The 144,179-nt window shown below is 42.5% G+C and overlaps 3 protein-coding genes across 4 annotated transcripts; 1 reads left to right on the top strand and 2 right to left on the bottom strand.

The window, feature by feature from the left end:
- Nucleotides 1-24,232: 24,232 nt before the first annotated feature.
- On the bottom strand, nt 24,233-69,556 carry CCDC50 (coiled-coil domain containing 50). Of its 2 annotated transcripts, XM_062582292.1 has the most exons (12): nt 69,439-69,556; nt 50,585-50,647; nt 49,131-49,260; nt 44,827-44,917; nt 41,091-41,208; nt 36,720-37,439; nt 33,896-34,002; nt 33,248-33,292; nt 32,514-32,618; nt 31,969-32,048; nt 31,186-31,283; nt 24,233-30,155 (listed from the first exon to the last, which is right to left on the bottom strand). In XM_062582292.1, exons 1-12 carry the CDS (start codon nt 69,485-69,487, stop codon nt 30,136-30,138), a joined length of 1,626 nt encoding a protein of 541 aa, XP_062438276.1. In that variant the 5' UTR covers nt 69,488-69,556; the 3' UTR covers nt 24,233-30,135. The 2 variants fall into 2 exon arrangements, with proteins under 2 accessions (XP_062438276.1, XP_062438275.1); XM_062582291.1 differs by lacking the exon at nt 36,720-37,439.
- A 10,968-nt stretch (nt 69,557-80,524) lies between these two features.
- Nucleotides 80,525-89,348, top strand: UTS2B (urotensin 2B). Its single transcript, XM_062583004.1, has 5 exons — nt 80,525-80,678; nt 82,886-82,987; nt 86,215-86,252; nt 87,603-87,696; nt 89,323-89,348. Exons 1-5 carry the CDS (start codon nt 80,525-80,527, stop codon nt 89,346-89,348), a joined length of 414 nt encoding a protein of 137 aa, XP_062438988.1.
- Nucleotides 89,349-93,907: 4,559 nt separating this feature from the next.
- OSTN (osteocrin) lies at nt 93,908-143,821 on the bottom strand. Its single transcript, XM_062582700.1, has 5 exons — nt 143,622-143,821; nt 101,497-101,595; nt 98,439-98,656; nt 94,741-94,837; nt 93,908-94,435 (listed from the first exon to the last, which is right to left on the bottom strand). The coding sequence occupies exons 2-4, from the start codon at nt 101,593-101,595 to the stop codon at nt 94,753-94,755; spliced, it is 402 nt and encodes a 133-aa protein (XP_062438684.1). The 5' UTR covers nt 143,622-143,821; the 3' UTR covers nt 93,908-94,435; nt 94,741-94,752.
- Between the last annotated feature and the right edge of the window lie 358 nt (nt 143,822-144,179).

Raw genomic sequence — 144,179 nt, 5'->3', positions numbered from 1 at the left:
CCCAGCTGGAGCATAATGACATATTCTTTGCTATCAAAGTAAAAACTAAAAAGTACTAGCAAATCTCCCTTAACATCCTAATGTTTCACATCTCTTCCAAACCTATATTATCACCCTGAGCAGAAAAACCTAATCAATCCTCCTTTCAGTATTCTGATAAAAATGGTAAAGAAAAGTACTATCCTTCCAAAAATTTAAATTGAAAACAATGTTTATGATGTCCTTTCAAAAAAAAATAGTCATATTTCTTCTTTCTCCAGTAGTTACTTGAGTTCTATTTGACCTACTCCTCATTATGCTTTTGAATGAAACTTGCTCTGAAATACTATTATGCCATGTAGTACGTTTTTATGCTGTGTGTCCTCAAACAGACCTGCTGACTCAACTGACGGAACACATTTCTACTCTTTTTAATTCTTGCTTACCTTGAGGAACCAGGAACTCTGCCTTTTCCTGTGTATTGCCAAGACAACTGATTACTAAGATTCAGTCAAGTGTTCCTGAAAACCTTTCTGAAGGTATCTGATGTTATGTGTTGGTTTTGTATTTTGATGAAAATACCTCAAGGAAGGAAGGAAGGGACCCAGAATGACTTTCAAGACCCTGATACCTCTCAGGGATCACACAAACGTGCAAGAAAGCACATAATTCTAATAAAAATAAATAAAAAAAAAAAAAAAAAAAACACACTAGGAGTTTGTCTTTGCGCCTAGAGAGCTCTTACTAGTTTGAAAGAACAACAATCCAAAGAACATACATTCAAACATGCAACTTAACGTACAAACTGTGGAAACTTTTCATTCATGTGATAGTCAGCACCTACCAGTTCAGCAGGAACTTGCGCCTTTCCATCCCTCATCATTTTCCCCCTTTCAGTACTATGGAATTACATATTGCCTCTTACATACAGTCAGCTATTCACAGGACAGTCAAAAAAAGGAAAAGGCTTTCACAAAATTTAAATGTGCCTTAATAAAATAAAGTTTCCATTTCATATAGGGAAAATGATTAGTCCTATTTGGAGCTGCCTGCCTACGGACAATAAGTCAAATTCTGGCCCACTTCATTTTCCTAAGGTGTAGAGAGACAGGAAAGGTGATGTAATTCACAGTACTTCAAACAATAATAATTTTCTGTAAATAAAAATGGATTTGTACAGCTAAACGCTGACCCAAGCCTTCCAGACAATGCTTCATTTTTAGCCATATTTCGCAATGTAAATGACACCTCTACCCTATTAAGTTCTCCCAACTCTTTCTATTCTAATTTATGAATTTACTCCTAGGAAAACATTTCAGTCATTGCTGAGCTGTGATTGCCTCTTAAGTGGCATGCAGGACTTTAGGATGCAATCAAGAGACATAGCCATGAGAATTGTATCTAGGAAAAATGGTCACATGCTCAGGAATACTTGGTTTCTACATCACACTGACATCCACAGCAGTTAGCCCTAAACAGCGTCAAGGATCTGTGACAATGCATTTAATCCAAATGGAAATTGGTCATCATACAATAGCACATGCTCTGTCCTTGCAGAGGGTGACAGACAGGCTTTAATGGGTTGTAGAGTTGAGACAAACTCAGCTTTACTGTGCCGGTAATGGCCTCTAGACAGCAAGAGAGGTAAGAGGATACCCTAATGCACATACTAGTCTTGTTGCTTTTTCACAGTGGATTATAAAGCTGAAGACTAACTGATTGCCAGAGTAAGTCTAAGTTTTAGCATTTATGTGTCTGTCAGTATCCTTCAGATTTGAGCAATTTACAGCAAGCTTCCAGCCCACAGAGTATTGAGCTTCTGGGCTGTAGCACTGCCAGTCTGAAAAATTAAACTGATAGAGCTACTTCTATAGACAGACTTTATGGAAAGCAAAATACCAGGATTACTATGGTAACAACACACAGTGAATGATGTCTTCAAGGCCATGACAACATATGCATTTTATAGGAACAGCTAATTGTCTGGTGCTTTCTGCTAACTGACACTATAGCATATTTTTTGCTAAATACCTTGGTATTTGAATTTTACTGCCTCCAGCTACTATTAACATATTTTACAGTCATACTTTGTATAAATTCCCAGTAATGTTTCTAGTTAAAGTTCCCAAACATACATTCAATTTATATTTAATGAGACAGTGTGAGTTAAGTAAATGAGAGCTAATTAATTAAAGCATATGTATAGAGGGCTGTGAGGATTAATTTGTTAATGTTTGTAGAGTGCATTGAAAAATGTAAAGCACCATATAAACATAAATGGTGCTTTGGAAGAAAGTAGGAGGGTGAGGAGATGAAATTCAGTATAATATCATGAACATTTAACAAACACCTGCTTAATATCATCGTTTGTCATACAGTACGTGTATCAAGAAAGCAACTATGCATTAGATAAAACCCAGTTTATCAGCTGTTATTCTGTTGAAAGCCAATAGGTCATATCTGCGGTTGTCAGTCTCTGTTGAAGAACGCTGTCATGTAAGATGACTGGCCAAAGTTACCCAGAGCTCCTGGATAAGGTACCTAAAGGCCTGTGACAGCAGGAGCCAGAAGGAGGAACAGCGCTTGCAGACTCCCCAGCCCTGGCTTATGGAGTCCAGGTGGTCTCCAGCTAGATGCAGAGGCCGAACTTTAATGTGTCCACTAATTTCATGCAACTCCATCTCATTTGAGGTACCATGTCCCACAGCCAGAGCTTCTGAGCCCTCTAGTACAGACCTTGAGCTGCTGCAGTACAATGCCAGCATCATCTGTCTGCAGCCAGCAGTGTGCTGCTGTGGCATAAAACTCCAGACAGGCTGAGTATTTCCCAGAGTCTCTTGTAGGGTATGCAGCCACCTCTAAGCTCACTGCTGCCACAGTTGGGTGTTAGCAGTGCTTAAATATGGCTGAGACAGCAACTGCGTTGTTGGCCTGCTCTGAGCCACAGAGGCATATGTGCACTGGCAAGTCTGGCAAAGCAGCCAGTACATAAAGGCTTTAGTAGTTCTGCACCTTTGCTCCTGCCTCCCACCTCTTCCACAGCGACAGTGACACTTCCCTCTGCTCAGCTCAATGGCAGAGCTTTAGCTGTATCCTTCAAATAGAAAAGCTGCGTTAATTGATATGCCTACTGTGTTATTACATAGGGAAAGTTAGGCTGGAAGAAGTTACCTGGGTTACCAAGTCCTGCCTGCTCCACTCAGACAACTGCAGAGCAGATGTTTAATTGGGAGGGACCAACAGAGTATCTACTCCAGCAGAGACCACTTCCCACCTCCCAAAGGCAAACCATTGTTTGTTAATGCAGTAATTCTCTCTGCCAGCCACACCAGAAATATTCAGCTCATCAGATCTCACATTTGCTCCACCTAACAAGGATACCCAACCCCCCTACATGCCCAATCACAGTATTCCCAGAGCAAGTCAACTTTTACTCCACCACTCAAAAATCTCACCAGCTTCTGCCTTGAAAAGGTCTCTAGAGAAAGTTGTGAAGACAATTTGTATTAGGAGATTACATGCAGGGAGACAGAAACCTTTGGGCAAAGATCTGTATGGCTTCAGGAGCAAATCCACACACTGTCCTGAGGGTAACGGCCAGCAAAGGAACAGCATAACTTCCAACCTGAGGTTAGCAGCACTGAAGGATACGGGATGTTTCACGTTACTTTAAGGCACAAGTAGCTGGGATCTGCCTTCTGCACATATCACTGCACAACTAGAATAGCTAGACATTTATGCATCTTGCCCTCTCTCATGTCTCCCTTTTCCCATGGTATCCAGCAAGTCCCTGAGCTCAGTGTGGGAGGCTGTCAGCACCTCTCCAGCCTCAGGGTGAAGATCTCCAAAATTCATATACTGTTGCAACAAGTCAGACACAGCTTTTCTCTCCTTCTTCCATCATTGCCTAACATCAATTATTTCAGTTCTTCTTTGGGCCCATCTGTGTACTTGGAGCCCTGCCTGGCAGCGTGAATGAAGAACGAGAGCACTAAGAGCTTTCTAGCACAGTCTACCTCTGGAAACAGCAAGTCGGTTCAGTCAGTATTAAGTATATTGCTCCCTGCATTGCCTGCCACTGATGGATCACCTCATCGCAGTCTCAAAAATCATTATCAATGTGGCCCTGCTGCTGTGGCTGAGCACATCATTCTGTGGGCAGCATCTCAGAGGAGTGGTGGACCCTTGAACCACACATTGCCACACTTGCTTTTACTAGCCCTCCTCCAACACTCAAGGGACAGTTAAGGATAATTTGCGGCCAGACACAGGAATGCAGAATGAAGACTTCAGTGTGGTTGCAATTACTCTGGTAGCAGCTTAACTTCTATTAAGATAGTTTCATATAGGGCTGGAAAGAGAAAAGGGACAGAACAAAATAAGCCAGAGAAGATTTCTTTAGACAATTGATGTACGCTGCGTATTGGCAGAGCTGACAAGTACACCACATTGGTTAACCTTACTCTTGCAAAGCAACCCCAGAAATAACCTTGGCTGTTTGTGTGTAACTATGGTCAAATGCCATGGCAGCAAATGTAGAATAGAAGAGCTTGCCTGACATCAGGATCTTTTAACCTAAAAGGAGCAAGGAACATGAAGTGTTCTTCCATCCTCACCTCCTGAAAACCTAATAAAAAATAGGGTGATATAAGTGAGCCTCTATCTAACAGGAGACACATCATCTCAGCTTTAGCATCTTCAGCAAAGCCAAGGACTGAGCATGCTACGAGCACATAGCTGTGCAACATGCGCATTTGCTGTGGTGCCTTCATGGTTGTGACAAGCTAAGGGGGAGGGGGAACTATCATAGCATTTGTGTAGGTTCCTACTATGATGGGAAGCTTAGGTGGCACTCCTAGTGCTGTGGGAGTTTCAGGTACATTGAAGTCGACCAAAAGGTCATCTTTGGATCCTGCCCTGCAGTTGTAGGACATGGTTCCAGCCTCAGAAGATGTTACCATCCATTACATTTCGAGGAGAATGATAGAAAAAGAACAACAGCTTACTTTCACAAAATGAGAGGTGAGAGGACTGCCAGTAGGCAAGGGGCTGAGCAGAGAAGTGCTGTGACTCTGCTACTGCTCAGGGCAACCATATCTGACCCCAGAGAGCAACGATGGTTTGGACACCTTCTTTGATCCCTCCACTTTCTTCCCAACCATGTTATTTCAACCAAGGGCTCAAAAGGTAGCAGGGAAATGACAATCTAAAATTGTACAGTTGCGCTTGCCTCCACACCTGGATGAGAGGACACAGAAGACAGAGGACCACAGTCTTCTCAGACACTAAGTTTAACCCTAAAAGCTCCTAAAATTGCAGTAAGGGACCTTTCATGCAGGTTTCCCAGAACCAAGTAAGTTCAGAACATCCAGGCTGGCACCCTCAGTGCCCCTGCCCCTGCACCCAGCCTGTGCCAGGCAATATGCAGTACCAGTGTGGCAGTGCTGCTGGATGGCTCAAAACCAAGCCAGCCTGCCTGGCTCTGCTTATGCCTCACTTCTCTGCCTGACACTAAGCCAGCTTTTTCTGAAGGAAAGTGATGGAAAACATATCTGATGGCCTGTGCTCTGAGTACTCATCACACGCTCCATTTTCAGCCAGTTTCCAGAAAGAGATGAAGGGTTATCAGCAACTGGCCAGTGCAGGATATGGATAGGTTTCCACAGCTAGCCAGCAGCTCAGACTAATACATCTGTTCTCAGTGTCCAGCGGCTGCAGCCTGCACATATGTTCACCTACAGCAATGACCCCAAGGCCCTGAATCATAAAGGCAGTCAGGTGCCTATTACTCCTGAAATCAGTGGTAACCTCCCAGCTGTACCCCTTTGGAGTGCTTAGTGTCCATCACAGAAGGGGCAAGCTTTCAATTAAACAGTCTGCACCGCTGGGATCCACTCTGGAAGCCCAGATACAAAGCAGCACATCCCTGAAAATGTTTGGTTAGTTATAAACTGCTGCACACCACAGCCCTGCTGCTGAAGACCACCTACTTAAGCCCCATTTTCACGGCTGCTACTGCAGCAAAAGGCAGCTTTTACATTCCTCTCAAAGAGATCCTGGCTGTGGGTTACAGCACAGCACCCCACAGGTTAGTAGATGATTCTATGACTTGTCTGAATGCTGTTCTGCAGCAGTGCCAAGAAAGAGGAAAGCTCTTGGGCAGCAGGAGCTGAGAAAGAAAGCCCAAAAGCCAGATGATCAGATATGTGAGGGGGCAAAACAGCACAGAACAATGATATTCTCCAGAAGTGTTTGTCACTAGGCTTCATTACACCCCCGAAGACAACAGTGACCTGCTCGCACAACTTGTCTGGTGGCCCACCAGTCACACTGCTAACTCACAGGGCTAGTTGGCCCAGCAATCCCTGAGAAAGGTCTTGGCTGCTCACATGCCTCCAAACAGCTGCTGCCAGCATGCCTGGTGTGCTGCTTGGAGGAGAAGCACCTCTCCTTTCAGGAAAATAATCTTAATCTGTGCAATATACTTACCAGGATCTCATTGGCAAGGGTTGCTTAATTTATTCAGCAGTGTCTTTCTCCTGGAAGGACACAAGCCATTCCCTTAGGAGACCTACAAAATCACATTAACACTAACATGTTCTTCGATGATTAGAGAATTTCCCTGGCAATACTCCATCAGTGCAGGCTGTTGAAATATATTGCCATAATTGGAAATGGACTTTTTTCCTTTTGCAGTACAAAACAATCCAGGGAAAGGGTTCCAAGTGAATTCTTTTGCATATGGTGCCATGGTATCAATTACAGCTTTACCTCCTTTGAGATGATAGAAAGGGCATGTTTTCAGCAATTTTCCCACACTGGCATTTGTGTTCATGTGGTTTGGTTTCCTTTAACACAACACAAGAACAGGATCCCCCATCCAGTATCATTTAGACGAATGTTTGTTTTATTAATGGTGATTCTAATACTAGATGGTAGATTAGGATTTCATCCCATACATTAAGCTTAGCATCTTCTATGGTACTTTCTATCCTAAGTTCTTGAATCACTTTATTTCCTATCCAGACTTTGACCTACTGAAGACAATTGTTAATATTTCTAACTGGAAAAAAATATGAGACATGGAAATTTACTTTTGATTTTGAGTGTCTAGGCTATGCTTCTGTCTCCTAATTCTGAATATATTAGTATGTGGTGGAGTTCAGCTCCAGAGAAGCCAAACTAGTCAAGATCCCCTTATGGCAGAAATATCTTCGCTAGGCCTTTTCTCTGGAAGCACAACTGTCTACTACGAATCCTGCAGAAATGTTTGTGCTGTCTTTTGCAAGCAAAAATTGGACCAGTGTGTCAGCGCTCAAATCCCATGGAAATTGCCTTGTGTGGTTCTAAGCATGAGCCAACTTTGAGGCTTGGCACCACATAGGTTGTGGCAACACACTCAGGCTGGACACTCAAGCAAATGGTAAACACCAGTCACGCATCATAACACATTATGAATGACTTTCAGATGAAGTAGGTATTTATATGTATCATACTGCAGTGCAGTGCATCAGCGATTCCAAATACTATGGAAAGCTTCTGGCTGGCCATTTAGCAAAAAATGGGTAAATAAAACAAGGCAGCAGTAATACCCAGGTCTGAGTGCTCTTTACCAGGACACCAGCTGGTTCAACTATTACAAAAAAATCACAACTATTAAAGTCACTGAGCAAGACTGCATCAAGTTGTTGTTGCATCAAGCAGTGAAACTTCCCCAGGCCTCTTTGCTTCTTTATTTCTCAGTCGGTATGTATGGTCCACATATCACATAACCACAAAGCTCCTTACATTTGCCAGAACAGGTCATTAAGTTTGCAACCCAAGTACCACCACCCACTCAGTGAAGCCAACCTGGCTATACTCATTTGTGCTCAGTAACTAAACCTCAGACAAACACTAACCTGAAAAAGAGATAAGGGGCTGTAGGAATTGATACCTACCAAGACCTGTTCTGTTTTCCTGAGCAGGCTCCTGTGAGAAATTCAAGTAGCTTCTAGCCTCACAGATCAGCTGCTGAAATAATCACTGATGAAAAGGCAGAGCCTTAATCTTCCCACAAAAGTTGGACTTAGTCTGATCAAGGGTTCTGAAGAAGCACAAAGCATGAATTATTTCTGTTGAAAGCACAGAATTAAAGTTATTTTACCAGAAGTCATTTGGTCACTTGAGCAGTTTCCTAGCAATAGCATAAATTACCGATTGAGCAAGCGATTTCAGCTAGAATGTCATTTCATGGCCAGACATTGACTGATTCCCAGGCAAGAAATAACAAGCAGTTTGCAGGGAGCTGCTCCAGCCTGAGATGAATGGAGTTAATAAGTCACAGAAAGCTGTTTAATAAACAAATTCCACCTTTCTCTTGTGAACTGTTCAGAAACTTAGAGTACGTGAACATAGAAGCCTTTATTTCCACATATTTCCCAGACCATTTTCTCATCAAGCCCTTGCCCTTAATTCCTCTAAGCACTTCACTTCTGAACCACAAGCTACTTTGATCTGGAGCAGACCCTATGGCACTGATGCCGTTTCCCCAAGAGGTTTTGTCCTCATCTCCATAAATCCACACCGTTCAGTCGGTGCGGTGCAACAGAGGTAGTTATTCCACTCTCCAGAGGCAGAGCGGCAGGATTTCAGTTCAAATTTGTTACTGCTCTAAGGCTCAGCCATTTGCAGCTCATAAGGAACAATTTAGGAGATGGAATGAGACATTGAGTTCCCGCACGAGAAACACCAAATTGTAGCATGAGCCTTGTATACAGTTTTATTCATGCTCCCTCAGGCTGGGAAACACAAGCTGAGGGGAGCTGTTTTCCTGGAGCTACACACTTCCCAGATCACTGTCTTCCCAATCCAATGCTCTCTGCCCTCAGAAATTGCTCTGGAAAAGATGATGCACTTTAGGCAAAAGTATTAGAAAAAAAAAAACAGATGGAAAGCCTATGCGGTGAGGACAAACCACTTTGAGATAAGCCATAAAAGAACCTTTCACTGTTTTTTTTTTTTTTTTTTTTTTTTTTTTTTTTTTTTTTTTAATCCACTCAACTTGTTTTTAATTATGTCTGATTTATACACAGCTCTGTACATTCCCAGGGAACAGCTGAATCACCATGAGCAAGACTTGTATCTAGGCAGATATGGGTTTGCAGAAGCAAAATTAAGATCTCTAGGACTGGAAGGATGGGAAGGAAATCTTAACTGCATGTGCACAGCATTTAACACAGGGCAGCTGAATCCTCCAGCTACTATCACAGTACAGTTTAGCATGACCCATGGAAATTGGTATTGGGAATTTCATTCCCTGAGGCATTTCCATATGTAGATCTGTGGCTGCAATCATTTCTGACTTATTTATACTGTGCACAAGGCAAGCTCAATCATATCCACCTCTCCATGCCCTGTAGCACAAGATGCCACAGAATCTGGCTTCAGCAAGAGCTAATCTAGGCTTTCACCACCCATAAACAGAAGTCCTGTGTCAAATGTTCAGGACACCTAGGAAGTTAGACCAGACAGACCACCTCCCCTCTCATCACAAGTTTGGATCTGAATGCAACAGGAAAATTAGCCTCATAGGACAACCTCGCTCACCTGCGGCAAAGCTATGGGAGTACCCCAGATTGCTTTACTGCATGCCCCATAGACAGATCTGTATTTCATGTTTCTGGCAGCACTTTGCATCCATCCTCTCTCTCTTCAAGAACTCCACAAGATAGCAGAACTCAGATCAAAAAATTCACTAAGTATTTCCTTCTGCAGCAGCGCAGAGGGTCACTTACCAAGTACAGCACTGGAAAGGGACATACTGGAGTGCAGACCCCTTGATTGCAGCCTAGCATCTTGTCCGCTTTGTCATGGGATTTTGCCCAGTGAGGAAGCAGATAGGGCATGGGCCTATCAGGACTTCCTAATCTCACACATTTCTCTAAGAATCTCTTGCTATATTTTACACTTGCAGCACTTGTATGGGCTCCCTTTGGAAGCTGGTTGCCCAAATCTTCCTAGATCTTCAATTCTTTTGAAAATCTGAAGCTCATTAAAAGAAACGAAAAGGGAAGGATGAGTGATGTGCTGCTCTATCAAGCCTTATCTCAGAAAAGCAAACCTGTCAGCGTTAGTGCTTGCACTCAGCACCAGATCAACCTCTATTTACTTAGTGCTCTACACAACCCTCAGAGACATCAAGCGGCCAAATAATCTAATTACACCTCTACAGCTACTGCAAAAGGCTTGCTGAAGAAGGCTTGAAATAACAGTGGGAGAACTCAGTTAAAGTAAAGTTGGACCATTCACAGCTCAGTAAGAATGCATATCGTCTCTACTGAAATATTATTTCATTTTATTATTTTCCTTCTTTCGTTTATGAGCCTAGCAAAAGAAAAAAAGAGAGAGAGAGATCTCTGAAGATTTTTAGACTGGTCTGCATGCTCCACACACGAACACTAGCTCTGCAGGTGAGTATGTGACAATAAAGCTGCTCAACAGGAAGTTCTGCTTGGTGCCTGCTAATGTAAACCCAGGTATCAGAGCCTGTATTTAGGAAAGAAAAATCTTGAAAAATAAAACCTTGAAATAAATCAGTTAAGCAACTTTTATTCCCTTAATTTTGCCCTCTTTCTCCTTGAATAAAGTAAACCTAGCTTTTCTGAATTATTGTTGTAAGGTTTTCAACAGCACACCGGAGGAGAACCTGGAAAATCTGAAAATCATTTGCTGTTGTCTGTACCATAGGGAAAAAATCTTTTTCTCAGAGAGCTCAAAAGCTTTCAATGCTATTCCTAGCAAAGCTCTTGTCAGCTGTTCCTTCTTCCCACTTTTCCCTCTGGTAATAAGGGACTGCAGCCTGGGGAACTCAGCACAAAGCCGAGAAGCCCTGGAGGTGCTGGTAGGTATCATCCCTGGAGCCTGGCAGAACCTTATCAGAATCAACTTACTAAATCCTCCATTAAAGAAGGTGATTCAGAGGGATTTTTTTCCCCTCATACCAAAAGCTAAGAAGGTGAAGAATTATGGGGCAATTTTTGTCTGAAGGTGTAAGAGATGGAGATAAGAGTTACAGCTTTTTGAAAGTAACAGTTAAATTACAAGAAACGTGCAAGGCTTAAGTACCCTGTAGCAGGGAACAGTCAAACCCCACTGCTCTTTGCAGTGCTGTTCTGAAGACACTTTTGCTCAGAAGCCCAAGCCCTTCCTGCCATGGGCAGGCATTAGTGTTGAGAGTAGGTCACAAGGTTTAAAGGTAGGTGAGATGGCAAGGCCCCACACCAGAGAGCTTGCCTTTTCTCCAGATACCATGTCAGCTAGAGCGACAATCAGCCCCTCCTGCTTGGAGAAAACAACTCTCCTCAACCCCTCCATTTCCTGGAAGCAACAAGGAGGAGAGGGTCCTGAAGAGAAACTGCAAACGCCTGAATGGAGAGGCCAAGCTGAAGGTGTGAACAAATCTTGCCTCAGCCCCAGAACAAGCACCAAGAGACTTTGAGAATATGGCTAATTCATCTCTGTTACTTTGGTATGTTTGCCACTATAAAGGGAAAGGGACAACATTAAGGGCAGCATTTTGTCTGAAGATGTTGTTTTAGATTGAGACAATTTGACATCTCTGGCTAAGCTAACTGGAGAATACACTGAAGGACAGCCAGCCCTTGGGAGTCACACAGGTTCTGGCACCTCCTGCCTCCTGTTGCCAGCTGCCAGCCCTAATCCGTGCTGCACAAAGTTTCCTTTACTGCCAGAGAAGCAAGTGTGAGGTGATATGGACAGGCAGAGTTACAGAAAAATGTTATTAAACCTGCCAAGAGATGCGTATTTCTCATTAAGGTTCTGGCATCCACTTGGATCAACAGCCCTTGCACATCTGAACTGTTGAATCAGATCAAATTCCCTCCTGAAACTCAGCTTCTGTTTCTTTTTCTACTGCTGATCCCCACACTGCTGCCTGTGGATGCTGAATACCCAACTCAAACCTGGGCTGCTTCACATAGCACTTAGGGACAACAGCTGCCTGCCTCCTGCAGAGAGTCACAGAATCACAGTAGTTTCCTGTCTCATATTAGGGAGCCCAGAATTGGACATAGTACTCCAGATGTGGCCTCAGCAGGGCTGAGGATCACTTCCTTCGACCTGCTGACAACACTTTTCCCATTGCACCCCACGATATCGTTGGCCTTCTTGGCCACAAGGGCACATCGCTGGCTCATGGTAAGCTTACTGTCCACCTGAACTCCCAGGTCGTTCCCTGCAGAGCTACTTTCCCACAGGTCGATCCCCAACCTGAATTGCCACCTGGGGCTATTCCACCCTCAGTGCAGGACCCTGTAGTCAAGTGTGACATACTCCCTGAGCAGAATTTAAAACTCATTTTCCTTCAGTAGTGGCACGTGTGGATTCTCTATTGTCTAATATAGTTGAGCATCTGATGTGTTATCTAGAATGCCTTGCAAATTTCACCAAAACTCACCCACAGCTTTAAAAGTTAGAGGGGTTTTGACAGATCTTTTGAGCATATAAACCAAAGAAATCTATGCTAAAACAAACAAAAAAAAACCCTGCGAAAACAGCCAGACAAACAGCCCAAGAGTATATCTCGAAAGTATCTACTGAGAAGGGAGTTTCTCTAGCTCACAAGCAGAGGCTTCCTTGGTTGCTGGATAGCCACACTGCATTACAGAGCACAAAGCTTGTGTTACCAAGATTCAGGAGTCCTCGCTGGAAAAAGCTGGGCTCCCCAGGGCTCTGAGCAGTGCCTTCTAATACATATTTCAAAATAACATTAAGAAACTGTTTCACTTAGCTTTGTCTTTCTAATGCAGGTCAAAGCTGTGCATAGTGTGTAGCACTGACATTACTACAGTCAGAGCTGCATGCAGAAATTCCTCTATTTAAATCCAGATTTTGTTTTCTGCTACCTTTGGTCAGCCACAGGAAACACGGGAGTGGAACTAGAACAGAAGTTACCTCATTGACTGTTCACAGTTCTCTGAGAAGCATCTCAAACAGCCTTCCTGATATCATCTTTAAGCTCCAGACAAAAACAAGAGCAAATGCGTATAACTGATTTAGCTTTGTGAATATCAAAGAGACAGCTCTATTAAACTCAAAGGACAATAGTGCGCTCTGTATTTTAGATTGGACTAAAATTGTGCTACAGGGGAAAATTAATCTTCAAAATCAATTTTTTGTCAGGAGGCTAAATTTCCATTGTCTCAGGAATGGTGGTGCTGGGCTGGTAAATACTGTCTGATGAGGCAACCTCTGAATTCACTGCCCAAGAGAACACTTTTATTAATAACATTTGCCACTAACCATAGGTGGTTCTTTATGACTCTGAAAAAAAACCCATTGCCTTATTTACTGTGTTAAAACTCAATCTGCCAGGAGTCAGAAGATTTGTTTTGGGGAGAGTTTTCATTGTATAGTAAAACAAGGAGTAACTGTTTTCTTTTCCCTGGGAAGGCAGAGCAAAGACCTTGTCTAGAGGAGGTGCAGTGAAAAATGCCTGCTTGCTTCCCTTTGCATCTGTGTCCTTTTCCCCTATGCCCTACTCTGAACAATTGCAATAATCTTGACTTCTGTCTCCCACTTTGTGCAAAACCCAACAATTTTCCCACCCCGTAAGAAGTCACACAGTTGCTTGTTGTCTGGCCACTGTACACACTTACCAGCCTTTTGACTTCTAGGCTCCCTGCTTGCCACACCCTAGAAGAACATGCAATGCCCAGAAATGCCTTCTGAGGGTACCCAGCTATGAGCCTTGGAAACCACAGAAACACCAACTCCAGAGCCACCTGCACAGGAGTTGTGGATGCTAGAAGTCTCAAATTTGGCTACCTACACCTGGGACATTTCAGGATTTAGTCTAGTGACAATGTTAAATGCATAAATCACTGTGGAAGCAGGACTGATCCAGAGTTCCCTTCTTTTTGAGGGAGGCCTAAGGTTCTTCCTTGCCCCTTTTTACTTGGCTTTTGAAGCTTTTAGCTCTTCATTTTGGGGCAGCAGGGCTTCAGCAGAAGGATTTGAAGAGCATGGCCTTTTCAGACTAGACTTGTGTAGCCAGCACACTCTCCTGGGAGAGAGGAGACACGGTTTGTATCTCCTTAGTGAACAGACAGAATGAAGTCCACGTTTCCAGCCTGCCATCAGGATTTTGAAGGCAGAAAACTGTTATATTATTCTAGCAGTTACCATCAGAAAGGAAACTAAAGGTCTCAAATTCTGAAAGCAGATGTGGGCCTGTGCCCAAGATGTGTCGATATATGGAACTTCTAAATCATACCACCAAAATACAAGACTTCCCCAGGAGAGTTCAAGTTCCTGGCAAGGCATTTGATATTCCTTGCTGGGATCAGGTACCTCCTGGTCAACTACTTTGGTCCAAATCCTTTGCTGGTATCCTGAACGGCCTGCCCTACATTACACAGGGAGTTTGCATTAGAATTGAAGATTAATCTACAACTCCTCACTTACAGTCCTGCATTTTCTGCCACAGTTGTCTCTCCAGAGTGGAGGGATCTTTACTCTTTCAGGAAATTGGACTCTGCAGGAGTTTTTTTTTTTTTTTTTTTAATAAGCAAAGGGACTCTATGGAGTTGAATCTCCTTTCAGTCTCTGCACGTTCTTTGTCTTCCAGCTCACTCAGCTAATCATTTTATTTAGGGAAAAATAAGCAAACATCAAATGATAAAATTAACTTTGCAAGGACCAGATTTTTGTTGCACATGAGACAGTGAGATTAAGGGACAGACGGATACCGAGAACTTAAAAACATCAAACAATTCTAAGCAAGGCATAAAATTCCCATCTTGTAAAGGTCTTACATTGACACTGGCAATGCCAGTGCAGTTCCAGGATATTCCATACCTGTGGAGTCCTTTTGCATTTACAGTTTCTGAGAATTGCAGAAATTAGACATGAGAATTGTAGGCAGTAAACACGAGAACACTACTCAGCCATCTGGTTTTCTAGATGGCTTTCACAGGCATTACTGTAGCTGTTGCTTCTCAAAAAATAACACCCCCATGCCTTCCACCACACACCAAATATTTCCAAGAAAACCCAAATTTCTTGTCTTAGAGGCACCTTCTTGCTGAAGATTCTACAGCATCAGGAAAAAAAATTCTTGCAATATTTAGCACTTGTAAAAACATTTTACAGGTGTTGCATTGTGAATACTGCTTTAATTTCCTTTATTAAGCACAGCATAGATAACATCATTGCCACTGGCTAGCTGCTCTGTACACAACAGTTACCACTTGTACTCAAAAGGAAAACTGTGCTGCCTTTTCTGTTATGAGCAGGACATTTCTGTAAAACTCAGGAAATTTTCCTCTGTATAAAGAAGGTGCAAAGAAGGCCTGCCTTTGCAGAAGGTCAGGCTGACATGAGGTGTAGACAACCAGATACTTCCTAGATCAAAAAAGGCACTGAATAGGTCTTAGAAAATAAATGTTGTCCACGCTGTATTTGCATACTATGAGAGACAGGATTGCTGCTGCATAAATACTTCAAGCAACACAGAAATGCCAGATTTCAGTTCACTACTGCAGGTTGCTCTGTCCCCAAATTTGCTCTGAGCCTTGCCCTGTCTACACAGGCTGGAGTTTTGCCTTTATGGAAACATATAGCAATTTTCCCATGGGAAAAAACAGTGAGCAAAAGGAAAACTCTAGAAAAGAAAGAAAGAAGCATCACATATTTGAAAGTGAGGATACTAAAAGTACCCCTTGTATCTTGTAATATTTGCATTGATATTTGCACCAGCTGGTCACAGCTAGAAGAGCTCATTCTCCGTTAGGGAAGTCCTAATGGATAGTCCTAACGGCTAAAAAGCCCTGACAGCTAAAAAGCCTAGTAAAAATGCTTAGCTGACCAAATATTCTGTTAAGTGGTTAGCACTGAGTTAAGCTCTTTCAGTCTTAACCACGGAACCGTCCTCTTACCACATGCTAGCACACTTGAGAGACAGCTTACATGTACTAAAGAGAAAGTGAATCATGCAGTCTCTCCAGGGCTGCAGAAGTGTTTTCTAGCACTAAAATTGAAAGAGTTTGTTTGGTGATCTCAATTACATTCTCAAGACCAAAAAGTAGGTTGACACCTCAATTCACAAGTCATGAATACACCATGTATGTCAGGAAAAAAGGAAAAAAAAAAAGATTCTTTCTATGACAAGGAAATGCCATTAACCACATAGGCTCAACTACAGCTTACAGCAGCCCAAGTCTATGAAAAATTAAAGGCAACATAGACCTCAAATGCATCATGTATCAGGAGGACCATTAAGTAATCAGTCAGCATCCAGTTTTATGGGTATTTGGGGCATAATTCAATCTTCATTCATTTTAGATCATTTCCTTAATGAAGTAATGCACTGGACATAAATATTTCAATGCAAATCTCTAACGCCCTTTAAGTAGCAGAGCCTTTAGTAATATAAAACTCAGTTAAAACATAGTGGGTAAATACTGCAAAAAGGGAGGAGGGTAAGATCCAAGAACAGTTATGTGCTTAAATCCATGTGAATTAGACAAATAAATACAGCTGTGCTTTTGGACAGAAATAAAGAAAGGAAGTAAAAGCAGGTATTAGTGAGTTGCTATTCCTATTTTATTTTACCCTTTCTTTCATACCCATACTCTGGCAAGGGGAAAGTCTGATAGTCACATTAACAATTATCAGTAGCCAATAGTCAGTAGACAATTATCACTGGCTTCAGCTGAGAGATTAGAAAGAAACTTACCTTCCAATTTGGTGCAAAGATCATTTTTCCATTTCAATTTTTTACAACATCAACAGAGGTTCAGGAAGCTTTTGTAATGCAAGTTACTAAGGTCTTTCACGATAGCAATGCATTTTCTGCTTTTGTATTCAGTGGAATGGGAGCTCCTGAGCAGGGGGAAAGATTGTTTGAGTGCTGCATCCTCTCCTCCCCCCTTTTTTTTTCTCTCTCCACAGCAGGAGGCTTTAATTTTACTAGACAACACCTCTCTTCTACAGGCTATGGATAACTCAACAAGAGCTTTAAAATGGTTATGCACAGTGTGCAACAACAGCTTGTCTGCAAGGCCTGGGGGCATTGCTCTGTATTACAGTCTGTACCTCACTGTCGCTCCACTGCTGTAGAATCCAATCGCTCTGAGTCTGTTAGGAGGGAGGGCTGCAAAAGAGGACCCTCCAGAGGGGCTGCTTGATGTATGGGAGTCCGATGGGGGTTACTAACTAAATACATTATGTGTGTGTGTGTGGGGGGGGGGGGGGTGATGCAGTAGGGGAAAGAAAAAAAAAAAAGAAAGAAGAAAAAAAAACCACAACATCCACACAACTAAAATTCAGCTCCTGGGCGCACCTCTGAGCGCTGCATGAATCTCTTCAGAAGCAGTAGCCACAGTTTTTGCAGAGGTCTCACTCATACTATAACACAAAAAGATTCTCCAGAGCACAACAAAGTACTGCAAGCCAACAAAACTCTTTCTGCTCCTTTCAGAATCACACACTTATGTACTTTATGTCAATAACTAGGACACAAACACTTTAAGAGAAGATGAAAAAAAATTCATTTTAGCACGTAAGACCCTATTTCCCATCCTCTAGGGGGAAAAAAAAAAAAAAAGGAAACAAAATACTCACAAGTAAAAGCCAAGAGAAGTCTAAATCCATCAGAAACCTTGGATGAAGTAACTTTCCTGTTGCGAAAGAGCTGGTTAGGAAGAGAGCAAGCTGGGAAAAGCTGGCTATTAAAGGGAGGAATCACTTGCCTCAGGGTATTTAAGAGGACTTAAGATTTAAGAGCATATAAGGGACTGAGGCAGAGGCTTGCTGATTCCTGACTAGACCCTTGGTTGTGGTTGGTTGTCAAGAGGCAGAACTGCCTGTGCTTTGAGGGGGTCAGGGGTGGCACTTGATTATTTACTTCTTTAAAAGCTGTTTAATGTTCTTTTGTTTTATCCTTATATTTGGCATGGTTTTGTAGTGCTAGCTGAGGGCATTCCTGAGCCTGCTACCCAAAACTTGGTGTGATGGCTGCAAATGGCACCATTCACCCCTCACCTCCCAGCAGGTCCACCCGGGGGCTGTGTGGAAAGAGTTCAATGGAAGAACACTGATTCTGTCATTAATCTCACCTGAACAAAGGGGTTAATTAATACTACTTATGCAATTTCAATTATGGTATTGCCTAATTTTTGAGTTTTTGGTGTTGCCACATAAAGGATACTATTTAAATCTGTATTTTTGGCAGTTGATTTCTATAATTAAAAGAATACAAGATGTATAGTTCTGTAGTGCATTACAGATTGCCCAAATGTATTATTCTGAAAGCAATCTATAGTTTAGGTGCTGATAGTTATTGTTAACCTTGCTACCAAATGAAAGCAAAACCAGAGGTCTGCAGTGATGACTGACAAACCTAGATGAGGAATCCTCCCTGCTGGTGCTCTTAGCCAGGGTGTACTCACAGCAGCCAGGTAAGATCAGAAACTACCAGATCCGTCTGTAACCTGTATGACATAACTTCTGTGTGAGTAGCTGTGCACTGACTCCATCTAAACCGTGTTAAGTGAACATTGTTTGATCCATCAGGTGCTTAATCTTCTGGAGCACCCAGAAAAAGGCTTGATCCACCTGTGCCCATCTGCACTTTCTTCCTCAGGGCCTTGTAGGACTGAACCACTGTCAATTTACCTGGCTCAAATTTAATGCTTGCATTGGCACACCTAGCAGGTAGGATGAGGAGAGATGGATCATATATTGTATTTTCCTGTTGCCCCTGTGGCTTAATCAGTCCGTGTGGGAGGCTTGTCAGTAAGAGAGCAGCCTACCCATGCACTGCTGCTCTCTGCTGCAGGTACCAGCACGGCTGAAACCCAGATCCCTTGGTACAAAGTCACCTGAGGTGCAGATGTAGCTCTCTTTTTCTTTTCCATGGTCCAGCCACTAGAGAGAGCCATGGTATAAAATGTGCTGCTGTGGATTTTGCCTGCATCCAGCAGAAAACACTTATTGGGCAGAAGTAAACTTAACAGCAAGACAAAACATTTTTCCCTCCATCTTCATTGGTTTTTTTTTCAAAATTATCATTTTTATTATTATTTCAAGGCTGTTTTCTCTTTATTTCCCAAGGGAGAGCTGGGCTGAGACTGGAAGGAAAGGCAGAACTGATTTGTTCAGGATATGTAGGGGAAAATAGCTGGCTAGAATAGTTCTAGTGGAAAAGATTTCTCATGAGAAAGGACTGTGTGGATTGCACACAGTGACTGACACTGAAACTGAGGGTGAAATCACTCATGCAAGGATAAGCTGAAGAAAGTAGATGCAGAGGTGTCAAATCACCTGCATGGGCGCTGGGGGTCCCATTTTTAAACTGCAGAGGTATCAGGGTTAGCTGTGATTGAGTTTTATCCAAAACTGAAGTAGTGCAGCGCTGTGTTTGACTAGTTAGCCTCGCTGACAAGCTGGGTTGCATTGCTCTGGCACTGAGCCATGCTCATGCAGTTTACATAATTTAGGACAGGTCAAATTCTGCACAGAATTATATATTGCATGCACTGAGGTTGTAGGGTGGTCAGAGCTAACTCAATTTTTTGTGCTGTGGGATACTCCAGGGAGCAAGGTTTTAGGAATAAGCTTCCCCCTTGCCCAGGTTCATACCACCTTCATGATTATCCCAGCAACCAGTTGCAATGATGATAATTTGTATTTAAATGATTTGGGGCTTATTTCTACAAGAACTTCCAGTCCTCTGACTTTTCATGCAAAAAGCTCATTTTGAGTATTTTCTGATCAAAATTCAGATGGGCTGGTTTGAGTTGCAGAAGGTTTGATAGTCCAGATGGTGAAATCTTCTCTTGTTTCAGGTGTTTAGACACATACTTTTCATTTTGTCTCACTCTCTCCCAGGAAACACTTGCTGTATTTGCACACCTGCTCTTTAGCAAGTTGGTAGAATATTTACTCAAAACAATGCTCTCAGCAGAGCAGAAAGTGAATTCCAAATTAAAATGAGCAGTCTTTGGGTTTTGTCAGAAAACATACCTTGCTTTCAAACAGATGTCCTCCATCCAATCTGCTGGAGAGCAGCTAACCACATCAGTCCTGCAGCTATGTTGTGTTTAGATGCACTTTCTATTCTCATCCCTTATCAAGAGACCCAAGCCAAGCAAAGAGGGCAAAAAAGACCTGCTATCTCACTGTACCTAGAGCCACAGAGCAGAAGAGATGTCTCTACTCAGCCTACCTGCTTCTGATATGAGCTGGTCCTCTCAACCAGGAACTGTCAGGGTGCTGCTTTCTCTCCAGTTAACAGCACAGAAGACTCAAAAAAAAGAAGTAGGGTTAGAATAAATTGACTTTGATCTGCTTTTGCAGTATCTTCAGGCTACACAGAGCCAAGTCCGCATTTACTTGCCTCTTTGCATAGCTGAATTAATTTCCCTGTCATCAGAGCCAGCTTAGGTTCCCAGAGGAGCAAGAGCTAGGAGGAGATGGCCTTTCACGGTTATGTTACAGTTCTCTCTGACAAGAGAGACTTGGCCACCACAGCAAGCTATGCTGCTCCTGCTCCTGCTGCAGAGATGCTGGCAGGACACAGCTGCTACCAGCTCTGCAGCTACAGCTGTGCTCTGAGAGTCACTGCAGCTGCTGGTGCTCCTCTGCTTCAGGTGCTGCAACAGCTCATGCCCTTTTCCTGTGGGATGCTCTTTCCCAGTCATCCTAAGATTCTTGCAGGGACCAGGTCAGTTCTGTCTGTGTATGTACTGTCCTGCTGTTCTGCTCCTTTAGGACTCTTCCACTAGGATGAGCTGGCTGGCTTTACTAGTTGCCCAGAAATTCACTGAGAAAAACTGGCTCCTGCTGCTTCCTTTTGCCTTTGGAGAAGAGATTGCAGGGAGTCTCCTCCTCTGGCACCAGCATGAGGTATGCTCCTTGACTGCAATGGGCACCCGCAGGCTGGCCTTCAAAGGTTTATCTATCTGGGATGACTGATTAACAGGGACCTAAAAATATGATATTCAACCACTTCAGAAGGATTTGTGTGAGAGAGGCTGAACATAGCCCCTGAGGACAGCATGTAGTTAGCTATCACCAACAGTGGCAGTAAAAATCATGTGTGTGGGTATCCTTAACCCCACCTCACTTACCCAGCTTCCCCAGTCATTATATTAAGAACTGTTTAAACCACAAAACAGTTATTTTTCAGCAGTTTCTGATGCCAGAAAGCTTCGTGTTGCTGTGTTAACCATGCTTTGGGGGGCCTGGCTGGGACAAAGCTCCCACTCCCCGTGTGCGCTCTGCTGACAAGTGCACGTGTGGCTGTGCAGCGGCCCTGCAGACTCTGCCAGTGGGCTGGGAGAATGAGCAGGGGAGGAAGGCTAGAAGTGTGCCCAGCACTGTGCTTAGAGGAGGGGAAGCAAGCTTGCTTCTGCACTGGCTCACCTGGACATAAACCATACTAGTGAGAAATGCACCTGTTCTTCTTGCTCGTAATTAGGCACTGCATATGTCAACCGTGTTTTAATACAGTGAAATAGCATCCCAATTTAAAATAACCAGGAAAAAATTGTCACAGTGACTAGCCTTGTGATGTGGCCTTACGTTGTTTACACAAGCCTAGAGGTTATCTGGCAGTCTTGAAACCCTCCTCACCAGCTAGGGGCTATTTGCATCTGTGTTTGAAGTCTGGCCTCGGAAGGCCGCAAAGGGAGTCACTGGGGCTGCGGTTGCACTAGAGAAGTATTAGGAAGTCAGATTTGGGGTAAAAGATAGACAACGAAGCTATTACTAAGAGAAGTGAAAGGGGAACAGAGGATTCGTGGAAACTGAGCTCAGTGCTGCTGCCCGCCACAAGCAGAAGGAACCAGGAGCCAATTTCAGCACAGCAGCTGTGTGGTGGGCTGTTTGGGGTCACAGACACAGAAACATTTAACAAGTACCCAGCTGCTAGACTTCAGTTTTCTACTACTTTTTTTTTTTTTTTTTTTTTTTTCCAAAATCTTTGCTTTCCAGTTTGATCTTAGGTCTCACTTTAATCTGTTTTATTAATTGTATTAGGAATTCTGACTGGAGTGAAGGAGGGTAAAACTAACAGACTTAGGATGCTGCCTCTGTGAAAGAACAAAAGACTAATGGACACGCGTGCCTCCAACCTGAGACAAGTCATTGGTGCCAGGAGCTGTCACTTGTTTACTAGCTGCATGGTGCAAAGGATTGAGATTTGACAGCTGCTACTGTTCAACACTGCATTTGGGAGGGAATCATCTTGGGCATAAATCAGGGTCTCAGGTGAAAGGGAGATGGTCTCTGACTTCAGGCAAACTGAAGGTCACCAGGTCTCCAGCCAAGGAACTGGAAAAGGTAAGTATGTACCATGTGTAACACACCAAATTTTTCATATTACTACTACTCTAAACTTGTTCAGGCCTTGGGTCACTCTGCAATCGCGGTTTGCATCATGGACAGGAGGAGCATCAATTGCAGAAAAACACAAGTTGAAAACACGGACAAATACTGCTCCTGAAGATGACAGATGGGATATGACCGACTGTCCTAGGAGCAGGCTCTCTGTACCTTGTGCTCATTCCTGATTTGTTTACCCACCTGTGCATGAAATATTAAAAAGTATACTCACAACAGGAAAAACATTTTAGAGTATGGAGTAGTTTAATCTTCTGTGAGCACTGCTTGGAGCCTCAGCCTGAGTCTCCTCTTCTTCCCTTGCTTTCTAATGAGCTTCCAGTGAGGGAGGGGGGGGTGAGGTGCTCACTTGCCCTCTCCTCTCCATTCTTTCTTCATCCTATTTTTAAAGCATCTTGAGAGAGCCATGCCTCTGCACCAGCATCTGCTTCCACTGTAAAACACGAGCCAGCACACACCTCTGTTCAGTGCTGGCTGTCCAGGCAAAGCTAAAGAGCTTGCTCTGAACCCCTTGTATGTCACTTTGTGTAGGCATCCCCTAACCCTGCCGTATCCTCCACAGATAGCCTATAAGGAGAAAGACAGCTTTCCCAAGCTGTGAGCAACTCTCTGAATCCTTGTGGCTAAGAGCTCCTGGTTACATGTCACATACCTTGGCAGCAGGAGGGGGACAGGAGACATGCATGGGGGGAGGTGACAGCTGTCCTCTGCAAATCCTATCTTGCCAGTGCAGGACAGAGCAGTTCAGTGGGCAATTAGGCCTTTGGGTGCCCAGCAATGCTGGCTTGAAGCAGTCTTTGCCAGCTTACCCTCTTCTCATGGTTGGAGGATAGCTGGTAAGCTTGGATCCATCACCAACAGCACGATGACTCCCCAGCCACATCCAAACAATTTGAAAGCCGCACATGAGACAGAAACCCAGAGATCAGCAAGCCCTCTGATATGGGACAAACAAAGTCACCAGGGGCTCTTAAATGTTCCCCTCATGGATCCCATATATAACTCCTCTGTATGCATGTTTGTGCAGATGCTCCTTGGCACTGCAACTCTCTCTCTCCCACTAGAGACCAGCCCAGTTTAACAAGAGCCAAGGCTGGCATGAAAGGAGGTTTTCAAAGAAAACAATCCAACCTAGCCACTTCAGACAAGAGGTTACAATAAGCTGGCAGAGCTCTTGGCACTTCTAACCAAGTGGCTCATATTTACACCAGGGCTTTTCCCCTTGCTAGCCATGTCCTAGGATTTTTAATTTTCGAACCATTTTACTGGTCCCTGCCAACTCCTAAAGAGCCAGATTCTGAAGGGGCCCTGTAACAGAGCTTGTGGGAGGTAAAGATTTAATAGCATTTGAGAGTACTGCGGTAGTGCTACAATACAGGCCCTACTAAGCCCCAAACTGAACTCTCCTGTGGTCAGGGCACTTGTCCTGGCACAGGCCCCTAGCTCATGAGTGGGGACAGCCTGGTGTACCATGCTCACCTCTGAAATAGCTGGATTCTGCAAAAAAAGTAGAAATCAGTGAGTAAATAAACCTTTAAGAAAGGCTTACAGTTTGGACTCAAGCTCTTTATCTTATATTTAGTAGCCTCCCATTTATTTTAGCATGCTCAGTTAGAAACTGAATCCGTGACATGGAAATGACTTTGTGTCTGATCGTGTTTGCATTGTGCGTGGTTGGCATCCTCTCCTAATTGCCTTTGAAGACGTCAGTCAGTCACAGGATATTTGTCATGCTTCCTTCTTGCCTTTCATCACACCACTGTACGTTTGAGTTGCTCTTGGGAAGCTTCAGGCAGGCATCTTAAAAACTAAAAGGTATGCTAACAAGAAATAAAGTATCCTACCCTTGCAAATAATTACATTGTTTTATTTTTCAGTATCACAGTCTCAGGAAATGAAACAGTCCAGAATCTTTCCAAAACATTATATAGCTCTTTTTCCCCATCTCTCTAGCCATGAAATAATCAAATATAAATTGTCATTTTGCTACATCTGTTAAATTGGAAGAACATAATAATTGGTAGAAGAAGCTAAGCTTCAGAAAGCAAGGGTGGAATGAAGCACCGTTTTCTTGTGTAACCAGCAGAAGTGGAGCATCTGGCAGGAGGACACACTGAACACATCTCTGACTCATCGCAGGGAAAAGGACCCAGTTCAATGCTCCCAGAAAAGCACGTACAGGGACAGAAGGATGCAATGGATAACAAAAGACAATGGTTTATTGAACAAGATGGGGCAAGGCAATGTTCTCTTTACATTCAGTGAATTCAGGAGTATGAAGCAAAACATGCTATACACAAACAGATATGATACTTTGGTTAAATGTCATTCAGAAGCTCTATGCCAAACCTGGTAAAATTATAGTGAACAATCAAAAATAAGAAAAAAAGGCTTGCATAGATGGATTATTGTCAGTGTGCAATTTGCAATCAAGGATTAGCTGTTGCAACACAGGGCAAACTTGCAACTCTGAGGAATTTAAACCATTTGACTAATTCATCACATCCTATGGCTAAAAATTAGATTCAACAGGCTGAAAGTTTACCCTAAAGAGCTAAATTAGACCATTGCAGTTATTTCTCTGAGGAAGTTAACTATATTGCAGTGCACAGATGCAGCTGGAGACACACTGTGGAGTCTATTTAGAGCGAACACTGATACAGTGAAACTTGCTTACTGTGAAGTAGAAAATACTCATCTGTGTGTGCCAGTGTCCTCTCCTGTGAAGAGTCCAAGCTGCATGGGTAAGCCCTGCCTTGTGCTACCCGAGGCAGAGGAGGCAGCTAGTAAAATTTCCAGCCTAGAGGTCCAGAGCATTGTGACTTCCTGACAAAATCTGCACGCTGCAGCCTGCCCTGGGCGCAACAGTCCACGTGGCACTTGCATGCAGCACAGCGAGAGCCTGCCCAGTGGTATATTTTATCCAAGGGGCACTGGTGTGCCTCAGTGCTATCCCCTACACGTCTCCCAAAGCAGCTGCAAAACTAAGCATTCAGCATCTCGAGAGACTTGCCTCTCTCCTAGGGCAGGAGATAGGGCAGAGTAAACCTCAAAGTCACCCCAAACTGGAATTCCTGCTGCAGCAGCCTCCCCTGGTGTGACTGCTGCAAGCAGGACGGCAAAGAGGCCAGCTCGCTTGCTCATGCCTCAGTCCGTGCCTATGGGCTGTGCTTTGGTTCCTCTTGCGTCCGCACGCCAGCTTGCAGCATTAGTGTGCTGTGAGGACCAGCAGGAGGGATCTGATACCCAGGGGAATACTCTGTGTAAGAAGCGTTGTGTTTTATAGCCTGGTTGCGCTGGATTACAAGAGTGTAAACTAAGCAGGGGATTCTCACACCATCTCTAAAGTGTCCCCCTTTATATATAAATTAGCAATCCACAGTTAGTTTGCATACAGGTTAATATGAATTAAAATAAAAACCTTGGTAATAAAAAATATATATAATACACACAATGATCAACAGCAATAAATTGAATTCATATCCTAAAAAAAAAGGAAGAAAAAAAAAAAAAGAAAACGTAACAGTGGCTGTAATTTGGCACAAAACAAAAACTTACAAAGGTCTAGCACTGTAAAAAAAAATATATTTTTTTTTTCTTAGCTAAGAGATGTTATTAATTCTGATTCCAATCCTGACAGGTGGAAATGCAGAGATATAAAAATACTGTACATACAAGATCCCTTTTACAGAGTGAAGCAGACTGCAGCATTTGTAACTTCTATCCTTTCTCCCCATGAGAGAAATCCAATGATAAGACTTAATCTAACCATTAGCAACCAATATTTTCCCTTCCCCCACTAAATTCAAAACTGTAAAGTTCTTCAAAATCCATGAGATTAACCTGCTGGACCTATCCCCATGATGCCAACAACTTCTTGCTGCAGGAAGCTGTACGGTCCACGTTTTAAGACAGTGTTTCACAGCAAGGTGACTCAGATCAGAGTATACTGGAGACAGAGTATTCCTGCACGTAAGGCACAATCACTCGGCTCGCCTGTCCTCTCCTCCGTGGGCCACTGTGCTTCGGAGAGAGGTGAAGGGGTGGAGGAGTTCTAACCTACCACGGAGATAAGGAAGTGACAGATTTCACAGTGACGAACTTTGCATACGACCACTGTTGCCTTATGAACATGCACAGTAAGAAAGAGATGCAGAATCAAAATAGCCTGGGCACACGTGCTCGACTGGGACTCTGACATACTGCCAAATCCAGAACAAAAGCATAGGCAAAGCTACTGAAACTTGGCAAAGGACAACAACAACAACAAAGGTTATTTAAATATTTTGTCTGTCTTGGAAAGGAAATATTGCTCTGGTTAGGTCTTTTTTAAAGCAATGACTTTAACGAGCCCCTTTCCAGGGACACACATGCCAGGTGCTGATGTTCCATCTGGCCCGTGTTGCTGCATCTCTCTGACTTCAGAAAAACTGTGGCTGCTAAGCCCCAGCGTGAACTAGGTGCTTGTTGATCCACACTCTTAACTCAACTCTTGTTGACTTTAGTGGGGCCATGGGAGGAGTCAAAAGTGGCTGCTAGACATGCAAGCCCCATTGCAATGTTTGCCTCCGGAAGTCTCTAGCCTACTGAATGCATGAGGCCCACAAGGCCTAGAGAACAGTTGCTCTATTTATACCTGTCTATTATATGCTTTCCTCAGTTACTGATTTTACAGTTTCTCTCTCTAGGTATAGGTATCAGCTCCCTTTCAACATAACCCCTGGACCTCCTTCAGAAAGGCTACAGAAAAATAAAATGAGGAGAAAAACAATTACAAGGGACAGCAAATAACAAAGCCAGGGAGCAAGATTAAAAAAGTTAAGGATAAGGGGCAGGGGGACATAGAGATGAGCAGCCCCAAAGCAACCAGCTCTCCCCAACCCAACGAAGCAGCAGTTCCTGGGATCCTTCCCTTGAGCGTCCTCTTTTCAGTGCCATGGGCAGATAGCTTGGCAGGCCAGAAGAGGCTCATAAAGAGGCCCAGGCTTTGGGATAGTCTTTGGACTTTCCTCAGCTTCCAAACAAGTCAATCAGAACACACTCTCGCACCACCCAGCCCCCAATCGCTCCCATTAAAGTCAACAACTCAGATACTCCCAAGCACCTTTCCTGAATTAGTAAGTTCTTCAGACGTCAGCAGGCTCAGGGCCTTCATTACTTCTCTGATTAGGATAAGACAGAAGTTACATCAGCCAACTGCAGTGCAGGAAAACCCATCACAGTCAGCTACAGAAGCCCAGGGACGGCTGAATTCCTAGTTGCTGATTTCGCCTTGCCTTGCACAGAGTCACCTTTTTCCCCATGCACAGTGAGTACAAAGCACAACCGCTTTTTGATTTGGCAGGATTCTTCCCCATCCAGTTTTCACAAGTGCACCAGATGATACAAACAGCAGGGCCTGGGCTGGAGCATTTGTAGAAGTATTGGTACGTAAATCCCCACTAGAGATCCATTTCACAACAATAAATACAGTCTGATTGAAAGCAAGGGAGGAAGAAACCCACCAAAAACTCCCAGTATTTTCAGCAGTAAAAATTTTGACTGTTACATGAAATATAAAAATAAACATTTATAAAATAAAATCACTGCAAAGGAAGTTGCCACATTGGCCCAAGTTATCAAATAAAAATATATGGTCTACGCTGTTTTTTTTTCCTATTTCTTTAAAACAACGTTAACACTTCTGAATGGACAGATGGAAAGAGAAGAGGGCACAATGCAGAGACAGTAAAATCTAGCCGCAGGCTGGGATATTTCCTGAGAAGAAGCAGCAAGCAAGCAGGCGCTTGCAAGTCACATAAGGGTTGATGCAGGTGAGCAGGCTCATGGTCTGGAAGCAAGAGCATGCAGCTAATAGGATGCTGCTGATGCACAAGGTCCTATGTTGCTACGTTTTCAGCTAATGTGTGCCTGCAGCAAAGCTCTGTTGGGGACTAGCTGGTACTTTGCAGGTAGGGAACTGGTAGAAACATCCCAGTTGGGGCAGGAAGTGGAAGTTTTTCATTTAGGTTAAGGTAAGGCACAGGCTCTTGCTCTGGTTATCAAGTTATCTTGTCTTCCTAATGAGTTGTTTCACAGTAACTTTCTGATCAACAGCTAAAGAAGAGCTGGGAGGCTCCTCTTTCCCAGGTAGAGGAGTTGGTTGGTGAGGGGGTGGGTACAGTCGCGACTCTGCCGTCGCTTATCAAAGCCAGCAGCAGAGTTACAGCAGCCAGCAAAGGACAAAGAGCATGACAGGACTGACTTGGTGCCAGGCAACAAGGAAGCTGGGATGAAGTGGCACCACAACCAGGCTCTGCTGCTGTGAACCAGACTGCCAAAGCAAGTAACTAGCCTGGCTGGTAACTGGCTAACAGACTCCGAACAATTTACCCTCTGCTCTGCTTTGCAGGTTAAAATGCACTTGGAAAAAACAAATGGCAAAAAGAAAAAAAAAAGATTAAAAAAACAACAGATTTAGATTGAGAGGAGGCCAATGGCAAAGTCTACCTGACTATGTAAGAGCAGAATGATTTTCAAAGAGTAGAGAGAAAAAATACATTTCAGTCCATGGGCAAATTTGTACAGATAACTTAAACTTGCAAGCAAAACCACACCCCAGAGAGCAGTCACTTCATCCAGACTGGAGCCTGCCTGGAGTACTGTATGGAGCAACGTGGAGGGAAGGCAGGTAACACAGACATTTTGTTGGCTAGTTTGGACTCAGCGTCTCCAAGTTGCCTGTTATTGTGGGTTTTGGATTCAATGTCCAATGCCCATATTGTCCTCTTTCAGTCCTGTGTTTCCAAGATACATTTAGGTTTAGACATACCTTACAGTGCTCAGTGCATCAGCAACTGAGCAAGGAGTAACAGTAGTTCCTGCTTGACCTAAATTAAATTCCTTGGCTTGCATTATGCTGAAGCTCAAAGCAGGTGACCACAGAGGTCCTTTCAGGCATTTAAATCAATGTGTGTGATTCTTCTCAATTCATAACTCACAGCTGCATCAGTTCAGTTTAGAAGTCATGCGCACAAGGTCTAATCTCACTTTCAACTATCTTTCCTCTTAAGCATCCTATCCGATATCCTTCAGCTGAATGTCTGGTTGCATGCTCTACCCATACAGAATTTAGGAGTGCTTGCTGGAAACTCTAAAAAGAACCATAGCAGTTAAGCAAATTGGTTCTACAAGCAAATTCCTCCTGATCAGTCTCAGGTTACAGCTTTCGCTGGTGTACGTTGTGAAGACCCTTTCTCCTTCCTGTAAGCTAATATGTATCTCTCTTGGATTGGCTCAGCTTTCTTACCCAGCACAGAGAGAAACATGTTCCCTTTTACAACTCTGCACTAAGTCATCCTAATATAGTAAGGACTTGTATTTCAGATGTTCTGCTGCATTGCCATAACCCAGCTCACATCTTGGATTTTCCTTCTAGTTGTATATGCATCTCTATTTGTCCAAGCTCCAGCCAAAGCTTAAAAATAAAAACAAAAAAGAAAGCATCAAGGGGGTAAAAAAGGAAGCTTTTAAATCAGCTAGTTGATCTACACAGCTCAGTAGCGGCTAGATTGTACTGCACTGCTTAAGTGATCACATACAAGTAAGAAATTGAAATGAAAAAATGTTCCTTATTAATACGATGACACAAAGAGGAGATCCTGGGGCTGGAGAGTGAACCTCCTGTTGGGTAAGTAATCAAGAAAGTTTTCTGGCAATTCCAGGAAGATTTGCTACAGAAGAGTCAGTACCAAAGCAAAGGCTAGCAGCTTACTGCTTCCTACGGGAACCTGAAAAGCAAAACAGAAAGAAGAAGGAAATCAGTAAAGTAGATTCTGGTGAAAAAAAATACTTCCTGCAGAAATCTTATCTGTCCTGCCCCCTTTGATGTCTGTGTAACTTTAGGATGCTGGCGAAATCAAATGCCAAAGTGGCAATTGTACCTAACATTTCTCAAACAAATGGAAGGATAGGTCAATGAGACAGGAAGACTTGCATTTCTTCCAGTGAGTGTGAATGGCAAGAAAAACACTTTCCAGAGTCTTGCTAAAGAAAATGGAAAGAACACTGGGCTTACAAATTCTATAAATTGCCATAAACTTTCCAACTTGTTTGATGAAGACTGAACACAAGAGGCTCAAATATTAAATTCTATGAAATAAGCTCCACATTTAAGTTAGAGTCAGTGGAGTCAGATGAAATCTGAGCAAGCTGAACACTGGCTGTACCTTTCTCTCCCCACAGACTCTAGAGATAACACAATTAGCTTTTAGACTTCTAAAATCAGGCAAAACCCAAAACCAAACTAAAACAAAAACACCAACTCCCACCCACACTGTTCTGGTGCCAAATGTTTTCAGAGTACAAGCCAACAAAACAGTGCTGAGATGCTGCAGGAATAAAACAAGCCTGATCTCAGGACAAGCGTCTGCCTGGTCATCCAGCAGCAGATGGTACCATGAAGGTTTTCTATCTTTTATTGAATCGCTTCATAGAGTGACTCACCTAAGAACTATCACGTCATCGTCTTCATGTCATTTCTCTTTCATTTGCTGTCTGGATTTACAGTCATTCATCGTTAAGAGATCATAATGGGCAAGCCAGAGCAGTTTGACATGGCAAACTAATTTATTTTTTTCCTCTCTCAGCTAGCAACGTGCTCAGCAAGTACAACTTGAATACTGACCAGCACCACAAGTCTGTTGGGGCAATGCATTCATTCCTCCTCTCTATTAGCATCCCTCACCAAACATCCTGTCCCTCAGGCTGGTTATTTGAGGAAAATACCAAGTGCTGGGGCAACTGTGGGCTCAAGCTTACCTTTAGGAGAGGGTTCATGTTTGGGAAATTGGCGTGAGGGGCTAGGCTGGCTTGTGTAATAACGAGCATGTTCAAAGTCATTGAGGAGAGGCTGTGATCTGCCAAGCACAGGAAAAAAAATGTTTGGATGGGGAAAAAAAAACACACAAAGAAAAAACCCATACACCAAAGGCACAACAGCATGGCTAAAGCAATACATTGGCTGCCTGCTCTGTCCCTGTAGGCTTGGTGCAAACTGCTGTCTGGCCCTGACTTTCCACCTGCAGACCAGCTCTGTACTACACCCCTTTCCCATCAGCTCTGGAAGGAGATACCCCAAGCATGATGCATTTGCTTGCAGCAGGGTCTCCAACGCAGCAGCTGGAGCAGCACATAAGGCTTAGCTGCGGAATGGGGACACAAGGGAACAACCAAGCAAACGCATTGTGGTTCCTCCTTCTTGTCCAGACATAACATTTGGTTTCACATACCCAGAAGCTCTTTAACCCTCTTGATGCCTCTCTGTCATTTAACAAATGTCACTGCACAAGCTCATCAATCTCTGTCAACGCTGGGCAGGGAGACTGAGACGGCTAGAAGCCACAAGCACAGCAAATGGCACATGTCATCAAACATCCCACAGGCTCTGTGCCCTCCATATCTCTTTAGTGCTAAAATCTCCATACTTCACCAAGCCCCTTGTGGATCAGATTGGTCTCCCCACAGCTACTCTCCCCAAGGCTCAACCTCTGAGCAGCCTCTTACCTGTATTTCCTCAGTTTATTAGATATGTGTTTAGCTCACCGTAAAGACTTGTCGCCTTTGTGTCGCTGAGGTTCAGGCCCTTCTTTTGACTTCGAGCGCGTTGATTCGCTTGCATCGTACTGTCAGGAAGAAGGGAGAGCGGCTCACCAACAGGTTGTCCTCATGCCATGCAAGACACTAGCCACTGTGTCAAGGCTTCCACGGCTCTGCACAGTCCTTCTGTGCTCAGTTCACACACACAACTAACCACGGCCAGATACGTGCAAATTGTAGAACCTGGTCCAGTTTCCAGTACTTTAAATAGCCTTGCTGAGTGAACCCGAAGCTTTGCTCTAAATAAGAGTCTGAATTGGGGGATCCATCCCTTAGCTGTGGTCAAATGCAAAGGATTACTGTGTAATGACTGTACACATGGTTTAGCAGAGCAGAAGGCTGCACTCAGCTGTGCCCCTGCAACTGGCTCAATACAGTGAGAAGGCTGAAAACATCACAGCTATCTCCATCTGGCCTTGAGATTAAGATAACACACTCTTTAATACCTTCACTCTTGCCTCCTTTGTGAGGCCTCCTGAAGCTTGACATACCTTCCAGTCTTGATCATGCCTCTTCTTTTCAAAGGAAGTCTTTTCTCGTTCCTTCTCTTTCTTTAAAGCTTTTTTCTCCTCAGCCATCAAGAGGCGGGCTATTTCCTAGAAGAAAAAATACAAAGAACACATCAGAGAATTTTACTGTTCTTGTGGGTTTGAACCATTTTAAACTCTTTCCAAACACATTTTAAACAGAGTATCATTGTTAGAGGCCTACAGCATCTTGTACTGTGTCCTCTATACGCAAGGTCCTTGGATCTCCATAAGGCATGTCTACTGAATGCAGTGGCTGCAAAGCCATAGGAGTTAGGATTTCACCAGAGCCTGTGCTTGGAGATCAAGTGACACAGCAGAAATGAGACTGGCTACATACTATGTGCTCAGTGGATCCTTGATTTGCCTGGTTTGAATGTGCAGAGCCTTTCAACCCCATTTCTTTTCCTCCAGCATGGGGTTCACCTCACAGCACGTCATAGTCCCCTAGGGATTTGGTTACAAGCATTTCTCTTAAATAGCCATGAACCTGCCTGATCTGCCGTGGCCACAACAGGCGGTGAAATACCCCGCTCAACCAGCCTGAGTATGCAAACCAGCTAGGAACAAACACCAGCGGAGTCCTGAGCTTCCCCAGTAAGGAGGGAAGCGAATAGCTAGAGCATCACAGGGGACAAGCGGGGTTTGGCAGTTTCTACAAACAAAGGCAGAGTGTGAACATTTAGATTCTTGCTCACCTCATCTTGGGCTACTTGAGCTGCCTTCTCATCCATCTCGTTGGCCTAAAAAACAAACAAACAAGAAAACAGAAAAAATAGTTATACCTCAATAACTCAGATCCGTCAACCCATTGGACAGGGCGGGCAGGTGCACATATAACTTTGCTACCATTATCCCCAAACACACTAAACTAGCTCAGTTACCTCACAACATGATATTAAACTAGCATTTCAACCTATCATCAGCTGAATTTTGCCCTCACCTCTCTGTCAGGTCACACCACAATACATTGTCAACCCTGCTGCCCTCTCCCACCAAAGATTCACACTGGCCTGTTTCACATCTGGGCTGACCACACTGACTATATGCCATCTTCATCCACTTGGAAATATTCATTTAATGTCATTCTGCTTTAATCATTTAATTTTCAGGTGTGCATAGATTTGTGTTAAGCAAACTACAGAAAATAAGAGCTCTGCTGGGCAGAAACCACCTCTCACTCCACTCCTTTCTCTGTATAGGAGAGAAAGACGAGCACTAGAATGCAGAGGAGTAAGGCCTGAGGTTTTAGAGTTACCATCGTACATAAAAAGTTTGCAAAATGAAATTGTCAGTACTGGAAATGTTAATTTTTCCAAGCTGATTAATGTATACTCTCTGCTTACCAGGAGCTCTTCCTCTTGCAATTTCCGAGCAATCTCTGCATCAGACAATTCCTGTTCCCTTCGAGGTTTGTCATAAATAGCTTGCTTTGCCCCCCTTGACTTAGCTCCTACAAAATTAGGAGAAAGAGAACAATCAATTCACTCATTTCCAAAATGCTTCTGAAAGGAAATCCTCACCATCACCAGCATTGACACCTCAGCCACCTGCAAAACCCTGTGCAAAGGCACCGTGGAGTATGGCAGAGTCCCTGCCAGGCAGCTATTTTGACAGGATCTTTAGCTGATGTGGAATATATGCCTTGGAGTGAATTTTTCCTATGTGCATAGTTATACCATTTCCTACATAACTAATGCCACTATGTGGCAAGAGTAGTTACCCTTATTGCCATGGTTTTCACCTGCACAGTGATGTTAACAAAGCAGCTGTAGATTTTTCATACTTGAGTGATACGTGCTGTTAAACCCAGCAGTGGAGAGCAGCCTAACACATGCTACAAGCACAACAGACTCTGCAAAATATATCTCTGGAACAGCATGGGCTGCAAAAATTACCTGGGACAGACTCGCAAAGGGTTTCTGAAATTTCTTCTTTTGGGCTAACCCATGAATTTTGCAATTCATAGTGAGATAACAGACAAATAAACATTGTTGAAGTTGACAAAAGGTTCAGCTCTTGCTTTAGAGAGAGTTTTATTTATCTGTTTATTTTAAATTTAAACCATCCCCAAATGATCAAAAAATGCTGCATTTTGAGATCCTCTCCATAGTCTATTTGCAATAGGACACCAAAGGAGTATTCCAGCATCCCTGTCACAAAATGCATGGCTTCATTCACACACAATGAATGCTTTCTCTTTCTGTCTGCAGTCTTAACTGTACTGTTTGGTAATCTCAAAAAGCAAAAACCTCATTTAGATGTCTATCTGTGGTATACAGATACTCCAGATGTCTGTCACTCTTCCACGCCAAAGTGAGAAGATAAGTTTCACTCAAAACTTTCGTGTCTCCAGTTACACTGTTTGTGCACTTATTATAAATAGATGTTCCATGTTACTGGGCCATACACCAGATACTTTCTGATCAGGCAAGACCAAGGAAAAAAAAAAGAAGCAACCAACCAACCTCCAAAAACTTTCTGTGTATCTATCAACACACCACTGTCCTACTCTGTCATGCATCCCCCTGAGACTGCAAATTACACAGGGCCAGAGACCAACATGCATCAACCTGGAATAAAAATGTAGGAACAGGAGGTACTTTCTCTTCAGGTATAAAGGTATGTTGGGTTTTGTTGTTGTTGTTTTTATTTTAACTGAAGTCAACCAATTGATGATCTTAAGCAATTAGCACCCCTCTTATAAGTCATCTTAGCACAACTTCATTTCTGGCATATTAAAGCCAAGTGTATGGCTTGGCCTTTCCCCGAACAATTTCATCAGTTCAAAATGTGAAGAGCTGCAATCTCAGACCACTGCTGAAACTCTGGCAAAAACTACCAGCTTGGGCCAAAGTAAATCATTCAGATTGTTCCCAAGGCCACGATAAATGCAGTTTTATCATGTTGGAAGGTGAACACAAGCTTGCTGACAAGCTCCCATACACCATTGCCTCTGTGGAGGATAAATTTGAATTTCCAGCAATTGCTTGCTGGAGAGCTATGCTGAAACCAAGATCGACCTTTCTTTGCACATTGATTGGTGCCAATCTTGATTTTCTCAGAAGACAGTGATAAACACTTCCATATCACCTCTGCCCACACTCACGGGAGCACAAAGCTAACCATAATTGTAGCCTGCAGGAAAAGGATGTGAGCTTCTGCCTAAGCGTCTTGGCTATTTTAACTCAACACGTGTACAATAGAATACTGAGTCACTCAAGATCCACACTGTATCAGGGCAAAGTATGACCTATTGATTTTCTAAAGATCTCAACACCTTCAACATCCTGAAACAAAACTTTTGCATTATGAACACAAAAATAATTCTCACAGCATCTCCAGAGACAGACACACATCATCATCCCCACCTTTCCAAGTGGAGACCAGACAGATGGCTCGACATAAGCCTCCCACCCTGCAGGAAGAGTTAGAGAGGTTCCAAATCTCTAAACTCATATTTTCACTTTCTAAGGGATAGGTCACACCCACTCCCATTCTCTTTTTAAAAGCAGAAAGGTGTATCTGGATTTTTAAAGCCTCAAGTATTATTAAACAACAAAATCCACACCAGTACATGTTTTCTAGCAAAATTCACCTGTTTCAGAATGTCACAAAAACTTAGTCTTCCAGATGTCTGCAGTTCAGACATCTCATTCCACCACAGAACATTCCTCAACAAAAATTGCTTAGGTTTCCAATAGGAAGTGGATGGGAAGTGCTGGCTTGTTAGTGCTTAAGCAAATTGTCCTTATTTACAGCCCTGCAACCCAAATCAGTGAAACAAAAGGGTATAACGAAAATACTTGCTGTTTTTGTTCCTGTGCAAGGAGAGCACAGCACTAATTAGATTATGAAAATAAAAGAGGGTTTTCCATAGGATGCCAAGATCAGTTTCTAACAATACCTTCTTACTTGTCCTCTTTGTTGCCACAGGATGTATCAGAAAATAAACAGAGTGAGAGTTTTAATGGATAAAGAGAATCACACTGAGTAAGGAAGAAATCCAGGGAAGATTCACTGTGTACAGACAACAGACAGATATTTGATATATGAGTCTTCAGAGGAAAAAAATAACAAAAAACAAAAACCACAGGTTTCAAACAACAGGATGGGGCAAGCAAAGCATCTTCCCCACACATATCTATACCTTCCCCACTACTTGGTTACCTGAGTCTTGGCAGTCTCCAACCCTTCCCCAGGTCACCGTGTTTGGAGAGGGGGAAGGTTTTCTCCTGTGTCCTGCTCTTCTGCAATCTCTCTCCTCACCCTTCCTATGATCTTCTCTGGACTCAGAGTCATGCAGCCTCCTGTCATGAACTGTCCTAGGCAATGTGCGGCCACGATGGCGGGATTTACGGTTCTCTAGGTGCAACAGCTGGCTGCCATCATGATGCCAGGTTTCCTGCTCAGCTTCCAGCTCCACATCAAGAAGGGGAAGGTGCTTTTCTCTGTCTTGCCTTGATGGCTTTCTATCATGTTGCACCTGCTTTGCGAGTTCATGCTCTGACTCCAGATTAAGACTGAGAGGCCTCCAAGCTTTCTCTCTGCCGGCTGCCTTCTTCTCCCGCAGCTCCCAGCTATCGCTGCAGTCAACGGCAACACATTCACCCCCTCTTTCCAGGTCCAGGCTGGGAGGTCTCCTGGACCCCCTCTGGCTGACTGATGTCCATTCCTGCTGCTCTCTGTCACGGTGATGCCTGCTCCTGGCCTTGCTTGGTTGAGGAGAGCAGTGAGGATCCTCCAAGGGGTGACGCCTGCACTCAGAGGTGTTGTCAGGTAAAGGTGAGGGCACTTTCTGGTGCTCTTTCCGCTGGTGCGTGCACCTGTTGCCTCTGTGGGGTCTGTGAGGCTCAGAAACCTGCTCTCTAGAGTCACTCTGCAGGTGTGCTGAGCAATGGAGGTGGGACAAACAAGGGAACTGGTTAGTGACACATGGGTTAATGGTAACTAAACAAGACAGATCCCACAGCATGCAGACGACGGAGTTTGATGCAAGAAAAGCTGAAAATACATATGGAAGTGAGGAGCATCAGCATGGTGAAATCAGAAGGAAAATAATGGTGGGCAAGCAGGCAGCAGGTACTTGCAGAATATTATGGGGGCAGAGTGAAAGAGCAGCACGGCCAGCCCAAGTGCAGGCAAGGAACAGAGCTACACATGGGCCACGGGACTGGAGCAGAAGGCACAGATGCATCACAAACGTATATCCAAGCACCTCTAAGACAATGCCAAGCCAGTAATGAGATTAAGGGCTTTTATTGATCCAGCTGGGGTGTAAAATGGACAGCAGAGTAATCCATCTCCTGGAGACATGGTGCTTCTGCAGGATGCTAGAAAGACGTTTGCAAAGGAGAGTACAAAACGGAGGTGAGGCTGGGAGCTAGTAGGGGAGCGTAAGGTAGAATAATTCACACCGAAAAGGTCAGGCTGGATCCTAGTTTATGAGAACTGGTGCCTTGCCCTGATTTTATCCACACAATGTTTCCTCTGAAATACCAGCCTCTCCTGACCATGGCAGATGATGACCCATGGCAGATGACGACCCATGTAATGGCAATCTCATTCCACCTCTGTTTTTCTGAGATTATGGATAACTGCACCATACCCACAAAAACTGTCACCTATCTCTAGCAGATCCAGAAGCTTCAGGGCTCACACTTACTCATTGCATAAATAGAAGTTTAGACTCTGACTGTACGGAAGGCTACAGAAACTTAAGGGCAGGATACGACTTGATAAAAAACTGAGCTACTGACCTCAGCAATGTAGGTGGAATAGTTGCTAGATAGGCAGGTTGGCCAGGTTGTTTCCTCTGCACTTTCCAAATAGAGGGTGGAAATTTTCTTTGCTTCTAGTTTCAATAATAAAATTGAGACAACAGCAGGTAGAGGCAGACTGCTGGCCTTCTCAATCTGCTAATTAATTTGTTTTCTGATCAATGTATTTGCTAAGAAAAATCATTGCACAGAATAAAATATGTCTACTGCAGCTTTTCAGAGTGAAGACATACTTCTGAAGAAAAAGTTTCTCTGAAGAAGAAGCCGATTTGAAACAAAAGTATACAAGAACAAGCAGAGTAAATTCCTTTTCTACTCTTAAGTTTTTTATAGTGTCTAAAAGTATTCAAAAGAGATTTCACCGCACATGGATTGCATTCTGTCTTAAGAAAGGTAGAGCTATTTATTACAATCATCCAGATTTGCAAGGAAGGGGGAAAAAAACAGGAAAAAAAAAACCCAAAACTCCTGAATGTTCCTTTCAAGTTATACTATTTACAAAAAGTCTTCTCAGAGCCAGCAAAAATACAGCCTACAAAAAATCCACTTTGAAAACAAATCTGTGTGACTTTTATCCAGAACAGATATATTTTTAAAAAGTCAGGAACTATGAGTAACCACAGCAGTTCCTGGTAAGCGGTGAGTTTTTTCCATTCAGTTTTAAGATCACTATCATGATTTACATTCGTGATTTGTCAGAAATAGCAACTAAAAAAGTCTGGATGACTTACTGAACAACCGCCACTAGAGATTGAAAGCAAGAGTCAGTTTCTGAATGATACCAGCAAGCGCCTATAACACACAGCATCCTTGAAGAATTAGTTCAATTTTGCCATCAAGAAAAGCTCAATAAGCAGAGCGACAGAGAAGGAGATCACGAGAGAGCAAAGTGCGGCTTGGAGCGCAAGGCTGCGTTGGGAAAGGATCAGCGCGGGTAACACAATCACGCCAGACGGCCTGAGCAGGAAACTTGCTTTTGGCAAATCTCAGGACGATTAAGCTTCCAGGAAGGTGCCAGTTCCTGTGATCTTCCACGGGGCGGAACAAACACTCCTTATGTCCTCGTGTTACTCTCTCAAGAAGCACGTGACTGAGCGAATACAGAAATATTTTTCATGGCACAAATACTTCTGAGAGGAACTATGCTTTTCTTCATTTTTGTTTTTCCTCTTTTTAAAAATTGGGATTGCTCTGGAGCAATAGTCCTAAACCACATTCCTTCTGAATGTGAGTAAATTTGCATCCAGTTTAAAGGTAGACAAGAAAAAAAAGGAAAAATACAAAGCAAGGGCTTTGTGTGTTTAAGTTTACATGTAATGAAGATGATACAAACTAAAGAGGCTGGAGTCTAACTGAATGGTGCCTAAGCACTTAAGAGGTTCCAGACAAATGTACCACATGGTCTGGGCATCAAAATCCATTTCATTTTTTTCTAATTTTTAAGGAATGAGAATCAAAAGTAATACTTCTATGAATAGTCAGGCAGAAAACTTTCTACCTCATTTCCTACACACAGATTATTGCAGGAAGAAAACACAGACCCACAAGATACCCCGATCTCCAAAACCACACTATAGTAAGTTCAGAAAGTCATGCGCTTTTGCCAGCTATTTCTTTTATAATATCCATCCTATCCTCTAGCTGTGCATGGCAAGACTACTTCCTATACTGTATTTTTTTCCAATGACTTGCTCAATGTAATTCTGAAAATTAGGGAAAGGAATGGCCATAAGACTCACAAATTCAGAGCTTTATACTCATAGCAGAACTTGTGGCCATGAAGTTCCTGTCTAGTTACTGTTCTGCAATTTGTGCTGTTGGTTTTCTTGGCCATCCTTGAACTTTCTTCCAATTTAGTCTAAAATACTTTATGCGCAAGTTCAAATAAAAATATTTAAAATCACCAATGGCAGGGATGTTAAAGAAAGAAATAAGAGGTTTGGTCTCCATTCTGAGAATCTGTTAATCAAAAACAGTCTGTTTCTTCCCCACCACATATTTTCTGAAGAAAGAACATAAGAACCACCACCAGCAAAAGGCAAAGCTCCATAATTGCTCCATAATTAAACACACTCTGATTGTTTCTTCCCATTTTAAAAAAGCCTGCATTAGATCATAAAAGCTGCTCAAGAGAAAGCAACACAGCCCCATGGGTCATATTTTTTCCACAACATACAATCCCAGATGATAATCACAGTGAAGATAACCTGCAAAGATGACCTTGTTATTCAGCAAGTCTTTCAGAGTGATTGTACTAATTTTAGTTCTTACATACATACCTGCAAGGGATTATTTTTGAAAAGCTGTCCCATGAACCAGAACTTATTCCTTTATGCACTTACCAGTGCCAGCATCACAGATGAACACCTAGAACCATTTCTCTTCAAATGCAAGTGTAGAATCATCCTGCATTTCTCTTCTGCACACTTGCAATATGTAGTATATTATGCATGCTATGAAGTAATAATTGTGACTTTATGTAACATCATCTACTATCTTTTTCTACAAGCCCCTTCAAAATGCATGCACATATACACACCCCACCACTATCCTTTTGGCCATCTTATAGGACCTTAAGTAAAGTACAACATTTCCCTCTGCGCTTGCTGCTTCCTGGTTCTAGAATGAAGCCTGATCCTGACCCCTGATACAATGTTACCGTGCAGAACAGTAGGGTAAGGGAAATGTCCCAAACTGAGATGCCAGATTAAAATTAACCTGTATTACCATGATCTTGATCCCTTATCTAGAAAAAAGTTACCTCCATTCTCTGAATAATAACTGTCTTCATAGACTGTGTGCCCCTGGGATTCCGGGTAGTGCTTCCTGCGCTTTTTTTCTTCCTGCAGCTCCTTTTGTTGTAGGAGACGGGCAATGTCCTACAGAGATAAACAATCATTACTTTCCTCAAAAGAACATCTCCAGATTCTTTTATTCAAATATACATGTAAAAATCCTGATAGGTTAACTCTCCAGACTTTGCTCTGATGGGGTTACTTGCCCCTTGCACAGAAGATCTGCAGAAGATCTGCATAAATTAACAATCCTTTTTTCTTGCATCCTGTCCTGCGTTCTTGTCCTTGGTCTTGTTTCATTACAGTGACTCACCAACTGACAAATTAACTGTCAGCCATGTACACAATCTTTCCCTTTTAACACATATAAGCAGTTGTCTTTGCTGCTGAACATCCTTTATTCATGCTTCCATATGAACACATTTCTAGGTCTGCTCATCCCATCACTACTACCAGGTTTCAGGCATCATATGATCACCCTTCCTCACGGTATCTGGTTGCCTCATGCGTAAAAGAAGCAACTGCTCCATCAGATTCCTATTCCAAAGGATGGCCAAAGGGTCTGCATATGCAAACGCGGGCTTTCAGCAAGGCTTTGGAACTTACACAAGCGTGCTCATGCAAGTGGTGTACCAAACCTCCCTCTCAAACTCCACTAGTCAAAAAACAAAACAAAACAAAAAAACCCAACCAACCAAAAAACCAAAAGAGACAAAGATTGTTTCAAGCTGAGGGCTCTTCTGACTAAAATGAGATCCCAGGACAAGTCATGAACTTATTTCAAATGGGGAGTAATTTACAGGGGCTGTAAGATGCCAGCAGGGATGCATCAATTTGCAGACGAAGGCTGGAGTGAAAGAACATTGAATGGAATCTTAGGAAGAAAGAAGCAATGCACAATGCAGGAGTACTGTAGGGACTGTAGGCTGTTTATCTTCTGTCACAGCTTTGGTAGATTTAATGTCAAAGAGAACATTTTCCTAATTGGTTTTCCTTTGAGATGATTAATGGTTCGGTGAGGCCTAGCAACAGTAAACAGCTCCTTGGGGCTTGTTGATTTGTGGATTCAGAAGCTCATGAGTCAGAAGACCTGATTTGGAGTTAGGAAGAGAAGCTGGAAGATACTGCCATGGCAAGCTAAGGCTTAGGACTCATTTAAGCCTCCCTAAACTTGAGCCGAACAAGGCTGACAGATGTGGAAGACACAAGTTTAGTTGCTCTGAACTAAAGCATACTTGAACACCAAAAGAAAACAATAGTAAAGGTGTGTTTTAGCCATTTGATTCCTGATGCCATCAATGGACATGGCTGAAAAACAGTCCTTACCTACTGGGGTTTTGCAGGGACTCACACCTTACCAAACATATTGGGGACATTTCCAAAAGCAGCCACTTTAGCCCAACTGTGGCACAATGGAATTAGACGGCCCAGGGCTAAAAACCCCTTCTTAGAGCACAGCCAGACAAGGCAACAGAAACAGGGGGGAGCCTGGTTCAGAAGCAGAAGAGCCAAGGAAGGGGGCAGACACATGGCCTTGTCTCCTCCATCCCACGCTACTCTGTCAAAGCACCAGTCCAGCTTCAAAGACTAAGTTCTCCCTGCACTCCCTTCCTCACTGCCACAGACTGCAGACTCCCTCCAATGCAATCACTGTTTCTGGTCTTCATTCAAGACTCTAGGTGAGTTTGTAACAGAGGCTGAGCTCACTTGGTAAACAAATGTCTTTATACATCCCCAAAGCAGAGGAAAAATGTCCTGCAGAAGGCAAGGAAGCCACTCATCTCTCTATGCTCTGAGTTTGCCTTGACAAACAGAGTAACAAACAGCTTCTTGAGAGGCTCAGGGCCTTTATAGAGCTGTGCATGTAAAGTGAACGCTGCAGGTATGAAAGACATCACTGAAAAGCAAAGTCAGGGCCAACACACTCCAAAACACTGGGCATCCACCAACATTGTCAGATTTTAAATAAGTGTTTAAGTACAAATTATTTCAGGATTCAGCTCAAACTTAAATGATAACAAGATTTGTGAAGGACCTGGGGACAACATAGGCTCTATAACAACAACAGCAACAGATCTCTTACCTTGGTTAAGTTAACCTCTTCTACATATACAGAGAATCTATAAACATATGAACATAAGCATATTATCTCTAGGGCTGAAACAGTTCAGGACTTGCAAATCTACATAAGCCATTTCTTACAAAGTGGACTTCTAGGTAGATAGGCTTAGTCCTTCACTTAAAAATCCTCTGCACCAGACTGCAGATCCACCCAAAGTACAGCAGGGTCACAACACAGTTAGCCACTACCGATTCCAGGGACTTATCAAATACATTGAGTAAATACTACACCCTCAGGTGCAGCAAATATAAGACTAGTCTGGCATGTGTCCAATACCTAGGTAATACAGTGTGACCTGCAAGGTATAGGTACAGATACTTTGCGAAGGGCTACAAGAGCATCTGTGATGGAGTCCCCACTCCTCACAGGGCTGTGGAGTACCTTGGGGAGTCGTCAGCAAGCACTCTCCTTTCTCAGGCTCTGTGTCAGCACAGGAGCCCATCCAAAAGAAATAAGGCAGGCTGGGACCCTGGAAGATTATCCCATCTTTGCCTCAGGGAAGCAGAATCAATTCAATCTCCCCAAAAGTCCTGTTTCAAAGGCAGGCAGTATCATCATACATTGGTTCTCAGCTACAGCCTAATCCAGAGCACAGCTAAATTTCCACCACAGTTGGGAACATCCCCCACATACTAGCAGGAAAAGAAAGCTTATTAATTGCTTCTCTTTATTGCTTTGAGTCACATTCATTTAAAGTCTGTCCCTCTACAGCACAGGCTATCAGTGCACTGGTTTGACAGGCTACAGAGACCTATTTTCAGACTGCTCACATCCCAGAAGCTTTCTATTTTAAGCAGAAAGGAAAGGTGTGATTGCCACAGCCAGTACGAGTGCTATTGTGTCCCCTTTACCTTCCTGATGGAATCAGATAGATGATCACATTTAGATCACAAATCCTTTAACCAGAATACTTCTGAGTTTTTTCTACTTGCTACCACAAGCTTCTCTCATAAGCCCTTTTACCTTTCATATCTTCTTGGCCAGCTTTTGAGTACTTGTTTGGGCTTTATGGCAGAAGATGAAAGAGAGGTCTTATGTAAGCAACCTTTTGAAGGCCATGAACGGACCACATTGACCACTCTCAAGCAGCAGCAGTAGAACCATATTCTGCAATTGCAGAAGGAACCTGCTAGCAAGAGACTGTACCCAGGTGTTCATATTCTGAAAAACTAAATTGAAGATGAAGGAAGGCAAAGGAGAAGCTGGAGGTGGATGGCTAATTGAGGGTCCTACTGAAGTCTTCACAGCAAGAACCACAGCAATCACAGCCCAGAACTGTTCGCAAAGCTGTGCATGTCTCCTTGCATATGAAAAAAAAAAAAAAAAAATCTTGGACTGCAGAAGCAATTACTTCCCTACACCAGGGCTTTGAGCATCTCAGTAAGACCTACATATTGCTTGGCCTCTTTGTTAGCAAGGCCCTTGGCATCCACATGGCTTCCCTGTATCATTACTGTGTGAGCAGCGAGGACCAAGCTTGACACCACGTAAACCACCTCCTCTGGCTAATGACTAGGAGATGCGTGCACTGAAATGGTCACTACAAACAGCCCTGTCATCTGTGCAGCTTGAAAGGTTACCTCATCATTTTCCTCTTGCCTGCGTCGCTGCTCTGCTTCAAACACCAGCTTTACTTGGATTTCCTGAGCCATCTCACAGTCCTGTCGTTCCCTAGAAGACAAGGAGACAAGGATTATACAAAGCTGAAGTCAGGCATTAGTTAGCTTGGAGATAGGGATAAAAAGAGCGACAGAATCCATTTGATTTACACACAAGAGCTATTACTCAGTATTACTGCAGAGCCTATGAACCCTCACAAAGTTCCTAGTAGCAGGACTTCCTACTACTCCCTACTGTTGGACAAACATAGAAAAGATGTATCCTAAAATATTCATAATTGAAGAATAAAGCAAGAGAAAGCAGATTAATAGACAGCTTACTAGAAGAGATTGGAGCAATAAGATGTGGCAGACCAAGATAACATGCAATAGTCTCTACAAACAATGGCCTACTTCTGCTGAAGGATTTTTGCATACATAGTGCCAAAGGAAGGGTCTGAGGGGAAGGTTAGTATAGTTGTTTCTGGGCAGTGGTTTTCACATGAAAGCCAGAAAGGAGAAAGTGCAGAAATGCTTATGGGAAAATGCAATAAGTAGGCCAAGCAGAGGCTGGAGGTGGCAGTTTAGTAATGAATGAGAGATCCTGCTGAGCAGAGAAACAGAACCAGTGCAAAAAGGGAAAAGACCAATGTAAGTCGAAACAAGGGGCGAAGAAGCGATCACCGTGATGCCATTGCAGATGCGGAAGCAATGCATGATTGCATTAATTGGGGACAGAAAAAGAAATACTAGAGTAATTAAGACATGAAATGAAAGTTTCAGTGGTGTGGGTAGACAGGCAAGGCCATATTTCAGAAACTATGCAGAAAGCATCCACAAGAACTGTGCAACTCTCAGCTATGTGCTTCGGGTGTGAGAGGTCTCACTGAGGCCCAGCAAACAGGCCTGAAGGATAGCAGGGGTAGCCCGCTGGTTGGAGCACCGGTTCTTGGCTTGAGCTGGAAGCAGGGCACGAATGATCCAGCAAACTTGAAGGCTGAAATAGAGTGTGGGACAAAAGTGGAGGAAATGAAGACGGCAAAGGCAGACAAGCGCTTTTAGTGAAACAGAGAGAAGTGGCACTGCTGGGGAGGTCAGCAGCATGGCAGGGGCCTCTTCTTTTGTAGGAAGTCAAGAAGAAAGAAAGAGGTGGAAGGAGTGAATAGATACAGGGCTGGGCCAGGGGAGAAAGTCACTGCAGCAAAAAGAGGATTTAGAAGAGAAATGCCACAAGGGAACATCTAGTTTGTTAGAAGTGTGGAAGAGGACATAAGACAGGATGGAAAAGAAGGTTCTTTATTAACTGTTTCTTGGAATCAGACCTGCAGTTGGGTACTGCATCCTATTTATATCTCCTTCCTCCTGAATTTCAGCATTTATAAGGCTGGAGTTATCAATAGGTCAAATAATTTAGACATCAGTTTCTTCTATCCAGTTAACGAAAGCTACAGAGAAGCAAAACACTAAAATTTGCCTGCCAGACACCCACTCCGAGTTCAAAGGCACACAAACACTTATGGCAGCAGATTGGCCATACAGAAAAAGACCTTGGCAAACCTGGTACGAGCAGGGGATCACAGTCCCAAGCAAAACTCAGTAGCTGAACACACAAGTCCTGGGGAATGGACTGTCAGTGTGCCTAAAATATTGGATCCCTTATGACCCCAGACTCAGAGGACATAAATCCAGGTAGAAAATAACTTAGAAAGGTCAGACGCATCTAAGTGCTGCAAGTCTCCATTTCCTCCTGGCACTTGTGAGCAGAGCTAAGGTGCTAAGTTCACCAGCACCAACTGACTTGCAAAGTGTTTAAAATACATCCTACTGCAGACAAATAAGGCACTGAAACAGCTACTCATATTTCACAGTCAAGGCAACAAGGTCATTGCTTCTCCATGCACAGCAAAGAACAGTAGAAATAGTTTAAAAGCAGAAGCATTTTCTCACTCCTGGTGACCTGCACCTCAGCATATACGCTATCAAGCTCTTTCAAAACCACCAAACAGAAGAGGATACTTTTTTTTTGGGGGGGGGGGAGGGGAGTTTGTTGCTCAGTGGGTAATTAAATACTAAGATGGAATTAGTCATTAAACATAGGCTAGTCTTTCAACTTGATTGAGCGTAAGCAAAAAAGCAAAAGAGCTTTTACAGCTCTTCTTGTCCTTTAGTTTCTTTTACATGAATACACGTTCCTATCAGTCCCCAGAAATCAGCCAGAGCAATATAGATGTCATCATCTCTAAACATCATACCTATGCGTCCTTCACTCCTGCATAGCCAGGAGTACTGGAGTGTCAGGGAAACTACATCAGTTGGGGGGAAAGGGGGGCAAAAAAAAAGGAGTGTGATTGGAAAGCTCCCATTTATCATGCTAGATGTGAAAGAGGCTTTTACAGAACCATGAAAATAAAATTTGGTGCTTTGCAGAATTCTTAAAAAGAAGGGGAAAAATCATTTTCTCATTTATCTTCCCAAATACTTTCTTAGAGAATTTAGGATTTATAAGACAAAAAAAAAAAATAAAAACAAACAACCCCCCACCACAATCACACACAAAATTCCCCACACCTAGTCCCTGAGTTCAGAGAGCTTTTACACTCCCCATTTCTAAAGTGACTACTTTGTTTCACATCTTTATTCCTCCATCACCTTCCAGCATCAAGTTGTTCTAGACAACAGAAAAAGCAACAACAGTGAGGATCATTTTGTTGCCAGAACACACTGATCTTCCTTGTGAAAGAGACAGTAGGAACCTACAGAGAATTGAGGAAGGAAAAGGTCCAGTTACGAAAGGATGTCTCCAGGTTTTTATTGTTTTTGCAGAAAAGCTCATGCTTTTCAGGAGCGGAAGTGCTACTGACAACATTTTGCATCAGCAGTTATGCCAGTAACCTGGATCACGAAGTTAGCAAATCCGTTTTACAAAGTCCTACAACAGGAAAATTGTTTCCAGTTCCTAGCAAGTATCAAAAATATATTATCTCTGTGATATAAAATGAGTTTTGTTGTCATTTACATGCTCACACAGCTAAATACTAGCTAAGACAGAACCAGTGAAACGTAGCACAAACTTTAAAAACGCGTGCATCTCCCCAGCGCTGCCTGGCTCTGCTAGTGACAGGGAAAATAGTGGCTGATTTGTACCATCCTAAGCTCCAAATACTTTCCAAGCAGTTCCTTTGGAGACAGCCCTGTAGCTCACACATCTGCAGTCCAAAGCTCTTCAGTTACATTGCTGTATGTGCCAGATGAACCACCCCAGGTCCATCAGCAGTACCTGGTAAGTGGAATCACGGAGTAAGAGAGCAGCCAGGATACAGTGCAGCAGCCAGGAGATGTGTCCTGCCTTGCAGGCTCTACATTCGCCATGACCCCATTAGAGGGCAAGCTGCTATCTCTCCTTGTGACCTGATAAAGCCCTGTCACCTAACTCCACTTGTGACATTTCATGTATTGCAAGAGATTGAGGGAGATGCAAAAAACAAGAAAAGCACCAAAGTCAGTTCTTGAAGGAGAAGCCCAGTTCGGGTTTCTCTGCCCAACCATGTTTCACTGAGAGTCACAGTATGCAGAAAGCCAAAACATAAGCTATAGGGTTAGATCTGGCTTGAGGCTTGAGCAAACCTGTGCAGCTGTGCAAGCCGGAGTACTCATTAAGGATCTTCCCACAGCTGCTGCTGAAGTCTGTGCCTACAGGAGAAGGCCTGTCCTCAGCACTCATCTCCCCACCTCCATCAAGTGACCCCATGATAACAGAGGCAGCAGCTCCTCTTCCCAACTTGCTTTGCCCTGGAGTATTTGCAGGCACAAGCAGCAGCTTTCAGCTGTTTAGTGCTGTGGGACAACAAACTGCACAGTGCTGAGCTCCTCAAAAGCACATCATCAGGTACAATACAGATACGCCAATGTCTGCAATATCTACAAGAAAGAGTTCATTACAACACTGTGCATTTCTGTAATGCACAGTTCCTTCTAAAACTTTCTCAGACCTTAGCCAGGATAAGCACAAAGCATGGGCCAACAGTTACTCCACTTTGCCAACATGCAGCAGAACATGAACACTCCCTTTCCGTGGTCAGGCAACGGAGTTCAAGCCACCACTGGGTTCCAGGACCACTACCTCCACCCTGTCCTCATTGTTTCATGCCACAGAGACTAGCATCAATGCTTTTACAGCAACTGATATCTAAAGGAAAAAATGAAACAAAAGCAGGAAATGTACTGTTGATCAACTCAAAACCTAGCAGCTAATTGCAAGTATTTCAATGGCTCCATCTCACGCTCACAGGTCTTTCTGGCGTTTCTGGATTTGAGCACGTGCTTTCAGATCCTCCTCCTCTTGCAGTTGCTTGGCCACCTGCAAGTCATGTTTCACTAGACGATTACGTTGGACGTTTGTTGCCAAGTGATGCTCAACTGGAAAGAAAAACAGGCAGAAATACCAAAAATCAACCTACAGAAGTTAATGGTGTGAAGACAACAAAAAAAGCAGGAGGGAGATCCCAGGCTGGAAAAGAAGACACAGCTTTCAATAGGAAAACACCACGTAACATCTCTAGACATGGGGGAGTCCTGAAATGAAATTGCACTACCAGCTTGAAATTACATTGTTTCAAATCTGAGGGGGCTGCACGTAAGCATTTATTAGCAAAATGAGATCTGCATATCTTAATCACATCCAGAGTTATAGGGAATGTTTCTTCAGCCTTATATTTCATTTTCAGGCCACAGAAAATTATTTTAGATTACTAAAGCAGGGGTGGAAAGGACCACAGGAGGCCATTGAGGATGAACAGAAGCTAAAACCACTGCTGAGGGATCTTTCGCTCATTTTCTCTCAAGAACCTCCAGGGATGGAACTCCTCTCCCCCTCCACATAATCAGTTCCAGAATCTCACCACCTTTATATTTAGTAACAGAGCAATTCAATACTACAGCAAGTACTTTACCATACATGGATATTGCCTGCAAGGAAACATAGCTACAAGAGCTGCAGCCAAGAGTCAGCTTATTTCAGTTGTCTCAGGTTCTAGCAGCAAGGACACAACTTCAGCACAAGCTGCAGCTCAGCAGAGTAGCTAGAACAGTATTAGCGCCTAGCACCAGGAGATACCACTGGTTTTGGCAGCCAGCTAAACAGATTAGAGAGGCCACCACACCTCAGATTGCAACGCAAACATACCCCAAGTAACAGATAAGCATGCAAAAATCACTAGTCCCTTTTGAAAGACTTGACTATGTTTTATTTTACCCTGCCCAGGCGCAACTGCCCTACCTCAGAATGTCTTGAAATGCCTCCTTTCAAGAGGCAAGCACTAGTGAGTCTGAAATAAATAAGCAGATCAACAGGCTTCTTTTGGTTGCACCTCAGGTTGGCCTATAAAACCTGAAGCTTTCAAAATTGCTAGTCATTTCTAAAACTTTGCACGGTAATGAAACCTCAACTTCACTGCCACATGCAATTTTACTATCAACAGCATAAACAAACTCAACCCTAAAGGAGATTACAGAATTGAATCACTGAAACACAACTGTCTCTAGTGTGCAGTGTGAGCTAGGATAGAACGCATAATAATGTTCGATGACAGTGAAGACAGGAAAAATAATCAGTATCTCATTAAAAAGAATAAAATGAAACAAAATAAAAACAAGGGAGATTTTTGTTAACAGAACCAAACAGAAATAAATATCTGCTGTGACAAACCTGCTTCAATTTGCTCCAAAGAACATTGTTACTTACTCTCTTGTTCCTGTAGGTTATGGGCCAAAGTATGATCTTCCAGAACAGCAAAGTCTCGGCACACTGTATATAGAAATAAAGTGAAGAGGATTAAGATCAGAAATAAAAAAGCATCTAAAGAGATATAGAGTAGGAGGAACATACACACACAAATATACCTGACACTTGCTTTCTATCTGCTGAGGCCTGGGCTCGTGGTTTTTTCCCCTCCTGCACTTGCAGCTATTTTTGCATGCACTTACTTTTTTGGCCCTATTTGTATAACAAGCCTTCTTAACCTATCTAACGTATCCTTACACACAGAGGCACTGCGTAGGAGTTTCTAATACAGAAAGTTAAATCACAAAAATGTGAATGGCCTAAACATAATTTACTGATGTAACAGAATTTTGTAATATGTGAAACTTGCAACCTGAATTTGGGTCTGTCTGGTACAATCCATATTCCAAGGAATTACCTTGTCTGGCAGCACTGTACTTCCATGCTCTAAAACTGTAACAAAATCCTCCACTAGCTTTCCCAAGGTTTTGCCATTGTTCCCAGAACTATTCTTTCCCAACAAAAGAGAGTTTGAAAAAAATAAATCATAGGACAACTCTGGAATAAGCAAATCACAAAAAAGAAACAAGTTAATGCTCACTCAACAGCTAAGAGCTTTGAAGACCCCCTGCATCAAAGGAAATCTCCTTTATAAGAAGATAGGCTGAGCCCTGACATGGAACTGCAAGAGGAAGATGTTCCCTCTGCAGCTGTAAGATTGGGCTGGATGGACACAATTAGTCCAGTGCAAGGAGCTGTTACATTTACTTTCTGAATTCTGAAGTGTGAGTGGTCAGATCTTCAAACTTATCCTGAGAACCAAAAATAACTTCTCTTTCCTTTAACTAAATGAATAAATATACAAAATATTGCTGCAGTGTTAGCTCTTCAAAGAATCTTGGGAGCGTAGAAAGGCGACACTTTGCTCTGAAAGCATCCTACTTCGCCTCTCAGCAGCCAGTGGTTAAGAGTCTTAACCCTTACAGACTTCCCCTATGTGCAGGTGCAACCAGAGAACCTTTTGGTAAAGGAGTCTATTTTGTTCACGAACTCAGTTATACAAAGTTTTTCACAGCATGGTCAGCAGCACTAAGTCCAAAAAAGAAGAATTTTTGCAAAGAGGCCATCCTTGTAGTCCCACAGTGAAGCATTTTAAGTGCAGACATCACCAAAGGAGATTTCACACATCTCTTATACAATACAACTAAAATGCAGCCTCCTTTAAAGAAAAGTTGTATTTTTTTTTTTTTTTACATAATCCCCCTTCCTCACTAACTTTCAAGGTAGTCCAAGGGCTACCAAAACATTTTCAATGCAAAAGCTGTTTCTTCATCAATTAAGGGACTTCAGAGGAAAAAAAATGTCCACAGAAAACAATGGATTTTCAGCCTAAAATTTGGGAAGGTTGTTGAGATGAAAAAAATTAAAATTTTCCATGGAAACTGTTGGTGGAAACATGGTTTTCACACCTTGCAGATTCCTTTCTCAATGAAAATTGTTTTCTGTACAGCTGTTCTCAGTCCCTAGAAGAATTGGACCTGGATAAGCCAAAGCAAAGGCCAGTTGTTCAACAAATATGGAATCAGCCCTTAGCATTATGGGCAAGGATAAGAACAGCTTCTTAAAAAGACACATCAAAAATGACCTGGGACAAACTAAACAGGAAAGGGATGAGCTCCCTTTGGCACCAGTGTGAAAGAAGCCTATTTTTGCAAGTGCCTACCACTTTCACACTTGATATTTCAAAGGAATGCTCTATCCACACCGTAGGAAAACACAAGAGTTTATTTTTAACTAGTTATGATAGGCACTGAGGCAATAAAACACAAGAGTCACGTCCGTAATGTGACAAGGACACACACAGCACCCATTCAGTCTTTCACATCAGCTTCTCAGTGAACTGAGAATAAACTATGACCTGTGCCCCATAACTGCACTACAGGGCCCTGCTCAGCACATCTGCCACACACCACGTTCCTGTCCCATTCAACGGGAATTTAAGACAAGGGCACTGAAATATCGAGAAGAGAGAATTCTGTCACTTGTTTTTCCTGAGTGTGATAAACTAAAACCAGGACCCACGAGCGGAGTACGTCCTGTTTGAAACGTACAGCACAAAGCAGAGTCGCAACATGCTTTCGAAGCTGCAAGCAGGCATGCGAAACACCACCGTTCCACTCGGAAGTGGCCACCCCTGGGGAAGACCACGGTTTTGCTTTAGCAAAGCAAAGCAACAGCCTAAAACAGAAAGTGAAAATAAACCAAAAATCCCCAGAACACACTAAAAGTACAAGGGGAATTTATGAGGAACCCATTTATTGAAGTGTTACGTCTTCTCAGAGGCTGAACATTTCCATCATGGCAAAGCATGGAAAACCACTACAAGGAAACGAGAATGCACCTGCATGCCAAGTCCTGAGCCCACAGGCTTTCCCCCTCTCCCCTTGATGAACCTACTCTGATCAAGGAGCATCAAGATGTTCCTCTGCACTCTGGCACTTTCACTCAGTATCTAGAGGAGTTTCTAACTTTGTGTATTAAGAGATTAAACAAACGTTTTAGATTCAAGAGAATTTTGGGGTTTGCCCAGCTGCATTGGCAGGATCACAAAAGCAAGACAGAATTCCTGCTTCGAGAGGCTCCTACCAGCCCTCACTTCAGGTCTACAGTGTGGCTTCAGAGAAGGAGAGGAATGAGCAGCAGGGTGGAGATAAGGAAAAAATTTAGAGCAACATGATCCCTTAGTGACTCACTTTAAGCCTGTACAATTCTGGATGGTACAATTAAGGTTTTGTTGTTGCTTTTTTTTATTGCAGCTTCCTTTAAAAAAGGAAAGAGGACACAAAACCCTAAATAGCATTGAAACACTTCCAATGGGCATTTGCATATAAAGAAAGAAAACGCTTGCTTCAGCTACAGAACAGAGAAAAACACAGATGAGTTTCAGGAATGGTGCTATTCACTTGTGTGTGTCACACGGAGTGCTTGGTGTTCAAATACATGTAATTTTATGGATTTGGAGAAGGAGTAAATCTTGTCCGGAGAAACATTACTACTGTGGTTCCTATTACTTAAATACACAGATGTTTGTGAAATAACCACCTGCCTCTGCTCACATCAGCATCATCCCACTGGATGGCTAGAAGGCACTCAGACAAGAGTCTGAGATTCAAGCCCCGGCTAAAAGCTGAGCAAAGATAACACAATATAGAGTCTGCTCAAAATCTAGGGGCAGGGGTGTACTCTTACCACGTCTTCCAGAAGTAGCACTGGCTCCTGACAGTTAGAAACAACCAAGAAGGGAGAAAAAAAAAAAAGAGCAAAAAAAGTTATTTCTAACTGTAATAGTTCCCTGATGAAGTTCATTGCACAGCTGCCCAAACAGCTGTACTAGCAACATGAGGGGGGCAGCACAGAGTCAAGGTTGAACTTTTGACAGCTGTATATTTAAAGACTACTGCTGGAAGAATTGCTGATGAAACTGCATCCAATCCCTTCCCTACTTCTTTCTGCACAGGCTCATACACTGCTCTGGTGCCCACAGTATTTGAGAGCTCTGCTTGTCAGTCACGATGCTGATGGCACTGGCAGACACTGGTTCCACCTTCCCTTTCCCACACAGAGGTACATGCACAAAGAGATACTTCAGAGGGCTTTATTAATTTATTTATTTTCTACCCACACTCAGGCACTCTTCACTATTTATTTGGGAAAAAAACAGTGATGGAAACATTCATAGTGTGCAGGCAAGAAAGTGGGAGGGCTGTGGCAGAACATAGATGCTCTTCTCTAAACAGTCTTGCACCAGCCCCAGAAAAGTCTTATCTCCTACACTGAGCTTCATCTCTAAAAAACATAGCACTAATTTTTAATTCTTTTTGATTCATGAGTTGCTATAAACGTTGTGGGCAAAGTATAGATCCCTTAAAAAAAAAGTCAAATGCATATACTGCTTTATTGCATAGATGACTTGCTTCATCTGGTTATTCCTTCAGACACCTATTAGAGATGGTACCTGGATCCCAAAGATTTAATCCCCACTATCCCCCCCACACCCCCAAAAATAATAATACATAAAAAAAAAAAAAAAAAAAAAAAAAAAAAAAAACTTCTGGTCTTCACTTCCTCTTGAACAGAGCTGAAAGCCATGGGATACCAGGAGACAAGGCAGGAACCACGGTTCCAGTCTTTGCAGTTTTGGCTCTTCAGGCCGGTCTACATCACTTGTAAGGCAGTGCCTGAGCCAGGCAGCACACAGCCTAAGGTACCACCACATGCATTTCCCAGTTCTTGTTCCAGAGCAGCCTGTTACACTTGCTCAGATACAGTGCCAAGCTTGACACAGCTATGTGGCACCCAGACCCTAAGGTAGTGCCCATCCACCACCTGCCCTGTCTCTGCACGCAAGCAGGGACAAAGCAAGCTTGTCTACATGGACAAAGTCCTAAAACAAGCCACTGACAGATGTGAATCCAAAAGCCATGTTTTGAACCTGGGATTATTATCCTACAAAGATCCAGTACAGAAGGAGGAAAAAACTGGACAGGTATTTGTGATGCGCTTGCTGCAGAGTAGAGGCAGAGATTAGGTGCCCAGGTGCTGGGAATCAATCATCACCCCTAGTTCCCAAAGGAAACAGTGCAGAGCAGGCTTGTGTGGCAGCAGCAGACCTTGTAGCTGCTCACACATTTGGGCCCATTTGCGTGCTGCTGGAGAAGCCACTTGGCTGTGCACACACTGTGTTCAGTACGCTCTTCTAAGCCCGTTAAAGGACAACTAGAGTGCACAGTTCTCGCTTTGTGCTACTGATGCTGCTGGCAGGACACAAGGCATGAGAAGACCTTTCATCATCGTCAGAAACTTGGCTGGTCTGGCTGTCTTCAACTCATTTGAGCACATTATTCCCGAGTCCTGTCAGCGTGAGAACAACATGCAAAGGAAGATGAGAACATCCCCTTCTGAATGTGATGAAGGGCTGTAAGTCTGCCAGGTGGCAAGAAATGGAGGACACCTGCAACTCCCTGGAAAGTTTGGGGGCGATAGCAAATGCAGAATCCTCCCTCAAGACTAGACTCCGTGCTTGCGGCATTGAGTCAAGCATGACTGCAACTGCAAATGAGGCCAAGAAAACCAGCCTCCCTTTCTTAGAGGCACACATCCAACAGTGAGGTAAATACAAAACAAGGGGAGATGTGCACCGTTTCAGACCATGCCTGGCCTTCCAAAACAAAGCTTCATCTCCTGTAGTCCTCCTCACCCCAGGAGGCTCACTACCTGGTATTATTTGCACACGGTTTGTGCTGGGAAATAGAATGACCCCAAAGACAATGGAGAAACTCACAATTCCTCTTCTTCAAGAGGCTTCATATTTAGGGGGAAAAAGAAATTGATTTCCTTATTTCCTAACTGCGTGTCTATGAAATGAATTAATGCACATTCACTGTTGTTAATTGATTCAACTTCACATCTCTGGGTCCTGGCAGTGAGCCATCAGATGGTCATGGAGCAGCAGGGATGCAATCAGAGAAGCTGCTGTTGGCAACTCCACGAAGCATGAAACATAACAACAGGTTTACCAGAGTCTGATTAAGCCAATCTGCCTTGCTACAGCAGGGAATGGGCCTGGAATATGTGCTTCTGGTACAGTTGTGAATTAAAAGAAAAAGAAAGAAAGAAAGAAAAAACAGCAGCAGCAGCAGCCAGTCTGGGCATCGCAGCCACTTCCACAGCCAGCATAAGTGCCAGCAGGAGAAGAGACTGGCAGAAGCACACCCTCTGCAGCAGAGCTGTGCTGCAAAACCCTCGCAATGACCTGAAAGAGGTAACTCACCTGCTGGAGGGATCCAGAAGAAAGCCACTCCTTAAGCCCTAAACACAGGCTTTTGTGCTGGTGGGAATCAACCCTGAGAGGATGCCTTCCCGAGCAGCGCTTAATCTGTGCCCTGCACTTGAAACTCCTGTAAGCCAGGTTCCAAGTCTTGCCATTATGGCTGAAATATGAACGTCTCTAGGGGTAACTACTTGACCAATATATATATATTGGTCAAGTATAAACACACACATTGCCATCTGCTGCACTAGCTTCCCCCAGCATTACCTCAGCTTTATAGTTCAGCATTTCCAACACTGAGCCGCTTTGAAGTAAGTGAAGTAACCACAAGAGAGAAGCAGCGGCAGCCTTAGATGTTGCTAGTGTTATTCACACGTGCAACAAAGCAGACAAAAAGATAGTGTCCAAGAAGTGGTGAGACTATGCATTGCCTCTGCAAGAGGTCAAATGCCACCAGCTTCTCAGGCAGCAGCTGGCTTACAGCAAAACATGCACAGTGGAGCAGCCTCCCAGCTACACACATCACACTCCTGCCTGAACTCTCAGACCACATTTTGACACCAGCCAAAGAGCCCAAGGGCTCTCTTGGCTTGCACTGCCTTTCTGACTTGCTCTGGGACACCAGCCAGCTCAAGACTCAGGAACCACATACACATGTCCCCAGTATTTCCCCTGGGCCTTAAAAACCATCTCTTGGCCCCCACCACCCCTGAACTCCCAGCCTTTCTCCATCAGCATCATGTGCTGGATAATTGACAAAGTAAACTAGAAGGTGTGAGTCAGGCTTAGTTCAGAGCATCTGCAGTTCCTGAATCCCAAAGTAAAGGACAAGAGGGAGGAAAAAGAAAAGAGACAAAAGAAATGACACAAGAAAAAAAAACAGTTTCACCAGCTGCAAACCATTTTAAGGCCTACAGAGCTGGCAAATCAGTGACAAATCAAGCTGAGAGCAGCAGGTGCAGCCTTTCTCAATATCACAGTCTCAGGAAGATGCTGAGTTATTAAAAACCTGCTGATCACAAAAAACGCTGAAACATCATATAGTTCCCCATCAGCAGGGGCTGGTCAGGCCACTCCAAACAAGGTAAGTGCTCCAAAATCTGCTGATTCTTTCACTGAATTAAAGCTAACCCGAGCAAACAGTTATTCAGTTGGAGGCAAGAAACTATCCAGAGGGACATTTCCAGAGGAAACATGCAACTCAAATGTTTACTCCTCACCTCCAGCAAACAACAAGCAAAGCTGTTCTGGAAGATACGCAGCCTGACCTCACTGCTGCACATTTCCTTCCTGCTTCTCCCACTGCACCACGAGATTCCTGAGCTCCACGCCACACACAGGCACCAACAGAGGCTGTCCAGAATGCATTTCAACTCCAGCAGCTTGAGTTGCACAGACGGCATTCCTGGGACCTTGTTCACTGCCTATGGTCAGTGCCAAGGAAATCAAAAAGCTCCCACAGGGAAGGCGATCACTGCTCTGAGATGGAAGGGCAGGGCTTGGTAGCCTGGGGAAGTGAAAGATTTCTGCTTCTCAGCCACAGCCGCAGCCTATCGCACACAACTCAGAGCTACAAGGCAGCGCAGAGAGGATGGGCGGCCCCACTGGGGATCAGATTGCAGGGTTGTGGCCTAATTCTTAATGGGCAAATAGCCACAGAAAGAAATATCTCTGTAGAACTGGAGTTCTTTTATTGTCAATCTTGGCCTAAAAACTAAGAAGAGCTTGGAATTTGGGAAGGCAGTTACTATCTCTGCTCTTAAGTTAATGCCCTGAGGTCAAGGGCATATAGAGAGACTTGTTTCTGTCTGCACCATTTTCCAACAATAAGTTCTCACTTGTCCAACCAATGCTTTAAAAAAGAAAGAAAGCGTATTTATTTTGGAACCAATCCTCAGAGCATGAGTCTATTTTTTACCTGCCTTGAAATAGAAATCAGCAGAAATCTCCCTTCATGAAATGCCTTCTCTGAGGCTATTTGTTTAGCATTCTTACTTCTGTAAATGTGGCTGCAAACTGTACTGTAGAATGGTCCTCCAGCTGAGATAACATCTGCTGAACACCCCATGGCAAAGGGGGATGTGCTTTATGGTATAAACAGGAAACGGAGATACACAAGACTGCAAATCATAACACCACAATAGAGCACCATCTCTCTCAACACCACCTCAAAAGGTCATCCTAGAGCATCCTCCAGTCACAAAACTTGATAAAGTTTGTCAACTCACCTTTACTACAAAAAAGTAGTCACCATTTTTATTATAATTGCACTCTATATAACTTCACCTGCTTCAGTCTTGTTATATAAAAATTACTCTCCTTAGCCCCTAGGCTTAACAAAACCCACAGTTCAGGAATGTTAAAGGCCATGTCTACAGTTTTCAGAAGAACATATTGAGCTGGAGTGTTTCAGGCTTGGGCATATTGATGTACTTAAATGGCTTTGATCCTTCAAGAGTACTAGCAACCTATGCTTTGAAAATTCAGCTCTTTCAGGAAGGTCCAGTTCAGTCCTGGATGATATGAAGTACTTAAAGTTACAAGAATTTCTCAAAAAAAAAAAAAAAAGAGTCCTGCAGTCAACATTGCTGCTATAGTTGCTGCCTCCTGTTCCAGGAGTGTTTGCTTATTGGAGATATTGAGCACGTACACTATTTTGTCACTCTAAAGTAGATGTATAAGCCGCTATACGTTAATTGGAGCCTCTTGCCATTATCTGCCAGGCTCAGAACACAACTTTATCATCTCCACAGCTCTTTCTTGAGCACTCCAGTGTCCATCAGCATGTGCAAGACTGCATAGCCCCAAAAGGAAAAGGTCACTCGTGAGCTCAGTCATCACATCATGGACTATTAATAACACTCAGGTAGACAGAGATAAAAACCTCAAGGCAGATGTATCACTCAGATGACTTATCTAGTTCAACATCATTGCTATATAGTAGACCTCAAGCAGCCAAATATTTTACTCAGAATATTTGTGACTTAGTTCAGTCTGTGTGTGGAAGAGGTAAGTCTTAATCACTACAGAGAATAAAACTTTCCTCTGCAGTCATCTTCCCAATTATCTGACACAGCTGCAGTTGACTCAGCCATCTCCCACAGACTCAGGAGCCAACACAATGTGTGTAATATGAACAACTAGCAGTAAAACCAGAGGGAAGTTTTCCTAGTGGTCGAGTTCCACCACTGCCCCACAACCACGGACTACAGCAGAACGACTGCCCCCCCAGCTATGTTTTACCCTCACTTCACCTAAGGGCAAACCACCATACAGGTCAGAAGAGAAAGGGACAGCAGCTATCTTCACTAGAAGAGGTCAAAACTCTGGTTTAGATGACCTCATGAGCACTGTCATAGTTATCAAAGGTGTCTTCAGAAGTGCCCCATCAACCAATTGACACTACTTTTTTTTTGTGGGGGGAGGGGGAACTTTTGCAGACAGGACATCATGACAGCTTTTTAGTTTTTAAGTCCAACATTACTTGTTTAAACTGATGCAAGAAAGAGGAAAGAAAACACATACACTCAGGCTCTTTTCATGGGCTAGTCAGAATAGTCACCCATTCAGAAAATTCTTTAGGTATAGGGCTTGCATCTCAAGAAATCTGCACTATACGCTTTGCCTCTCCCCACATCCATCTCAGTGGTGATCACTGTATTGTGCTTTGATCTGTTAAGTAACTTTAATTTCAGCATTTAAGCAATTTTCTTTTGCACAGAACCATTGGAGGGATATCCTGGATTTCCCAGATAGGCAAAACCTCCTATTCTCTGCTAAATGCAGAGACCTACACCCCTTGCTCATTTTAGTAATTTCTCTGCAGAGCACTGGCAATTTCACTTTGCAGTTCAGGGTGGCATTCAGGAACCCTAGCACCTGGCAGCATGGATGCTTTACTAGCATATCTAAACCCCCAGTATCAGAATGCAGTGAATAAGCTCACACAGCAGCTTTAGAAAGAGGAAGGCAGACAGGCTGGAGCTGAGATAATTCAAAGTGTCATCTCTCCCAAGCTTTTCCTCCGGCTCAGTCCTAAGAAATAACCTAGTAAAAAACAAGAGAGATGGGATTCAGCAAGAAAGCTCTCAATATCCCTCTGATAATGATTCAGACAGTTTTGTGATTGGTTATACTGAAATAACTCCTTCTGAAAACCTCAACCCCATGTAAGAAGTGCCAGCTGCCAAAAAGAGTTCCAGTTCCTCTTAAAACCCTGCAGTGAGGTTGTACACCACCAGCACTAGTTTGGAGAAACAAACATCTCTGGATAGAGCAAAGCAGAAGAAAGACTTTCTTGAAAACACCTCTTTCCTTTTAGTGTTCCAGTGACTAGAGTCAAGCCCAAGACTGCTCAGAGGCCTGTAGCTGAAGCAGAGCTACAGCTGGAAGGACAGACCACAGCATTAGTGCATATACTGAATATACTTACAAACCAGGTTTTATTTAGCCGGACTAGATACAAAGTGAAGTAGAGGTCCACCAGCATGTGCCTCAGGGCAGTCTCCCCAGCTTGCCGAAAACCTGACCAACTGCTGCATCCCAGCAGAAAGTGTCTGAACCAATGCAACAGTTAGCCATGACTCCAGCACAGATTTCTATCAGCTTCCTCTTTCCTCAAAAGGCAGCTGCCAGGCTGCAAGGTCTCTCCCCTCTGCACCCATTCAACTGCTGCCAGTGCTGCAGAGGAGCACTCTTTGCAGGTCTAGTCCATAAGGAAAATTTTCCCAAGTCTTGCACACCAAGAATGCTCTGCTTCATTTCAATACCCCTTTTCTTTGCTCTGCCAGCTCTTCTCAGGTTCTCCCTCTCCCCTCGTCCCCTTTCCCTCGTTTAAGTTCTCTAACTTTATATTAGCCACCTCTGGAGAACATCAAGTATCAGAGTTTGTCCTAGACCAGCTAAACCTTCATGTCCATCTACAAAACAGTTGCTGGTTTGTAGGGTTAGAGCACTAACAATGTATGTCCTTCTTCCTGCCATAGCTTTGCATTGGCACTCTGCCCTGAGAGCAAATACAGCTTTAAAATAGTTGCATACGAGGGCAAGAACATGTCCCTGGCCTCTGGGGCCAGATGAACAAGGAGGCAATGCTCCCAGCACAAACCTGGAGCAAACCGCTCTGTGGCATCTGTGCTCAACTCATGCACTGTGAAGCATGAGAAAGCAGTAGACCATCATCCTTTTAAATGCCTGCTCCCTGAGTCCACAAAAATAGCTCCACTTCAGCCACACCTTTAAAAAGATTAAAATCAGGAAATAATAAGTTCCCCTGTTACGCAGCCAGAGCTGGCAGTGTGGGCAATGCCAAGAGCCTAGAGTAAGAGATAACTGAATAACTTGATCAGGACCTAACTTTTCTCTTCCACCCCATGGTACAAAGGATAAGAAATGCTAGCCAGGCTATACAGTCCAGCCAGGACCAGCCCCTCAAGCACTACAGTTAAGGTCAGGAGAGCTGGCCTCTTTCCAACACCAGCTTCCTTCAGAAACCTGGTGCCGACTGAATCACCAGTAGGACAGCTGAGCTCTCTGAGCTGCAGTGCTTGCTGTGTGCCACAGAAGCCAACATCCTGGTGGCTTGGAAAATTCCCAGGTCTTTCCCTACTGTCCTCATTGCTTCACCACAGTGCCTAGCCATTCACCCTGTGGTACTGCCTATTACTCCTGGAGGCACTCTTGAATTTGGGACATAAATCCCACCTCTTCCTGAGTCAAGCACCATGTTATCATAAAATGAACTTCAGGACAGAGGGAAAGATTTCATTCTATCAGTATCCCATGAGTAATGTTTACCATACCCATGACAGACACATACGAGAGTCTCGGATGCTTTCACAGTGCAAAGCCATTCCTACACCATGGAGTAAGCTGTTTCCGAGCCAGGTCTGCGCTGCCCCAGCCACCTCCAGCCAGCTTAGCAATGATAGCTCCTGTGCTAGGCATGTTTCCTGCTAGGGCACGCTCCAGTGTCTTGCCCTGTCTTGCTGCAAGGGGTTCACACTACATCCACCCTCTCTTTTGCAAAGGTTTCTGCAAAGAAACACCTCTCACTGCCAGGAAATACTGCAGTCTGCATTTGATTTTTTCCTCCCTGTCGTCCTATTACTTCTTGGGTCAGTCTTGTCACTGTCCTTAAGAAATGTCTGTCACACAATTCCTTCAAATATTTGCCTAATTACATCCTCTTCCCTTCTGTCATCGTTTGCTGAACATCATACACTTTGCCCATGTAACATTTCCTTGTAAGACAGTTCCTCTAGAATCTTGTTCAGCAAAGCTGCTGGGAGAAGATAAACATGCATGTACAAACACATGAACTCAAAGCTCTGTCTGCATTTTTTAAGCAGTCTTTGAAAAGAGAAGTGAAAAGAGTGACTCAGTTGATAACTCACTTCAGCTTTCTGTCCTAAACAGCACTCACCGCAGTGAGTGTTGTAAGGAATATGCAAACCAAGCCACCACCACCATTGACCCAAAAAGATCAAATTATTTTTATCATCACATCAGTAGCAGAGTAGGTTAGTATGCAAGTACAGTAAGCATCATCTGAGCTTCAAGAGTCTGATACAAAATCCTCAGGTACAAACAGGACTGTGCTGAGGGTCTAAGCAGGGTTTCCTCTGTGCCTTTTTTTCAGGTACAGTAATATTCAATCACAAGGCTGATGGCTTAATCCACTGGCTACCTGCAGCTATTGATCCATTTTCATAAGATCCTAGGCCAAACTGACCTCCTTTGCTGAATGTAAGGCTGGTGACAGCCCTGCCTTCCCCTTGGGCTGTATCTCATGTGTGCAGCATGGGGTATACACCCTCTCCTGCCCTCAGAAGCCCATACTGCAGGGCTCAGTGCAGCCCAACTGAATGGCTCTCCTAGCTGCAACACAGCGCTGAGGCCATACAACACCCACCTTACGACTACTGTGGTGCCTTTTTCGTATAAAGAGCCTTCTCTCCTGGGAAGGCTCCAATTTCTATTTTAAAAGTGAAGCATATATGAAGTGTCAACAGACTTCATTGAGGTCTGATCACGTCTGGGGGATAAGCCACCATGGTAAGGTGAACATGGAGCATGTGATGCACATGATTCTGGGGAGATGGGAGCTTTGCTTTCTTAGGTGGAAACACCCAGACAAGTGTGCAGGGTGTCCAACTCACTGTTAAAAAAGAAGCCAACAGGAGAAAGGGAAAGAAGAGAGAAAGAAAAAAAAATCTTTATTACCTTTAAAAAGAGAAAGGCAAAAGGACAAGCTGGCAGAGTGGCAGGTAAGAAAGCAGACCTAACCATCTAAAACCTAGGGCATTCTCATCCCTCAGTCTTCCACCTTCAAACCAACCCTGCACAGAGGAGCAATAACAAGTCAGTGAGTGGGAAACTGGTCAGCTGGAGGCACTCCGGGAAGGGGGGCGAGGAAGCAGGGAGGGAACACATTGCTTTGTCCTTTAAATTACTATGTTCATGCAAACTGGATGTACCTGAGCCAGACAAAAAGCAAGGCCTATTCCAGTATACCAGGGACATTTTACACAGCCCCAAGGCACATCTCATCATTTTCCCTAGCAAGATTTTCCTTGTGCAGTCCCAGTGAGGACACAGCTGGCCTGTCCAGCTCTGTGTGGCCACCATCTCTAACCAAGCATGCAGGAACCCTCTGACATTGCTCATGGTTGCTGGAAATTAAAGATTAAACAGAGGCCAGCAACCACAGCAAACACAACGCTGTCTGCAGCACGCTATCCAACTGGCATTATTACTCAAAGATCTACAAGGGGTGAATGCCCACATCCTAGAATCGCAAACAGGAGAAGGTGTCCTAGCCTCCCTGCCACCCCAGGAGAAAGGGCAAAACAAACTGCATGCCCCTTTCCCCAGCCTAAAAACTTCTCTGCTTATTGGTAACTAAGGAAATGCCTTGGCCTGCAGAAGGGGTTAACGTGAGTCTGGAAGCTCCTCTCAGTTAAAGACTGCTTTTTGGGCAATCTTGTCATCTTGGTGCAGCATCCACGGCAGCTCACAGATGACAGCACTGAGGATTTAAGGGATAGCAGGAGGCAGACCTGCTTGCTCAGAGCTGAGCTTTAGAGCCAAGAGCTTGAAATGCTAATCCTGCCCCTCTCCTCTGCCAAACGCTGCAGACCCAGAACAACTGAACACATAATAAAACTTTCACCCAGCTTTAGCCAGAAGTGAAATGGCCTCTGCTACTGAATTCCTACACACTGGTGGAGTTGGGGAAGAGAGGAAGGAGAATAAATAAAAAAATCTCCTATTACTCAGACGAGCTGGACATGAACCAGTGACCTAGAAAAAAAAGCCTTTATAACTGAGTTTATGTCTTATCACCCCCCACCTCATTACTGCCCTCAAGCCATCCAGCTTGCCTGAATTTTTCCAGAGTGCTTCTCAGAGGAAGTCACAAAGCAGAGAAATGTGATGCTGCACATCATGCTACCAAAAAAAAAAAAAAAAAAAAACAAAAAAAAAAAAAAAACAAAACAAAAAAAACACACACGCAACCAAGAGCAAAGGGGTATAGTGCAGGTGGCTTCACAATGACCTGGCTGATCTTCAGCGCCTCTCAGAATTGTTGTCCTGGTTACGCTAATCTAGTTAAAGACTAACCCTCCCTTCCCATGAGTATGGTGAAATGTGAGTGATAACACTTCACCCCCCAACACCAGCCCCCTTGAAAAGCCTGAAGCAGAATCGCTCCCCACACATTCCTCATCAAACACCGTTCAGTTGTCAAAGCTTTCTGAACACACTTTCATCTTTGACAGACATCAAGCTTCTTTCCTCCACCATCATGTTGCTGAGCACACATAGCCACCGAAAGGTCAGATCTAAGCCAAAAACATCAGTCAGTCTGTCCTAGGAGAGTCTGAGATGTCGGACTTCGAAGCTGGCACCCACTCGTCTGTCATGTGGCAAGTCAGCAACCAGGAGGCTTTAACCCCGAGAGTCTCGGTGAAGGTCACATTAAGCTGTAAAGGTCAGAGGGAAGGTGCTGCAGCTGGGAAGAAGAGGAAGATTGATGCTTACAAAAACCTTTTATTCAGTTTATGTTAAGGACAAAAGAAAGCCAGCTAGTCTGCCTGCTCCAGAGAAAGCCCTGCCAAAATGGAAAATAAAAACTCAAGCCTTTCCTGTTTTTCCAGGGCAGCAGTCGGGTTGCATCGTTTGCTACCACATTTGGGAAACTGGCCTATTTGACTGCAGACTAGAACCAGCAGCATTTGAAAGTACAGCTCAGGATCTTCATAAAGTCAAATTAGATGCCTAACAGAGTGAAAATCATAATGCAAGCATTGTTTGTGTCTCTTGGCGTGCGGGTAGCAGCAACAATTAGCCTTTGTCAACACTGAAGCTTAAGTGATAGCAATGTGGCTGGGTTAATTCTAATGACTTGTACAGATACACTGCCCTTATATTTCTTTATAATGTTATTTTTTTAAAAAAAGAAACCAAATAAAATTGCTTAAGCCAGTGCAGTTTTCCACGGATCCAGAGCCACATGCTGCTGCACAAGGTCTCACTTTTTTTTAAACTCTTCTTGCAGAGCATTAGAACTAGCACAAACACCAGGAAACTCTCATCATTTTACCTGCCACTGCTAACAGCCGACTGCTCTCCGAGGCCAACCTGGGACGGGAGTTGAGCCTCTGTCCGAGCAGGCAGGTGCCTGCATTGCAAAACTAGCACCACAGACCTCAGCCTTCAGCAAAGAGGGCCCTGACAGACAGGCCAGCAGATACATAACCGTCTTCCAGATGGAGGTGAGATCTGCACAGCTTCAAGAAACCTTCCTGGGAACCCCTGCACAGCTTCGACTGCAGACTGCCTGCCCACGTTGGGGCAAAGGTATCTTCTGGGGCCAAGAGGCAATACCTAGCACTTGGAGCTGGTGCAGAGATCTGTGACAGAGAGGTCATTTAAAAGAGGTAGCGGAGGAGAAATTGCATCCCTCTCTCTTCTTTAACTTCTAGAAACGCATCTGATCACAAGAAAGAAGATTCAACAGCTAGAGATCAAGTAGAGCTATAACAATTTTTTTCTGTTGTTGTTGCTTCATAAGTAACTAATTAAAATACTATTTCCAGAATGCTTTTGTTCCCTAAAGGCTCACAAATTAGATCTTTCTAGAAATAAAGGTCTATACACATACAACTGAGTAATCCCCTGGGGAGGGATAAGAAAGCACTCAGCAAAAGCTGTTTTGTGAGAAGGGAAAAACGTCACAGACACTTAAAAGGCAAGTAGAAATACAAGCAGAGAAACTCAGTCCACATACTGCAACCAACACCAAAACCGTCCACAAGTAACTTACAAAAGCATCACTGACCACAGCGGTCAGAGCCTCCACTTTACATCCCGTGGAAAAATGGCTCGGTAACATCAGGCCGCAGCACCACAGTCTAGTCTGTGCTAGCAGAAGAGCATCTTGAGGGTATATTTGATACCGTTAACCCTCAGCCTTCAAAATAAAATGGACTGGCCAAAGCACTTTTCACAAGCAAAAGACCATCCACATCAGGCCCCTCCACATAAAAAAAAAAAAAAAAAAAAAAAAAAAAAAAAGAGAGAGAGAGAAAGAGAGAAGTTTTCCTTCGGCACATGGTCCTCAGACTTTCACTGCCATTGTTGCACAAAATGTCCTAGTTTATACAAGAATTTTCAAAACTACAACTGAAGAGCAGGGCAGCACCAGCTTCTTGTAGCTGAGGAGAACTGGGACACAAGCAATCCTCCCCAAAGGGAATCAGTGAAGAACAAAGTAATTGAACCACAAAAAAAAAAATGCAGCAGAACTATTCTTTATTGTTAATGAATGACTAAACTGACCTTTACCCAAAAATGAAGAAAGGGAAAGGTTTTCAAGGGGAAAATCAACAATGATTTCTGTATCAGGAACAATAAATATTTCCCTAGGTATGGAAGGTGATGCATTTCTTTCCTCATTTGGCACTAACATTGAGCATGAGACCTAATCCAAAGCATAATTGAGTTTCAACACTTTCTACCACAATAAAAACAAATATCAGTAAAACCTAAAACATGCCTGAAGCTTTGCAGAACACAGCTCCAGCTTTATCTATTTTGCCCATTGTGGATGCTTTGGGACACTCCTTTAATCCAATTGCTATCACACAACAACAGATTGTCCTACCAGGACGCTCGTACAAGGACTGTTATGGAACTTAACCCATGCTAACCATAGGTGCAAATTTCCAAGAGTCCAGCTGAACTACATCACATCTCTGTAAACACTTTTATTCACCATGTGAGCAACCTTAATTCAGTTCAGTTAGTTCACTTCAGAAATGAATTAAGCTAAATCAAATTAAAGTTACTTAAAATCTGAATAAGAGCATCTAAACAGAAATTTAATTCAATTTAATCAACCCACTGGAAAGGTTAATGAGATTCATTTTCTTGAGTAACCACATGTGGACAGACTGTAAGGATTAGATCTTGGTGACATTAAAATGGCCAATAACAATTTTGTTAATGACTTAATGGGACTAGCAGTAAACTGCAGAAGTTCAGCAAATGAACATTACTTTTCTTCCACTAGCTATAAACAGAAGAAGCATTAAAGGATGAGGAGTCATCAAAAGGAACCACAAGCTCCCTTTGTAGACATATGCTTTCTACTCTAGACTAGTTGAGTCATCAAATTCACGGCTGTTATTTTGTAAGAATTAAAAAAGCAAACAGGCAAACAGAAAAAAAGGCCAGCAGCAAGTAAAACAAATGATGGCTGCATTTAGACAGGCATTAGGTACTATCCATAACTGCAGTTTTGGTAGAGTTTCTACCGTTTTATATCAATGTCTGAAAGAACAGACCCTGCCTTGTATGATGCTTTTTTTTTTTTTTTTTTTTTTTTTTTTTGGCCGAAGTAGGTGAAGGGCACCTTTAATTAAGCTGAAAGGCGCACATGCGAAGCAGACACCACTCTTTCCTAACAGGGAAGCTGGGGCACAGTCTGGCTGAGCCGAAGGTGAATCAGTGTGCTGAACACATGCTTAGCCGGCGGCCACACGCGGGAACCGCAGCCAGACACCGAGCCAGCGGGCGACGCTGGCGCCCTTCCCTGCGCAGCCCGAGCACACGCGGGTTTTGCCGGGCGGACGAGGCTGCTCGGTGCCGCGTCCAGCTCTCCGGAGCTTCACGCCCGGCGAAGCCTTCACGTAGCCCGCAGGCTCAAATCTTTTCCAGCAGGACCTCAGCGTTAGTGGTCCCTTCCAAACCAGCAAAGCTGGCAGCATTCCCGGGTCTGCTGGACACCCGTCCTCAGCCTCGGCCCGGAGTTCAGCGGCGCAACCCCGCCGAGCGGGAACGGCGGGGCGCGGACCTGCTCCTCGGCGGCCCCAGGGCTGAGAGGCCGGGCGAGCGCTGGCAGCGAACTCCGGCGGCGCTGGCGAGGGGCCGGGGCCGGGGCCGGGGCCGCGGCTGGGGCTGCGGCTGGGGCTGCGGCCGGGCTCCCCCCCAACCCCCGCCGCCGCCGCCGCCGGGGCCGCGCGAACAAAGAGCCCCCGCCTTCCTCCTCCTCCTCCTCCTCCTCCCCCCCCCCGCGCGGCGGCTCCTTCGTACACCTCCGACCCAAACGCTGACGCTGGGAGCAAACCCGCCGGAGCGGGGACCCGAGCGACGCCCGGGGGGCCCCGCGAGGCCAGACGCTGCCTTCTCCCTCGCGGAGCGCCCCTCCCGCCTTCCCGTTTTACGGCCCGAACCGACATCTGCGGCGACCCGGGCGGGGCGGTTCCGCGGGAGCCGCCGGAGCCTCCCCGCGGCGCCGCCGGGCTCCCCGCCGCGAAACGAGAATAAACGCGATAATTAACTAATTAAACGCCAGAATACGGAGCTTCCCCGCGCCGCGCCGCGCCCGGACCCCGGGGCGCCCCAGCCCCGCTCGCCCCCCCCACGCCCCGCGCGGCCCCACGCGCGGGAACCCCCCACGCCCCGTGGGGCATCCTACCTTCTTTGACTTTGGAGAGCTTGGACTGGTCGATGCCGACCTCGGCCATGCTGAGCGCGGTGCGGGGGGGGCCGGGCGAGCCCCGCAGCGGAGCCGGAGCCGGAGCCGCGGCGGCGCCGCCCGCGCCCGCGCTACAAAGTTGCCCGCGGATGGATACGCTGTAGCCGCCCGGGCGTACGGCGCGAGAGAGGGGACAGAAAGCCGCCGGGGCGGAGCGGGGCGGAGCGGCGCGGGCGGGCGGGGGCTGCGCCCGCCGCCCCCGGCCCGGGGGCTCCCCGCTTTGGGGTTGTTTTCCTTTTTATTATTTTTTTTCTCTCTTCCCCTTCTCCAGCAGCGCTTCCGCAGAAGGAGCTCAGCGAGGAGGGCAGCCTCCAAGCGCCCCGGCTTTATTAATTTATTTTCATTTTCCCTCTTTCCTGGAGGTGCGAGAGGGCTGGCGGCTTCAGGAGCCGCTCTCCGAGGGCAGCGCGATGATTTCTGGTTTGCAGGCGGCTGTGGTCGGAGTGGACTGACTTCCCGGGTTCGGGTTCCCTCCGAGCACCAGCTCCGTTACAGCCTGCAGACTCGTTGCCGCTCTGAGAGCAGCTTTTCAAATTACTTGGAAAGCTCCGAGTACTCTGCTTGGCTCACCTGGGCATTTGGGTGCTTGGTGAGCTGCACTGTGCCAAACCTGCAAAACTCTGTGCCAGAGCCTTCCTGTTTACATCTTACCCCACCTTTTCCCCTCCCCTCATAGTGATCTTATAAACAGTAGTTGTATTTTTTTTCCACCAAACTAGGAAATAAAAACACATCCAGGTCAAATCTCAGATGAGCCCAGGAGTTATCACTGCTATTGCATGCTAATGCGTACTTCCCTTCAGGGAAGGAAATTAAATCATATGTGAAAAAGTTTGTTGGGATAGGCACATCACGTGGCTAATGCTTGCAAGCCAAGCAGGCAACATCAGGAAGGGCAGCACAGCTGAGAGATTTCTGGGCAAGGAGCCCACAGGAGCTTCACACAAAGCAGCAGCTTGAGAGGGCCTTTGAACCCGAGTAACACCCTGCCCAGCACAGGTTAGGTCCAACCTTCAGCAAAGGAGCTGGTGGGGAAGGAAGGCTCACAGCCACAGTCCAACTTTGTTCTCTTTAACCTGTGTGCGACAGGTAATTCATTTTTTTTCCAGAAGAAAAGAAACAGTGCAAGGAGATGTCCTCTGGGGAAACGTAGGACATAGGAGGAGGAGGACTTAGGGTTTAGCAATGCCTAAGCCCCTCCAGGCTCTGCCGAGAACGGTGAGTCACTCTGACAGACCCTGTTTAGTGTTTTGACTGTAAATAAGTACCTCACCTGGAGCATATAAGCAGACAAAGTCTGTATTACCACATTTGGCATGAGTGATCTCCAGCATTTATCCTAATTGTCCCATGGTTCTTGTTTCACTGGTGGGATCAGATGCCTCTCTCCAACCCCTCAGCCAAGAGGAACTCTCTTCCCATGGGTCTGTGTCAGGTTTCCCAGCACACCCCCAAAGAACAGGAGGGGAGAGGAAGGCTGAGCCCATTTCCCACTTCCTCTCCCTAAGAGACCCCAGGGAGGCTCTGCCCCTCCAGATAACCCGAGTCCCAGTGCCTGCTCTGTTGACAAGTAGGGAGGGGGTTGTAGCAGAAAGCAAAATCTCCAAAAACCAGCGAAGGGAATAATATCTCCATTTTATTAAAAAGCAAACACATTAAATAAATTGGGGTAAGACTCAGTCTGAGGTCTGACAGGCCTCTGCCTAGAGAACCATGGTACTCTTACCAAGAATGAAGTGGCATCCTAGATCACTCCAGCTGTACTGGCAGTCCTTCACACATATGGTGTTTAGTCAGAATCTTGTCCCTCCAAGGGGACAGCTCAGATTATCTCCTATCAGTCTCTGCTCTGCCTAGCAGCTTCCTCTAATCCCTCTGCCATTCAGCAGCAGCTACACCTAACGCAAGTGGTATGACCGGATTGCTTGTAGATAATCCCCTTGTTACAGTCAGCTCCATGCACAGGAAGAACTTAAAGGTCTGTTACCCATTTCTCCCAAGTCTGGGTTTTTATTAAGTCAGTGTGATATTCCTCTGAACATTCTCCACTCTTTACCACCCAAGGTTTTTAATCATGGAAAAAGTACTTATTGGACAAAAGTGAAGACAAAAGAGGAGACTGAAGAACCAGGAAGATAGGTGGCATAGACAGCATAAGTTTAATACAGGTCATGGCTTTCCAAAATTGAAATACAGTTTTCTTCCCTTCTCTCTGGATAAGGTATTGAATCTAAAATAGCAAAAATTGAAAGCCTGAAACATTAGCATTTACATAGCAGCTTTAAGGCAAAGCTAGCATCACAATTTACATTTATGAATTTAACTTTTAAGTCATCGATGGCAGCAATCCTGGGTCTCAGACTATGTTCATAGCTCTTTGCTCCAGTCTTCAGCAATGAATTTCTATCATTAATTTACCTGGTTGAAGCCAAACCCAGCATAAGTTACTCAAAATCTGTACTGCACTCCAGAACTACCATGTTGGATTAGCATGACTTTGGCTGCTGTTAGGAGAAGTATGTGCTACTACATGTAACTTTGTTAAAGAGCTTGATATGAGATATTAGAGTCAGAGTAGAGTAGTTCCTGAGGCTACTATGCTTAGTTTTCCACTGTATTAATCATGTGGCTCTACGTCCTGCCTCACCTCCTTTAATTATGCAGTGCTATTTTTCTTGCAATACTCACAGAAACTCATGGACAGCAATGGGATTGTGAGCTCTGCCAGGACCCAGAGAACTTTAGGCAGACAATGTAAAAGTCATTTTTTTTTGGTGTTGGAAACAAGGAGAAAGTTTCTCTATCAGAGCACAGAAAGGCTGGAACAGGCTCTTTGGAGGGACAAGAAGAGCAAAAAGTTTGTGATCAGGATTTGTCACAGTTGCCTAAGGCAGGATCCTACACAAACATAGTGTTTCCTTTGCATTCTTGACTTTGGACTCCTCTAATCTTAGCTTGATTTTGAGACATTCACATGAAATCCAAGACAGATAGATGGCATTAATCAGTCAAAGAGTGCATGAAGAGTACCAAAGGTTTCAAATTTAACTACAATGAACATGAGAACAGCCACAGGAGGACTAGAAATGAGAATCAAACAGGATCTGAGAAGTTTGTTACTGATGACACTACCACTGCATAATCAGGTCTTATGTTCCCAGCAGGTTTATCACTAGGGTAGATCTCAGATCACTCTCCTGACTCACACTTGTGAGTAAAAGCTGCTGCTTCTAGGTAAAAAAAATAGGGAAAATCTTTGCTCTGCCAGACTGAGACCAACTTTTCCTGTACAAATCGTATGGTGTCTAGTACACTGTAGTGGGTAGATTAATCCTGCTAAAGCCCCTTCCCTTTAAGCTAATAAGACAATATTTCAGTCTTAAGAGAGCAGATACTGAATCCCATAAGAGCTTCTGTCTGAAGACAAGCTCATCTCATTGCCCAAAACAAAAGGTACTGGGAAGTGGAATCAGAATTTGAGCTCAAGTACTTGGAACTTCTATTTCATGAAATAACTTCAGTTGGGAGGGGCATCTGCAAGGCTCTATTCCAACACTCTACTCAAAACAGGGCTTCAAAATTTGATCAGGTTGCTCAGGACTCATCCAAGTAAGTTCTGAAAAGTCTCCAAGGATGTAACTCACAATCTCTGGTCCCCTGTTTCATTCTTACCTTTGCAATTCCTTCCCCTGCCCTTCCCCCCCCCCCCCCAAACCCTTATATCCAATTGGACTTTCCCTTGCTATAACTTGTGGCCCTTGTCATCATACCATGCACCTCCAAAAAGTTCAGCTCCATGCTTTCTAGTATTCGTGCATGTAGGTACACAGCATCCACTCTCCATGGTGGAGCACAGGTACAAGGGACAAACACCCATCCTTCCCCCCCCCCCCAATGAGGTCCACAGAACAGCTGTGGGTAGGGGCTCAGGGATGGCACTGCAGCTAGGACTGTGCCACCAGGAAAGTCTTAAATCCCAAGAAACCCCAGGACCTCCCCTAGGCGCCTCCAGATGCCTCCTTCTGGCCCTCAAACACCTGAGGCACATCATACCCAGGGGCATACCCAGACTCTGTGCACCAGATGCAACCTTACCAAAGGCTGACAGGCAAAGGCTTAGGACCAGCAGTTAGGAGGGCTTTATACCACTCAATTCTTTCTACAGGCAAGCAGAAGTGGTTTGTACATGCCTCTTAAATAAACTGGGCACCTCTCCAAGTGTCATGTTGTCATTTTAGGTCAACAGGATAGCAACAACTGTGAAATAAATTAGGCTTCATCAAGATGTTCACTTTCAGCAAAAGAGTTTTTGTTAAGGTTTCCTTAATGAGTGCAAGGCTAATTCCAGTGGGTGAGGCCACTGTGGGAATAGATAGGATCATTATCCTATAGGGAGAAGCATACACATCAGTTAATGATCTATGTAAAGGGATGGGAAAAAAAATTCATTCTATGTCTCATGATGCTAAGCGGCAGGTGTCACACAAGCCTGTATCTAAAAACAGATCAGTGGTGACTGCTGCCAAGGGATTGGCTTTCCCCTCACACCTGAGTGGGAGACATTACCTCCCTCCCCGTCCCTGCTTTGACCTGCCTCGTTAACACCCTTGCTTTTCCACATAATCAAAGATACACTTTAGGAGATGTATTAAGCACTGTGCCAGAGCAGGTTGGTGAGAGGCAGCAAGCATTATAGCACTTGGCAACAAGCAACCAGAAGCAGGTGTGCAATTTCCTTAGGTAGCTGAACAGTGTTTGTGGGAATTCAGGCTCCCCGAAGGGCAAGGAGAACAGGGGCATGCAAGGATAAAAGTATTATAAAACATATCAGGGACGCCAGGGCATTATGAATGGGCTGGTTGCAAAAAATGAAACAAAAAGGAAACTAAGTATGTACCTGCATTTAACATAACAAGGGGCACTGAAAAAAAACGAATTGCAGTGTTACAAAACAAGGCTTTTCTAGACTTAAGTTGGAGAGAACCCATACAACCTGGAGAAGTCAGATCTCATGTTGCAAGCAGCTCAGTTTTATGCACAGATCAGATGTTTGTATAGACCTCCCTGGAAGCTGCAGTGTGCCAGTAGGGTTGCATCTGTGCCTGCAGTTTTACATATACAATTGCAAGGGTTATAGTTTTAGTGATTCTCCTCACTCTGCAAAGGAAACAAGGCCTATGAAGCATCTGGTGATTAGAGAGTCAAGTTTCACACCAGCAAAAGAGGTCAAATACCTTTCAGAAAGCACCTCTACCAAGAAAAAGGTTAGGTTAATACTGTAACAGGTATTTGCTATTTTACTCTTTCCTTACCTGCTGTGTATCATGTGATTTCATCTATTCTCACAGGTCAAAAGAACAAAACCCGCATAATGTTAGTGCTCCACAGGCAACTGCCTGCAAGCCCTGTCAATGGAAGCATAAGCAGTCAAATAAGAAATGTTGGTGGGGGGGGGGCACACTTGGCCTCAGTTACCTGCTTGCATGAAATGCAAGTTCATGTAAGTGAATGCAAGCAAGTACTCAGTGCATGAAACTTCAAGGCATTTTGTTGTTAGAGACAGTTTGATTGAGGCTGAAGTCAATACAGTTCACACATGACAAAAAAACCTCTGCTAGGGTCTACTCTGAACAATTATTTAATTTATGTAAAGTCACCTCTCTTCCACCCTCCCATCCTGTTTTTTCAGTTAACTAATTACTCAGTTTCAGTTAAAAATTACTTTGAAGCATACTTCACAGGACAAATTTTCTACATTGCCTTCATTAACTTGCCAGCAACTTCAGCCAAGTCATCCATGGTCAGTAGGGATGAAAGGCAGACAGGAGAAGGTGCTGCAGCTCAGGACTGAGGCAGAAAAGAATGGTACCACCACTGCCTCTCTGCTCTGTGATTCTTGGCACGGGGCTGTTTCCTCCCACATCCGATGCCTCTGCACTCCTGCAGTACTCTTTCAGGTTTTCGCTGACTTCAGGGGAATGTGTTGGAGCAGAATAGTTCCCCAAGAAGCTAAATATCTCCCTGACAATCCTCAGAATTGAGGTGAAAACCAGGCAGGTAGCCCAACCGCACTTCTTACCCCTCCTCTGCCTTTATCACAAGGCACTGCTTCTCTCTAGTGTGATTCACTTCTGGTGGGAGCAGGTGATACTTCCCTCTGCACCCTTGCTTGCACGCAGTGAGGCAACAAGTAGAACAGTTTTATACCCTGCCTTGAACCTTTCCCTCTTCCACCTCTAAGAAATGAGACAGTTAGACCATAGCATCTAATTTTACAGCAGTAACATGCTGAGCAACAGCTAAGTCCCAAAGACAAGCACGTAGAAGGGGCAAACAAATTGCATGAGTCAGACTAAAAGCTTCATAAATATTGACTGGTTTTAATAGTCCCCTGAGGAACAGAGAATCTCATTTTATAATAACTATGTCTCCCTCCCCATTATGCATTCCTGCTCAGGGAACTACAAGGGGGGTTGTTCTCTGGCTTATGTGCACATTATTTTAATGCCTTTTAGCAGTCAAGAGGTTCTGTCAGAGAGTTTGCACCACACTCACCAGCAGAGTATCTGAGCGCCTTCCAGTGGTGCTTTGAATAATGCGACTGGAATAGGTTTTGTCCTCTCAGGTATACCCCAGGGTGGAGGCAAGGAAGAAATCAGGTATTAAATGTATCAGGGATTAGGCAGAAGAGAACAGGGTGTTTTTTCAGCACTTTCTGCTTTGATTCCTATCAGGTGAAGAGCATTTTTAGGGACATGGAGAGGTAGAGAGATGCAATAGAAACATGGACAGAAAAGACAAAGGCTATCAGGTCCTACAACAATGATAAGATCAAGAAAAAGAGAAAGACTTGACTGCAAAAAACAGACAGTTGCTTGGGTATCTGAATGGATGGGAGAGGGGAAAGAACACGATAGGATACAAAAGTGCACTGTGAATCACTGGCAAGGAGTGAGCTAAGGCCAGGGAGCAAGGTAGCTGCCACCTTCCCAAAATCAGGTACTCCACAGGGCCTCCCCTTTCTAGCTTGCTATAAGCTCCCAAACTCCTACGCTCTTTACCAGGGATGTTAAATCCACAGCATGCCTTTCGCTCTACTGGCCTTATCCCCTCCTCTTTTCCAAATTCATTTATCATTCCCCATCCTTGTCTTAGAAAGGCGCTAAGTGAGAAGGTAGTACATAAAGGAAAACTCCTACTCACAGTGCAGCATAAAAATCTACTTCCACTAGCCAATGCTACCTGGTTTCAGCCAGGTCCCATTCTTGGTGCAGAGGCTGCAGGACAGCGTTAAAAACACCCCATGCTCCCATCCCTAAGATTATTTCCTGTAACATCCTCTACAGCAGAATGTTTGCTTTGGGAATCCAATAATAGCTAAATAGAGACTATAAAACCACAGCAAAGCCCATGGGTGCTGTTGAGGCTCACCTGAAATACATGCTGCATACAAAGGTTTTTAGAGCTTCCCAAGAACAAATGAAGCAGAGAAGTACATCCTCCCTGTTTCAAACCTAAAACACATAGCATACAGAGTAGCTTTGAAGCCTGACACCCCAAGCTGGCTATGGGAAAGCATCCCTTGAGGTTCTCCTGCTTTCAGTAGCTCAACATTGCCTCCTGCATCTTACAAAACACCTGAGAAACATGTTGACTTCTTGCCTGAAGTTTGCTCTGAAGCATTAAGTGTCACTGTTTTGGAGTAAACCAAGGTTAGGTTATTTGGGAACTGCATCTTTCCTAGCAGCTGTCCTATCTTCATTAAAATTAACAATACAACTCATACTGGCTTCAAGAAGTCTCAATTTTGTATCACATACCTGAGCTCATTAACCCAAGGCCTGCTAAGTTATTGTCTTTGCAAGGGACAGAGAGAAGAAATCAGTGCATAAAGAGAGTTGAAAATATTGTCAGGGAGCAGCATAGGCCAGCTGCTCCCTAAGGAATGGGGAGCTGAGCACACTAACACAGGCATTAGGTAGGGGTCTCACCAGCCAGGGTCCTATCCCTCAGTACCTGAGTAAGGTGAGCAGGGCAGACCAGGAGATGATGGCCAGGTCTGACCAAGATCCCAGATAAGTTTGTGTGATGAGGCAGATCCGAGGTCAAGTAGAGAAGTCAGTCCACTGGTCACAATCAGGCCTGATGGCAACCACAGTTAGAGATAGCCCAATGGTCACCAGGCAGGTTCACAGTGATGGGACAGGTGTAAGGTCAAGCCAGGAAGTCACCCTACACATCAGAGCCCAGATCAGCATTATCCACAGACAGGCATAGCTGTAGCTAAGATAAAAACCAACACTGCTAAAACACAGCCTAGACAGGGGATTAAAAACCCAGGGCTGAGCTTAAATAAGGCTCTTGGGCCTATGGGTAGAGGATGTGGGTGGAGGTCCCAGGTGATGCTGGTCAGGGCCATTAAGGCCTACCAGCACCCTCAGAGCCTTTGCATACACAATCACCTCCTCCAGACACAAGAGCTGCTGCAGCAGATCTTAGTGGAATCTAATCTTCTTAGACCAATTCTTCTTCATTCTTACCCTCCAGATTGGTTGTTTTTGTCCAACCTTCTCAATTTTCCAGTTTTATTTCATAAATATTACTTGAAGTTTGCAGAGATTTATGAGAAGAGAACTTCAACCTGAAGACACATTAGAATGATAGAAGTTAGAGATGGAGCTCTGAATTTTAGTTCCTGGTTATCTTTGAGCTGTAAATGTAGGTGGCCAGTGGTGACGTTATCACTAAGTGAAGTAATCAGGGAAATGTGGCGACTATGTTGTTTTTCTACTGAGATTAAAATATGTAATAAAAATAAAATGTAGTAATTTTCCCACCAACTGGGCAGATAGGCTAGCAGTAAAGACTTTTTCCAGATGGGAATCTTACAGAAGCCCATCACTTCGAATCAACCATCTCATAGCTGCAACAAATTCAGAAAGTTTGCTAGTGTCTGGCAGCTGGCTGTTAGATAGCTATTAGCCCACTCACTCAGAGAATTCCACATATAGCATCTAGTAATCTCCCTTCTAGTATGTAAAAGTAGAAATACGTCCCTCACTTTACCCGGAGCCCTCATTTGAATGAACTGGCAACACTACATATGCAAGTTGCTTTGGGGATTGAACCATCCTTTTGGCAGCCATGATCCAGAACTGCAGTTACTCTGCAATGAAAGAGAAAATCCCGAGGAATAGCTTATTTTCCTGCAAGATGCTGCCAATTGCCCATGACACCTCACAGCCAATGGTACAAAAAACTGGTCAGAGATTTGGCAGATTCTGCATGAGCTTCTATGAGGTGGGGAAATTGACTGTTTATATCAGTGCAAAGCCAATTTCACAGCAGATCTGAAAACAGATTAGTAGGGACCTGGAAAACCAATTAATACCAAGCAAAATTGGACTTGATCTTTCCTAAGAGTTTGGTTTTGAGTCAGAACTATTATCATCAACCTTGGAGTCCTGTCCGAGGTGGACTTAGGGAACCTGAGATGGCTGGAAAAGTATCCTGATAGGATGTAGGTGTCCTCTTGTCCAAAAAGAACTTTAGGGATGATGAAAAAGGAAAAGGAAGTACTTCAGCTGGTTGATCATTGGTTCCCAAGACCATCAGGAAAGAAAAGTTTGTTTTATCGATATGTATTTGGAGGAAAAAATTTGAATATTTCCTCAGTAGAAAAGTACTCCTTCATGGAAGCATCTCATTAGTTTTCATAGACACTTTTTGGAAAAAAAATTGTAGTCCCCATTCCCCCCCACATTTTTACTAACAAATAAATATTAAAAGTGATATTAAAAATCTAGTCTTCCTATAGCCATCCTAGGTCCACTGCAAGTCCTTGGCAGAACTGGGACCACAAGTAAAAAGTCCAAATATGTAAATGATATTATCTTTGAGTTAAGAAGAAATGTAGGTACCATCAGATGCAGCTATGTTGGGTAATCTGGCATGATGAGGTGCCAGAAAAGCACATGAGGTGATTCACTAGGAGTGTATGTACAAGTTGGTGCTTGGCCAAAGGGGAGTACAGATGACTCAGTTCTGCAGATCGTGATTGGCACAAGAAGCAGAAGTGAAGAACAAAGTTCAGCACTGCTATTCTTACAGCATTTCTCTTGGTAAGGTTGTAATAGCACGCTAGTAGCAGGTCTTTGTGCATAGAGATGGACAGGCAACAAATAGAAGCCAAATCAAGATGTCATAGCCTTAGAACAAACATGGAGTTAGGTGCAACATGCCTCAATGCTTTATTCTAAACTAATAAAATACGGCTGTGCAAGCAGAACTGTATCTGACCATCATTGTTTTTTTCTCTTGGACAAAACTGGATGGAGGTAGTTGTCCATCCTTGAGGTATTCCATATCTGCTGCCAAATCTGAACTCCTCTACTCAGACACAATCCCAAAATAAGGTGTGATACTTTTCCCATTGGCAAAGCTGTAAGTCACTGTGAAGGAGACATACTCAATATCCCCCAATCAGTTAAATGAAAAGAACTCTGCCTCTCTGCTTCCTACCATTTCAGCACTCATTCCATCTCATGTTAATTAATAAAGGCACAAGAAAGCATGATGATAAATTACAAAAACCCATTAACGTGATTCTGTCCAAACTGGTGACGTATGGCAACTTGTACATTAGACAAAATCTTCCTTGCTTATGTGGGAGTCTTCATGTTTAAACTCCATTAAAACAACAGCCTTGAAAAAATATTTTAATGTATCTATGTATAGATTGTATATCAACATGCATGGACAGTGCATGCCTCTGGGAACATCAGAATTCATTAGATCAGTCTGATACGAGATATATTGAACAGGTTCCATCTGACGTCTGTTACTAGTTTGTTCTGTCCACTCCAAGGGAGTGAATCATATTGACAGGTTGAATTATATCTCAAGAGACTTTTTTTCTCCCCTCCTCCAAAGGCCATTTGCAATCACGGCACATCCGCTGCCTTTTAAAAGTGAGCTCATCTGGCACTGGGTTGCACTGAAGTCCTCCACCGTGCCTGAAGGAAGAATGCTTCTGGGTGGTGGGAACATGGAGAAGAAGTGGTCTGTCCCCCTGTCCCTTGGAGTGCTAACCATCTTGACCATGACTGTGTACGTCCCATCTACATGTGGAGAGCCTTATTTACTACAAGGTAAGCTGGAATACAGACTAGCTGATCCAGGTAGGTGATTATCTTTTTGCTTTGCTTTGCTGCTTGTCATGGTTGTACAACACTTTACCCATGAAAGGAAATAAAATCAACTTTGAACACTCAATTAACCTGGGTGCTACCTAAAGACTTGCTCATATTAGCATGACCTATAGTTGTCCTTCTGGTCTTGCATTGGTTGTGTGACATATTCCATTATCAGTAAAAATACTTGATCTGATGAAATCTGGCTGGCAAGAGTACCTCTTTCTTTCCTGAAAGAAAATTTCCAAGGAAAAATATTACAATATTGGAGAATAACAATTCTAGTATGTACCATATGAGATTTGACAGCTCATAAATGTCAGTGGTAGGGTGCTGCTGAACTTTCTTTATTCAGGAAACTTCTTTTTATATCTTCTTCTCCCACAATTTAAATTAATCTTAGCTTGGACTTATTCTGCAGGGAAATGTCAATCATTAATCTTCTTTCTTAGAGAGACTTGGCAGTAGAAAAAAAATCAGAGCAGCTAAATATAGGCTAGAAAATAACATGTTGCTTTTCAAATGATTTTTCCTCTTATATCACCTATTTATTTTTGTAATGACAACCAAAACATTCCTGAGGCCACTCTAGCTAAATATTGCTGCCATTTAGTTTTTCATAGCATGTTTATATTGTTTTTTCTGTAGCAAATCCCTCAAATGACTAAAAATAGCTATTTGAAAATCATAACTACTTTTCAAGCTTAGGAAAGCGGGTTAGAGCACACCACACTAACTGCAATTTTTGTTTGGCGTGCAGCTTTGCTGACTTCCCCTGGTTTGTTTCTTGAGATCATAATCAGGATCATCAGCTTTAGCTGCAGCATTAGGCAGTGGTGAGTTGGCCAAGTGCTTGGACCACCATTTTGCCCAGGACACCTCTGCTTCTAAGGATTTATGTGACTGTAGTTAATGGGGCTGATTCTCACACAGTCTTGAGCATCCTTCAGGCTCATCTGTTACATTTTCTTGTCTCATGTGTCTCTTTCTGTCTTCATCTCATTACGGATATATAGGGTAGATAGTTACAGGAGTCCAAATTCTTCCTTCTCGCCTCCTTGAAGGGAGTGAACACATGTTCCAAAAATGCCTCTCTGCATCATTTTCTTGCCCTTCTCATGAATGCCACAGGCATCTTCTAAGGTTTTGTGGGGTCTGAGTGTGGGGAGGTGGTATTCAGAGCAAAAGTTTTTGGGAATGACCATTCTCCCTGCAAAGTCTGGCTCCTAGCCTGCCCCTCTCAATGATGAATGTGACATGCAAATGTTAGATGATCCTGGAAACCTGTATGACAGAGCTGGCAGGGTCTTTGAGAGCTTTCAGAGCTCTGGATAGAGTCTGATTCCCTATGTCCATTGGATACTGCTAAACCGCTGATTTCTCAACCACTTTTGAGGGCATAGCCACAACCACTAGGGAAAAAAAATCAAGCAAGCTCTATAAAGGGGCCTCACAGAGAGGCCAAAATTGCTTTATGACAGCAGCCTGGGGAAGATTTTCCTGGAAAACAGGAGATCTATGCATGGTCTACAGCTACCATAAGAGGTTTTCTCAGGGGGAGGGGGGAAAAAAATCTAACTTTAATTTCCTCTACACTTCAGCTATGCACAGGAAGAATCCTTCAGTACCGCTGCAGACAGATAGATTAGCTCCCAGGCCAGACCAAGCACAAGGCTAGACTGTGGGGCTGCAGAGCTCTTCAGTTATGCTACACATACATCAGCTCCAGTGGGGACCTAGTTCCCACTTTTGTTGGCCCTAGGAAGATGGACGAAGTGAGTCTGGGGAGCACTCATAATTTTGAGAAGCATCTCATGAGTTAGTGACCGGCTTTGCAAAGACATTGAGTACATCCACCCTGCAGAGGGGGCTGGGATTCTCTAAATCTGGGTGATGTCTTCAGCTCACTGCAGCCAGTCATACTGATGACGTTACATTGGGACTGGACAGCAGCCCAGAGCTGGCAGGGAGGGTTTTCCCATCCTGCACCCTTTTAGTGCACAGACCTTACTGGCCAGAAATTTTGTTCTGCCTTCACATACCTTGCATTTCCCTCAAGCTTCTTCCACTCTGGGAAAGACAGAAGACATTTTCCTTCTACTTCTGAGTTTTAATTTTTGCTTTAATGTTGGGGGCTGAAGGGTCCATCCTTTTTGGCATTAGGGACTGACAGAAGTGTGTTTTATGTGCTGCAGAGAACCGAGTGCATCCGGAGGGAGAAGACACAAATCATGAGGACACACTGCTGACTCTGCTTCTTAAAAAGAAACTTGCATGGCAAAGACCAGAAAATATTGGTAAGTGAAAGGGATGGAGATCTCAGCTTCCTGCAGCTGTGCTCACATGAATGCAAGGAGCCTGCTCCTTATGTGTTGAGTTTGCTAGCAAATACAGACTGCTCAGAAAACAGAGAGAGTTTAGCTTCTGCATTTCAGTGTGCTGCCTATATCTGATTAACAGCAGGTGTTCTGCCTCCTGGGGCTTCTGGACCTGACTTTGCAATGCAATGCAAAACTGTCCAAAAATGTACAACCTAGATCCTCTGACACTCAGTGCTGAGTTGCCAATGAAGCATGTGTATGTATGTGGCATGACTAATAATGAAGAGAGATGCTGTTGAGTCCCTGCACCCCTGTCATCCCTGGGATAAATGCTGAATATTGTTTAGGGCTTAGGCTAGCTCCGCCTGCCCCCACCACATAGCCATAGTGCTTTTGAGATACAAATCAGTGTCAGGTTGTCACCTCTTGAGCACACAGGAGGCTAACGTTTTTGAAGACAGCATAAGACAGAGATCCATTAGGGTCAAGTGTAAGCTCGGATAACTGCACCAGAAGCTCCCAACTGAGCTGGAGTAATTGTTACTGGTGGAAGAGGGTCAGACAATGAGCTTTTCCCATGCAGCAGAGAGGACAAAGACAGGGCACATATAGGATTTTCCTGTCTGTCCTTGTGCCAAATTTAAGGCCATTTTGCATGTTGCAACAGGCTCCAGACTCAGGCTCACTGAAGAGGAAGTTGGACTTTCCATGACACTAGGCATTACAATCACAAACTCCGCATGGATTATGGAGGTCAGCTATTCCCACGGCCACCAAAGTCAGGGAAGAGTTTGGGCAATATGTGGTAGTCTCAGAGCAAGAAGCTGTTGTGTCCTATAAAAACAGAAGAGAGAGGGGCCCAGCAGAAACTGTGTCATGAAAATCCAATACATCAAATCACTTAGTGCTCTTTCCCAGCCCCTTGTTAATGCAGTGAGGCAGTGGCTAAACGATAAATACAAATAAATCAAGTCCTTATACTAACAAAGACATTCTTCTTGTAAAAGAGATGCATTCAAAAAATGAAATTTTTATGATTGGTTTATGGATTATTGCACTTATTATTCCTAGAGGAAAGACTGCATTTTATGCCAGACAATTCAATATAATGAATCTCTGAGCAAAGCACAGACAGAGGATTTAGAGCAGGCAGTTTCTCAAGGCATCGTCCATAAATTAGTTTCCTTCCCCCTGCCTAAGATAATCTGTTCCAAATTTCAACCACTGTTCATTTTCTATTCATAGCTGTCATTGGCCAAGCTTACAGTTTGTGCAAAGTTGAGCCAAAATAGGCAACTGAAACTCTGAAAGAGGTTAAAATGTGCAAAATAATAGTATCAACAAGCTCTTAAGTGGCACTTGCCACTTGTAGAGGTACAGGACTGTTAGTCTGTACCTTAATGATGTGTAAAGACATGTTTAAGAGGAACCTGCCTGAGGTCGTTTCTGGCACTGCCAAGAATGGAGCCCCATGTCCACTCCCAGCACCATATTGACTCTCAAATCAAGCCATGATATAATACACTGTTACTTTTCCTGTTTTATGAATATGTATCAGACAATATTCAGAATCTTTCAATTAAATTGTTTCCTTCTTGAAAGAGAAGCTGAGAATGCAGTCAGCTTTTTTTTTTTTTTTTGGAACCCTTCTGTTCAGTTTCAAATGCAAAAAGAAAAAGCCTCATTTGGCAATGTGTCTGTGTGCTGAAGTCTTATCTGAAATCAGGAGAATTAGACGCCTAAATCCCTTTGGAGATCCAGACCAATGTCTGCAGCCACTGAGCAGACAAAGGAGGCAATTCCAGGTCTTGAATTTTTAGCTTTCATGTGGGGTCTAGCAGGGACATTCTTTAACTTTTTCTTGGCTCTTCTGCTTACTTTTATGTTTCTTTTGTAAACTGGCATTTGAAGACAACTGATCACTTTGCATTCCCCTGGCTGCCCAAGAAAACTGCCACAGTCTTCATTCAGCTTTGACTGGGAATTTTGACCTAGCCCATCCCATGGTGGTGCTTTCCACTGTTTCAGCTATCTTATTCCAATAGTTCCACCGTTTCAACATCAGTCTGGTATCAGGTATCTCAAATAAGGTACCTCAGTTTTCAGGAGTGAGAAATCCCATGTCCCTTCCTGCAGCTTTTCCTATTGCTAGTCTAGACTCTTTGTTCCGATGGAGGTTTCAGATTGAGTCCATAGGCAACCTAACTCCTCCCACATCCTCAATTGGCTATCTCAGGGCAGTTTATTCAGCCATGTGCGTAGGTTTTTGACAGTCTAGTGCAGCACTGCGCAGCTTTGAAGTCTCTAAGTCTGATCTAAGAAGCTGCCCCCCAATCCTAGCCCCTGCTCAGAGAAGGGAGGGTGAACGAGCTAGAGGAAGCAGCAAGCTCCTCTACTGCCAGTGACTTGACAGCTGCTTCCCCCAGTCCAAGGGAGGACAGATAGAGAGAGCTCTTAGGCACAGAGCTCCCATGAGCCCATACGAGATATCCCTACTACAGCATGACTGCAGTGAGCTGTAATACATGCAATTAAACGTTGTACTCTGTCCTTCCTCCTTCCTTGGGGCAGATGTAGGTGAAGGGGATTTAAAGTACAGGGTCTTGTCCAATTTATAATTTCCTTGTGCTCCCCTAACATTTAGAAGTGTGAAATCCATTCATTGACTGGTACATTACTTCTCCTGTTGCTACACTCTGCCTACTCTGAAGTTTGCTCACTTTAAAAGCGATGAGTTATGCTAGGCTAAGTCTGTGTCTGCAGGCTTCTGCCCACATGGGTAATATGAGGATAAAAAAGCTTTAAAGGAAACAATATGAGTTCATATAAACAGCCAGTGACAGAAATGCCATCATACAAACATCATAGATTTGCTGTTATCAGTAAAAAGCAACAAAGAGATTCACCTGAGTTTGTTCTACACAGTACATAACCTTGTTGAACCAGTCCCATTAAAGCCTTGCTGAATGATGAAAGAAACTTCTCTTACAACGGAGAATTAGGGTAAAGCTCATAGAATTCAGTAGAGAAAGCCTACATTTTCTATCATTCTGCTACCATAGGTTTGGAGATCACTAACAGGAATTAAATGATAAATAGGTATTTCATTATTGACCGTTAAAGAGGTTAAATGAAGAAAATGTTTCTGATTTGAGCTTTGGAAAGCAATGTGGATATTGATGTTACCCTGTCCTTTCTTGCAGACTGGGAGCTGGCAAAGAAATTTGAAGAACTTGAACAGGTGAGAGAAGTAAATGCTCAGATGCATATATGCATTGTTGCATGAATAACAGCTCAGCTAAACAAATGTGTATATTGTTTTTATATTCTTTTCTATCTTTACATCCTCATGTTCTTTATTCTGGTGCTACAGCATAAGCATGTATCACACAAAGGAAAAAGGAGAACCTGGGCTAAAGATCTGCACAAACTGGAAAAGATAAAGGGGCAGAAAAGCCTAATATAGCCTATAGCCTAATGCAGTAAAGACTGAGACAGCTCTTGCCTCTGCCTGGCCAAGCCAGGAGAAAAGAACTGTTGAAGGAACTCCCAATGGATGAAAAAGGAGGGAGAAGGGGAGATAATGCTGCCTTCTCACGCATGCATCACCTCTCTGCATCCAGTAATTAGTTTAAATTGGAGGGATAAACACTGTACCAGACAATAAGACTAAGGAGGGAGGCCCTACTCAGGGTCAGGGCCTTGCTGTGCCAGCCCCATCCTACAACAAGGTTCCAGGAATATGGAAAGGCATGCAGCAACTTTGATGTGGCTCCCACTGTGCTCCGGACCCCACAGATAGCGGAAGCCCTTTTCACCCTCAGGCCAGATACAGGCGTCTATGTGGATCCCTTCGGTCCACTTCATTTCATTTTAAATTTGGATTGGAAAAACAAAACAAAACCAAACAAAACCAACAGTATGGTATGCTAGATATGGGAGGCTCCCAGCTCCTACCCCACCCCCTCAACCCAGAGCTGAGTGATATTAAATCAGACTTCCTGGGAGTGATGTTGCCAAAGCAGAAGTCTAGACGATGGTCATAACTATATCCAGTCCACTGGAAAAGGAGAAGAGTAGCTACAGATGGAGAAGATATGCTGTAGATGTTCCCCATTGTGACCAAGGGAAGCTAGCAGGAGCAGAGGGAGGGAAGGGAGTGGGAGCCACAGCTCAGAAGAACAGATAGAGGTGTGACCCTCTCTGCTGCAGTGGTGGGATGCCTGGGGACCTCCCACCCCTGTGAGTCAGCACTGACGTGAGTCTTATTGCTACAGTTTCCTTCTACATGGCCTCCTCTCCATAGGGGTTTGGATTGTACCAAAGGGAAGGAGCAGAGGGTTACCACACTGCTGCCCTGAAACAAGCAGCTAAGGAGAAGAGGAAACGTGGGAGTAAGCATGAGTGCTCCAAAGGCAGAGTTTCCTGGAAAGGTCCTATTCCAGGGAAGAACTTGTCCTCCCCAGTGGTACTGCCAGCCAGCTTGTCTGTACATTCTGCCCTGAACTGTACTGCACTTTCCAGCGAGCTGCAGAGCGCGGAGCTCTTCCTGATGGGGCATTTGTTCACTGCTGTATTTGTTTTTAAACAGCTGGAAAAGTTGAAGGATCAGCTCTCAACTGAGGAAGGGTCAGAGGTGGCCTATGCCTTGGAAAGTTTGTCAGCATCTCAGCCTAAAAAACGTGGTAGGTTTTGACTTAGTCTGGTCTGTGGGTCTGGTTGGCTGCAGCCAGCTTCCACTGGTGTCTTTCCTGCTTCCATAGGCAGGCAGCATTTCTAGTAGTCCTGACCCTCCCTTGCTAATGACTGACTGATTTAACAGCTGGTCAGAAAGTCCCTGTGAGACCAAATCCTGCCTGCTGTTCGGTCAGATTCGGTGGGTCTTCAAATTCCAGATTCTGCTAGAGGCAGTTAATGTTACACCCCTCTTTTCACAGAGGAACGCGGGGTTAATGTGGGCAATGACTGCCTTTCCAGGAGGTGGTGCATGAACACCTTCCTTCAGAGTGCCTCTCATTTTGCTCTGGGCACAAAGCTAGTGCTGAAGGCATAATGAGGCATGTGGACTGCTTTTTCCCCTCTCTGTCAAAGTCATTGCCTCCCTACAGACAAAAAAGGAGCAATTTATGCTGCTGAAAAAACAGCAAAAAAGGATGTGGAAATCAACAAAGAACACAGAGAGCTAAGATCTTAATAGGTCCCCCAGTCTGTCCACTCTGCCAGCAAGGCAGGATTGCTCATTGCCATACCTTCTCTAAGATTTGTCCACTCTGTTTTCAATGACTCAAGGAATATGCTGCACTAGAGCTCCTGCAGGGCTGTCCTTGACAACCATGTGAACAATGCCACTAATGCCGACTTTCAGTGGATTCCTTCACAAAGAAGTGATAGTTGTAGAACAGAAGTCACTGATGACTGATCTGGACTAAAAACGAAATTTAGTTTTGTCTTTACCTTTGATGCTCTCTGCATGCGCAAGCTAATATCTTGCTGAACAGACAAGGGAACTCCTTTGTGTAAGTGCTTAGGTGATCCTCAGATGAATCTCTGCCTTAATCTAAAGTCTTTCCAGTTTGGGAAGAGCTCACACCTGAGCACTGCAGATGTCATAGAGGCTTTCTCCAAAGATCCAACCTTTCAAAACGAGGTAGATATCCTCTCTTACTCTTGTAGCTCTCAAAGAATTGATAACAGGTGGCCTGCACAGGGTTCAAAGAACAGGGCATGCTGGTGTTACAGTTGTTTTTCCAACACCAGAACCTGCATCTTCCCCTAATTTATTTTTCTTGGAAGATCCTACAGAGATCAGTGGTATTTTGGGGGACAATTGGTAGCAAAGTAGGAAAGTGATTGGGGATTTTTAAAAAATTTGTAGGCATTCTTTCTTTTCTTGTCATGATGAGCTCAGGTCTCTTCAAGTCACCACCCAACTCTTGCAGTCAGCCTGTAGTGAGAAACCTTGCGCATACTTCTGAGGCAGTAAAACTACTGGCCAATAAGGACGGAAAAGAAAAAACTGATATTGCTAAAGCAGAGCAAAAGGAAAAGCAAATCTCTATAAACGAAGTGACACAAAAATGACTATATCAGGCCTTTTCTTTATATTTCAAAAAGCCAAAAGATTCACTTTCCTAGAAGTATTATATGAACTCAAAGCTGGTTATTGAGATGTGCAAAAAAAACCCATGATGGTGGCTCAACACCCCAATTGCCTTAAGACCTAGGGCTTTTGAAACCCACTCCACGACTAGAATGGGAAGTTGTAAAAAGCACCCTGGATACTAACATCCTTCTTTTGCATCCTTCCTCAGCCTGCTTCTGGAAATACTGCATCTGAAGACTTGCCAGGACCAGAGGATGAAGACAAGCCCTTCCCCAAGCTGCCTTTCTGGGTATTAATGTCTTACAGCTTGTTCTGTTCTCTTGTGCTGCTAACTTGGATGCCATCCGTTGTAACTGCACTACAGCCAAGTCTAACAGGGACTGTGATAGGAGCCACAGTAGCCTACTATCACTCTCCACTGTTCCTTCCTTCCAGGTTTAACCTTCCCTGATCTTCTGCTTGGCTGCTGTTCCCCAACTCCCGTTGCTGCCCCTGTGTGTACCAATCAGTCTACTGCCATTGTAAAGTCCTCCCCTTCCCACCAGGTTCTCCAAGGTACTAAACATTATTTCAGTTGCCCTGAGCTTGGGCCTTTGTCCACTTGCACAGATGTTGCTGGTGTCTTAGTTTCCTATTTGCCTCCTAAAAGCAGCTGTGTGATGATCTAACACCTTCTGTCAGAACAGGAAGGCAGACAGGGGATAATGTGAAAGCTTCAGGGCTGCCTGCCCTGGCTTGCTGAGACAGAGCTGTTTCTTGTCATGTCCTGTCACTGTACGTGGTTGTTTGGGGGGACGACAGACACGAAAGTCTGGGTCCTTTGGATATCATTCCAATAAAGATTTTCTGTTGCACAGAAGCACATGTTGTTTTCTTTCTCATCCTTTGAGGAGGCCCAAGGTGGCAGCATGTTTTCCATCGATGTAGGCTCACATTACCTAATGGACGATGTTAGGTTTGCTGTGAAAAAAGCCCCTATTAAATACCTAGCTATAACAATACAGGTCTATTTTATCGTGCCTGAGGAACAGGCCCTTCATTTTGACCAAGACAGGGAAAGAATTGGTTCTTCCCCTTGGATGCATGTGGGCTGCTCTCATTATGGAACTGGACCATCCCCAGTGACTTCCACCTACTCACCCCAAAGAGACATTTTCAGAAGAGATTTTCAGCTCTTCTGGCTGGTCCGTGCTGATGCAAGCTGGCTTTCCCTGCTGTGGAATTATGTTTGCACCTGTTCAAAATGAAGAGAACACATTACATCAGTGATTCCTACATATTTTTCTTATGGTGTGTTATTCAAGTTTGGTTGCAAACAAAATGCAAATGGTTGCTGGCCCATGTTCTGAAAGGTGTAAATTCAGAATAAATCTTCTGAGGCCACACATGTTAACTTCAAGATTTCCAGTAGTGTAAATGAGAGCAGAATCCAGTGAGCACTATTAATGTGTAGACTGATTTTGACTAGAATTGAAGTGTCTCTCCAGTCTTATTTAGTCATATTCTTTAATTGTAGGGTGCTTATTATGTATTCCTCAAAGCTTTACCTCTCCCAAAACAGTAATTACTGTCCTACATCCATTGCCTGGGGCTCTGGCAAGATGCACATGCTTACCACAACAGTACCTTTTATGTACTTTGTTAACAAGAGATCTATTCATTTTATTACAAGTTGAAGCTAGCATAAATGGAATACAAATAGCGTGACTATATCAGTAAGGTCTGATCACACATAAAATATAGTTTGTTGATAACATCAATTCTTTGTTATTTTCTTGGAAGCGATTCAGAAAGATTTTCCCATTGTCTGTTGCATTGTGCAAGGGAACAAAGACATTTCCTCACAATAGCACCAAATTTAGAAAAAGGTACAGCTCGTTGCCAAGAGAAGAGTGTCTCTTTCTCAAAGTATTTGGTGCTCCAGCGGAATGGGAGGTGTGCTACATGAGCTGTCCTGAGTGCCCAAAGCTGTTGCTCAGTTCAGACGCCTTCAGCTTGCAGGAAATTCCACTGCAATGAACGGCCAGAGCAGCAGGCTCCATTTGTTACCTGCTAGCTGCAGCCATGCCTTCCTTGTCTGGGGTGACAAGCTCATCAGAGAGTCAGGAAATACAGCATTTTTGACTATTTAACTGCTTGGGCTGATCTTAGATGCAGGAAGTCCATGGAGCACAATGTACCGTGCTGCTTTGCTATTTAGCCCATACAATGTGCTACATCCTTACCTGTGCAGTAAGTGCTCCTAGTACCCAGACTACCCCATTATCTCCTCAAAGCGCTCTGTGATGCTGTGTTGATTGCCTCTGCTGGACAGAGGAAGTTACGTGCAATTCATTTACCAATTCTGAGCAAAGATGGTGATGCTCTCCCTAGACTCACCTTCAGCATGTCGCTATGGGGGATCTGCTCATCCTTCTTAACTCAAAGAGTTGTAGCTCTTGTCTTCCTCAGGTGCCACTTTCACATCACAGGGCAAAGTTAGCATGCAATGGATGTTGTAGTATATTTTCTCCTCATGTTTTTTAACCTCTATGTTACACAGAAGATGCTACTCACACCTTACCCATGCTTGAGCAGTCACTCTTGCTGAAGTTAATGACCCACAGGCAACAATTAAAGAAAGACATTTCCCTTTGGCTTTCTTGTAGATCACATTGACATACTAGCAGAAAATCCTCACAGGCATCTGAATGGATTTGCAAACAGAGAGAGTGCACAAGGCAAAGAGTATGTAACAGATGCTGTATTATTCTCCCACTTCACATTTGTTAACCTCTGTTTAATGCACAATGATCGAGGCTATTCAGTATTGTCTATGAGAGCAAATTATAGTGTTCAGATAGTTTCAGATATCATGTTTTTTATGGATTTTACAAGTGCTTTCTGAACCACAGGAGGCCTCAGTGTGTTCTGACATGGATAAGGGAAGAGGAATAGAACAGCTGCTGGTTTCTCTCAGGTAATGCATGAAACACTGTGGGAGCCAAGGACTGAAGCTTCAAGCTCCCAGTTCCAGGAAACAACTAACAACCAGACAAACACCTCTGTCCTGCTGTGCCTTCACGTTTTCACCCAGATGGAGGGCATTTCTGCATTCAGCTGTGGGCTTTAAAACCTCTTTCTATTTAGAAGTTCAGATTAATACCAGCCAACCATTGCAAAACAGTAATTCCAGTAGTGCCTTTGCAAAGCAGCTGTGTCAGCACTGGATTCCTCCAATCTGAGTCATCCAAAATGTGTCACGCAATGACTCTTATCCATGCTGCTCTTGTCAGGCAGCTGTACAAGTGGTCAGGAGTACATCACCTCTATAATCTGCCCAAGCCCTACACATATGGCTGCCTCACAAGCAGATTATCTGCAGCCTGTCTGGGTGAATTCAGTGCAATAAGATAACTCTTTACTAAGCTGCAGGGCAGGCTCAGAATAGGCGATTGCAGCACACTTCAGAGGATAGGGTCTTGGTTTGTCTGGGATTGCATTTGCAGATTTTCTTCCAGCATGGGCAGAAATTCTTGTCTCAGGTCATCATTCAGCCAGTTTACATAAAATCAATCAATCCAGCTCCCAGGGCCTTAATTTGCATCTAAAATATGGAGAATGAGCACTTGCACTGGGGGAAATGTGAGAAGTAAAAAGCCAAGATGACTCCTCTATTTGGACTTATGGCCCTTCTCTCTTTCTCTAACTTTTGAGATCTTGGTCTGGAAAGCATCTGCAGTGCTTTCCTCACTCACCTCACATAGAAGCACTGATAACACACCCACCAACGGAGGAATGACCACCTAACTCAGCTTGCTCTAGCTCTTCTTGAGTGATTCAGTGATTTGTGGAGCTCCTCTCAGTAGTAATTGCCTAGATTAGAGAGGTTAGTTGTGCACCCAGACCCAGTCAGGGCTGTAGGCAACAAGGAAAGGGACTAAGACTCGTAGGGCCCCTGCTGTGGCCAAAGTACAGCCCGCTCTCCTACAAGTATTACATGCCACCTGCCTTTCTGAGAGGGAGCCTTATCTTCCACCATGGCCTGAAAGTCTCACTCCTCAGAATAGCTTTATTTTTGAAATCTCATTGACATCCAGACTTCTTTACTTCAGCTTCCTCTTGGAGAAGCTGACTGTATTTCTTCCCCATTTTGCTAGCTGATGGACAGTTTCTTTGTGCTTCACATGAGATTAGAAAGTTAGCACTTCATTTCTGTTCCCACTCTTACCACAACTCACTGTCTAAAACGGGGTAAGTGCAAGTCAGAACAAGATGTGTTTTTTCTCTTCATCCTACATAATCTCTTTCTACATGGATCTTCTTTATAAGAGCGATTTACCAAGAATATCAGTCCCAGGAATGTAGCTGACATGGACCCAAGCCCAATGAGGAATGAGAGAGGTTTAGAAAAGATCAGCTAGGAACCTGAGCATTGAGATATCAGCAAATGTCTCCAACTATTTTTTACAAGTTGGCAAGAAGCGAGAAAGTATGTAACAGGATTCAAGTTAACCTGTTTTACATTGAACTGGGTAGGCACATGTTCACATGTTATCAGGGTAAGAAATGCTTATGCCCCATACACACATCAAGAGACTAAAATAAGGCAGATGATGCAGATGTCCTAGGAAGTAGATGATTTCATATTTGGATGGTTTCCTATGTTATACAAAAGGAGGAGTAAAATGTATTCATAAGCTCAGCACAGGAAACTGTAAGTCTCAACACATTTCAGGATCTGCCACACAACAAAAACATTTCTCAGTTTGGTGCAGAGATAAGAAAAAGACTACAGAAAGCATCAGGCCAAATCCTAACATACTGTCATAGCTTTTATTTAGATAAATGCCTAGTGATGTCAACAGACATTTTCTCCTGAATAGCAGTTCAAATAAAATCTGGGTTTGTCCCATAACTGTTAAATTCTCCCTTCTTCTACCAAGCAAACATCCTCCTAAAAGAAATTTGCAGTGTAAGTTGTCTGCTTTTCATGGACTGCTGTTGGCATCTCTGAAGGTTTTATTTTATAGTCAAAAATTCTAACAGTCCTTGCTAGGATTATGAACTTTTGCAAGTTTACGAAATAAATGCCATGCAATTAAACTATATATATTTTTTTCAGTTCCCTCCTATCTGTGGCACCGTGCATATCTGTGAGAGCATTCTGACCTGATGAATTGAATTTGTTACTGTTTGTAAAATGCAATGTGAAATAGATTTTGTAGGAGGTCAGTTCCTTGAATGTTGAATCATTAGTCAATGACAAGACACGCTCTGATGCATCTTCTGTATTTCTGTAATGTTTCCAACACAGCATCAATCATTCAGAACAGAAGCACCTGCAGACAAAAAAGCAGTAAATGTTACATTTTCCCAAGTTAGAAATGCAAGGCCTGGGCAAAGACACTATAAGGTCATCTACAGGAGATGGAAAAGACCAAGAATTCTAGGTTACTTTTTGGGGGATACCAAGTCCTAGTTTAGAGTATTAAATCTAATGTCATAGTCACAATCAACATTACATGAAGTCATCCTTCCCCAGGCCTCCCTAACCAAACCTACTGGCATGACTTGGATACCTCCATGCAACCAGGAATCGGTATGATTCTCCAAGTCTGCCCACACTTGGAGTACTTTGGCTTACTTGCACGAACCGCTAACCCTTCATGTTGCTGAGACGGCTCACTCCAATCCGGTCGAGAGGAATTCCAAATCGTCTCTTAGGAAGTTCAACCACTTTCCTGCATGGGAAAAACAAAGAAAGAAAGAGGTGAAGAACTGAGGAAAGACATCGTAAGAATAATCAAAATGTTGTCACATCTTTGGTTCCTCCATTCATCTCACTCACAACTTTGCTGTTCAGACAGAACACTTGTACAGCAGTGGTTAAAGATGAGAGCGTTTAAAAATAGGATGCTAAACTTCTCTTAAAAACAAAGGCAGCCAAGAGGTGCCACCTGTTTACAGACAGGCTAATATTGATCCACTACCCTGTTTATATTTAGCAACAAGCAAATAATTTCGTAGGATATCTGTTATTCATAAAAGAAAGGAGAAGCACTGCATGTATAAAGGAATATTGTTTCATGTATAGTATTATACACTTCAGGTGACCCCTTAGCCTGGATCTCCAAAATCTCCTATTCAGTCAAGATAAGCAAGGAGGTAGGGAAGTATTTCACATTAACAGAGGGGACAAGTTAGAGGAATCCTAGCAGGATTTTCTTAAGGGGTATCTTGCAATGCACTGTTCATAAAACTGAATAGTAAAAAGCCTCTTGATGAGATTGAAAGTATCAGCTTTTTTTTTCCTTATGTTATATTGCCCGATAACTTGATGAATATGAGCTTGAGGAAAGACGTGAAAGAAGTTATAGGCAGAAATATTTTATTAGTTAAAAAAAATGTTCTCAGTGATAATTCTGGCTTTCAATAACAGAATGGAATTTGGCATTTTTGGGCATTTTGTTTCACCAGTAGAAGTTTTATTTTAATTTATTGTGTAAATAGCGAGGTCTTCTGAAGCTGAGAATAACCTTAGTTTTCACCCTTGGATATTCTTGTCGATGAAATGCAGGCCAAAAAGGAGCCCTGGAAAATGAACTCTTCTCTCTATTAGTCCTTGTCAAGAAAAATAAATAAAAAATATTTTTGTTCTTTAAGTTGGCAAATGCAAACTATCAGGAGACCATGCTAGGGTGCACCTGAGTCTACCTTGATGTGCCAGTACTGCCATGCTGTTTATATCCCTCTGGAATGATCTGTTTAGTCCGTCATTTCCTCCAAGCAGCATCCTTTTCTCAGACCATTCAGGCATAGGCTGAGACCTGGAGGCATCAGTCCAGTAGCAATAGCCCATTTGACACTGCCTCTTTTCTAGATACTTTTCAGAGGAGGTCAAGAAATAGGAGCAGACAGTGTACCGCATGTAGGGAGCACCAACCCTGCATACTGGAGCAGCTAGAGAACATAGCAAGTGATCAGGATGCCACTTCTATAGCCTTCAGTCTCCTTTCCTCAAAAATCTGCATTATCTTGTTCTGCCAGAAAGAAGAAGCACTTTCACACTAATTCCAGCAAAGCAAAGCGGCTCAGGGCTGATCCTCCATGTGTTGACTCAATGGAAGAACATCACTCTCCTCCCACTCGCCAACCCACAAGGTGTAGGCCCGAAGTAGGGAGAACGAGGGGGAGCATGTGGGAAGCCTGGGATGCTGCAGTCTTAATGAGCCTGATATGATAAAAGGGGAAATTAATTTCCCACATTGCTTTATGTAGAGGCTTTTCTGCATAAGTAGTTGGAATATCATCATCGTCTGGAGTCAAATAGAGAAAGAAACCCAAAACTGTATCAGTGTGAAAGGCTGAGCAGCCTGGTAAGGAGGTTCTGCAGCTGAGCTTCCCCTCTTGTGGCCATCTAGAGCCATGGCAGGCCAATTACTGCTTCCTTCACCAATTGTTTGCTCAGTTTTCATGTTTCAAATGAGAATATGCTTTCAAAATTTTCTAAATAAGCGTTGACAAGCAAGATTAGGATCTATGCGCTCCTGTAGCTGGTGGGTGCTACAGCAGTGGTGTTCAGAGGGCCTGCATTTCGTTTGCTCTTTTCCAAAACCTTCTGTAGTGCTGCATGTACTACATGCACGGTATTAATATCGGGGGCAGGGGGATCTTTCTCACATCTTTTACGCTTCAGAAGTTATTGTCTAAAGTCTCTAAAGGTAACACTCTCAGCTGGTACAGTGGTAGGCTGTTATCCAACGCATGCACCTCAGCAACAGGGGTGCACAATCCTCTTTTTTACTCCTACAAGTGCAGCAGCCTCTGTGTGCCTGTTGCCACCTAAAGGAAGGGCCTTTCTACTGTACCATGGTACCCATCCGATCTGCAATCACTGAAAAAACTGAAAGCAGTATCTGACTATCAATAGGGTGATCAAGCTCAGACAGTTCTAATATGTAGATCAATCCCAAATGCAGAAACTAGTAAGCTCTCTGAAAGTATAAATCTCAAAGCAAAACTGTGCTGATGATGATGGGAAGGGAGGAATTTTGCGCAGCGTCACTCACTTGCATGATCTCTTTATTGATTTCAGAGATAAGCTGCTAGAAAATTTGGATAGTCTTCTACAGAATTTCCATTTTCCTTTTTTCATTTTTTTTTCTTCTATTGCATGTAGAATGGAACAAGTTTTCCATCCAGAAAGCACACGACAAACTGGGATTACTATATATTTTTGCAAAAAGGCACTGCCACTTCCAAAGTGACCTACTATTTGTTCCCAGTAAAAGGGAAAACATGCTAAAAACACAAAGAATGAGCGATTTTGATCTCATGCAGAGCTATACAGACAAAAAAGTCCTATCTGAGGTTTTAAATTTTCCACTTTATCACTTTTGGCTGCAGTCAAAAACTCCTAGTAGCAAATCGGGTGGTAAGTGGAAAAACAACAAGGAAATACTGCAAAATTCTCCTTGAAAAAAAAACAAACAAACTTGTAATTCACTGACTCCAGTGAATATTTTCCATTTCCAGATTAAATTTTAAACATGTCATTAAATACTTTGTGGCATTGGTGATTCCATCCAAAAGAAGACAGTTACAAGAAGAATGGAGGGAACAGGACAGTTTAGCACTTTCAAATATGGTGAACAGCCCCTTTAGGTTTGCCCCAAACTCACTGGCTTCCCTTCAGACATATCAATCGTCATTTTTTAGCCCTCATAGTTATAAACATGCATATCTTCCAGCATGTACCATGAAACTATCAGGCCCAAATATTAACATATCCATCATGGAACAGAACAGCTGTATTGATTAAATCTGGTTTATCAGGAACAGATCTAGATCCTGACACTTTTTTCTTGGAGACTCATTCTATAACCTGTCTGCTGATGTTTGTGATGTCTTCTTCATCCTTCTATACAAGATGTGCACTCCAATACATCTTTTCACCCCAGTTTTGGGAACACCTAGCCCTGCCCCTTCACTTTTTAATCTCAGATACATTTTGCAGTAAATAAACTCATGATCAAAAAGGCAGTTTTATACTGCAGGATACGGCAGGATGGTTCACGTGCTTGGGAAGAAGTGTACTAGAAAAATACATGTCCTTGAATATTCCAGTTAGTTGGATGGCAGCATTTATTACTTATCTCAGCTGAAGATTTTACATTGTGCAGAGTGATTACTGAAGAGATTCTGGTACCCTCGTAAGAGGCACCTCCCAACCGGCCAGTGAATTTGCTAGTGGCTAAAAGTGAACCATTCGTATCCAGAACAACCTACGAACAGATGCCTTCTCCTAGCTTCATCACTATTAGGAGCCACCAAAGAATTTACCTCTGTTTGCTTTTTGTATCCATAGAGCTTGAAGAAATCCTGTCAATTGGGGAGCCAAACCCTGGGAAACTTCTCTTCCTTTTGGTCTCAGTCACCTCATTCTCCAGAGACATCAGCTCATCAAGAAGGAACAGCTTGGCTGATAGGTTAGTAGCTGACTTCTCTTCACTAGTGGTGGGACGTGCTCCCATGCCCAGCACATTAGAAGGCTCCAAAGACTGCAAAAGAAAGCGGGGATGTTTGGTTGCTGTCAAAGTTCCAGAAAAATCATTTCAATCAGTGTCAAAGCAACAGCTCTATAAATAAAAAAATCACTATGACACAAAACCTGGGCCAATGTTTCAAAACAAAATTTCTTCTCTGAAACTTAGTCATTTTCCAATCACAGGAGGCTGCCATGAAAGACTGAGATTTTTTTGATAGATTTGAACTCTCCTTCGCTATTATTGCAAATATTATCAAAATAATTATTGAAATTCTTGATTTCACAAAGCCTGTATCTTGTGTATCTTGTGAGCCAGCCCACTATCCCTATCTTTACAGTGTGGTCAGCATCACTTCCAGCATGAGCTGAGAAATTTCATCATTTTTAAAAATGCAATAGTTATTACAAGATTCTGATATCCATTTTGGTATTTTTCAGGAAACTAATTTTCATTTTTGAAGTGAATGCTAATAAATAGTAATGAAAATGTAGGCCGTATTTTCCATCTGAAATAAACAAATAATTATTTGTTATGAAAAAAAAAAACCCGAGATCACCTTGCTCAGCACTGACATTCAAAGAATTGAGTGGCAGTGTTACACAGTAACAGTATGTGTAGAGGAGGAAAGTAAAGAACAATATACTGACTTGACATAGAATTTTGAACCTTAATTATGACATTAGGTTTAATACCTTAAGAAAATTAAAAAAGAGCTCTACTTAGCCCCTTATAATAGCTGAGAATATGGGGGTTTATCAATACAGAAATGAGACATATCAAATGAAAGTGAAATATTTGCTTTACAAAAAAACAGAGAAATATAGGACAGCAACTACTGCATGAACATAGGTGTTAAATTCATTCTCCTTTCTTTGAACTAAGTGTTTGGCTTCTTGCTCAATTCGATCTCCACAGAATTAGATAAAAAGAATTCCAAGCAAAACGTTTATTAGATGTCTTAAACCTGACTTCTATCTTCAGAAGCATGCCACTATCTGTCTTACTCTTACACAGTGTGTTTAGCCCTAATGCAAAGGAAGCCATTCCATGGATAATGCAATAATGCTTGTATCTACTGTGGTCCACACCATAGCTGTGGTGGTGACACCTCACTACTGGTGGGTGGCATAACCAGTGATGGTGTGTGTAAAACACACTTATAAACACAAGCAGGATCAACTGACAACAATAATCACAATAACGACCTAGCACCGTTTTTGTGAGGGATCTCATATTGTCCTCTGACTTTTCCTGTGAGATTCAAGTGCCATTTAGTGGTCCTTTCTGTTCCTTTTCATGGCTATAAAACTCTTAACAAAGGTTTGCAGCAAAACTGTGCCTTTAAAGAATGAACTTTCCCCTCTGGTTAGTGGAGATAAATGTCTACAATAATGCTTGAACTGGAAAGTAAAAATATCCTCTGTTCTTGACTACTGTGTGCAGCTTTATTTACTTCATCTTAAAAATAATAATAATAGAATTGTAGAAAGTAAAGAGACAGCTAAAAAGATAATCAGATGTAGGTAATGGCTTACCTATGATGAACCACTAAACAAAGCACAACTTCAAAGAGCCAAGAAATGAATGAAGGAGGAATACAGGGAAGGGTTTATAAATTTATGTAAAGCCAAGAGATAAATAGAGACTATTTTTTTTTTTATTAGGAAAGACTGTTTGCCAGTTCCTCACCCAGTGAAGTCACTAGGTGGTTAATTTAAAATAAATACAAGCAACTACTTTCTAAAACATAGTATATAGATGAAGTGGAATGCATTACCAAATGAGGTCATGAATATCAAAAGTTTAAATATTTTCAAAGACAAATATGGGCCCTTTCAGCAGCTAAAAAATGCACTTGTCTAGTCTGGATCAAGAAGTCCCTGAAAATGTCCCGTTCTTATGTTGTCTTCACAAACATCCGCCTGCCATTGGTCATTGATAGTAACAGGGTACCAGGTTTTTGTGGTATCAAAATAGCCGCTGCTGTGGCATTGATGTGGAGAGTGGACATTATTCTGCATAATCAGGGCATACTCACTTGAAAACAGATAGCAAGCTAGAAGAGTCCATCAGTACTCTGCAGTATGCATCTAACTTCTAAGTTGGTCTTAAAAATCTGTGTAAAGATCCTACAGCCAAATAGTGCTGCTTTGATTAAACTTTCAGATCCTTGACATGAAACAATCACTAAGTATCTTTGCTGCCATCTCTGTTTTATGTCAAGATGACTAAAAAAAAAAAAAAAAAAAAAAAAAAAAACTAGACATTTTCAGGTGCAATCACTGCATATCTTAGTAGATGAAGTACAAGACATGAGGTCTGCCATTTCATCTACAGGTTTCCTTGGAAAGCTTAGGCAAGTTACTGCTCCCTTTCTCTCATGGTCTCTTCTCTCTCTCCTTTAACTAAGTTTTAAGCATGGTATCTCCTCTCAGTGCTTTTGTTATGGCTCCGGAAAACTGCAAACTACTCATACTATTATTTGTCTTTTAAGGAGAAGAACGGAATTCTTTTCAGTTTTAGCTGAGTTTGTTTTCCTCCCCCCCATCCTTGAAGTTCTTTATCCCAAGTCACTGGACAATGTTTTAACATACAGAAATTCCGGAGTGTTTCAGGACAGACTGTGTGAATCTAGGCAGCATTTCATTCTGTCAGCCCTCTCAGAGCCACGCAATTTGCATCACTCCTTTCATTGCAGGACTCCTGTCCTGCTCCAGCTTTGCCCTTGAAGAGTTAAGTTTGCTTTTCGGCACTGTTTGGAGATAGTGGTGTCTTCCACACTCGGTGGCTAGGAGCTCCCCTGGGAAGACAGGGGTCTTCCCTATGGTAACCATCCAGGAACATTCACCTACCTCTGGAACTGCCTCAGGTAGGCGCATTGAGCTAGACTGCCACTGCAGCAGGGTAATCACAAGGGCCAAATGCACCACAATCAGCTGAAGCTGCAGCATCTGCAAAGGAGAACGATCTGTTAACGGCTCCATAGCCACATGGGGGGGGGGGGGGAGGAGAGGATGGCAAATACCAGTAAGAGCCTTTGCACTCTGATGGTGGAGAGACGACAAGTATCTTTCTCCAAAGACCTCAGAGAAGTGTAAAGAAGCAAGCAAGACTCTGTTCTCCTGGCTGTTAACATATTTTATGATACAAAGTCACTACGTGAAAAAAACAGGTAGTGCTAGCTGAGTGACCCTCACCTTTGAGTACAGTATCAGCTCCCTCCGCTTTACCCCATTCTTTTGCCCTCTAATGGCCCCATAAATTTTTTAATTCCTTTCCACACAATGGCCCAGTCCTTGCAGAAAGAGAATGGATGCAAACTTGCATTAAAACCAGATGAACTAGACAGTCATTTGTAAGCAGAGAGAGTTTGGTTGTCTCACAACCCCCAAGGCTGACCTTGACCTCCTCACATGCCGGATACGTAGCCTAAAGCTGTTACAGAAATCACAAATCTCCCCAAGCAGCATTTTTAAAGTAAGGCTGAATTTCACAGGCCCCCAATTCTGATGATGTGAATTAACAGTAGCCACAGCTGGAGGAAAGTCATACGGCATATCTGGGAAAAGCTTACATGGAAATCCATTGCTTGGACATATTGTTCAAATCACGTACCACAGGTGCAGAACCGCAGGTGCCTGCAGAGCCCTCAAGTCAAGCAAAGAGGTTTAAGTTTTGGCAAGATTAGGAAGCTGCTGGCTGCAGGGATTTCTTTGCTCTTGGATTTGGGCTGCTCTCTTTAAGCCCTTTTCTAGATCTTGCAGAGCTTAATGTGCTTCTGACTTCACCAAGTGGGAGTCTTTCAAGTGATGTTAATAAGAACTAAGCTGTGGCCTCTAGTGCCAAAGAAATCTGTTAATTTACTGATTAGTCTGTTACCAAGTCCAGCCCTAGAGTATAATTCAAGTCCGATTCTGCCATTCTTTGCTGACTCTCTTCTTGGCAAAAGCAGAAATAGAAAGGATGTATAAATACATTTATATGATGTACGATAGTTGTTTTATCCTCTGCTTAGCAAATCTCCCATAAGATCAGGCAAAAAAACATATGGCAAAAAATATTTTGCTTTGCACTTTTTCCCACACTATAAAAGAGAGAAGCCACAAAAGTGCTTGGAATCCAGATTTTAAAAATGAATATACATTTGTACTTATTACTCTATTTCTTGCCTTGGCTTTTTCAATACATTCTGAATGCGCTTCTGTTATTTGATGACCTTTTTATCTATCTGCTTTATATTGTTCATGAGGCATAAATAGTGAGGAAGAAAGCTGCTGCTTATTCTGTAGGCATCAAGTAGATTAAATCCCCTGGAATCAAAGAAGAAAGAAAAAGCAGCAAAACAGGTTATACCAGTGTCTCTCAGTCCAGTAGTGACAGCCCGTAAAGCTAGACAAGTGTCTGTCTTGGGGTTTTTAGGCTTATAAGCCTTCTGCAATGTATATTTTTGTATGTGGCTGTGCATTGAAATTTGAAGTACTAGTCTACCACCTCCGCAGATAACCACATCCTGATTATTTGGATACGGGGACATAAAAATAAATGGCAAGGTTAAAAACACATGTTTATTATGGTCTAAGGGCTGTGCTGGTATTCATTCATCCCAAAGAGCAAAGAGCTAAAAATAGCAAGCAGTACACTAATAAAAATAAACATTAAGGCACCTGCAACACAAAACACATTTGATTAACCAGTCAGAACTTGACACTAGTGAAATGAGAAGCAGAGGAAATTGTAAGAACTTAAAGCTTGGCTATAGTTCCCATGGAAATCAGTAACCAAGAAGCAATGTCACTGGTTTAAAGAGAAACAAAACTAAGTCCAGAAGATCCTGTTGTGCAGATTTTTCCACGCTGTAGTGACCAAGGTGGGAGAAAGATGTAGCCTTGTTCTAATGGAGCAGTTTATCTCTAAAATTGTATTTTCAAAACTAAAGGTAATAATAAGGTCTATGTAAACATAAACTGAAATCACACTGACCTCTGCCAGCCTTGAACTTAGCTGGCCACCTTCACCAATATCATAGAATCATATTTATTAATATCAGTTGCTGCTTCTACTGCTTTAGCTCAGCTCTTGCAAGTATGCAAGCAGAACCCCCTTGCTGAAGGAGCCTTTGCAAATGTACGTTCCCCTCCTAGCCACATACATATATCCAGTTGTTGCTTCACCCCATCCACATTTTACCTTGTTCCCTTTCAAGAGAGACCTGAAACCAAGCTTGAATGTATTTGTTACTGAAAGAGAATGAGCAAAGCTCTGACAACTATATAGACCATTGCAAGATAAGCCTTCCCCACCTAGACTGAATTTCCCGCTTTCTTTCTCTTTCTGAAAAGCTTTTTACCACCAATTTCACAGAGAAAGGTCAAGGAATTGGGGTATTATTCTATGTCTCCAGTATCTCAGGATCTGGCCTGGTGTTATCTGACATATGATTCACCTTTCCCTAAATGTAATTGCAAGTTTGAAATTCAGACTGATTTATGTGTTTTAATGATATTTTAGCTCAAAATGTGTTAAAACTCAGATTTCCCATATAATTAGGCATCTTTGTTATAAGTTCAATTAAAATACAATTAAAAAGAAAACAGAGAACATTATCAAAGCAAGATAAACATTCAAAACTTTTCTTCAGAATCTGTGCAGAGCTGTTTTCTAACAAAAGATCACAAGAAAGCAAAATTCTTTACCAGACACAACTGTTCCATCTCCAACATCAAACCAAAGGACTTAAAAATATATTTTTCTTTAAAAAGAAAAAACAAAAAGCAAAATGACACCCTGAAGATAAGTGAGCTGAACAAACCCCAGACAATGTGTAATTCATCACCAAGCTCCAAACCCATTGCCTGTCAAAAACGTAACAGCTGTCATTGTTCTTACCCATTCGAACTACCATATTTCACGTTACTGTGGAAATTAGCCCACTAGTATAAATCACAAAGCTTTATTTTTCTTGCCAACCTGTTAGCAAGAGAGCTGAGGAAAGACATCTTGCCTTGCACAGTAATCTTTCACTTCTGCTGCCACTATATATTGAGGACTGCTCTGCTGGTTCTAGAAACACCTGCATGGGATATGCCCAAGCTCACCTGCAAATGCCAACTTTGCTCTTGAAATGTGCATGATGTAGCTGAGCCCAGAGCCCCTGGGTCTTTGAGACATATGCTCCTGATTAGAGCTGACACAGAGCCAGGACCTGACTGCCCCATGTGCACTGAGAAGCTCCTGGCAGCATCTAGTAGGACTCCAGTCCTACTACGTGAGCTCAGGGATGGCAATGGAGAGCTTCCATTATCTGTTAGGCATGAGGGTCTCTCAATCCTTGCAAATTCCAACCAGCTGAGGGAAATCACAGATGTGTCTGCAAGCCAGTTACTGATGTCATTGTCATAAAACTATCCACTGCCATACAAGAGAAAATTAATTGCTGCTACCAGTCTTAATTAAATGTATAATCAAGTGTTACCATTAGCCTCACTGGGCATGCAACACCTGATGGGAATCTACCTTATGGCCCATAAAGTTATGATGAGTATCTCAACAAAAGAACAACCTGGAGATCGCTATATGTAAAGCTTTGAGAATAAGTCTGCTCCTGCTGAAGCCAATGCTATATTTGTCCTACTTTTGGATTCTCTGAGCATATTCATAACCACAAAACCAAAATATGCCCATACCAGCAGTCTCAGTGATTTCAGAATCTCCTGAGGGATGTTTTTACTCTCAAATGTAACTTTCTAGCTATGGAAATATCAAAGAAAAGAGGAAAAAGTCAAAACAACCCCCAAATTCAGAAAAAAAGTAAAGTCCGGAAATAGATTAGACTGGTATTTTCATTCTCATCCAACAAATGAGATATGGAGCACTTCTTATATAGTGTCCTCTAAAAAGCCACTATGTAAGATACTGAAACAAGATACTGAAGCATGGGACTGTGGTAAAATGAAGTGTAAGCAATCAGTGCCAGGCACTTTACATCATTAACAATGTGTTTTATGGAGTGGGTTTAGATTTTTGAGCTGTGTTGTATGTTTTATTAGATATACAGTATAGACACTGTCAGTTCTGCACTGAAAATTTCCCTCAATTTTCAGTTTCCCAACTATGTAGATAAATAGATGTTGGTAGGCTACATCTGATGTAACTAGAAATTATGAAAAATTCATGAACTTATGCAAGATGCTTAAGAAAGGCAAGTGATTTTGAGGAAATGTCTAGGCATTTGGGTGTCCCAAATGAAATACTTTGTCTAACAGTCTAATAACATTTGTCTAATACTTTGGTATTTCAAGGACAAGCATGTTCTGCTTCCTGCGAATGAGGTTCAAACACTTCTCAAGAAGGCATCTCAGATTAGTGATCGCTTTTGCAATTTTGCACTTTTTCGTTTCAAAGATTTCATTAACAATATAATGTCGTATAATGTTACAGTAACAATAAGATTTCCAGTGCTTGATCCTAACTACTTGTGTTTTCATACCATCATGATGGTTATCCTAGCCTACCTTTTACTGCTGTTACTATTATAAACGCTGATTCAGCTACTCATAGTTAAGCTGCTGGAAGAAGCAGATGTGGTCAGAGGATGCCCAAATTTACAACTGTTCCAACCATCCTTACTGAGATAAAACCCTTGGATTCAATGATAGCTTAGTCACTACAGGGCCTGACTAGAGTCTGCGTTAATCCTACTCACTGAATGTTCAATATTTGTGGGAGAAGAATATGAATCACACTGCTTATATGAAAAAAGGCTGAAAACGTGGCACCACAGTGTGGCACCGCAGTTCCCACGCAGAGTACACAAACGGTAAAAATGTTTGTGCTGCAAGATGACCACAGCCCTATTGGTGAGTATTTGCTTAATGGAAATGAGTTTGAATTAGGAAAAATTTAACTGAAATTCATAGAGTGCCACAAGTTGGAAAGCACTATGGGATAAACAGTCACGGTCCTCGCTTCTCCATTTGAAGAAAGCATGCTAAACCAAATGGCTATGCAGAACAAACAAGGACAATTTTCCTTAGAACTAGCAGGAAAGACAAAAGTTGAACATCTTGCAAAACTCAGAAAAATCTGTTGCTGACTGCTATCCGTAATAGAATGATTTTAGCAGCAGATTTTAGCAATCTAGTTTCAAGATTATAAAATTAGGGAGATCAGGAAGCAGGAGACACAAACAAAAAAGATAAAATACATCCAGAAGCCTAAGGATTATTACAGAAGTAGGATGTTACAAAGTATACAAAAACAGATTGTAATGAGAAGAGCTTATTTCCACCTTTCCTAAGTGAGATAATTGAGTGAGCTACAGTATTCTTGGTATGCACCTTAGGAAGCAAAAACACTGACAACAAACTCTCAACCCTAAATCATTTATGTATTTACTGACTAAACAAATCAGCTTTTCTTAACATTCCTGATCACTTCTGCATTTACTTTTCTTCCTTCACCTTTATCATGAGAACCAAAACCTGTTCATTGTTAGTGTTGTCTCTAGCTTTTAAAACAAAAATTAGACATCTTTAAATCAGCACCCAAAACCAAGAAATATATTATGTTTTTTTTTATATTCAGGGAAAAAAGAAATCTCCACTCCTAACAACATTAGAGTGGTAAATGCAAGTTCTTCATACGTACTATGAATATATTATCAATGAAAAGACATAGGCCATTTAAAGGCCAATTAAAATGCACTTCATTACAAAGATTTGTCTTCAAGATTTGTTCTCAAGAGACATGAATGACATTGGAATTTGTTAATAAGTGAATCATATATTAATGCTGATTTGCTGGATAAATACTTTTAAATCTTGTAATCAAGGATATTAATAAAGAAGAATTGTCAACTGCTTAGTAAAGATACATTGATATTCATTGAAGTGAATCTATTTCTTTGGATTGACTAAAAAGAAAAGGGAAGTTACAGCCAGTTACAATCTTTGTAACAATCAATAAGGAGAGTTCTCACAACTGTTGTAAGGATCAAATTTTAAAATTTGATGGGTAAAATAGGTTATACCTATCATTCACTCAAAAAGTGAAAAACAAGCTGTAATCCACTGAAATCAATATGGATGGTATTTACAAATACTGAAGAACACCTGTTACATCTAGTTGTACTTTGCAGCTATCCTGTCATTTAAACCGTAGCTTTGTTTGATTTTGTCCCTTTGCCTATTTTTCATCATGACATTCAAAGCATTTTCCAAGAAAAGTTTGTTGAGCTGCATTTTGAGTACAGGAGTGTAGAGACTTAGATAAATGTAGTTACTCTGCCCTAGATTTGCTAAGCAAATCAGTGGGCAGGGTCAGAAAACGTCCTCACGGTTCCCCCATTTCAGCTCTCTGCACTACCACGAGAGGACTGCCGTTTCATATCGGAAAACCAAGTAAAGAAACACTAAAGGCGGCATGTGCTTGTGCTTCAAAAACTAGAGGGATATGAACTCTACAGTAGCCTCTGGACATCTAACCCAAAGGTTATTCACATGTGTTTACTTGAATGACTCCAATCTGGGAGGCAAAAAATAGAGAGTGAAATAGTTTTGAACCCAGAATGCAGAAATAGCAATGATTATCACTGCATCGGAGACTGCCTTCATTTACAGTGGTACAGAGCTGAAGTAGCCTGATCACTGGATAACGATAATTACTCTGTTAGTGGAGGAATGCAATTGTAGGATTACTCTGTTACTGCACGAATGTGTCAGAATCTGGCCCAGTATTTATCTAATATGGGATCTAATGAAACTCTTTTGTGCATCTACAGATTAATGAAAAAATAATTTTCATTAATAATTGAACTCCCCTGTTTAATTGTTTATCTTGTTTTACATATTACATGCAGCAAACATGTCTACATGTATAGTAAAGGCAAAGAAACTATTCTGCCACAGTTCTTCAGGTTATTTTGAGAAGTAGCATGCATTTAACAGTAACTTATACTGAGGAAAATTCATAACAATAAGAATAGGCAGCAGTTTACATCTTCAAAGCACTGCAAAAGCATGAAAGCAACAAGGCACTTCTGTAAAAATGCAGTGACACATCTTGTTTAAAGCTGGCTGATTAGTTAAAGAAAATAAGTTTTCTCTGAATGTTATTAATTCAGTAGTTTAGTACCAAAAGTAGTAGGTGATAGATATCTTACTATCTTAATCTCAAACTGGCAAAAGGAGCTGTAATTTTGCTTTCAGACATGGATATATGCATACTTTATGCATGCCTGTTGATTTTAAAAATTAGAAAAAAATTAAAAAGAAAACACAGAGGGGAAGAAAGCTTCTGCAAAGAAGACACACAAAACATCCCAAACCCATCTCTGTCCTCACTCATCTTACCTTGCCTTGGATACAAGCAACTCCAACCTTAACGGTCCTGCTACGTTCTTCCCCCTACTTATCCCTAATGTTCAGCTTTCTTTCAGAGTTTTTATAGTCTCTGCTGTAGGCTACAAACTCCAATCCCTGCCTTTGCTTTCTCTTACATCATTTCTAAAGATTTTCCACTGATCCTTGCCCTAAACCTTTCTCTGTCTTGCACTCTCACATACATACTTGTCTCACGCTGGTTACATTTATTGTTCTGATCAAGATGATTAGGATATAATTAAAGGTCTAGAGTACTTTTCTTTCAGATAATCAGACAGCCATAGGAGTAGAAAGATTTTCAGCAGCATCACCATTCCTCTAAACTCTTTCTTCTGCAAGCTGCAGTAGAGAAAGCTGACTTTTTTTTTTTTAACCTGTATTTCTTCAAGATAGCAGAAATAACATTGGAGAGACCACCTTTACCTCAGGAAGAAATGAATTAGTGACTTTTTAGTAGACACAATATTGTAAAATAAGCAGTAGAAATGGAATGTGTTTCTTAAAGTAGTCACAAGCACTTAAGTCTTTCAGACACTTTAATTGTCATTTCAGTTACTGAAACTATTGTAAAGTGTGAGCTTTTGAAGTATCTTCTCTAGGTAATACCAGAGTACTCATTTCTTTGTCTATTTGTCTGTATACTAGAATGAGTCTGTCTTCTGCCCCTTTTTCCTCATTTCTCAAGTGATTTATACAGCAATTGTACTCATTTTTAGGTCTAAAATTCCAACCTGTGCAGATTTCTTGATATTGTTGTCATTTGTTCTGACATTCTGCAGTTTTACAGACAGTGCATTCCACTGCCTTTTACAGTTCAACTGCATTTGATGGGTTAAGCTCTAGGTAGGGTGACTGTTAAAGAGGATACACAAGAATTTCAGGCTTGAATGTCCTGCAAATGTCAGAACTCAGTCAATGCTCAAAGAAGTCAAAAGGAGCTGAATAGGGCTCTCAGCCTCAACTGGAACACGGAGCTACTGAATTATCACAAAGTATAAACAAATATATTTAACCTCTACTACTGTCAAAGGTTTGTCCTCAAAAAGGCATGCACAGCCCCATCCCCCTTCTGACTTCTACCATCATCTCCTCCTCCTCCTACGAAGTATATACATCATGAACATTTAAGTCCTCTCTGCTGAAATCAGTGTCTAGCTGCCTGAGTCTTTAGCACAAAACAGATCAGAGCCTGGGCTTCAGTAGGCAAGTTCTTACTCAGCATTAGAACTGGAGTTAGCAATGGTTCACACGTGTAAGTGTTGAGTAATTTCGCTCTTCATCAGCCTTGCTTGTGGAGACTATATTTAGGTTTGTAAACTGTGGTCTTCAAAATCTTAGAACAGGTAAATATGATGACACATGCTGGTTTTGCTGAATCACCCATTTAGTCTTTTTCCTCACCTATGAAAATGCGTAGCAGCACTGTTAGACCACTGTGATCGAAGTCTACCCTTTCTGTTATTAAGTTGTCTCAAGGCAACTCTACTTTCCAGTCTCTTCAAATCCTTCCCATTGACCACTGATTACTCACACAAGTTTATACATCTATCATTTATAAATCATGGAGTATAGTGCTAGACCTAGAAGGGATTATGGACAACGGATTAGTCCTTATTCTCAGACAGGAATTTTTGATTGAACTGTCATGGAGTAAAACCTAATATATTCTGATGGTTAAGATGAATCACAGTTTCAGTAAACAATGAATTTATTGTAAAAAGTACAAGTGGCTTTTTTTTTTTTTTTTTTTTTTTTTTTTTGATGGGGAAATGCGGAGAACATTGAAGTTAAAAAAAGCATATTTTTTTCTCGGGGTTTTCAATGTATTACCCCCAAATTCTCAAAAATATTCCAAGAATCTTTCTTTCTTTTGAAATTACAAGATTGTTTTTTGTTAAAAAACTGATCTCCACAAGCAAGGTGCTCAGCTGGCATTAATTCATACCGCTCTGTTTAACCAATTGAGATATTTAGATGAACTGTGCCTTCTAGTCTATTTTTGCTTCATGAGACAATGAACTCTTCTGAAAATATTGGGCCAATTCTGACCATTTGAAAGTGGTTTAGCATTCCACCAGATTTACCAAACACCCAGCATTTTATAGTGGTATCTTTGGTTGAGGGAGAACATCCAATATTTCTTTTGTTGTACTTACATTTGAATCTTGGCTAGAGAAATGGAAACATTTTAAAATAACCTCCACAGATTTTCAGTCAACATGTAAGATGGTATTCATAAAACAAGCTGATTCCCACCTTTTTTCACATAGATATACAGAGTCAGAGCACTGATGACTCGTTGCAAGACAGAACTATGGAAAGTAGAGACCCTGCATTAACAATGCGCATTCATGTTTTCCAATTAAAGATACATACTACCTCGGAAGAAAAAGCTATCTCAAGACAGCTATTTTTAAATCTGCAAGCTATCAAACTAGCTTTTGCTGTGTCACTTCCATTTAAGATGACTTCTTGCAGCTACATAGATTTTGAGAAGCAAAGCCCACAAAGGGAAGGTAACATACAAAACTGAAGTCAGTAACATTCTTTGGGAACGTTAGACTTTCTATTTAGCAGTTGCTATATATGCACATTTTAAAAAGCCCTTTGTGCTTGAATTAAGTGCTTGTAATAAGAACTGGGTCATGACATCTAAGAATCCATAAAAGAGCACCAGCAAAACAAAGCAAAAATCCCAAACAAGGACAGCTCATTGAAACGTAGGCTTTTTCTGTAACAGCCATACTATGACGTAGAAAGCTGTGTTTGGAAATAAAAAAACTCCATAGTTTATCTTTTGTGCTCAAGCTTTTGGCTCACAGCCCAAGACGATCAGGAAGAGTGACAGGGCTGTGTGTTACGCACACAGCAGTCCACGGGCTAATGGACAGGAGGCAACAAAACCGCACAAAGAGGTTTCGGAGTACTAAGTAAATAGTAATAATTCTGAGCCAAAATCAGGCCGGTCCTCATTCACACTGGCAACTCAGAAATTAAAGTCTGTAGATCGAGTTTCCATCCCCTGTAGCCATGCTACTTTGAGTCAATACTAAATATAAAGATGACATGCAAAAAAGCAGCTTGGTTTTCTTGAATTAAGAACGAGGAAAAGAAAAGGAATGGTTCCCATGTTTTCACACTGCCTCTTTTGTCAAACAGAAGCATTTGTGCTGATGTCAGTTATTACTGAAATAAACTTTTTGACCCATGAATCCATGTGGTATGATACACTGCCACGGGGTGGTGAAGTGTACATCTTACATAATTCAGCTTCAGAGGAGACTACAAATGTGGCTATGTAGCACAGCACTATATGCACAGCTGCAGCTCAAATTCAGATAGATGTTCATGAAAATAAAAAATACAATAAAAATCCCTCAGCATTCTGCCCTGACCTTACAGCTCTTTTCAGAACTACTTTCTTTATGCAACTGTTCACCATTTTCTGTGCACAGTTAAAAATTAAAATGTAATTTGGTTCATTGACAGCAGAAGAAAGGGTACTGAAGAGTTAAAGAAAATAGCTAAGGAGTAAAATGATAAGGAAGGTCTGGGAAAAGGAGGAAGTTGAGTGATATTCTTCAAATACAAAGCAGTGGTGTGGGAGCTGAGCGGAGTCACAGTGGACCGCTCACAATGCCATAGGATGCTGCAGGAAATTTTGCCACTATTTTTTGTACAATATGCAGGTAGAGGAAGTTGCAGCCATGTCAGAAGTGGGGCTGCACAACTGCTTCTCTCTGGAAAGATTTCCTCCAAATTATGCTAATATGGCAGGCAGCGTCTTCCCATTCCTAGTAAGTCCATCCCTGGGAACAGCAGTTTGCACAGCAGCACCATGCTGTGCTGAAATCCTACAGGAGCAAGCTGTTCGTCCAGATCTGGGAGTTTAGAGCAACTGATGCTGACTGGTTTGAATTGCTTCGGAGTCTTGCTTTAGTGTAAATGTATCTAACATAAAATGTTTTCCTGTAAGGGACCTCACAAACAAATGCTGTTCTAAAAATGAATGTGCCTGGAATTCATGAGATTTAAAGATCTGATGACACTTTATCTTAACGTCTGGCCAATATCTTTTCATTATTTGGCGGTATTTCCTCTGTCAATTCAATTGGACAGAAACTTTCTCATCAGACTCATTGCACCTCTGCTAAATGGCCACAGCACTGGAACTGTAATAAACCTATACCGGTTGGTTCTCATCATCTTTGATTACAGTGCAAACATTAATCAGTCAATCAACGCCCTCTAGAGGTGGCCATATTTCAGTTAGAGCTGACTGGGTTCACTACAAATGAGTTAGCAATGGACTGAGCACTTCTGTATGCTTCCGGAGGAACATGTTTACCAATTCAAGTTGTTTCATGTACTGCTATAGGAACAACTTACTGAGAGACCATTCTCAGTTCCTCGATTATTCCTTCGTTCTGTTGCCTGAGAGGTCACCACACTTGCAGCATTTTGCATGCACGTGTTTTGCAGGCATGGTTCTGTCAGGCAGGTGTGAAACACAAATATATAGATAGATAATCTGATGCAGCTATAGCAAAAGCCAGTAAAAATAATCCCAAGATAAAACTGTGTTTTCTTACCACTTATTTTTCTCAAAAAATGTGCATAAACTAGACCAGCGGCACAACAGTATGAACTAATTGTGTTTGCATAAGTAGGACATCTTGGTGCCACTAAAGTAGCAAGCCTTTTATGTAAAAATATGACTATGTACTCTTCTTTCTTTTCCTTGGCTGGAACAGCCAAAAGGTGGAACAGACAAAGGGTTTTAAAGAGAAGAATATAAAGAATGATGAATAGCAAGTAACCTCTCACATAATCAAATGATTAATTTGCGGTTTCTCGTGCATACCTTGCTAAAGTAGATTAGTATACATTTAAGGAGAAATTGCTCTGTGCAAAGGCTTAGCACAAAATCTTGGAGGCAAGAATAGCTCATGTCCAGGTTTTCCCAGACACGTCCTCTTTTTTCCAGCTGCAAATTCTGTCTGGGTGGAATTCAACAATTTTTCACATTTTTTTTCTGGCAGACTGGCAGGATGCACTGGCCTGCATACGTAAGGATTCTCCAAGTGCCCACACACATGCACAAATCATCTGGGCACCATATAGACAGTAAGCCCAATAATTTTTTGGAAGTTTTGGGTGCTCTGCGCATGTCTGCCCTATACCTGAACACATATTTCTGTTGGTAACATTTAACCATAAAAGAGTACGCATCCAGGATCCCAGTAACCATTACCAGTAACCTAGAGCATTACTCTAGGATTTAGGAGACTGAGTCCAATTACAGAATCACAGAATCATCAAGGTTGGAAGGAGCCTTTGCAGATTGTCTAGTCCAACCTCCACTCAAAGCAGAGTCAACTCAAGAAAGCTGCTCAGGACTGTGTCCAGTAAGATTCTGAGCGTCTCCAAGATCAGTAATTCCACAGCCTCTCTGGGCAGCTTGTTTCAGTGTTCAACCATGGTGATACTAAAAAAGTTTCTTATGTTTATATGGTATTTTCTGTATTTCAGTTTGCACCCATTGCTTCTTGTCCTTTCACTGGGCACCACTGAGAAGAAAACGGCTCCATCTTCTGTACTCCATCTCTCAAGTACCTACACACATTGATAAAATTCCCGAGCCTTCTTTTCTCAAGGCTAACAATCCCAGCTCTTTCAGCCTCTTCACACATCAGATGCTCCTATCCCTAATTACCTGTGTGGCTCTTTGCTGAAGACACTCCATTCTGTCCATGTCTCTCTTGTACTGAGGAACCTGGCACTGGACACAGAAGTGCAGGTGTGGTCTCACTAGGGCTGTGTAGAGGGGAAGGATCACCTCCCTCTCCCCACTGGCAATGCTCTGCCTAATGCAACCCAGGATGCTGTCTGGACTTCGCTGCAAGGGCACCTTGCTAGTTCATGGTCAACTTCGTATCCACCAGGACATCCAGGTCTTTTCTGCAAAACTGCTTTCCAGATGGTCAGCCCCCAGCCTATCCTGGTGCATGGGATCATTCTCAAATTTGCTGCTGTCTCGACTAGATGACCTTACATAAATCCCTTCAGCTCTCTGGGCCTTATTGTCTACAGCTGTAACACAGTGTTCACAATACTGGCCTCCTTCATAAAGCGCTTTTAACCTTTGGTCACCAGAAGCAGGTATCACTTTTATTTGTTCTTCACAGGTAACTGCCTTTACCCTCCTCTGTCAATGTGTGGTCTTTTGTACTAACATTAATTTCCAAATGGGGTTTTCACAGTTGTCACCATCCTGCTGTCCTAGTGCCTTATACACTTTAATTAATTCTCTTTCCCTGCTGCAGTGCCCTTATTTTTGGAGCTGACACACACACACACGGGTTATTCTATGTCCACTAAAGGACAGAATGCTGTGCATTATGCAATGCCCTATAGCCAGGAGCTATAAAGGCTGTACAGAACAAAATGTCCTTTGATATTACCTCTGTTGCTGCTGCATCTAGCCTAACCAGGAAGCCTGGAAGAACTAGTAGAAAGAACTTTTTTTTTTTTTTTTTTTTTTTTTTCTCATATGGAGCACAGGGTTAGTGAATGTTACTTCTGCATGGATCTGAACAATATGTGCTTAATTAAAGCAGAGAGACTGTCGACTTCAGAAAACTCCAGATTCAAGTACAGCCTTCTTATTCTTGTTGTGTATTTCTTTTTCCTTCTGTGTACCATGCTAGCCACATGGCCAGATCTTTCTCCTGTGTAAGCCTAGTCTTGATGTAATGAGAATTTTCATGAGAATATCTGCTCTGAAGCAAACTGGATTCCTTTATGGGTTGTTCTATCCCATTTAAAGCTATAGTGTCCAAGCACTTTGGAAATAAATAATGATTCATATATTTTCACAACACCTTCAGGAGCAAAGAAGCACAATTTTCCCTTGCCAAATTTCAAAACCCAGTTCTAAAGGCATAGGATTGTCACAGCTTCTCAACATAATTCTTTCCCTAGTCATAAGCAGCAGAAAGCAGGCTTGTAACGTGCAACATTAAGTTACTTTAACTATAGCCGTTGCTACTGCCATACTAATGAAGATATATAAATCATTATTGATTCATATGAGCGATGTAATCCTCTGGGCTTCACTTACTCACACCAAGCTGGGCTCTGTCCAAAAACCACATACTGCCCTTTTTGAAATGCTCACTGGAGCTCTTAGCTTGAGCCTGCTCAGTGCCTCTCTGTACCTGTCCTCCTCTTGTTCATCTTCACAGAAGACCTCCACATCTCACAGGATGCCCACAGAAGAAGAGAAACAGCATCTTCTTTCCAGTCAGTTGGCCAATTTATCCCAGGTGTGAATCAACTGGATTGCACACAGGAGGAGTTTGGCCCTCTACTACATGTGCAAACATGCTGGAGTTGTGCTTACTTTACAATTAGACTTGGAACCCAGGAGCAAGAACGTAATACAGTTTCTTATGTAACCATATATTTATTTTGGTTACGTGCGGCTTCAAGACAAATCTAAAATGGTGCTGGACTGTGCTGCTGCCCTCAAAATAAGTTTGTCAGCAGAGTAACAATAATGTTCTGCTTCTGAAAATGATGTGCTGGGCTTTATGGTCAGCTTTTAGGTTTAAATGCTTTTTTCCACTTTGATATTTGAGCCCTCCCCTCAAAGCAAATCCTTCAAGTGTGTATATGGCTCTCCAAGCAATGGTCACGGGAGGACATTGTCAAGCGCAAAAAAAAGACGCTGACGGCATCTGAAAATGATTTGCAATCTCTTAGCCGCATGAGCTCAGTCGTATTAACATAGTGATTTAAATACTGTGGACGGCTATTCTGATGTTCTTTTAAAAATTTCTTATTGGAATTATTAGGCATCCAAAATATATTTAAAACCAACCAACCAAACAGTGGAATGAAACAGAGCATATAATACTGACTAAGCAGTCTGAGCTCTATCTCGCAGTCCCATATCAAAGAAATTGCTAACAAGCGCACAACTGCAGTGACTAGACAGGAGAGGAAATGTTCAGGAGCCGCACTACTGAACTGCGTCATGGTCAGCTACGTGGTAGTTTGGACGTTGTATCACAAGTGGATCCTTCGTGTGTCTGAAGCATCCATGCTCCCCATGGCCCAGCCTTGCTATACCAAAGTCAAGCTGTATTTGTGAAAAAAAATGACATTGTGAGGTTTTCAGTGCCTTGCACAGCAGATAACCTTAACATTAACATAGGAGTGACATTTGTTACATAAGTAAGGCGTATTCTGAATACACAAGAAGTGCAGTAGTCCGCTCCCTTAGCAACTCACACTGCCACAGATACCCCAGCTCTGCTCACCCAGCTGGGGAAAAATCCTGTGCTCAGCAGTGATATATGATGGCTCCAAGGGAACAGTGGGTGGCAAGCTGCTGAGTGGTAGGGGACTGTTTGCACATGGACACTACTGAGCACCTAACAATGTTACTGATATAAGTTCTGCTCCTACAAAAGGCTCAGAGACCTGTAACGCTGTCAGGATGAGGGAGGGCTTATTTCACTGAGGGAAGAATTTTCTTCTTACTGGATCAAGCAGAGAGCCAACAACAGGAAAATACAGCCAGCTGCCTGCCAGGTCTGGTCTTCCCATTCCTAATACAAGACTGGCTTCTATTTAGCCAGCTTATAACTGAAATAACTGCACTGAAGTCAATAGCCCTGATAACAGAGAGTGCCTTCACTGCACAGAAGTCAGTGGAGCTATTCATGATTTCATGAATGAAATCAAAGCCTGCTTGACTCGGACTGAACTGAGAGGGAAATCTGACCCTTCTCCCTTTAAGGCATTTATCATATGAAACCACTACATGAAGCACCTCTGTCCTGCTCCTTCTTCCCTCCCTTCTTCTACCTTATCTTGAAGTTCTTTAGACCAGTTGCTGTCTTTTATTATTCAGTGACTATTTCCCCTCTCCTCCAAATCAAGTAGGTCCCTTGCTCTACTGCTGTGCAAATAATGCAGCGTAAATAGTATTACCCTCAGGGAACAGCTAGAGTTAATTAATAGCATTTGACACTGAACTGTAACAGTAGCTCTCCCTTAGCCTACTATCTGCACAGACTCTTGAGGCCGGCCGCAAGCAGCTGGGTACACTAGCTAAAGACCCTCCTGTTGTTTTGGGAGGAGAGGGGGATATGTGAAATATTCAGTGTCAGAGAAAGAAGTTTAAGCTAAGCATACAGCAGCATAGTTAGAAAGCAGAAAAACCTCAGCCCGGAGCTGACAGTGACTGATGACTATAGGTGCTGTGAGTATTCACTGCTCCTCATGTTACCAAAATGCCAGGGTTTTAAAGTGATGTTATTAAAGCACCACAGGAGTGCAAAGATCTGTGTAAACTGAGAGGATAATCACCATGCAAGCAGGGTATGAGCTCCTGGACTGTGTTGAAATTATGTTATTTGGTATCCCTCTAATTTGTCACATGACTTTACATATTAAAAAAAAACCATCATGTTTTTATATTCTGAGTCCATGACAATTGCTTTTCCTGCAGCAGACAATGATTTGTAAAGTGACTTTTCATATTCCCAAACCAGCCAAAATTTTGAAAATTGGTTTCCATGAATTAGAAGTGGTTTAGAAATAACCTTGGCTCTGGGACATGTTCTGTTTTGGGGCTTTTGCTGCCATGACAGCTAGTTGAAGTAAGATAGTTATTTCTAAATTACTCTATTTTTACATCTTTTTACATCAGTATTTATTTTACAGCAAAACAGCAGAAGAAGCAATATTGTCTCCACCGCTTGCTCTGAAACAGGATGGGTTCCCAGCAACTACAACTTTTTATCATCCTATCATAGGAATCCCCCAGGTAATACATATGAAATATGTATATCCACTGCTTCCCCTTTTCCAAGCCATGGGCTCAATGTAGAGGTGCAGAGAGCAACGCCCTTTTTTCCTCAGAGCTAAGAACTGCCAACAGAACTATATCACATTCTGTGACAGTCTTGCATGGCCAAACCCCAATAGCCCAATCTTGCATGAACCAGTGTGGTCTTTCTCATAGCATTAACAATATCTCAGACAGACAAGGCTTAGATTTCTCATTTCCCTGGAATTCATCAGCTGGCTATGGGGCTAGATTTAAATCCATAATGCAGAATTTCTAGTTGCTGTACCTCACTCATATACATAGGTCAAAAGCACTGACACTAAACCCCACAGATGCTTAAGCTCAGAGGTTTGAAGAGCATCTCACGTAGCGTAATCAAGCCTGTGCTGTCCTGTCCCTCTCCAGTCCCATTAAACTGTATATATTCTATTCTGAAGGTACAGAAACCCTGAACAGAAAAGACTGGAGGTCTTAGCAGAATCAAGTACAGCAGCTCTGATGCCTTTATTCCTGTTTTCACCTTTTGATTACTCATTGCCTCCTTACAGTTGAGGCCTGATTTTGCAGCAGAGCAGAGATAGCAGCAATGGAGAAAGCAGGGAGGTGCTATCTGTCCTACGTATGAAGGGTACAGAACTGTAAGTGCAGAGGCTTGGGTCATACCTCTTGGCATAAGGATTGCAGGCAACCAGGACAACTGCTGTAGTGATAGAGTGAGAGATGAAACAAAAATTTGAGCATTTCTGCATTTGCAGATGGACTAACTTACACTGGCAGCTATGACACCTCTGGATCAAAGATCAGATCTGACATTTTCAAAGCTCTCACTCTGGTGGCAAGGACTTAGATTTGATGTCTTCTGAGTGCTCTGAGGATCCAAGATGTATCTGTCTTGAAAGCATATAACTAGGATCTTCACACTTCAGATGACCAAATGTTCAACTTTAAAGTTTTCAAGTAACTTGCCAAAAGTGATTTAATGGCTCAACTAAAATTTTAAAACATTTATCATGAAAAGACGAGTCCAACAACATATGGAGGTGGGGGCAGGCAGGAAGAGGAGAAAGGAAAAGGTAAACAAATAGAGAGAGGCACAAGACCAAGCTATATTCCAAGCATAAGCAATGGAAAATTTAGACTAGTGCCAGCGGTCTGATAATCCAAATTCTCTTTCTATGCACTGACCTCTTCCGAGAAAAGGAAAGAATTTAAAGGAGCATAAATGATAACTGTACACATTCTGGAAGCAAACCTAAAAGCATTGCCAGGAAAAATCACCCTTCTAGTTATAGAGACATTAACGCATTCCCTTCCCCTTCTGCCCTGGGTAAGGGTGTGCACACACCTTCTTGCTCAGCAATGCACGGTCAGTCCTCTGCACAGCAGTGGCATGAATGGCAAACACGGATTACTGGCAGGATGGCTACACGTTATTGGGAAAAGCCACTGTAGAGTACTGAAAGTTGGTAGGCAAGTAGTCACAGCAGCTTTCCGAGGAGCACAAGAACAGGGCAAGTATTACCTTTATGAGAGTTCCCTGCAGACAGCAAGGTGCAGGCCATTCGCTCCTTCCCACAATGAATGGCATGAACTGTTTAAGCTACTGCCCTCCAAAGAGCTAGGGACTTCAGAAATTAAAAAACAAACAAACAAACAAACAAACAAAAAAAACCACTTGTGATTTATCCCTTTCACATGTTACAGATGCCTGTATTAACAATAAAAGATCCATCAAAACACTGGCAGCTCAATCCAAAGTTAATGTAAATTCATGTTTCTTTTTTTTTCCCCAGACAGCTATATCCCCACGTATATATCCTGTTTTATTGTTCTCCTTTCATGCCATTTCATGTATCCCCTTGGATCCAGTGAAATGGAAGTCATACTCATTTTGCAAATCCACTTTATAATCCACTTTATGCCATTTCTGTTTAGATACTTTTTTCTGGCCTGCTTACAGGTTGATTAAAACTAATTTTCAAATAATCAGAACATCAAAGTCTATCCCCAACATTTCCAATGGAGGGTTCTCTTGCCTACCTTCATACTAGATTTGACCCATTTATCATGGTCCATGCAAATCAAGTATAAGCAATGAACTGAATGTTCCTTAATGCTGATTAAAATCCAGAGAAATTCACTTAAATCGTGGAGATATTCCAGATGAGGGAGGTATATGGCTCAGCAAGAATAATGGAACAAAAAACATCCACAGATACAGGAGGAGATATTGTCCAGACGGTTAAGTTAGCCTGTTGTCTGTCATGAACACATCCCTTAACACCCATACAAGAACGTTTGCACTGCAGCTTTAGCCCATGATACTTATCTCCCTGTCACTGGCCCAAAACTGCTAACTTCACTGGCTCATACTGACTCCCGTTAGGTGAAAGCTTAACCACTAATATTACCTTAAAAAAACGCTTGGGAAGATGTTCAGCAGGAGTGCCCTCAGTACCAGCATTAGTGAACTCCAAAGCATACCCCACCAGCAGAGTTAGACTACCAACGTCAGATTCTGACTTAGAACTGTGGTGGACAGCACTGCTTTGGGACAAGGTGAAGAACAGACTAGAACAGTAAGAACTGGGTGAAAAATAAGATAGAAAAAAAGCAACAAGCTTTTTATCTCACAGTTTTACACTAGTGTTATAAATTCTCAGTCCTCAATGACATTTACTTTGTTGTAACTGAAATCAAGATGTGGTCCAGGAGAACAGAAGCACTGAGACAACCTGAAATCAGAGGAAGATCTCCCCTGAGCAAGTTCCCAGTAGAGAAAGTCAGTAAAAATGCTCTGGAACCAGTAGAAATTAATCAATGCATAGAGGTGTAGATTTTCACAATGACTTTGAATTAACTAAACTTTCCAGCATCTGAGAATCTGGCCAATAACCTGGACTGGAGCTGGACCAACACACATCAGTCTGGGATCCTGTCCTTATAACACAGCCCCTGCAAATCCGGTACGCAGTGCTAGACCAGTCGGTACGGAATATGATAAGTTGCTTCTAGGATGGACTTTGAATTCAGGCCAATAGCTCTAAGTACAAAACAGAGTTTTGACTGCAGCTATAAAACTAAAGATACACAGAAACGGCTACTTAACTGTCAGCTTGCTCAGGACAAGTGCACTCATATCTAGTTTGTATACCCCCTCCTATTTTCTTAGGGAACAAATGTTTGCATTTAGCGTGTTCACTTTACTCAGATTTGTCTATCAGAACAAAAAAGGAAAACAAAAAACCCCATTCCACTCACCAGTCTTGGGGCTGTGGAAAAAGGACACTTTGGCTATTACAGGGAGTTTACTACACTAGGTGTGTATAAATAAACATGGAAGACTGCAATTTTACAGAAATTTAACAAAGTGCTAGAATTCCTTCTGAAATGTTTACGAGGTGAAAATAAATACATAAATAAGCAACCACCCAGTTGCCTCTGCAAAACCAACTGACATTTTTCAATTTATGAGGCTTCTCATCTTGCAATGTCTATTACTTTACATGAAGATTTTAATTTAAAAACTGCCTTTCTGATCCATGCTGAGATGGGAGGGCTGCTGGGATTCTGGGCTGACATCCCAGGAACTGCAATAGATTGCCTGGCATTCACAGTCAAGTTTTCTAATATGGCAGTGCACATTTCCAAAATGTCACTGCACAAATGGCCATTGGTGGAGTTATTTTAAGGCACTGTTCATGAAGGCACTTAGACTTGTTGTGCCTGTTCCTGAATCTACAGACATGCATTCCTTGAATTTTCTTAAGACCCTGCTGTGAAGAGAGACTTTAATGGCAATGGCAGCTCCAAAAGAGCTTACTCGAAGAGATTTTTATCACTGATTTCAATCCTTTTTGTACTGCTGTCAATTAGGGGAAAAAGCTATCTTTGAAATCTAAGAAGTTAGTCCTGGGCAAAAGCAGAATGAAGCCTGAATTCAGCCAAACCAGCTTCTCTCTTATAGCAGTGGTATTTTCCACTGATAATCTCCAATAAAATAGAGGGAAACCAGAGAGAAACAACCAGTTAGACCATTCCTATTTGTGAAATGACCTTCATTTTCCTTTCAAACATCAAAGTCTCAAAGACAGCTTTTAGGTAGATGAATTACAAGTGCAGCCTGCCAGGTTGGTGGATCCCATGAATGCTGTTTATACTGTCAGAGAGAGTGAACTGACAAGCCTCTCTGAAGAATATCTTCTCCTCCTTTGAGGCTGTGAAAGGCCTCAAAGGCCTTTCATTCCATCATCCCTGGGAATCCGGCTCATTTCCTTGTTTTTTTCATTTTAATTTCTCATCCTTGTGCATTCTAAACTTAAACTTAATCCTTATGGAAGTTGCTGTTGTGTGGTATTGATTTCCTTTTTTCCTGTTGGAGCTATGCAAGATACTTTACATACTGCTGCTACGTCTTTGACGAGGATGCTCATGAATATCAAAATTTTAATGTTCCCTATCTGTGATCTAGAAAAGCCAAAGAATTTTTTTTAATATCCATATCTCTGGCAAAGGAGATGTTGTTAAATGCACTTGAGTACCTCAAAGGACTACCAGTGCTCAGTATCCTGGGGCAGAAATAGCTCAATTGAACAGGAATGGCATGTCCTTGGTTACACATAGCTTTATGGATCTCCAGCCCCAGGTATAATGGAAGCATCACTGAGGTCTTGTATTCTGCAGGCGGGAGTCACATGCACTGAGGGGCACAGAAAACAAAATACCCTAATGATCATAACCAAGGGATGTTCAGAGTACATGGCAGTGCAGAAGGTAAAAATACATGTTCTTGAAGGGAAACATGCCCTCAAGCACTTGATCACCTCCATGGGCAGAGGGTTAACTCATTGCTGACAGTCATGTGGGTATATTCTGAACCTGGGCTGGTTGTGTTTCAAATGAGACTGCTGCCTGTTCTGAATTGAAACCACCACTGCACATGGGACGTGGTGCTAAAATGGCCCTCTTCATCTGAAGCTCTGCAGTCCATACTAAAAGGGTTTAGAGGGCTGTCCCGAGAAATCTGAATCTCCTGAGATTCATACTACTAAGCAATTTAAGAGATGTAAAAGGCGAGAACACACAAAGATCCTGTGCATGCATCGTGAGTAACTGCAGGTAGTAACTGCAGTAACTGCACCTGGCTGAGGAATGCTTTTTTTCTTTTTTCCCCTCCAAACAAATATTCCCTAATTATTTCTATGATTTATTTTTTGCATTATGGTAGCACTTTAGAACCTTTCCCCTGAAGTGAGACACCATCAGGCTGGATCTCTCTGAAATTAGTCATGGTTTTCTCCAGTTATGACTAACCCAAATAAAATAAATATGCAAAATTTTGCAGCTTTCCTATTTGTCCAGTTCAAAGTAATTAATATGCTAAATTTCAGTATTGAATCTTGGGGTATCTGTTGTTTTCCCTTAAGACATATTAGAAATCACTTGGTTTCTTTTTGTGATGATTACTCAGTATTTTATCATTCTTTCCTGACCACTCAACTTCGTAAGAACATTTTGTGCATGACTTTGTGATAAGATCAAGGGTGCCATAAAAAAACCTGTATCAGCTAGACCTTTTTCAACCAGTGTTTTCCAACAAAGAAAAGTGAATCCACTGTCATTTATGGAAGGAAGGAAGGAAGTTCTTTAAAATTTGCTCTGGTCTCTTTCTCATCTCTTCAACCCTTGACTGTCCTCCACCATGGAAAATAAAAAGAAAGAGTGAAATTGTAGCCTGTTACATATTCATCATATGGATGGAAAAGACTACAATAGATGCATGGTTTGGAGAATGAAGACTTATGCTACTGCTGTGCTCAAAAATTAAGTGTGCACATTCATAATTGGCATTGAAAGGATGCAGTAGAAGAGGAACCCATCCCATTCAGGATGTCTCCCACGTATCCTCAGCCTGGGTCTTGCCATTCGTTACATTTGAGATGATTTCTTCATGTTCTACTTTTTACCCTTTATAAAACTAACTTACTGTCCCCCATTCACTCCTGTTTCTACTGTACTTTAGAGAAATTTGTCATTCTTCTCTTCTCCCAAGAAATGTATCAGAAAAAGATTGGAGAGTGGACAGCTTTCACATAGCAAAGACAGCACAGTGAAAGGATAAACAGTAAAGGCAGGGATTGTGTAAAGGAAGACATTGGGAATATTTTAATTCTTTTTCTACTAACTGGACTCTTTCCAGTTATTTCACCTTTTTTTTTCTTTTATGTTGAGGGAAAAAGTATCATTTTAAGGAACAAAGGCTTTTGACACACTTAAAAATTTCTTTTTACCAGTAGGCTAGGATTGAAAGGTCCCACTGAAATTTGCTGAAAGTTGACAGCTGACTCTCTTAGGAGCTTCTGAGACTCACAACTCTAACAAAGATATGCGCTGCCTTTACAGCTGGAAAGGTTCAACTGACTCACCAAAGGAGCCATTATTCTGGGATGGACTTAACAGAGGAATAGAGAAGAGGAGGCTTGGTAGCTGGGGCAGAGGGATGACTTGACTTGTGGCAAGTTGGATGGTGTGCTACTGTCTCTCCTTCTTCATCCAGGTGTTGCTGCATCCACGGATCAGTTCTGCATAGGCAATCTAAGAAGTCATTAATCTCTTTTATGTAGAGCTAGCTGTAAAAAGGAACTTCTATTCTGTGGGAAATTCTGACATTTGGAAATTTGTTTTTCCTCTGAAAATGAATGAGAAGCCAGAATTCCAAGGTCCGTGTGGAACAGGTCTCCTGGGGTGGGATAAGGGAAGAAGGAATGAAGACTAAGAAACCTTACTTTCACACACATACACACAAAAATCTGGTTGACATTTTTTGACAAACATTATTCTTATTAACTTCAGCAAACCAAACAGACCCCAGAGAAAATAATTCTGGGAGAGAGGTATGAAAAAGGAGCAAACAACTACTGTCCAGTCATATTTGACAGTCAGATACACTCTGACAGAAATGTTATTTTCAAACTACCTCAGCCATACTTCCATATAATCCACTTAAAGAAATGTTTCAAAAATTCACACATTTTCAATAGTTATAGACTGCTATGCCACACCTAAGGGTCCTGCAAAGTATAGTTTTCGGTTTCAGCATATAGGTAATCCCCACTGAAAACATTTACTAAAGTATGTAAACTTAGGAATTTAGTTAAATGCTATCCTGGACTAGTCCTTATTCACTCAATTCACCCTATTGAATTCTAGAGTAAGCCTCATTCTCAAGTGTTGGGTCTGGTATTTAATTCTTTTAGCCAATATCTATTAATTCTGGGTATCTGAAGTCAGTCTTTAAAGCTATATAAGTGAAAAAGACTTATCTTTCAGTGAAGTTGAACATGTATAATTTCCTTAATCGTTGCTGAGTGTCAACAAATTCCCTTCAACATGACCTACAGAATTTTGAGATGTTCATGATGATAGCAATACACACATTCCTCACAACCCTGTCTCTCACTTCAAGCCTCTTTTCTATCACATGAAGGGGCTAGAGCTGACGAAAGGAAATTGTTGAAATTTTTAACTTGAGAAAAATAGGTTCTTGCTGCTGTACACAATGATCTAGAAAAGAAAGCCAATTGTGAGAAGACCGTTTGCTACTAATAACAGGTTATTCAAAGGGGTAAAGATGAAGGATGTTTATGAAAAATTTTAGATGAAGATACTGAGAGAGAGCGTCTGGCCAGGAAAAGGGCAGACAACTGAACATGATGCACACAGGAAGAACCACTCCTGAACATTTCTACTTTGCCTGCAAAGTAAAGAGCTCTGAGCTGAGTCTCACCACTCAGAAACGAGGACTGAGAGGGGTTTGACAAAGGTCTCCAAGAGATGACCTTCAAAATGATTGCTTCCAGTAAAATAGCTAGGGATCTTCATATGAAAATGACAGCAAATAGGTTCAAAAAAAGGAGCTCTCTTCAAACAACACGCATTTAAACTGTGGAACTCCTCAAAGGATGCTCTAGTTGCCAAAAACTTACATAGATTCAAAAACAAAGTCACCCAAGGAAAATCTCTCAAGGTCTAGTAAGTGCAAAATACCACATCTGTTTCTAAAATCCCTCAGCCACAAACTGTTGGAGGCTGGGAGAATATTGGAAGGAATATGCAAATATGCTTGCAGTACTGGCCACTGTCAAAGCAAGTATACTGAGCTAGACAGACGGCTAGTCTGACCTGGTATGACTGTTCTTACACTTTTATATCATATTTTCCTGTTGCCTTGTTCTGTAAAATGGCTAAACAAATCTGACTGAGACAATCATAACATTTACATGCACACACCATACTGTGTCTGACAGACAGAGTTAGCATGGAAAATTTCAAAGACTTAATAAGTTTACATTTAAATTTAATAAATTTATAAGCAACCAAAGATAGGTAAACACTAATGTTTCCATCTTTATTAAGAGACAGAACTATCAACCCTACCTTTAATTCAAAAAATATATTTGGATTCAAGTAGGCAGTACATATCAGCAATTTAGGGTAATACGCAATACAGTGATGATATAATTATCCCTGCAGTGAGCTTTGTATACTCAACAAATTTAGCTAACCTTAAAGTTCAAAGAAACCCAAATACGCTGAGATACAAAAACACATATATATTACGCATCCAGACATAATGTGGTAAAACTTGCAATGTTTCCCAGAGCCTAAAAGACTCTAGTGGTTTTAGAGATATTCTTTAGAGTTAAAATATGGAATACTAGTAAACCTGATAATATTCATCAGTTTGGTTAGAATTTCTTCTGTGCACATGCACACATGCAATATCTTTGTTTAAGAGGTCCGGCATTTATTAAATTTAATTACTTTCTCCTATTGACTTACATCAAGGGTGGATACTGAACTACCACATTTCTATATATAGTCTGTTTATAAGTCATTCTTGTTTAGCAGTTGCACCTTTTCCATGTAATTTAGAATAGAAGCTGCCCTTGTTCTCTAGCATAACCTTTAGTATGAAGGCATCAGAAGAAAGTAATTGCATTTAACAGGCACCACCCTTCTTTAATGGTTTATAAATATCCTGGTGCCAATCCTATACTTGGCACACAAGCAAAGGTTAAATACATTAAACATCTGAAGCTCAGCTAAACATCAGCAAAATGTTGGAGGGGATATGATAACCATAGAGAAGTACAGAAGAAATTGAAACACTAACGATGCAAGAGTATTGTTTAGGATAATAGAGCGAGCATGGGAAAAGTGATACTGGAAACATTTTCTAATGGGGAGACCTAGTAGGCTGTGGAATAATCACCCAAGGGAGATGGAGGAAGTCCTTTTGACTGAGTCATTTCTTTCTGGACTGGGCAAAGTGTTAAGCACACTACAGGGAAAAAATGTACTAGCAGATGGAAAGACTTTGAGATCAGAATCCAAAGTCACTTCTGTACTCAGTAGCAGCAACGTTATTTAAAACAAAACCAACTCATCAGAAACCTTTTAAATTGTATGTGAAGAGATGATTGACTTGTGTAGTCTCTTTCATCTCTTTCTCAAATTTAATGTATTTATACATATTTATGGCTCCTTTTTAAATTGCATTTCTGGAACAGTTTTGCCCTCCTGTGTTCCCAGCTCTGCAGTCACATATTGCCTTTGTCCATCTGATGCTGTGTGGCAATAAAGGAGGCAGTTTTATCGGAAGCTTGCCCTGATAAAGCTCTCACAAAGCATGACTGGTTTAATGTGACAGATTATAAAAGAAAAGGAGAATGAAGAGAGAGGAATAACAAGTGCTTAGATTCTCCACACATTTCTGCATTTATTGACCTTTCCTTCTTCAATATACTATTAGTTACCCAGATTTACAGCTTGAGACAGCAGTCAAGCTGTCAGATATAATATTTAGGTCATTGATGATGTTATGAACTCTACTGGAAACTGATTTCATTAAAAGAAAATGTGTGAATTACCACTTGATATAGCAAATATCTAAATGACATTTTAAATTGTTTCTTAATCAATTCCCTTATTATTGAGATTTTGTTAACAACTTCTTAGGAACTTAAAAATTACAACATCTCCAGGAAAACTGCATATGTGGTACCAACATCCAGTACAGAGCCTCCATCTTGAAAAGTCATTACATGTGAGCACAATCTGGCGTCGGTGTTTATAGACCTACAGATCAACACACAGAATGTACAAAGCTTTATCCTGAAGGTTTTTTAAGGCTCCTTTGGCTGTTTTATTCCATCAACCTCTACAACCTCTAGAAGTTGTAGAGATGTAATCTCTACATCTTTAGCCATAAATTGGACCTAAACTGCAATTTACTCACGAATAAAAGAATACCATTTCTTGTACTTAATCCAAAGAGAAAGTAAAGAATCTAACTACTGCTGGCCAGAGGAGACACAGGTCAATATACTAGACACCAGTCTGAGCAAAGCCCTAGTTTGGATCTTGATCAGTTCATAAATAGCATAATCTGATGTGATTGCCTACAAAAGCAGGTGCAAGATTTGACTATATTCCTGAAGATAATAGTTATGCTTTACTTAAAGCAATGGAGGTCTGCATCTTTCTGTAAGGTCTGAACCCTGGCTATCATCGTGCATGCACATTACTCATTACATTAGCGGAGGCAACATTACTCTAATGTTACACAAGATCTCCACCACTGGACTGCTGTAAGAATTTGATCATGTTTTATTTGCAGCATGGCTACAGCAGCTGTACCCTGAGAAACTCCTCTTGCCACCTGGTAATGCTTTACAAATACAAGATCTTGGAGAAAAATAATTTTCATGCTTGTTCATGACATAAATCCAGTATGCAGTGTCCTGACCTCAGTGCAATCTGGAAATAACATCAGGAAAATCAATACAGCAGAGTTTTACTGAGGTAAAGCTAGTATGAATGAGATCGGGCCAGCCTGCTTTATTACCCTTCTGTCAGCCAGATGCAAAGACTTTGGAAGGCATAAAATCCAATGTGATCCTTAGGGGGTACAGAGACTCGGTCCAAGAGAAAGTGGGTTGCTGTGAAAGGCTGTCCCTCTTTGCACTGACTTATCAGCTCAGTTTAGTTACAGCTGTAGAGGAACCCCATCACTTAGGTCTAGAGAAGGGACCCTCTTATCAGCCACACCTTGTGTCTTCCAGGCACTAGCAAGATGGGTGCAAGTATCATGTACTATCTTCAAGGAGTTAAATGGCACTTCAGCTCTGTGCTGAAGTTTCTTGAATTTTAGTCTCTGCTGCTGTGTAATGTAGCCTCTCATCTGTTTTAATATAGCCAGCAGAGCTGAGTCTAAACTGTAGGACTCTCAATCCCTGATGACAGTTCCATGCAGCTCTTGCTTTCCTCATGTTGCAAGACCTGTCTGCCTTTGGCACATCCTGCCTAACTGCTGCTGAACGATGAGGAAATATTTGCCTTGAGCTGGAGCACTAAACACCTCCTCTGTGGTTAGAAGAGATGTAGCTTTCTCCACGGTGGGGTGGTGATTAGATTGAACCGTTACCTCCATTTTCCACCTTTGCCGCAGTAATTGCTTTCCCTTGTGCCCCTTGCTGGACAAACGAGCTAAGGAAATATTTTAAGAACAGCAAGGACTTTTGAACACCATGTAACGTGAGCATGCGGGTTTTTGGAAAATGGGTTGGCTCTCTGCATAAATGTGAGTGGAGGAAGTCTGCTATTCCACCCTGAGGCAAGAAATTAATTGCTTTGACTGTGGCCCCTCTTTTCCATTTACAGCTGACAAACCTCAGCCCAGGGCCAGTCTATGGGGTCCAGTTCTGGACTTGTTTATGCCATATATTCTACATTAGTGCCCCCAACACTTCATAGGAATTTTACTTGAAGGAAAGAATAGGTCCCACTGCCTTCACTAAAGTACCAGGGGCTTAAGAGGCATCTTAAAGACTTAGCTTCTCTGTGCAGAAAATGGGAGATGACAAACCAATTGTGCTTGCATGACAGATAAAGAAAAGGAACAAGAGGACCACCAGTAGCTAACGCTTCTCTGTTCCACGCTCATGGCAGGGGAAGTAAAATAGTTTTTTGTATCATGCCTGTTTGTCTACATATTTGTCCAGGCCAGGTGCATTTTGGGAAAAACTTAATATATGTAGTGAGGTATTAGCAAGTTGGAAAGGTCCAACATAATCAGGCTTGCAGGGACTCCTGCAGTACAAGGAAATTGAAAGTATGAAGTATTTTATTATCTGAAGTTTCTCAGCCTCAGAGAATTACCTCACCTGATCTGAGATGGAAAATAAAATGGAAGAGAGGGGGGGAAAAAAAAAAGGAATGGAACATTAATAGAAAGACACTTATCAGCAATCTTTCACTAACAGCAGGCATGCAGTCTCTTTTCCCCTGCACAAGAGATAATGACCATGCACTCTGCAACTAGCAGCATCCAGGGATCTTCAGAGGCATCAGCTGCTGCAGGTATGAGGGAGTGTTTTGTGCTGTCTTGCACTCTCCTGCTCTGGAGTCCGTATGGACTCAGGGTAGGTGCTGCTGTCTTGTGGGACACTGCAGTGAACTCTGCCAGACTTTCTGGAGCCATCAACTCTCGGCACCCAACCTACAGAACACAGGGCTGGACCCAGTCACCACAGCTGAATATCAACACTTCCCTGCATTTCTCCGAGACATGGGATAGCCTTCCTCCAGCCATTCTCTCCTCCTGTACTACCGAAAAATCAAGACTCAGGCAGTGCATCACTCTTAGTTTATATAGCAGGATGACTTGACTCGGTTTAGCCTTCCTCCACCGCAGACTAAGCTAAGTAGCATTAGATCCCTGCAGTTGCAGGCTTAGAGTGCACTGGGCAGACAGTACATGGGAACTTGTTAAATTCTGGAACACAATTGCATGTCTGAGTACCTACGCGTACCGACAGACAATAATACACAGAGGATGTGAATATTGCATCAGAAACGTCGCCTATGCAGCGGAAAGCGAGCAGAAAGCCAGGGAAAATGTCTTAAATGGCATTCTGGCTGCCACCTTCCGAAGAAGTGGTGAAGACATGACTTATGCTTCCTGGTTTACCAGAACCTGGGCTCCACCACTTCCAGGATGGGTTCCAGGCTGAAAAGCTGATTTGGCGACTTGCCTTTTCTGCCTGGCAAAGGGACATTGTTTCCTTGATGAGAAGGACAAGGTCCCTGAAGAAAGGGAAAGAAGCATTGCAATCCCCTTCTTCAGGGACAGAAGTAGCCAGTTTGCATGACTCACTTGGATTCAGAAGGAACTGCATGGCACTTGAGTTAGGCAGGAGTTGTGCTAACAACAAATTTCTCTCATAGGAACAGCACCCGCAAAACAAGAACTGAGCTGCACTTATCTTTTTACAATACCGCATGTGACTTCCAATGGATAACCCTCTTGCCATATCCACATGTTACAGATGGAAATGATCTTTGGTTTAAGGTTCCCATTCCAGCACATGACTTTGGGTTTGCTCAGATCTCCTGCCAGTGTAAATCAGCATAACTGTATTAAAGCCTGACTCATCAACACAGTCTATTACCTTCACAGTAGAAGGCTGACATTTGGTCCATTCTGGAGCCAGTAGCAGAAGACATACTTTATGCTTTGAAAGAAGTTAAATAAATGATTTTAAAGCACGTTACTACACATCTCAATTGGCACAAATCCTTCAAGTAAGGCATTCTTACAGTGATGCACTCTGAAGTGTTCAACTGAAGTGATGATATAGGAAGAAATGCAGCAATCTCTAGAAAAACTGCAATGGTTCCTTAACAGTGCTTTTTATGACACTGTACAGAGACAGAAGAATGTTCTGAGATGTAATGGTGCTAGGGTTCATACAAAAGAAAGAGGAATGAGTCCAAGAATGAAGGAATGCTGAAAGCAACTAAGTAAAAAAGTAAATTGGAAGTTAAAGTCAGGATCTGCTGTGGCATGCAAGAAAAATATCCCTATAATTGAAAAGAGTCAGAGTTTCAGTGGTATAAAAACATTTCAACACTTTCCTCAAAATCTGATATTTTTTGATGAAAAACTCTAAGTCTGAATTTTGAAAATAAGTTTTCTGAGAAGATTTCAAACATTTTCTCCTTCCTCATCCCAGAGACTTGTTTTCACATAACTTAGCTTTAAGATTTTGAAAGTTTTAACCTAGCTCTTACTATACTTCATTTTCATACATTACACAAAGGACTAAAGTAAAATTGAAAAGATTTGCCTGTAGAAACTTCATAAAAGCATCTGCTTGGATGTCAGTATCAAAGCACTATTTAAGGTGAAAAGAAACAGGAAAAGAGCAGGACATGGAACATGAGTTTTACAGAGGGAGTTACTATAGCCAAGCAGTGATGTAATCTGCCCTACAGCTTTACCAACAAAGTCAGACAGATGCCCGCCTGTTTGGTAAGAGACTGCTGCCAGCTGAGAGGGCATCAGGGGTGGAAAGAGGAAACTAGACAGAAGGTGTTAGAAAAAAGGAAAGTCTCGAGGCTCTTGTAGTCTCAAGGCTGGGCAGAGGCATTTGTTAATAGTCATGGTGTCATGCTTCATAGTTTTGTTAGCCTCTGTTGCATCTCCCCCCATCCAGCGTCTCCTCCTCAGGTTGAAGCAAGCCACATCAGCTGTTATACAGGAGCCATTCTATAAACTCTGGTCACGTTGAGTATCCTTCTCTAAAGCTTATGGTAGCTTTGAGTAGAACCCCATATACACTTGATTTTGGAGTCACAGGGGTGATTGAAGCAGGTATGTGAAGCTGCGGCTGTTTGTTTCAGTGCTGCTGTCAGGTATGGGGAGGGGTCTGTGGGACTGAATATATCCATGAGTACACGCTGTGAAGGCAATGAAGGCACCATAAAAACCTCCAGAATGCTAGCTCCACATGGCACCTGAGCTATGACATCAGCTTGGGTGTCTTTGGAAATCCTCTGAGGCAGAAATATCTCCTTACTAAAAGGACAGCAGCATGCATCTTGAATGGGATGGAGGAGAGGAATAACACCTCCCCCCCTCTCCAAACACACCCACCCCCCCCCCTTCAGTCATCAAAACATTCTGTTAAAATTAGCGTGAGGAAGCACCAAATGGAGGTAAGATGAGGATTCCTTTCTAGGCAGAATTCAGGTTTCTTTATTTTTGTTTAGATATCACTAAACTCAAGAAATCTGCCAGAGCTATAAAGGCAAAATATAGCTCACAATATCTTTCTCTGTGTTGTTTTCCAGAAGCTAAAGGGCTAGGATTTTATTAGAACACTACTATTGCAAGACCACAGAGTAACACGCTGACATTTTGAGCTGCATTTAAACCCAGTGTGTATTTTTAAAACTACATTTATGTTCCATCATAAACTGACACTGGACAGAACAAGTCACAGTTGCCACCATGACTGCGCTTGAACATTAAATGAAAAAGGTTCTACTGCTTGGAGTGTTACGAAAAGCCCTTTCGCTGTAGCAGGGTCTATCTAGGGTTTTGCACCAGTGCCATTCTGACCACCTCCTCCTTAATTAGATTTCAAAAAAGTTGCCAGTAAGGCTTCTGGAGGCTTCAGCTTCTTTCCTTTCTCCAGTTACAGGGACTCATAATGGACTATTAAATTCTCTAGTTATAGACAGAAGATTCTCGATATTAGAAGTATAGAAGGGGGACAAATTCAACACTTGTTCAGATGCCTTATCAAAAAAAGATCCTGATGCATTTTATAATGCTAGTCAGGCTCTCTATTACCTCATATAGAAGTTATCCTGTTCTGGACTACCTTAGCTGTTTTTTATGCTCTCTCAACTGCCTTGTCTACGTATGCCAGGACAATCTGGTGGTGGAGGCAGCAGTGAGAGACCCAATGGAACTCACAGGGTCAGAATAGGAAGAAAATGTGATTAGGAAGAAAACACGCAAAAAAGTTTCTTAGAAGTCAGACTGCGGAGACATGAGAAGACTGTGGTACTGAACAGCTGTCCCCATCCAGAGAAAGACATCGGTTTTCTTTGTTGCATATTTCAGGCTGCCCTCTACTTTATTCCTCATTCATGGATTTCAAAGCACATGTTACACTTATCTATTTACTCATCCTGCACTAAAAGCATGAGGCCAAAACTGGGAATCATAATCACTAAGTGCTCTATAGACGTACACACACACAAAAAAAAAAAATCAGTTGATGCCCAAAACAGCCCACACTGTTGCATCCACTCACTCTCAGAAACTACTCAGTTCAGCCTAGTATGAGTCCTCTCTCCCTCTATATGAGCAGTCAGGCAGGCACATAACCTGGGTCAGAGACCATCTTTTAATTGTGTAACTGTACTATGACATCTTGACTGACAGGCAGAGTACAGGGACAATAGAAAAATTCAGGTACAATAAATACCCCACTGTTTAAGTTTAAGCCACTGTAACAGTTGTCTACTTGATAATAAATTGTCACCCAGGGCTTCCTCTACCTTTGAGCGCAGCTATTCGCACTGAAATGACAAAGTATGTTTCTAATTAAGAGGCAACAGTAATATAAAAGGAAATATTATGGTTAGCTTCATTATCTGCAGCAAGGAACAGTAACACCAGCTTAGAGCAAGGTTACAAAACAGATCCAAGCAATACCTCCGAAAAACTGAGATGTTCAAGATTTCTGTTCTTCCTATGAATTTTCATAACACTCATAGTCCAGTACCTCCAACAATTTCAGCCAGGGAACAGCATTATATTGCATGAGGTGTATACATGCTGTCAAATCAACATAGTCCCTGGACATCAGTCTTATCCTCTAGACAGTGCATTAACTGCTGCTAATTGCTTCCTCATTTTACCTGCCAAATTAGACAAAAAAAATTGTACAGTCCATCACAAAGCCAAAAAGACAACAAGAAAAATCTTTTGAAAAGGTAAGCCTGAAAAGAGATAAAACCTCATGTGGGACAAAAGAATAACACAGCACAGATATGACTCAACAGAAGAACATATTTGTCACATGAATAAATGTGCTGTCCCCCCTTCCCTCCCCCAAAAAAATATCTAATACTTCAGAAAAGAGCAATATCCTCTTCACGGCCCACTGGTATTCCCTGAGGGGCTTTGGAAAACACTCTATTAAGACATGCTTTGGCTGCTATCAGAGATTTTTTTTTTTTTTTGGTTTCTTGTTTTGATTTGGGAGAATGAACACTTGTCTCAAAAACAGGATCTTGGTTTCTGAGGAATCTGTTTATTTCAAGCCCTTTTCCTAAACTTGGTATCAGTTGGAACCACTCGCTGTTCTTGGTATTTTAGGGGCCTAATCTTAGGCCCCAGTTGTTCAAACATTGGCCAGAGGCCCCACTCAGTGTCTTTATGTAGAAAAAGCATTTTGGAAGATTTGCTTCTATCTCTGCTGAGGCTCTAAATTTTTTTAAAGATACAAGGATTTTTTTTTTCCATTGAGTTTAATTGGTCTAGGTCTGGCCTGGTCCTCATGACACCATTTAGTTTCTGAAGATATTTGTGTCAAAGGATCTGCAAGGCAAAGTATCTGTGAAGGGCATGAGATGGACATTAGAGCCTGGATTCACTTCACTTAGTTTTAGGTACTTACTAAACAAAGCTGCACTAAGTCTAATATCCCTGGCTGCAGAAGTCAGTACAGAGACATTCCATTGCAATCAGGATACCATATATCAGCACCTACCTGCAGAGAACCAGCACAGCATAAAGAGAAGAGATTAAACACAATCCTTTTCTGATAGACTTGGTGCAAATAACACGTGAGTTCTCTGTATCCTGATTTATCTCCATACCATCACACACCATAACATCATACAAGTGCAGTGAGAAGCTTCCTAGGGCATAGCTTTGTGTAAAAGGGTTCAGTGTTTGACAAAGAGAATAATAGTTTCCCATAACAAGCAGACTTCATCCTAGACAGCAGTGGCAAATCTAACACTTAGGAAAGAGATGCCAGAGCCAAATTCTTGCCCAAAAGCCAGTTCTTTAAAGAATCATGTCTCCCCAAGGCACTGATATTCTGTAGTGAGGACTTCCCTACTGCTTTACACTATCCGACAAGCTACATGATAGCAGAGGTCAGCTGCCCCAGTGCACAGCTATGCTCTTCTTGCCCTCACGCCAGAACACCCCTAGAACACATCACCAGCATAAGGATCACATGAGGTGCATGGAGGTCCTCCCCACACACCAGCACCACCAAACATTAACGGCTGTGCTTGGTTTGCATTTAAGACCAGAAATTAAGAGCTGCTGACAAGCATAGTCTCCTTCATTCAAGGGCATCCATATGTTAATGAGCAGACTAAACCAGGGGTGAGGAAAATAAAAAAACACACACACATTTGGAGTGTAATTGTGTTCCAATTAATCTACCTTCTGCTACTTTGCTTTGTTATTGCAAGACCATTTTTCAGAGACATTGTCTGTCAGGTTGCTCAAATGCCACAATTACCTTTTTACCCCAGACAAGAACTATGTGGACCACTGATAACTAACAAGTGCTAAGAATGAAAACAGTGAGGGCCCTACTTACAACCAGAGGAGAAGGGGTGGTAGAGAGGATTATTTGCACAATATTCAGCCTGGGCTTTCAAACCAGTATTTATAGGTTTGGAAAGAGCCAAGAACAAAAACTTTAAAATAGTTATTAAGGGTTTTATGGAAACTGGATGAATGGATGGTTTCAATGGGAAGCCAAATAAATACAAAAAAGGATAATTTAGGCCTGGCAGGGAACCTTAGGATCTTGAAATAATAAAGCTAAAAGAAAATAAATAAATAAAATAAAGCTTTTGAAAAAGCGACACAAGGCCTCTGGAGCCTAGAGCAAACCCTTCTGTCCAACAGCAGAGATGCTACACTTCAATCAAGGCATAACAATTGCTACTGTTACTGCCTTCTTATTAATTATTAACAGACTATGCTGTCCTATGCATTGCATTCTAACCACAGCAATACAGTCAGATAAACCATACACTAAGCACAAAGATGGCATTTGAGAGAGAAACTGAATCATCCAAAAATAACACCAAGTTATATCCACTGGGTGGATTCTCCCACTTTGCTTTATCTAGCAAGCCAGGCATAAGCATTTAAGTCCTTAGATGGTCACAGTGGTGCCTGTATTAACCGCAGTAACATCCTTGCAGCAATGACTCCATGTTATTTGCTACTCGTCTGTGGAGGTTCTTTAGCTGTACATCTCAAAACCAACCTACAGTCCAACGGAGAAAATGAAAAGCTCCTTACACATTCAAAGTAACAATTTGCAGCTTCTTTGCATCTGGACTCTTGCAGAATATGTGGTGTTGTGGGGTGTTATTTGTTTGTTCCCCTCTCCCCCAACACTGCAAATGAAATTGTTAGGAATGACCAAGGAAGGACAGATTCCTAAAGAGAATCTGATAATCCTTGAAATAGGTTTTATGCTTGTAAAATTACACCTCTAGTGGACTGAAGCCCTTTACAAAAAAGAGTATAGCAGGTGTGAGTTTTCTTAAATTATCAATTAACTGATGTACAGTGAGTTTTATTACTCCATTATGCACTGTGACAAATAGGGGAAACTGAGGCAGATAAGTGAAGCAATTACCCAGACAGTGGGAAAAGGAGGAACCAACTCAAAACTTTTGACTCATATGCTTGAGCTATTTTTGCTAATGTTCCTTTTCTGTGAGCCAAATCCTGGGGTTCTGGTCTCATTGAAGCCAATGGTAAAACATCTATATATGTGAAGAGAGCAAAGATTCAGTTTCTCATTTGCACTTTACAGGCTTGTGTCTTTACAGAGGAGGCAGATGCCTCATTCTGCTCCGAGGTTCAGCCAGCTGGACAATTCTATACATATTTAGGGCACAATAAAGAAAAATGAACAGTAATTAAAAGCAAAACAAAACAAAGATTTCTTCCATATGGAAGATTTTAGTATTGTTAATGGCAAAATTACTCTTCTTCACTTACAGAGCTTCCACGCCGAGAATCAGTTGGAGAGCAGTTATGTTTCATTCCAGCATTATGTGTCAATAGGCAACACTACCACTTGGTTACAGAACATAGAGACTATAGAGTTATGGTGAATTCTCAGAGCTTCTGCTTTTATTTATCATTTGTAAGTGCCAGCAAAAAAGGAAAGACTTCTGCTCACTCTTTGGTCCTCTGATTGGAGTAGCACTGTTCGTTGGGAGGAAATCCCACAGTTAAAGGTGAAAAATCAATTTCTATTGTAAAAAACCCTGATTTGTGATGCTCATTTCAGAAAATTTCCTTCTAGGGGTAAAAACTTTCTATACTTTGCCCTTCTAAGATGATTTGTCTCTTTTCTTTTGGGAGAATTTTCTTCATTTTTCCTAGTTAGTTTTGAACTGTGGGAGGATGAGTAAGGCATAAGGCTTCATCCAGTGATAAGGAAGCAATTGTTCCAAATTTGGGAGAAAACTAATAGCAAATGATGCATTTAAAGAGAACACAACCATCCTAATGGATATTAAGAGTCAGATACACTGAATTAAAGTCAGCATCCGCATTGGTTGAATTAGTTCAAGAGTATGAGCTAAGTCTGCTCTACTCCCAAGCACCTCTCCAAAGAAGCCAAAGAGAATTGCTGAAATAGGCATATTCTTCAAAAGGAGATATGCAGAGGTGGCAGACAAGATAAGGGTTTGAAAACAGTTTGAAATCAATGTTAGAACAGTTCATAACCCCACAAAAAAGGGGAATTCTCACCCTATATTGGAAGAAGTGGAAGTATATTTTTTGGCTTGTATGATTATTTTAATTTCTGCATACTTAACTTTGCACAATCCTAAATCTAATCAGTTATAGTTATAATGAACAGCCTTCATCTCAACCACTTTGGATTCTTCCTTTGTGAAGTAAAGCCAACGATGACAACAGCATGGCGAGCCAACAGCACCACATTTTACTGTAGTGGGCAGTCCTCTGCCTCCCAAAGAAAGGGATGCATCTGCCACTTACTTGAACAGCCTGTTCTGGGCCCCTTTTGGAATCAAGAAGTGAGGGCAAATTCAGGGTAACCAGCTGCTCCAACTATCTGGAATAGGGGTAGGAGGGAAGGCAGGATTGCTGTCTATTATGTATGCCAAAAAGCACTGAAAGGGGAACAGACCCATGCTGCAGCAAAAACTCAGCATCTGACAGATTACAAGAAATATCCCACTGTACAAGCTCTCTCTGGTTCTCACAGGTAAAGCTAAGGTAAGTATAGGGTCCAAGCTTTGTCCAAAACAAACACATATATGCATAAATATAGCTTCCATACATATACAGATCTCCCCATTACCTCTCCGCTCCTATAAGCGCAGTATATAAGGCAGCCCTAAACAACTTCACTTGTCAAACTGACAGTTTTGTACTAGACCCCTGCAGCTCAGCAGAGTGGAGCCGGTACAAAGCAAGGGAGGAAAGGGACCTTCTAACTTGAAAGGTTCTTCTATAGAAAATGCCATTTCATTCCACCAATCACCAGATTCTGAGTGAGGAGCTGTAGATGGGAATACCCTTCTTCTAGCCCCAGGGAAGACAGTTTCAATCACTGAATAGCCGAGACTCAAACTAAAACAGGGTGAATATGTGCAAAGACGCTCACACAATATTAACCTCCAAGTACTCCCAAACCCAAATGACATCAAGATTGTATCTAATTATTTTATTTTTAAACCCTTGATTTTCTTGTGGTGGGGGCCTCAGAACCATTGGAGACCTTGGGGGTGGAGGGCTGCCAAAGACGATTGTGGTCCAGGAACATTTGCCAACTGGACTATGAAATTTATTTTTGGTTCTCAATTCTTTTTTTTCTATTCTCCTTACAGATTCTGCTTTCTGACTTGCTGGGATCTGCAAAAGCCCAGTCTTATGGAGTGTAGGCTGGGACCTTGCTAGGGTGTCAGTCTCTGAAATCTGAACAGGCTAATGCAACAGTGAGCAGCAATTTGATGCGCCAGGAAGCCTGCTGTTTAACAAACTGTACTCACTAGTTACAATTCCTGTTGAACTTTGAAAGCTGAATTTTGCTCCTATTTACAATTCAGCTTTAACAGATACTGCAGATTTATAATAGGGATACAGAGTTTGGAATCTGAGATTCATTTCCTATTATAAAGAAAGAGAAAAAGAGGAAAATACATTTTGAATCCAGCTATCCTGTAAGCTGAAATTCTGTTCATTTTTCCTTTCAGTGCCACAGCCTCCTCTGCTGTTTCTTTCTACTTCCAATTTTCAGATGAACTGCTGAGATGCTGAAATTCAAGCTACACAAGTACATATTATATAAAACAATCATAAAGACTGCCGGTTCAGTATCTTCCTACCTGCCCTTCGTACATTAAGGCAAAAGCCGCTAGTTGCCTGACACAGCCTAGAATATCTTGCAAATACGACTGAAATCCTGCCCAGAAGCGGGTAAGCACAGCAGGAGACAATCCCAAAAGCTGCTGCCCACCATGGAAATGAGTGAAAATGTCTTAAGGCAATGCTCAGCTGGAGTAATCCATACAGAGTGCCAACAACCCTTCTTTGCAACAGCTGAGAATGAGGGAGTGGCAAAAGGCACTGACCTGCTCTAACCGGCAAGGAGGCCACGTTAGTTAGCTGTTGAATAAGGAAAGGGAAGTTAGGAAAGTATTCTGATCACACAGGCCTTCCCCATGGAGAAAGGTAGAGAACAGAACCATTTCATATAATAAACCTGAGGTACTGTCAGAAGCAAGAGGTCTGAGAAGAATGGCTGAAGCAGGAGGACGACATTACAGAAGCTATCAGGTAGCAATCGCACACAGGTTCTGGAGAAACTGAGACCGAAAGATACGGGATCTTAAAGGAAAACGCACACAATCTCATTAAAATCACCTAAGTCCTAGTGGATAGAAAGGAAACACACAGCACTCACCACTCTCACAAAATACTAGATATCATAGGTGACCAGTATCAAAATTCTCCCATTCTGCATCCCTCACAGAAGACTATCTTTGCCTACTTTATAATCAGTTACTTGTCATGCCCTTTAACTCCTTCACCTTTTCCTCAGCCAGCTTTATGATACCTGAACTGTAGATCTCTTGCTTCAGAGAAGATGAATTTTGTTCTGCACTCTAGTTTTAACTTTGGTAACCAGAGCCAGCTGAATAGCTCAAAACAGATAGGTTTTCCCCAAGTCTGTCAGAGAGCAGGCAGGTAGAGGTTTACTGGAAGGTAAATCCTAGATGAGCATAGTAGGTATGACATCTTCCCCCCTTCTCTTCATAAGAGTTGCAGCTCTTCCTGTTGTCCCCACTGCATTTTCAGGATCTGATCTATTAACTGGGCATAAGTATGCAAAGCATCACTTTGAACCCAGTCTTTTCTGGTGATTTTGAAGTCTTATTCTTCATCCAAATTCATGCGTTCTGTAAGCTCTACTGACAACATCTTAGTTTTATAACACTTTAGTCACTCCTCTCAGAGGAAAAATACCCTATCATCTGGATATGCTATAAACAAAGAAGGAACAGCTTGTATGAACAAAAGCAAAGAGACAGGACATACGTGCTTGTCCAAATTATTTGGAAAACAACATGTATATTAGGAAAGAACAGACAAAAGAGGAAAAAGTAGAAAAGTTACTTTCTCATGAACATTATTCTTAATAACTTGACTGACTTTGTTAATAATAATTTGACTGCGACAGTCCTTAAACTGTTTAGAACTTTCCCTTTGAGCTGCACTTCATGCACAGCTTTTGTCAGAATTTAATTTGTTTTACTAGACTGGGGGCCAGAATTATGATCTAGCATTGTGTTAGTAAACAGCAAACTTCTCATTTGCTCACTGTGTCTTCGTGGCTCTTTGTTTTGAGCACTTCATTTGTATGTAACATTTCTATTCACACTGAAATCCTGAACTGCACCCTGACAGGCTCATGAAGACTACAGTCATCTAAAGTAATCCAACATTCTGTGAATGTAAATAGTCTTAGGTTGTAAGCGCAGACTTACAGACATAGCCATATCAGACTACAGAAGATATGGATGACTGGAGGGAAGCCTCATGTCATCATATATTTCAGGGAAAGACAAGAGATGTCCTACCAGGGACAATTAGAGCACAAACCACCCCTAGCAGAGACTTCTTCCTAACATCCTACCATTTGATAAGAGGACTTAGGCTCTAAAGAAGAGTTTGCACTTCCTTCCCTTCATTTCTCCTTTTCTTTTACTCTATATTCCTTCTATGTACGCAGTTTAATTTACAGAGGTTTAGCTCATCTATCTGGATGATATATCCACGGATGACACTGATACAGGAGTAAATATACTAAAGAGAATCAGGGAGGTTGCCTTTCAGAGCAAAGAACAAAATAGCAAGAATAGGCTTAAGCACACAAGCAGGATTTAGACCAGTAAGCTCAACTAGAAGTCAGTTCACTCTCTGTACCACTCTTGCTTTAAAAGTGGACTTCCCTATGATTTTCTGCATCTTTCCTTTTCCTCCCCTGAGTTCAGATGTCACAGAAAGGGAGTTCAGAACTTCTTTCTCTCTTCCAGTGGGTTGGTTTCACTGTTACATTAATGGGAACTGCAGGTGAACTTCAGCCCAAATGAAAATGCCTGTTAATTTCTTCATACAGCAGAGAGAAGGCTACATGCACTTGGGGAGGAAGGATACATATCCGTTTGTACAGTCTCAGCTTTCAAGCGGAAATGTGCAGTGGAGAAAGACGGAATGATAGGGAAATTAAATTAAAATACAGGAAAAAGAATATTAGTAACAGAAGGAAAATTTTACCTGTGGTGCTGGCCAAAATACTTTCAAGATGCTCAGTGAGAATACACTGGTGTACGGGAAGTCCGACAGACTATCCAAATATGATGCTGACTCAAGGGTTCTGAGAAAATTGTTCCGTTTCTACAATGTAAGAGAGCTTTACTGCTCAGTCCAGCTCCAGCCTCAGTGGTTCTCTTGTCCCTTGTTTCTCTGGGTTAACAGGAGCTCCTCACAGGGCCTGGCAGGATAGCACTTCAGGCATTCCTGTGGTATCTATTAGCTTGCCTGCCAAAGAGGTCTGGGGCATGTTCAAAGACACCGTAAGTGAAGACAGAAAGCACGGCAGCACTCCGAACAACATGGTTTGTTGATGCCAAATACATTGGCATGAGCTTTTCCTAGGAACTCCAAGGACAAAAAACATGGGAGGTTGTTTCTACTTACAGTCCTAGATGTTTGCTTGGACTTGGAGAACACACCTCCCAAAATAGCTGGAGCCCACATTTCCACTAGTCTCCCAAAGAGGGCAATCACTCCGTACAGGCTGCAGTCTCCAAAGTAGGCTGGCTAGGAACCACA

This window comes from Rhea pennata, chromosome 9 (genome assembly GCF_028389875.1).
Source record: "Rhea pennata isolate bPtePen1 chromosome 9, bPtePen1.pri, whole genome shotgun sequence".
NCBI lineage: Eukaryota > Metazoa > Chordata > Aves > Rheiformes > Rheidae > Rhea > Rhea pennata.
The sequence above is the reverse complement of the archived record's forward strand: the minus strand, read 5'-3'. Positions and strand labels throughout refer to the sequence as shown.

What these genes read in the sequence shown, in the direction of transcription:
- CCDC50 (XM_062582292.1), bottom strand. Translation starts at nt 69,487, where the DNA reads ATGGCCGAGGTCGGCATCGACCAGTCCAAGCTCTCCAAAGTCAAAGAA. An exon ending in GGCAAGAGGAAAATGATGAG is followed by an intron (nt 41,209 to 44,826) that starts GTAACCTTTCAA and finishes TTATCTCTGTAG; the next exon opens with GACATTGCCCGTCTCCTACA. An exon ending in AAAGGCGACAAGTCTTTACG is followed by an intron (nt 31,284 to 31,968) that starts GTGAGCTAAACA and finishes TGTGCTTGGCAG; the next exon opens with ATCACAGCCTCTCCTCAATG.
- UTS2B (XM_062583004.1), top strand. Translation starts at nt 80,525, where the DNA reads ATGCTTCTGGGTGGTGGGAACATGGAGAAGAAGTGGTCTGTCCCCCTG. An exon ending in GCAAAGACCAGAAAATATTG is followed by an intron (nt 82,988 to 86,214) that starts GTAAGTGAAAGG and finishes CCTTTCTTGCAG; the next exon opens with ACTGGGAGCTGGCAAAGAAA. An exon ending in ATCTCAGCCTAAAAAACGTG is followed by an intron (nt 87,697 to 89,322) that starts GTAGGTTTTGAC and finishes ATCCTTCCTCAG; the next exon opens with CCTGCTTCTGGAAATACTGC.
- OSTN (XM_062582700.1), bottom strand. Translation starts at nt 101,595, where the DNA reads ATGCTGCAGCTTCAGCTGATTGTGGTGCATTTGGCCCTTGTGATTACC. An exon ending in TACCTGAGGCAGTTCCAGAG is followed by an intron (nt 98,657 to 101,496) that starts GTAGGTGAATGT and finishes TTTCTTTTGCAG; the next exon opens with TCTTTGGAGCCTTCTAATGT. An exon ending in GATACAAAAAGCAAACAGAG is followed by an intron (nt 94,838 to 98,438) that starts GTAAATTCTTTG and finishes TTTCCCATGCAG; the next exon opens with GAAAGTGGTTGAACTTCCTA.